The sequence below is a fragment of the Camellia sinensis genome, unplaced genomic scaffold, assembly GCF_055761805.1.
Source record: "Camellia sinensis isolate YWXY unplaced genomic scaffold, ASM5576180v1 Unanchor3, whole genome shotgun sequence".
Taxonomy (NCBI): Eukaryota; Viridiplantae; Streptophyta; class Magnoliopsida; order Ericales; family Theaceae; genus Camellia; species Camellia sinensis.
The window spans coordinates 15,029,317-15,161,753 of NW_028129178.1; the positions used below are offsets into that span (position 1 = coordinate 15,029,317).

At 39.0% G+C, this 132,437-nt stretch overlaps 2 protein-coding genes and 1 pseudogene across 4 annotated transcripts; all 3 read right to left on the minus strand.

The window, feature by feature from the left end:
• Positions 1–705: 705 nt before the first annotated feature.
• On the minus strand, positions 706–61,308 carry LOC114272758 (putative protein phosphatase 2C 47). Of its 2 annotated transcripts, XM_082912477.1 has the most exons (9): positions 60,804–61,308; positions 49,399–49,431; positions 48,495–48,582; positions 7,244–7,313; positions 7,059–7,135; positions 6,916–6,958; positions 6,651–6,755; positions 3,654–3,749; positions 706–1,107 (listed from the first exon to the last, which is right to left on the minus strand). In XM_082912477.1, exons 1-6 carry the CDS (start codon positions 60,948–60,950, stop codon positions 6,921–6,923), a joined length of 453 nt encoding a protein of 150 aa, XP_082768603.1. In that variant the 5' UTR covers positions 60,951–61,308; the 3' UTR covers positions 706–1,107; positions 3,654–3,749; positions 6,651–6,755; positions 6,916–6,920. The 2 variants fall into 2 exon arrangements, with proteins under 2 accessions (XP_082768603.1, XP_082768602.1); XM_082912476.1 differs by having other exon boundaries at positions 6,916–7,135.
• Positions 914–6,343, minus strand: LOC145816107 (protein kinase and PP2C-like domain-containing protein). Its single transcript, XM_082912348.1, has 3 exons — positions 6,191–6,343; positions 3,654–3,749; positions 914–1,084 (listed from the first exon to the last, which is right to left on the minus strand). Exons 1-3 carry the CDS (start codon positions 6,341–6,343, stop codon positions 914–916), a joined length of 420 nt encoding a protein of 139 aa, XP_082768474.1.
• An 8,689-nt stretch (positions 61,309–69,997) lies between the features above and the next one.
• On the minus strand, positions 69,998–120,409 carry LOC114319936 (protein kinase and PP2C-like domain-containing protein; annotated as a pseudogene). Its single transcript, XR_014358631.1, has 15 exons — positions 119,820–120,409; positions 108,355–108,387; positions 107,435–107,522; positions 84,336–84,453; positions 83,085–83,251; positions 79,560–79,627; positions 79,211–79,422; positions 78,830–78,841; positions 78,672–78,723; positions 77,058–77,604; positions 76,625–76,694; positions 76,297–76,516; positions 76,030–76,134; positions 72,931–73,026; positions 69,998–70,401 (listed from the first exon to the last, which is right to left on the minus strand). The product of XR_014358631.1 is annotated as a protein kinase and PP2C-like domain-containing protein (transcript).
• Between the last annotated feature and the right edge of the window lie 12,028 nt (positions 120,410–132,437).

Here is a 132,437-nt window from a genome sequence, read left to right on the forward strand (position 1 = left end):
AATAATAACCTAACTCATGTATTATTTCGTGTTATTGTGTCATGTCATTTCTAATTTGTATCCAATTTGTATAGTATTAATGTGTCATGTAAAAATATTTTACCATAAGCTAAAAATATCAAGTGTACAAAAAATATAAAAAAAAAATTCTTCACAATTTAATTTTTATGAAACTAATCTATATTGAATGAAATTATTCATAAGAATATTTGATTTCAATTCAATTTGATTTTCTTAATTTACAAAAACAATAGCTTATTATTATATATATATATATATACTAAATTAACTCAAACAGTAGACAAATAAATTTTCAATTGAAAACAAAAACAAAACCTTTATTAGCTTTCAAATCCTATTTTACATGCTTTTTTCTTAGTTAGATGGGAGTTATATAAGAGATTAAAAAATGTCATAACACCCTTTAATAGAAATAATATTAAATATGTAACTAATTTTTCATTATAGCAATTATTCGTGTCAGCTTTGTTCTATACAAATTTGACAGTAATCCAACCTATTTAATATTCGTGCTAACGAGTTGTGCCATATACATATTCATGTAGATTTGAATCGTATTATCATATCAAATATTCCTGCCTTAATCATGTAGTGCAGTTTAATTTTAATGAAGTGTTCATGCCTTTTTGGGGAGAGAGAGAGTGTGTGTGCGCGCGCGCGCGCACTGTGAACACATTAAACATCTATTAGCAATATTATTCCATATATGCACATTGAAATCCAATAATACAAGCATATGCTTTGTGTAGTTTCCCACTAAAAATAAATGTACGCATACAATTTCCACAAGACGAGGAGGTAAACCTTTTCCTACCACCTCTGGTTCATTTCCATGTCTCACTAAAATTAATTTCATACATACAAAACAATTTGTATAAGAATACCATCAAACCTAGTAAATCCTCTCTGCAGTAGATACAGGATGCAGGAAAACGACAATAATAGTTATATTATCTTTGCTTCCACGTTCAGCAGCCTCGGTTGCCAATCTCTTTGAGCACATCCCAGGCTCTTTCACTGTGTCCTTTATTATGCAAACAATCTCTGCGTTGCTCATAACATCCTAGAGCCATCGCTAGCCATAACCTGACAGTCGTACACATATTGTTACTCTCTCTATAAAAATGTGATATGCTAACAAGTCACAACCATCCGTCATAAATAAAGCAAAATTTTGAAAATGGTCTGATTACAAATGAAACATACATCATAAGCATTTGAATTAAATAAGAATTATTGGGAAAAGCATAAAGGTCGCAAAATTATCTAGGGTTTTACTTCCCACCCCCCTTTTCAGCCACTGTAATTTTTTTCAAAAGATCATTTTTTAGAGATCACTAAACTAAATAATATAACTCCAAGTTCAGAAATATGAGAAGCATGTGAAGGGAGGTGTTAACAGTTGATATTGGTAATATGACAAGAAGGTTGAATATGAAGAGATAATAAAAATAGAAAAGAGAGAAGAAAGAACACAAAAAGTTAACGTGGTTCAGTCAATCTTGGCCTACGTCCACACATACAAAGCCCTATGGGCTACATCTTTTATTCACACTAGTTAATCCTCTTGATTACATGGTACACCATATATATAGTGGGAGATACAATCAAATCCCTTCAATTATGGATCTTCATATATTCTGATATCTTTAACACTATAATATTATCTCAAACTTAACCAGTCCCAAATATACTAGAGAGGTTATCTTCCTAATATTAGGTATGGACTGTATCACTTTACATGTAGTTCTATGGAAGTTCAATCGTCAGAACACTCTCTCATTCTAGGCTTACTCCACACCCTCCTTGTTTTGTCTTATTTCAATGCTTTGAAACCATGAGGTGTGAATGGGGAGGGAAGAGATAGGGCAAGGTCGCTAGAATTTTTTTATTTTTAGAACCAAAAAACAAAGGCATAAACCATAATCGTTCAAATTGTGGTATACGATCTCTTTTGAATAAGTTTGATCTGAGTGCCTACCTGTGTTATGCACTAACAAACGAAAAGCATAATACAAATTAGAATAATTACAAGTCTGCCAAGATAATTTTTTTTTTTTTTTTGATAACTCAGCATCTGGCCCACTAGACCGACCACTCTGGAAGACCAATCCCACCATCCACTAGTGGCGGGTCGGGCAAAGTCCCATATGAACTGGTCTCGAGAAATTGTTTGCACTTAGTAGATTTTGAAGGGAGCACACCCTAGGCTCAGGTCTTGACCACTAGGCCAACCCCTTGGGGTTAGTCTGCCAAGATACTTGTATTCTATTTTTAACTGTAAACATAACAAAAGAATAAGGGTTGAATTCAAGAAGCCTCAAAATGCTTCAAATGAAAGAGAAATTAGACCTATGGTTTAGTTTTGATATTGTATATGATGCTTTTGTTGGTTGTGTTTTACAGTGATATATGTTTGATATTTCACAATACAAAATTAGTGAGTGGCTAGCAAATGATAAACTTGTACTTTGAATTGTCAATATCCTTTGGTGTTAGGTATTGGATAGCTTAATGAAATATGAGAATGTAACATGATTTTGTCATTAGTATTTGATGAATAATTCATTACAAAAGGAGTACAAGTGTTTTAAAAGTTTTACATTTTTCCTGCTGTAATGATTGAGATTAAAAAGCTCCAAAATAAGTCTTTGATATTTGTTTTATGATTAAATGTTCATTATCTAAATTATTTTGGAGTTAGAAAGGGTTTTGGATGAGTTTGAGATGCTTAACACGTGAAAATCTTAAAAACATTGAAGGTCTTGAGTCGACCTCAAATAAATGAGTCGACCCTGAACTCCAATTGTCGTGCAGATAAAAGGATTAGTCAACTCCTTGACAAAATAAATCGAATCCCTTAAGAAAAGTTCTGAGAGCTTCAGATTTCACCTAGATTCAAAATAAGTTGACTCCTTCGCAAAATTTAAATTCTAAAATATGCAACAGCTACTTCGTTTCAACTGCTAGAGACGCATTTACTGCACTGGAACGACCAAAATGAGATGAAGGGCAATAAAAACAAGATTTTTACATGTCTACAAACATGGGATGAAGGATTAAATGTAATACCCATCAAGATCTTTCAAGTTTTGAGCTTCAACTTCCATATTCTTTTGCATTTGAGCTTTGTTGTTTAAATTCAACTCCTTAAAGAGTTTATTGTTCTAAAACCTTGTGTTACTTCTTTTCCACATCATTCGTAAAAGGGTTTTTAAACTATTGGGATTAATGGAGTGTTTGTGGGAAACACTTGGAGAAAATCTTGTTCTGTAAGGCTACAGATTTCAAACTTCAATAATATATCTCAGGATTATTCTATTGTCTTGCTAATAACATTTCCAAGTATGGGACCTCCTAAATTGGGGGCCTACAAATTTCAAATTGCACGAACATGAATTGTGCTATGATCATCCAGGCACTACAGAAAATTGTGTTTGGTAATGGCATATAGAACAAATGCTTTTAAAGTGATTAAAGCAGATGCAATTGCAGTTATTTAAAATTTCTGATTTCCCTAGAAACTGTACATAAAAGTTTATTTAGAAGCCACAAATCCATTTATTAGTTTGTCGTAGTACACAAATAACAAACCCCAGATAACAGAAGATTATCAGATCAAAGGACCTTACCAAGTATTCATCTTCTACATACAGTATGGTCTTAGTTATCTCAGGTTCTGCAGTCACAACAGGCTTCATATCATCGTCACCAATAGACAGCGTAACCTGTAAAAAATATGTGATTAATAAACTTCAAATTCAACCACAAATTATTGATTATTGCTTTCACATCATGTTGAATACTGGAAGCACGGGCAAAGAGTGGGGCCGGGCAGGGACCATGTGTTCCTGTTTACCCACCTTCTTCTTGTTTCTTTATTTTTTAAATCTAGTTTACAGAAACCTCATTAAATAGAAACCAACCTTTTGTTTCTAATTCATTATTTAGAATTTAAAAAATAAAATAAATAAAATATCAGCTATTAGCTCAGTGCTATCTCTTAATACCCAAAAAGATAAGGTGCAAGGTTCAGGCCCTCCCAAGACATGAAGGAAAAATAAAAATAAAGGAATATATAACTTTAACAAATTAAAGAAAAAATGTTTGCCTACTGTAGGTGTGCTTTGTTGGTGGACATGCTAGCAAGTTTGGTTGAGAACTATGAATCTTCCTATACTCAACCTATTGTTGTATTTAATTTTAGCTACACCACACAGAGAACCAAAATCAATGTTTTAGGGTAAATCATATTAATATATATACATACATACATATATATACACATATGTAGGTTTAGAGAAAAGAAACAGTTAGGGAATGAGTTAGACTTCATTCCCTTTTATATTGATAATTCTGATCAATTTCCTATTCTAACAACATATATATTTTTAGGGTAAATTACAGTAAACCCCCCTCAACTATGACCCATTGTCAAGTTAAAAATCAATGTTTAAAAATTCAACACTCAACCCGCTTATAGTTTTGTTTTGTAACTCTAAACCTCTTCTGTCATCACACCTCTTCTGTCATCACACCGGTAGTCATTTGGCATAAATGTATCATACTGTAATTAAAAATTTATGACTAAAAAAGCCTTATTATATATACATACATCGTATATATATACACAACCAGCAACTCTACATGGCCAGAAATGCCAAGCCATAACCAGAAACTCTCATGGCTAATACCAACTAGAGAACCCTTATTAGCCAAGCCATTATGATTTGATAAAAAAGTTCCACAGCAAAAGAATTGAGGGTTTTGATGGTGATACGTTGATTAGGTGGGGGGATTTTAGTGGACATATGTTGAATTAATATAGGGCTTTTAGTGTATTGGGGTGTTTGATCAGTGGGAGGGAGGCTGTGGGGAAGGGGTTTCGGCTTGGTGGGAATCGAAAGGGGAGGTGGTGAGTGGTGGGGGAAATAAGGTGGTGGTGCAGAGATGGGAGGAGGGAGGAACAATGAAGGAGATGCCATTGGTTAAAGAAAGAAAAAAAAAGGAGTTGGTGTAGGCTGGAAGAGGGGTTGCATGTGGCAAGTGAGATGAAGAGAGGTGGGCCATTGTCTTCAACCACCGTTGTTGCCATTGCCATTGCCATTGCCGTAAGCTGTTGTAGCCATTGCCAACCCCTCATCTCTCTCTCTCTCTCTCTCTCTCTCTTCAATGAGTTCAAAACCCCAAGCCCTTAAACAACACCCCCATCTCCATTGCCACCCCCAAACTTCACTCCCTTTGTTGATCATTAGGTCCTGCAAAAATATGGGATTGTTGTGGTGATTCAGAGTGGCTGACTTTACTCCCTTTGTCAAATGAATTTGTTGTGTTTGTTAATCGGAATTGTGGAGACACTGTGGAATTAAGGGTTTGGGATTGAATTGGTAGTCTGGTAGCAATACAATTGAAGGGTAAAAGGGTAACTTAATAATTTCTGTTAACAGTGTTAATGACTTTTGCAATTCATATACTTCAAGGGGGGTAAGTGTTGCCTTTAAAACATTAAGGGGGCAACTCAAAAATAGGTCATAGTTGAGGGGGGTTTAATGTAATTTACCCTATTTTTTTACTGTACTGTTGTGAGCTGATTGTAAAGTGTAATGTATATACCTGAAAGTTGTACCTGTACTATTTCTTTTGTGTAATGTAATGGGATTTGAGTAGGGAGGAAAGAGAGTTCGGTGTGTGCTACTTTTATAAACACACACAATATGAAGCAAGTCTGGTTATTGAAATCTAAATCATTTGCTTTGTTATTCGTTTCCATTTTTGTTGTTGAACCCTTGAACGCTAAATTAGGCTTTAAAAAATACATCATACATCAATCACCCTACTCTTTTGAATCAGTCCACATCTAATATGAACTTTTTTTTTTGGGTGAATAATCTAATATGAACTTACAATAGAAGATCTCACTATTTTAACTTAATAATCTTAACTAGCCTTAAACCCTTAACCATCATGCCTTAGATTTCTAATATGAAATTGGGGTGGGGTGTGACAACCTGCCACTGATTTGCCCCAAAAATCCTAACCTCAAGGAGCAACCACTCCTATTCACCAGTCTCTAGACCTCCAAAAGCCTATGCGCCCTCTGAGAGGTTGAGACTGCCCAAAAGACCTCTCTTCAGGAATTAAGAAGCTTCTTTTGAGCCAACAAAGGAACTTCAAATCCCAACATCAGGGATCTTTCCAGAGATCTACCCTTTTTCGCGACCCACATCTTCTTGCGATCAACCTCGTCAACAACCACATCGAATGCTTTCAACCCAACTTGCATAATGTTCCTCTTCATGGTGACAACTGATGAACCCTCCATACAACTACCAGCCGATGCAAGACACAAGGAGCCTCCTCGCTACGCTCAGAAGTTGGAGTAGGATGCGAGGACCTTTTATATTTTCTCTCATGTTTTAGTGATCATAAGTATTTTTGGTAATCATAATGCTCAAGATATCCCTAGATATGGGTTGTAGTGGTGGTCCATGTGTCTTAACACTTGGTGCAAAAAGAATTTGACGAAACAAGTTTATATTATATACTTCCTCACAATAGACAACCATATTAGAAGACAATAGTCTACACATTTTTCTAGAATATCGTTAAGCAAAGGATAAGAAGAAAACCTGGAGAGCAGCCTGCCCAACCCTCTACGTGTCAACTTGCCATTTGACCTGTCCCCCTTCACTGATAATATGTTCTCTCTCCTCGGGACAACTTGCAACATGATCCTACAGCATCAAGTTGAATTAGTTGGAGAACAATTTAACCCATTTGGGTAAGCAAAGGAGACAATTTTTAATAAAATAAGTTTAAAAAGGTCCATGTTTTATTCTAATAGAATGTTTCAACTACACAGTCATTTAGTTGATAAATCAAGTCCGATCTCACCTTACTTAGAGCATAAGCACTGCCAGCTCAGCATAGCATTGCCCTGCAATCGCCAGCATTAGCAACAAAAAGCTTGTTTCTGACTATAAGAGCCACAATGGCTGTGCAACCAGGATGCCAGTCTTTCTGAATAACTCCCTTACATTTACGATGGGAATCCAATTCATTCCTGAATGCAACATCTGTCTTGACAAATGCTTCTAGTAATGCATCGGACGGACTGCATTGTTATCAAATACAAAATAAAAATATGTACTTCTTATTAAATAGATTCATATATAGATTATAGAATGTAAAGAGCCCACAAGAATAATAGAATGGAAGAAACCTTTTTATGAAACCAAGACTTTGCAAAAATCCTGGTAGAGCTCGAGCAGAAAACTCAGCAGCTGCTGCACCTGCATTTGATCTTGCCATTTTTATTGTAATCTAGAGCAACTAATGCACGACACATAGGCTATGTTTGGAAACAACCAAAAAGAATTATAAAAAAAAAGAAAAAAAAAAAGGAATTCTTCAAGAATTTAAACATTTATTTCTTAAAACTAATTTCCAAAATAATTCCATTTTGTAATAGTTGGGCTTTGTAATGCTCATTATGCCATTTTGGTTTCATTAAGAAACACTTCAAGTGATGCCCAAGCAATTGTTTATTAATTAATATTGTGATCACCCACATGAGCTTTAGTTCTCATTAAAATCCACTGTTGCTTGAGTTTGGTACCAAATACACCAATAGGATGAAAATAAGTAGCTCTTAATTTATGACGCACCTCGATGACCATCAAAGATTCCAAACACATGGATATCCTTCTCACCGCACATTGGGGCATAAGAAAGTGAGTGTCCTCCATTGTCTCCCTTCTCCCACAAGTACCGAAGGATCCCCAAGACAACACTAGATGGTATCACTACAAGAAAAGTGGACTTATGAGACGGAACTTTTTGCGACGACACAACTTGCCGTCTCAAAAAATGTGACTTTTTGAGACGACACAACTTGCCGTCGCAACAAATGTGACTTTTTGCGACGGCACTACTTGCCGTCTCAAAAAATGTGACTTTTTGAGACGGCACAACTTGCCGTCGCAAAAAATGTGACTATTTGAGACGACACAACTTGCCGTCCCAACAAATGTGACTTTTTGCGACGGCACTACTTGCCGTCTCAAAAAATGTGACTTTTTGAGACGGCACAACTTGCCGTCGCAAAAAATGTGACTTTTGGAGACGGCACAACTTCCTGTCTAAAAAAATGTGACTTTTTGAGACGGCACAACTTGCTATCGCAAAAAAAAGAGTATTTCTGACGACAAAAATTGCTGTCGCAAAAAAAAAAAAGGTACCAGCTGCAGTCGCAAAAAAAAAAAGAAAACGGAAGAGTTTTTTGCGATTGTAATACGTACCGTTGCAAAAAAAATTAAAAATTTAAAAAAAAATATATATATATATATATATTGTGGCTTTGAGACGGCTTCATATATATATAGTCATAAAATGGTTTAAATAAATGCAACGGTATTTTTCTGTTACAAAAAAAAATAAATAAATAAAAACGACGTCGTCTTACTCTTTTGAACATTTCTCTTTTCACCCATTTTTTCATCTTTCTATCTCTCTGTCTCTCTTCTCTCTCTCTCTCACTCATCTCTGTCTGTCTCTCTCTCTTTCTCTGTGTCTCTGTCTCTTTTATCTCTCTCTCTCTCTCACTCATCACTCTTCTTTCTCTGTCTGTCTCTTTCTCTCTCTATGTCTCTGTCTCTCTTCTCTCTCTCTCTCTCACTTATCACTCTTCTCTGTCTGTCTGTCTGTCTGTCTCTCTCTCTCTTTCTCTGTGTCTCTCGTCCATCTTTCTTCGCTCTCTATCTCTCTTCTCTCTCTGTCTCTCTTCTCTCTCTGTCTTTCTTTTCTCTCTTCTCTTTATCTCTCTCGCTATCTCGCTCATCTCTCTCTGTCTCTCTCTCGTTTATCTCTTTTCGCTCTCTCTCTCTCTCTCTCTCTGTCTATATCTTTTCATCCATTTTTTCATCTTCATCACTCTTTTCTGTCTGTCCGTTTGTCTATCTGACTCTCTCTCTCTGTGTCTCACTCATCTATCTCTTCTTTTCTCTCTCTGTCTCTTTCGCTCATCTCTCTTCTCTTTACTCATCTCTCTTCTCTTTATGTCTCTCGCTCATCTCTCCTCTCTATCTTTCTCTGTCTCTCTCATCCATCTCTCTTTTCTCTATGTCTCTTTTCTGTCTCACACTCTCTATCTCTTTCTCTTTTTCTCTCTCTCTCCCACTGTGTTTGTGTTGCTCACAGCACTCCCGTCTTCTCTATTTACTGAGCTCCCTCTCGATTTATCGATCCACTACAAGAAAATGCACTTTTAGCGACCACTTTGTCTCTCTCTCGCTCATCACTCTGTCTCTCTCTCTCTCTCTTCTCTATCTGTCTCTCACTCATTTCTCTCTCTCACCACCCATCTCCTCTACCACCTTCACCACTACTGCAAACGCCATTCCACCACCACCACTACTTCCACTGTCGCTACTTCACCTCTACGACTACCATTACTACCACTATTGCCACCACTCCACTACCTAGATAAGAGAAATAAGCTACCTAGATAACAAAGCAAAAGACTGGTCCATACATACTATCTAGCATTGAAATGTTATCCCCGAATCTAACAATATAAAGTACATGCATACCCTTCTTGTTATTACATTGCCACGAAATGAAATTTGTTAGATAAAGTGAATTAAGGCATTCATGAATGATCAAGATGACCAATCATTCTATTTGCTTTTTGACAAGTACGACATGAAAATAGTCAGCCCAAGAAAATAGTGTTTAATCCATTATTAGACACTCTAAGAAGTATGGACATGGACAAGAGACACGATAGAGACATGACATGGACACGCTAGCACAACAAATTTCAAAAAATGCAAGATGCAACATGTGAAGGACACCTGCAAAATAAATAGTTTTATATATTTATTATATGTCCTGTATATGAATACTTTAATTAATACCAAATCAAACCAAACCAAGCCAAGCCTTAAGTCTCATCAAATAGGGTAAGCTACATGAATCATTTTTCTCCACTCGAGTCTATCAAAAGCCATTTGGTTAGTCAAATTAAGGAGATTCATATCTCTATTTACTATACTAGCCCACGTCAATTTAGGTTTTCCCCTTCCCCTAACACTTCCCTCTACCGTTACTATATTGCATCTTTTCACTGCTGCCTCTGTTAGTCTTCACAAATATGACCAAACCATCTTAATCTATTATCTCTCAGCTTATCTTCTATCGGTATAAACTCCTACCCACTCACGAATATACTCATTCCTAACTCTGTCTTTTCTAGTCTTGCCACACATCTACCTTGGAATCCGAAATCTCATCAACACTCATCTTATCTATATGTTGTTTCTTAGTTGCCCAACATTCCATCCCATACAATATCGCTATTCTAGTAGTCATTCTATAGAACCTTCCTTTTAATCTAGTGGGTACTTGTTAAAATTGATGTATTATTGATTGATGTATGTTGTAAATTACAAATGGTGAGGGGCTCCTGATATAGGAGATGTAGTAGGTGAAGTGGGTGGAGTAGGTGGTGGTAGGTGTAGTAGGTGGAGTAGGTGATGGTAGGTTTTAACAGCCCCCCGCAAACTCAAGGGGGATAGGAACTAACCAACTTGAGTTTGCAGAGAGTAACAAAACAAGAAAATAGACTAATACATAAAAAAAAAAGAGGATAGGAGACACTGTATGGTCGTGTCAGACCATTGGTGAAGACACTGTATGTTGGTGTCATAACGTTGTAGAGGACACTGTATGGTGATGGCAGACCGTTGTAGCAGATAAAGTCTGGACAGTTGACGAGGTCACACCGAACCGATGGAGATGCTAACCGGAATCAATGTCGGGACAGTTTTATGTGGTCATGTCGGACCGTTGGAAAAGCTAACCGGAATCAAATGTCAGGACAGTTTATGGGGTCATGTCGGACCGATGTAAAAGTCGCACCCTCAAAAGGTGTGCCCAATCTGTCAAAAGGCGTGCCATCAAAAGGCGTGCCCAATCCATAAAAAGGTGTGCCGGACATGATGGCGAGGCGCGTGACTACCTTGGCTTGCGCGCCCGTTTTGTCGTCTGGCGTCAAGTGGCGCGAAATGGGCGTATCTGCCCTGGCTATTTAAACCAAGGTTGGAGGCTGAGGCAGAGACAAAACCTGCTAAAAAACCTCTGAAAAACTCTTCGGTTGTTGAGAGAGATACTCTGTAACACTCTGTTGCCTAGAAAATGGCCTCTTCTTCCCGTGGTCTGCTCACCCTCTTTCCCGATCTTAACGAGTCCACAAGAGAGATAACTGGTGCGGTGGCCCGTGAACCTCAACCAAACACCACTGGTTTTGCTCCGTTGAACTTTCCGATGCGGTCTGTTGAGCAAAAAATGGCGGTGCAAACTGATATTGAGGCCAATCAGTATACTTTGAAGTCATGTGTGGAAACCATGACTGCGGTCACAAACTTATCGCACCGGCTTCAGAGTAGGACAAATGAGGTGCAGCAGTTAAACACCCAACTGGCTCTGCTCCAGTGCATGTATAAGGATGCGCGAGCAAAGATAAGTGTGCTGAAGGCGGAAAATAAGGAGCTGAAGCGGAAGGCCACCGTGATGTTCCGATTTGGAGGTCCGCCATATGCTGCAGTGGAGGAGTATGGGGGAGTGAACGTGCTCGGTGGAGTAGGAAGCACAGAAGCAGCACCATCAAGGGCCGCTCAGGACGGAGGCAAGAAGAAGAGACCGGCAGCAGAGTAGATAAGAAAAATCCCGCTGTGGGTGTGGTGGTTTTTTTTTTTTTTTTTTGTTTTTTTGTGTTTTGTGGAAAATGGTGATCGCCCCTGACATGAATAAAATGAGTTTGGTGTGCAGTTCTTCGTCTGCCTTTTTTTCTTTTTGTTTTGTTTTTTTTTTTTTTTTTTGGGAAAGGAAATAAAAGAAAGAGTTGAAATATCAGAAGGCGTGGGAATCGGTGAGCTAATAAATGGTAGGGGGATATAATATATTATAAAAATAAATAAATAAATAAATAAAAATATGTGAGGGTGGAAAGTTGGAACAAGCGATGATGGAAAGGAAAAACAGAAAATAAAATAAAAATTAAGGGTGGCAAAAATAAAGATGTGAAAAGTGGACTGTTGGTGTTGGGTTGTGTTGGTTTTGTATAAAAATAATAATAATAATAAGAATAGAAAGTTGGCAAAATGGTGGGTGTGCTTGAGTGGAGATCAGTGTGAGGTGTTTGTTTTTTTTTTTTGTTGTTGTTGTTTTTGTTTTGGTTTGTTTAATAATAATAATAACAATAAAAAAATAAAATAGATAAAGAAAACAGAGAATATTTTTGGGGGGAGGATGTTCAGGCGGTGGAATATATTATAGAGTTTGGATTGGATGAGTGGGTGCAGAGGTGAAGATTGGTTTAAAAAAATAAAAAGGGGTATGGGTGAGACATGGTGGGAACAAAGAGAATAAAAAAATAGAGGGTGAGGAACAGGAGGATATGGGATAAAGACCAGAAAAAGTAAAAGTAAATAAATAAAAGAAAAAGTAGATCGGCTTAGAGGATGGGTGAGGGATTGGATCAGATCAAACGAACACAAATCGATCACTAGCTGCCACCCCCACTTGTCCTATTATCATAATCATACAAGCATCTTTTGCTTTAGTTTGTGCATCAAATCTAGCAGTTGCAATGGCATCTACCTCATCAATCAAAATAATTGCAGGCGCATTCTCTTTGGCAAGACGAAAGACATTACGAACCATTCGAGGACCCTCATCCAAGTATTTCTGAACAAACGCAGAACCAACCACTCTTATGAAGGCTGCTGTCGTGTGATGAGCAATAGCCTTAGCAAGCATGGTTTTACCTGTACCAGGTGGACCATAAAGCAAAACACCCCGTGGAGCATCCCCATGGTGGTGGTAACCATCAACATATTAGTCATGCCAGCACTGTTTCGCCGTGATGCACCACCTGGGCAAAAGGTTGGTCTTATTGCTGCCAGGAGGACTGGTCGTCTCTGTGGACAAACCGCTGCTACCGCGGAGAGCTTGTTGAGGAGAGATGAGAAGATGAGAAGGTGAATGTAACTAGATTCAAGAGCAGGCTTACAGGCATTCATCAGCACTTTCCCACCTTGAATAGCATCGACCAAATAGACAGCATCTGGAAAAGCAAGCTGCATGATACAAAGAGTTCCATATCGACAAAGGTCAACACCCTCACAATCAACGACGATTGTTTCTTCGATGGCTTCGACAGTTTGGGCACCAATGTCGTTGATGACGGCGGTGACTTTCTCAACTACTTCAGTAACAGCAACAACCACTTCCTTGGGTGGCACCGCCACTTCTTCCGCCGGAGCAGAAGTCTCGGCAGGGACTTCTTCGGGTTTCGAGGGTTCTTCAGTAGCGGGGGTCTCCGGAGCAGCCTCCTCGGCCTTCATTTCTTCCTCAGTTACTTGCACCGAAGTCTCCGGAGCTGCTGGTTTCTGGGTTTCGTCAGCCATATCTTAACTTGATCAAACCACAGAGAGAGAGAATTGTATGTGTCTATGTGTGCTGTCTGTGGTTTGTGCACTCAGCAGGTTGAAGAAAGGAAATTTCAAGGTATGTGTAGAAAATTTTAGCAGACTACGCATTCCTCCACTTAAGCCACCCTGTCTTAATTGTATGAACCACATCTTCTCCAACTTCCCTAGTTATTGTGATACCTCATCTATTTGGTCCAAAAAATCTCTCTTAGTCTGATCATCTAATCATCTCTCTTAGTCTGATCATCTAATCCTACTTAGAGGGCGTAAGCACTAATAACGTTTACTATATTTGTCCAATAACTAATTTAACTAACAAAGTCCTATCACCTTTCCTAAGTGATGGACACACGTGTCCCCCGAGTGTCCAAAATGTGTCCGGATCTAAAAAAATATTGACATATTTGGACATGCATCTAACATGAAGAAATGTCCAACATGTATCATTGGATCTGTCATCAACTTCTCAAGAATGTTAACTGATAAGGTACTAGCTACTAAAGACTGCAATTTCTGCCAACAATTAGTAGAGCAAACTCAATAAACCTTTTGGAGCTACCAAAGTCCACAAGCACAGGTGCAGGCTATATATTTCAGTATCAAAGCATGGTTCTACGATCACTAACTTGTCATCAACATATAGCATTTCAAAAAACTTCTTGTCTGTCTCGTAAAACATCATCAGGTACAAAGGATAAAACAACATTTTGATTTGCTATTATTCAAAGTGGCAGAGAGCATAGAAAAATCATTAATTTTATGTCAAACTCTTACTTTATTGTCACACCGAAACTATATACATCTGACTTTTCATTATATATCTCCTTTCTCAATATTTCAGGTGCCATATATGAGTGTGCCGACCATATTCTTTTCATGGAAACCACCAGTTGGCTTTCCAGATGATCTCCAGTTCTCCATAGAAACTTGTTTAAGATCTTTCTTATATTCTGCTAAACCAAAGTCTGCCAGATGTGGACGAAGGTTTTCATCAAGCTGCCAACAAATAAAAAAACAGAGGCGGCAGCAGCATATTATTCAACCACTTGAATAGGAAACACAAAATCTTACCCACAAAAAGATCAGAAACAAAACAAAACAAAACAAATTAGAAAATGGTGATGACGTTTACAAGAATATTTGCTGGTTTTACATCCCTGTGTACAATCCCAAGTTTATGTAGATGTTGCAGAGATACGTTCATAAAACAGAGAATCAAAGCAAAGGAACAGACATACAGCAATAAGCTTATCCAATGCCAATAATCAGCAATCAATCTTTTCCTATGGGACCACATTACATCAAACCCCTCTTGTCGAAGAAAACCCATCTCGAGTTTGAAGAGATGTTTACGTTTCAAAAAATTGCTCCGAAGTTTCTCCTTCCTATGTACTCTTGGATTTAGCTTAGTTTGGTACTTTGGTTAGAAAAAATTTCAAGTGATATAACTCAAATGGAGAACTTTACTACATTCAGCCCAAACTCCCAAACAAGTAAACTGGTTTCTCACAAGAATTCCATTAAAACACATATGTGGCACCAAGCAAAGAGTAAACAAATTAAGTAATTGGACACGGATGAAATCCTCATCATCATCATCATCAGCAGCAGCAGCAGAGAAGAAAGAGAGAAGGCAACATCAGTGACAGAGGAAAGATCCAACAACAGTTAGGGAGAAGAGAAAACAACAGCTACAGTAGAGAACATACAGATCAGCAGTAGTAGGAGTAGTAGCAGACGCGCGGGGAAGTAGATAATAGATTCAAAGAAGAAGCAGAGAATAGAAGCAACATCAGTGAAGAAGAAGAAAAAGAAAGCAACAGAGGAGAGGAAGAAGAAACCAGCTAAGGAGAGGAAGAAGAAACCAGCTGGGAAGATGAAAAAGAAGAAAGCAGTAAAGAAGAGGAAGAAGAAGCGAAGCTAAGCTATGCAGAAAAGAGAAGAATATGCAGAGAAGAAAGAGACAAAGGAAGCAGAAGATGTTGAGAGAAAGAAACAGAGAAGAAGAAGCGAGAGCTGAAACCAAAACAAATTTGAAATTTCTAAATTAGTGAGACGAGTAATTTGAAGAGGTTCAGTAGTTGCCATTAAATCCATAAAGTAATTCCAAGAATTTTCAGCTGAAACTTAAAGAGGTATCTAATTAGGACGTCTACCTAAGATGTTGAGTAGCAATACCAAATTTTAAAATTGGCGAGGTTTTTTTCCTTTTGGATAACCTCTCCAAGACAGGGTCTAGATGCCAGCAAGAGCTGAACCCAAAGCATCTGAGTTTATATCTCATCCAAGAGTTCACTCCTTTGACAACTAGGCTATCCATGCAGGTTAAATTGGTGAGATGTTGGAAATAATTTAGAAAAATTAATATTATTTGCATTATTTATTCATGAATGTTTTAAAAATTGAAATCATATTCCACGTTAGCTATTCCCATGTTTTACAGAAATTCAACGATATTTATCAAATTTTTTGAAGTGCATTATGTCCATCGTGAAATAAATACTTCATTATCATCACTCATGTTTAGACATTCTTATAAATCTTGTGCAACATGCTAAAACTTACCAATAAGTTAATCTCTTTATTTTATTTTGGTCAATGGTCAATAACCTAATCTAAGTTTGGGTTCCCTTCTCTAGATGCATCAGGAATAATCTATTCAAAATTGACAAAAAATACTACTAATTCCTATATGTTGAAAAAAACAATACCTAAGAACACAACATGGTAGTAGACTGCACATCCTTAATCATTGACACCGTATGTTTTATGGAATGTGTGTAAAATCTAAGCCAATGCCATCAAAAGCGTGCTTAGGCACGCACTTAGGCACAAAGTGCAGTAAGGTGCACCTGAGGGATGGCAAAATTCCTCGGCCCGATTGTATTTGTGCCATGGTAGGGTAAACTATAGCGGTAGGTAGGTCAAAATTGTCAGGTTTATAGTAAAGTAAAGTATAAAATTGTATCACTAAATTAATTAAGTTTAAAAACAAGAAATCACACTCAAAACCCGATCCATTGCCATCCCTGAGGTGAGATGACATTAACGAAGCGCATCCGAGGCATGCGCCTATTTCAATTGCTCCTAATTTGTTAAAGACATGATATCAACCCTTCAATCAAATGAAGCCCATTGTAATTTCATTTGTTCCGAGAAAAGCCTCCCGAATAAATAGAAAACTCCAACCTAAATCAAGCTAAGCCTCCCAAATACTCGCATGGGACTCCCGGTTTGGAAACAAAGTCAAAAAATGCACTTCCTAAACACTTAAGTTTGAAAATAGGCCATCGGGGGCCAAAAAAATCATGTAACAGTCCCGAGAAGGCTTGTGGAACACATCCAACAATTCCGTGAAACACTTGCGTAAGTTGTGGAAACTTACGGAACTAGCTCGGGACTTCCGATTTGAAAACTAGATCGGAAAAGGTACTTTTTTCACACTTAAGCTTGAAAATAAACCTCGGCGGGCCGAAATCATGTAACAATCACGAGAAGGCCCAGGAAACACCTCGAACATCTCAGGAGGGACCAATTTGAGTTGTGAAAACTTAACGAACAGGCACAGGGCTCCCGATTTGAAAACTAGATCGGAAATTACACTTTTCTAACACTTAAGCTTGGAAGTAGGCCATCGGGGGGCCAAAATCATGTAACAATCGCAAGAAGGGTCGGGAACACCTCAAACACTTCGGGAGTGACCACCGCGAGTTGTGAAAACTTACGGAACTAGCACGGAGACTCCCGGTTTGAAAACTAAGTTGGAAAAAGACATTTTTTCCACACTTAAGCTTGGAAATAGGACATTGGGGGGGCCAAAACCGGGTAACAGTCAAGAGAAGGACCGGGAAATGCCCCAAACACCTCGGGAGGGTCCAAGGCAAGTTGCGGAGACTTACGGAACTAGCACGAGACTCTCGGTTTGAGAACTAAATAAAAAAATATACTTTTTTCACACTTAAGCTCGAAAATAAGCCGTCGAGGGCCAAAATCGTGTAACAGACACGAAAAGGCCCAGGGAATACGTCAAACGCCTCGGGAGGGACCGATGTAAGTTGTGAAAACTTACAGAACTAGCACAGGACTTCCGGTTTGAAAACTAAGTCCGAAACGGCACTTTTCTCGCACTTAAGCTTGAAAATAGTCCATCGGGAGGCCAAAATCGTGTGACAGTCAAGAGAAGGTCCAGGGAACACCTCAAACACCTCGGGAGGGACCAACGTGAGTTGTGAAAACTTACGGAACTCGCATGGGACTCCCGGTTTGGAAGCTAAGTCAAAAAATGCACTTCCTAAACACTTAAGTTTGAAAATAGGCCATCGGGGTCCAAAAAAATCCTGTAACAGTCCCGAGAAGGGCCGTGGAACACCTACTACACCTCGGAAGAAACCAATGTAAGTTGTGGAAACTTACGGAAGTAGCGTGGGACTTACGGTTTGAAAACTAGGTCGGAAAAGGTACTTTTTTCACGCTTAAGCTTGGAAATAGGCCTCGGCGCGCCGAAATCGTTTAACAACCACGAGAAGGCCCGGGAAACACTTCGAACATTTCAGGAGGGACCAATTTGAGTTGTGAAAACTTAACGAACAGGCACGAGACTCCCGATTTTAAAACTAGGACGAAAAACAAACTTTTCTAACACTTAAGTTTGGAAGTAGGCCATCGGGGGGCCAAAATCATGTAACAGTCGCAAGAAGGACCCGGAACACCTCAAACACCTTGGGAGTGACCAACGCGAGTTGTGAAAACTTCCGGAACTAGCACAGGGACTCCTGATTTGAAAACTAAGTTGGAAAGAGACTTTTTCCACACTTAAGCTTGGAAATTGGACACCGGGGGGGCCAAAACCGGTTAACAGTCACGAGAAGGACCGGGAAATGCCCCAAACACCTCGGGAGGGTTTAAGGTAAGTTGCGGAGACTTACGGAACTAGCACGGGACCCTGGGTTTGAGAACTAAATCAAAAAATGCACTTTTTTCACACTTAAGCTAAAAAATAAGCTATCGGGGGCCAAAATCGTGTAACAGTCACGAGAAGGCCCGAAGAACACGTCAAACACCCCGGGAAGGACCGATGTAAGTTGTGAAAACTTACGGAACTATCACGGGACTCCCGGTTTGAAAACTAGGTCCGAAACGGCACTTTTCTCGCACCTATGCTTGAAAATAGTCCATCGGCGAGCCAAAATCGTGTGACAGTCAAAAGAAGATCCAGGGAACACCTCAAACACCTAGAGAGGGACCAACGTGAGTTGTGGAAACTTACGGAACTCGCATGGGACTCCCGGTTTGGAAACTATGTCAAAAAATGCACTTCCTAAACACTTAAGTTTGAAAATAGGCCATCGGGGGCCAAAAAATCCTCTAACAGTCCCGAGAAGGCTCGTGGAACACCTCCAACACCACCACAGAAACCATTGCAACTTGTGGAAACTTACGGAACTAGCGTGGGACTTCTCGCTTGAAAACTAGGTCGAAAAAAGTACTTTTTTCACACTTAAGCTTGAAAATAGGCCTCGGCGGGCCGAAATCGTGTAACAATCACAATAAGGCCCGGGGAACACCTCGAACATCTTAGGAGGGACCAATTTGAGTTGTGAAAACTTAAAGAACATGCATGATACTCACGATTTGTAAACTAGATCGAAAAATACAATTTTCTAACACTTAAGCTTGGAAGTAGGCCATCGGGGGCCCAAAAAAATCATGAACAGTCGCAAGAAGGGCCGGGAACACCTCAAAAACCTCGGGAGTGACCAACCTGAGTTGTGAAAATATACGGAACTAGCACGGGGACTCCCGGTCTGAAAACTAAGTTGGAAAGAGACACTTTTTCCACACTTAAGCCTAGAAAGAGGACACCCGGGGGGGCCAAAACCGGGGAACAGTCACGAGAAGGACCGGGATATGCCCCAAATATCTCGGGAGGGTCCAAGGTAAGTTGCGGAGACTTACGGAACTAGCACGGGACTCAGGGTTTGAGAACTAAATCAAAAAATGCACTTTTTTCACACTTAAGCTCGAAAATAAGCCGTTGGGGGCCAAAATCGTGTAACAGTCACGAAAAGGCCTGGGGAACATGTCAAACACCCCGGGAGGGACCGATGTAAGTTGTGAAAATTTACAGAACTAGCACGGGACACCCAGTTTGAAAACTAAGCCTGAAACGACACTTTTCTCGCACCTAAGCTTGAAAATAGTCTATCGGGAGGCCAAAATCGTGTGACAGTCAAAAGAAGATCCAGGGTACACCTCAAACACCTAGAGAGGAACCAATGTGAGTTGTGGAAACTTACGGAACTCGCATAGGACTCCCGGTTTGGAAACTAAGTCAAAAAATGTACTTCCTGAACACTTAAGTTTGAAAATAGGGCATCGGGGGCCAAAAAAATCCTGCAATAGTCCCGAGAAGGCCCGTGGAACACCTCCAACACCTCGGAAGAAACCAATGTAAGTTCTGGAAACTTACGGAACTAGCGCGGGGCTTCCGGTTTGAAAACTAGGTCGGAAAAGGTACTTTTTTCACATTGAAGCTTGAAAACAGGCCTCGGCGGGCCGGAATCGTGTAACAATCACGAGAAGGCCCGGGGAACACCTCGAACATCTCAGGAGGGACCAATTTGAGTTGTGAAAACTTAACGAACAGGCACGGGACTCCCGATTTGAAAACTAGGTCGGAAAACACACTTTTCTAACACTTAAGCTTGGAAGTAGGCCATCGGTGGGCCACTATCACGTAACAGTCGCAAGAAGTGCTGGGAACACCTTAAACACCTCGGGAGTGACCAACGCAAGTTGTGAAAACTTACGGAACTAGCACGGGGACTCCCGGTTTGAAAACTAAGTTGGAAAGAGACACTTTTTCCACACTTAAGCTTGGAAAGAGGACACCGGGGGGGCCAAAACCGTGTAACAGTCACGAGAAGGACTGGGAAATGCCCCAAAAACCTCGGAAGGGTCCAAGCTAAGTTGCAGAGACTTACGGAATTAGCACGAGACTCTGGGTTTGAGAACTAAATCAAAATATGTACTTTTTTCACACTTAAGCTCGAAAAAAAGCCGTCGGGGGCCAAAATCGTGTAACAGTCACGAGGCCCGGGGAACACGTCAAACACCCCGGGAGGGACCGATGTAAGTTGTGAAATATTACGGAACTAGCACAGGACTCCCGATTTGAAAACTAAGTCCGAAACAGCACTTTTCTTGCACCTAAGCTTGAAAATAGTCCACTGGGGGTCCAAAATCTTGTGACAGTCAGGAGAAGATCCGGGGAACACCTCAAACACCTAGGGAGGGACCAACGTGAGTTGTGGAAACTTACGAAACTCGCATGGGACTCTCGGTTTGAAAACTAAGTCAAAAAATGCACTTCCTGAACACTTAAGTTTGAAAATAGGCCATCGAGGGCCAAAAAAATCCTGTAACAGTCCCGAGAAGGCCTGTGGAACACCTCCAACACCTCGGGAGAAACCAATGTAAGTTGTGGAAACTTAATGAAGCGGGACTTCCGGTTTGAATACTAGGTCGGAAAAGGTACTTTTTTCACACTCAAGCTTGAAAATAGGCCTCAGCGTGCCGAAATCGTGTAACAATCACGAGAAGGCCCGGGGAATACCTCGAACATCTCAGGAGGGACCAATTTGAGTTGTGAAAACTTAACGAAGAGGCAAAGGGTTCCCGATTTGAAAACTAGGTCGGAAAATACCCTTTTCTAACACTTTAGCTTGGAAGTAGGCCATCGGGGGGCCAAAATCATGTAACAGTCGCAAGAAGGGCCGGGAACACCTCAAACACCTCGGGAGTGACCAACGCGAGTTGTGAAAATTTACGGAACTAGCACGAGCACTCCTGGTTTGAAAACTAAGTTGGCAAGAGACTTTTTTCACACTTAAGCTTGGAAATAGGACACCGGGGAGGCCAAAACCGTATAACAGTCACGAGAAGGACCGAAAAATGCCCCAAACACCTCGGGAGGGTCCAAGGTAAGTTGATGAGACTTACGGAGCTAGCACAGGACTCTGGGTTTGAGAACTAAATCAAAAAATTCATTTTTTTCACACTTAAGCTCGAAAATAAGCCGTCGGGAGCCAAAATCGTGTAACAGTCACGAGAAGGCCCGGGGAACACGTCAAACACCCCGGGAGGGACCGATGTAAGTTGTGAAAATTTACGGAACTATCACGGGACTCCCGATTTGAAAACTAAGTCCGAAACGGCACTGTTCTCGCACCTAAGCTTGAAAATAGTCCATCGGGGGGCCAAAATCTTGTGACAGTCAAAAGAAGGTCCGGGGAACACCTCAAACACCTAGGGAGGGACCAACGTGAGTTGTGGAAACGTACGGAACTCGCATGACACTCTCGGTTTGGAAACTAAGTCAAAAAATACACTTCCTAAACACTTAAGTTTGAAAATAGGCCATCGGGGGCCAAAAAATCCGGTAACAGTCCCGAGAAGGCCCGTGGAACACCTCCAACACTTCCGTGGAACAATTTCCGTAAGTTGTGTAACTAGAGCGGGACTTCCAGTTTGAAAACTAGGTCGGAAAAAGTAATTTTTTCACACTTAAGCTTGAAAATAGGCATCGGCGGGCCGAAATCGTGTAACAATCACAAGAAGGCCCGGGGAACACCTCGAACATCTCAGGAGGGACCAATTTGAGTTGTGAAAACTCAACGAACAGGCACAGTACTCCCGATTTGAAAACTAAGTCGAAAAATACACTTTTCTAACACTTAAACTTGGAAGTAAGCCATCGGGGGCCCAAAATCATGTAGCAGTCGCAAGAAGGACCGGGAACACCTTAAACACCTCGAGAGTGACCAACGTGAGTTGTGAAAACTTACGAAACTAGCACAGGGACTCCCGGTTTGAAAACTAAGTTGGAAAGAGACACTTTTTCCACATTTAAGCTTGGAAATAGGACATCGGGGGGGCCAAAACCGTGTAGCAGTCACGAGAAGGACCGAGAAATGCCCCAAACACCTCGGGAAGGTCCAAGGTAAGTTGCGGAGACTTACGAAACTAGCACGGGACTCTCGGTTTGAGAACTAAATCAAAAAATGTACTTTTCTCACACTTAAGCTCGAAAATAAGCCGTCGGGGGCCAAAATCATGTGACAGTCATGAGAAGGCCCGGGGAACACGTCAAACGCCTCGGAAGGGACCAATGTAAGTTGTCAAAACTTACGGAACTAGCACGGGACTTCCGGTTTGAAAACTAAGTCCGAAACGACACTTTTCTCGCACCTAAGCTTAAAAATAGTCCATCGGGGGGCCAAAATCGTGTGACAGTCAAGAGAAGGTCCAGGGAACACCTCAAACACCTAAGGAGGGACCAACGTGAGTTGTGGAAACTTATAGAACTCGCATGGGACTCTCGGTTTGAAAACTAAGTCAAAAAATGCACTTCCTAAACACTTAAGTTTGAAAATAGGCCATCGGGGGCCAAAAATCCTGTAATAGTCCCGAGAAGGCTCATGGAACAACTCTAACACCTCGAGAGAAACCAATGTAAGTTGTGGAAACTTACGGAACTAACACGGGACTTCCGGTTTGAAAACTAGGTCGAAAAAGGTACTTTTTTCAAACTTAAGCTTGAAAATAGACCTCGGTGCGCCGAAATCGTGTAACAATCACGAGAAGGCCCGAGGAACACCTCGAGCATCTTAGGAGGGACCAATTTGAGTTGTAAAAACTTAACAAAAAGGCACGGGACTCCCGATTTGAAAACTATGTCGAAAAATACACGATTTTGGCCCCCAATATCCTATTTTTAAGCTTAAGTGTGAGAAAAGCGATTTTTTCGACATAGTTTTCAAACCGGGAGTCTCGTGCAAGTTCGGTAAGTTGCCACAACTTACATTGGTCGTTCTCGAGGTGTTTGAGTTGTTCCCCTGGCCTTCTCGCTATTATTACAATATTTTGGCCCCCGATGGCCTATATTTTCACGATTAAGTGTGGAAAAAGTTGATTTTTTGACTTAATTTTCAAACCGGGAGTCTCGTTGAAGTTCTGTAAGTTTCCACAACTTACATTGGTCACTCTTGAGGTGTTTGAGGTGTTCCCGGAGATTCTCGTTACTGTTACACGATTTTGGCCCCCGATAACCTATTTACAGGCTTAAGTGTGAAAAAGTGCATTTTTTGACATTGTTTTCAAACCGGGAGTCTCGTGCTAGTTCTATAAGTTTTCACAAATTACATTGGTCCCTCCCGAGGTGTTCGAGGTGTTCTTTGGGCCTTCTCGTGATTGTTTCACGATTTTGGCACCCGATGACCTATTTTCAAGCTTAAGTGTGAAAAAAGTGCCTTTCTCGACTTAGTTTTCAAACCAGAAGTCTCGTGCTAGTTCCATAAGTTTCCACAACTTACATTGATGCCTCCCGAGTTGTTTGTTGTGTTCCCTGGGCCTTTTCGTGACTGTTACACGATTTTGGCCCCTGATGGCCTATTTTAAAGCTTAAGTGTGAGAAAATTGCCTTTTTGGACTTAGTTTTCAAATCGGGAGTCTCGTGCTAGTTCCGTAAGTTTTCACAACTTACATTGGTCACTCCCGATGTTTATTTTTTGAGGTGTTCCCCGGGCCTTCTCTTGACTGTTATACGATTTTGGCCTCCGATGGCCTATTTTCAACCTTAAGTGTGAAAAAAGTGCATTTTTTGACTTAGTTTTCAAACCGAAATCCCGTGCATTTTTTAACTATTAGAAACGTGCATGTTTTGACTTAGTTTTGAAATCGGGAGTCCTGTGCCAGTTCCGTAAGTTTTCACAACTTACAATAGTCTCTCTCGAGGTGTTGGAGGTGTTCTCCAGGCCATCTCATCACTGTTACACGATTTTGGTCTCCGATGGCTTATTTTGAAGTTTAAGTGTGATAAAAGTGCCTTTTTCGACTTAGTTTTCAAACCGGGAGTCCCGTGCCAGTTCGGCAAGTTCCCACAACTTACATAGGTCTCTCTCGAAAAATTCCTTTTTCAACTTAGTTTTCAAACCGGGAGTCCCGTACTAATTCTGTAAGTTTCCACGACTTGCATTGTTCCCTCCTGAGGTGTTTGAGGTGTTCCCCGGGCCTTCTCGGGACTGTTACAAGATTTTGGCCCCCAATGGCCTATTTTCAAGCTTAAGTGTGAAAAAAGTACATTTATTGACATAGTTTTCAAATTGGAAGTCCCGTGCAAGTTCCGTAAGTTTCCACAACTTACATTGGTCCCTCCCAAGGTGTTTGAGTTGTTCCGGGGGCCTTCTCGTGATTGTTACAGGATTTTGGACACCGATGGGCTATTTTCAAGCTGAAGTGTGGAGAAAGTGTCTTTTTCGACATAGTCTTGAAACCGGAAGTCCCGTGCTAGTTTCATAAGTTTCCACAACTTACATTGATCCCTCTCGAGGTGTTTGATGATTTCCCTGGGCCTTCTCGTGACTGTAACACGATTTTGACCCCGATGGCCTATTTCCAATCTTAAGTAAAGAGATGCGCCTTTTTGGACTTAGATTTCAAACCGGGAGCCCCGTGCTACTTTCGTAAGTTTTCACAACTTATATTGGTCTCTTCCGAGCTGTTTGAGGTGTTCCACGGGGCTTCTTGTGACTGTTACACGATTTTTGCCCCCGATAGCCTACTTTCAACCATAGGTGTGAGAAAAGTGTATTTTTTTACTTAGTTTTCAAACCGAGAGTCCCGTGCTAGTTCCGTAAGTTTCAACAACTTACATTGGTCCCTCCCGAGGTTTTGACGTGTTCCCCAGGCCTTCACCTGACTGTTGCACGATATTGGCCCCGATGGCCTATTTTTTAGCTTAAGTGTGAAAAAGTGTTTTTTTCGACATAGTTTTCAAAACGGGACTCCCGTGCTAGTTCTGTAAGTTTCCAAAACTTACATTGGTCCATCTCGAGATATTTGGGGTGTTCCGCGGGGGTACTCGTGACTATTACACGGTTTTGGCTCCTGATAGCCTATTTTCAAGCCTAAGTGTTTGAAAAGTGCATTTTTTTGACTTAGTTTTCAAGCCGGGAGTCCCGTGCTAGTTCCGTAAGTTTTCACAACTTACATTGGTCCCTCTCAAGGTGTTTGAGGGGTTTCGCTAGGGTTCTCGTGACTGTTACACAATTTTGGCCCCTGATGGCCTATTTTCAAGATTAAGTGTGAAAAAAGTGCAATTTTTGACTTCGTTTTGAAACAGCAAGTCCCGTGCAAGTTCCGGAAATTTTCACAACCTGCATTGGTCCTCCCCAAGGTGTTTGAGGTGTTGCTTGGGCCTTCTCGTAACTGTTACACGAATTTGGCCACTGATGGTTTATTTTCAAGCCTAAGTGTGAAAAAAAGTGTATTTTTTGACTTAGATTTCAAACCGGAAGTCCCGTGCTAGTTCCGTAAGTTTCCAATACTTCTATTGGTCCTTCCCGAGGTGTTTGATGCGTTTCCTGGGCCTTCCCGTGACTGTTACACGATTTTGGCTCCCGATGCCCTATTTTTAAGCTTAAGTGTGAAAAAAGTGACTTTTCCGACATAATTTTCAAACCGGGAGCCCCATGCTAGTTCGGTGAGTTCCCACAACTTACATTGGTCGCTCTCGAGGTGTGAGGTGTTCCCCGAGCCTTCTCGTGACTGTTACAAAAATTTGGCCCCCGATAGCCTATTTTCAAGCTTTAAGTGAAAAACATGCATTTTTTGACTTAGTTTTCAAACTGGGAGTCCCATGCTTGTTCTGTAACTTTCCACAACTTATATTGGTCCCTCTAGAGGTATTTGAGGTGTTCCCCACACCTACTCGAGACTGTTACACGATTTTGGCTCGCGATGGCCTATTTTCAAGCTTAAGTGTGAAAAAAATGCATCTTTTGACTTAGTTTTGAAACCGGGAGTCCCGTGCTAGTTTCGTAAGTTTCCACAACTTATATTGGTCCCTTCCGAGGTGTTTGATGTGTTTCCTATGCCTTCTCATGATTGTTACATGATGTTGGCCCCTGATGGCCAATTTTCAAGCTTAAATGCGAGAAAAGTGACTTTTTGGACTTAGTTTTCAAACCGGAAGTTCCGGGGTAATTCCGTAAGTTTCCAAAACTTATATTCGTCCCTCCCGAGGTGTTTGAGGTGTTTCCCGAGCCTTCTCGTGACTGTTAATCGATTTTGGCCATCAATGGCCTATTTTCAACCTTAAGTGTGAAAAAAGTGCTTGTTTTGGTTTAGTTTTCAAATCGGGGAGTCCAGTGGCAGTTTCATAAGTTTCCACAACTTACATTGGTCTCTCCCGAGGTGTTTGAGGTGTTCCCCGGGACTTCGCCTGACTGTTAATCGATTTCGTTCCCCGATGGCCTATTTTCAAGGTTAAGTATGAAAAAAAGTGTCTTTTTCAACTCAGTTTTCAAACCGGGAGTCCTGCGCCTGTTCTGTAAGTTTTCAAAACTTACATTAGTCCCTCTCGATGTGTCTGAGGTGTTCCCTAGGCCTTCTCGTGACTGCTACAAAAATTTGGCCCTCGATGGCCTATTTTCAAGCTTTAAGTGAAAAACATGCATTTGTTGACTTAGTTTTCAAACTGGGAGTCCCATGCTTGTTCTGTAACTTTCCACAACTTACATTGGTCCCTCTAGAGGTGTTTGAGGTGTTCCCCGGAAAGTCTCGCGCCTGTTATACGATTTTGGCCCCCGATGGCCTATTTTAAAGCTTAAGTGTGAAAAAAGTGGCTTTTTCGACTTTGTTTTCAAACCGGAAGCGTCGTGCTAGTTCCGTAAATTTCCACAACTTACATTGGTCCGTCCTAAGGTGTTTGATGTGTTTCCCGGGCCATCTCGTGACTGTTACACGATTTTGGCCCCCGATGCCTATTTTCAAGCTTAAGTGTGAAAAAATTGCCTTTTTCCACTCAGTTTTCAAACCGGTAGTCCTGCGCTAGTTCTGTAAGTTTTCACAACTTACATTGGTCTCCCTGGAGGTGTTCAAGGTATTCTCAGGGCTTTCTCGTGATTGTTACACAACTTTGGTGCCCAATGGCCTATTTTCATGATTAAGTGGGAAACAGCGCATTTTTTGACTTAATTTTCAAACCAGGAGTCCCGTGCAAGTTCCGTAAGCTTTCACAACTTGCATTAGTCCATCCCGAGGTGTTCGCGGTGTTCCCCGGGCCTTCTCGTGATAGTTACCCGATTTTGGCCCCCGATGGCCTATTTACAAGCTTAAATGTGAAAAACATGCATTTTTTGATATAGTTTTCAAACCGGAAGTCCCGTGCTAGTTCTGTAAGTTTTCACAACTTACATCGGTCCCCTCCCAAGGTGTTCAAGGCGTTCATTGGGCCTACTCGTGACTGTTACACGACTTTGGTCCCCGATTGCCTATTTTGTAGCTTAAGTGCGAGAAAAATGTCTTTTTCAAATTAGTTTTCAAACCGGAAGTCCCGTGCTAGTTCCGTAAGTTTCCACAACTTACATTGGTCCCTCCCAAGTTGTTTGATGTGTTCCATGGGCCTTCTCGTGACTATTACACGATTTTGGCCCCCTGATGGCCAATTTTCAAGCTTAAGTGTGAGAAATGTGCCTTTTTCGGCTTAGTTTTCAAACCGGCAGTCCCGTGCTAGTTCTGTAAGTTTCAATAACCTACATTGATCCCTCCCAAGGTGTTCCCCGGGTGTTCTACTGAATGCTACAAGATTTTGGCCCCCGATGGCTTATTTCTAACCTTAAGTGTGAAAAAAATGCATTTTTTGACTTAGTTTTCAAGCCGGGAGTCCTGTGCCAGTTCCGTAAGTTTGCACAACTTACATTGGTCCCTACCGAGGTGTTTGGCGTGTTCCCCACGCCTTCTCGTGACCGTTACGCGATTTTGGCCCCCTGATGGCCTATTTTCGAACTTGAGTTTGAAAAAAGTGTCTTTTTCCACTTAGTTTTCAAACCGGGACTCCCGTGCTAGTTCTGTAAATTTCTACCACTTATATTCGTCCCTCTAGAGGTGTTTGAGGGGTTTCGCTAGGGTTCTCGTGACTGTTACACCATTTTGGCCCCCTGATGGCCTATTTTCAAGATTAAGTGTGAAAGAAGTGCAATTTTTGACTTAGTTTTGAAACGAGGAGTCCCGCGCAAGTTCCGTAAATTTTCACAACCTGCATTGGTCCCCCCGAGGTGTTTGAGCTGTTGCTTGGGCCTTCTCGTGACTGTTACACGAATTTGGCCGCTGATGGCCTATTTTCAAGCCTAAGTGTGAAAAAATGTGCATTTTTTTTTACTTAGATTTCAAACCGGAAGCCCCGTGCTAGTTCCGTAAGTTTCCACAACTTCTATTGGTCCTTCCCGAGGTGTTTTGATGCGTTTCCTGGGCCTTCCCGTGACTGTTACACGGTTTTGGCTCCCCATGTCCTATTTTTCAGCTCAAGTGTGAAAAAAGTGACTTTTCCGACATACTTTTCAAACCGGGAGCCCCGTGCTAGTTCGGTGAGTTCCCACAACTTACATTGGTCGCTCTCGAGGTGTGAGGTGTTCCCCGGGCCTTCTCGTGACGGTTACACAATTTTGGCCCTCGATGGCCTATTTTCAGGATTATGTGTGAAAAAAAGTGCATTTTTTGGCTTCGTTTTCAAGTCGGGAGTCCCGTTGAAGTTCCGTAAGTTTCCACAACTTGCAATGGTCTCTCCTGAGGTGTTTGAGGTATTCCTCGGACATTCTCGTGATTGCTACATTGTTTTCAAACCGGAAGTCCCGTGCTAGTTCTGTAAGTTTTCACAACTTACATCGGTCCCCTCCCAAGGTGTTCAAGGCGTTCATTGGGCCTACTCGTGACTGTTACACGACTTTGGTCCCCGATGGCCTATTTTGTAGCTTAAGTGCGAGAAAAATGTCTTTTTCAAATTAGTTTTCAAACCGGAAGTCCCGTGCTAGTTCCGTAAGTTTCCACAACTTACATTGGTCCCTCCCAAGTTGTTTGATGTGTTCCATGGGCCTTCTCGTGACTATTACACGATTTTGGCCCCCTGATGGCCAATTTTCAAGCTTAAGTGTGAGAAACGTGCCTTTTTCGGCTTAGTTTTCAAACCGGCAGTCCCGTGCTAGTTCTGTAAGTTTCAATAACCTACATTGATCCCTCCCAAGGTGTTCCCCGGGTGTTCTACTGAATGCTACAAGATTTTGGCCCCCGATGGCTTATTTCTAACCTTAAGTGTGAAAAAAATGCATTTTTTGACTTAGTTTTCAAGCCGGGAGTCCTGTGCCAGTTCCGTAAGTTTGCACAACTTACATTGGTCCCTACCGAGGTGTTTGGCGTGTTCCCCACGCCTTCTCGTGACCGTTACGCGATTTTGGCCCCCTGATGGCCTATTTTCGAACTTGAGTTTGAAAAAAGTGTCTTTTTCCACTTAGTTTTCAAACCGGGACTCCCGTGCTAGTTCTGTAAATTTCTACCACTTATATTCGTCCCTCTAGAGGTGTTTGAGGGGTTTCGCTAGGGTTCTCGTGACTGTTACACCATTTTGGCCCCCTGATGGCCTATTTTCAAGATTAAGTGTGAAAGAAGTGCAATTTTTGACTTAGTTTTGAAACGAGGAGTCCCGCGCAAGTTCCGTAAATTTTCACAACCTGCATTGGTCCCCCCGAGGTGTTTGAGCTGTTGCTTGGGCCTTCTCGTGACTGTTACACGAATTTGGCCGCTGATGGCCTATTTTCAAGCCTAAGTGTGAAAAAATGTGCATTTTTTTTTACTTAGATTTCAAACCGGAAGTCCCGTGCTAGTTCCGTAAGTTTCCACAACTTCTATTGGTCCTTCCCGAGGTGTTTTGATGCGTTTCCTGGGCCTTCCCGTGACTGTTACACGGTTTTGGCTCCCGATGTCCTATTTTTCAGCTCAAGTGTGAAAAAAGTGACTTTTCCGACATACTTTTCAAACCGGGAGCCCCGTGCTAGTTCGGTGAGTTCCCACAACTTACATTGGTCGCTCTCGAGGTGTGAGGTGTTCCCCGGGCCTTCTCGTGACGGTTACACAATTTTGGCCCTCGATGGCCTATTTTCAGGATTATGTGTGAAAAAAAGTGCATTTTTTGGCTTCGTTTTCAAGTCGGGAGTCCCGTTGAAGTTCCGTAAGTTTCCACAACTTGCAATGGTCTCTCCTGAGGTGTTTGAGGTATTCCTCGGACATTCTCGTGATTGCTACATTGTTTTCAAACCGGAAGTCCCGTGCTAGTTCTGTAAGTTTTCACAACTTACATCGGTCCCCTCCCAAGGTGTTCAAGGCGTTCATTGGGCCTACTCGTGACTGTTACACGACTTTGGTCCCCGATGGCCTATTTTGTAGCTTAAGTGCGAGAAAAATGTCTTTTTCAAATTAGTTTTCAAACCGGAAGTCCCGTGCTAGTTCCGTAAGTTTCCACAACTTACATTGGTCCCTCCCAAGTTGTTTGATGTGTTCCATGGGCCTTCTCGTGACTATTACACGATTTTGGCCCCCTGATGGCCAATTTTCAAGCTTAAGTGTGAGAAACGTGCCTTTTTCGGCTTAGTTTTCAAACCGGCAGTCCCGTGCTAGTTCTGTAAGTTTCAATAACCTACATTGATCCCTCCCAAGGTGTTCCCCGGGTGTTCTACTGAATGCTACAAGATTTTGGCCCCCGATGGCTTATTTCTAACCTTAAGTGTGAAAAAAATGCATTTTTTGACTTAGTTTTCAAGCCGGGAGTCCTGTGCCAGTTCCGTAAGTTTGCACAACTTACATTGGTCCCTACCGAGGTGTTTGGCGTGTTCCCCACGCCTTCTCGTGACCGTTACGCGATTTTGGCCCCCTGATGGCCTATTTTCGAACTTGAGTTTGAAAAAAGTGTCTTTTTCCACTTAGTTTTCAAACCGGGACTCCCGTGCTAGTTCTGTAAATTTCTACCACTTATATTCGTCCCTCTAGAGGTGTTTGAGGGGTTTCGCTAGGGTTCTCGTGACTGTTACACCATTTTGGCCCCCTGATGGCCTATTTTCAAGATTAAGTGTGAAAGAAGTGCAATTTTTGACTTAGTTTTGAAACGAGGAGTCCCGCGCAAGTTCCGTAAATTTTCACAACCTGCATTGGTCCCCCCGAGGTGTTTGAGCTGTTGCTTGGGCCTTCTCGTGACTGTTACACGAATTTGGCCGCTGATGGCCTATTTTCAAGCCTAAGTGTGAAAAAATGTGCATTTTTTTTTACTTAGATTTCAAACCGGAAGCCCCGTGCTAGTTCCGTAAGTTTCCACAACTTCTATTGGTCCTTCCCGAGGTGTTTTGATGCGTTTCCTGGGCCTTCCCGTGACTGTTACACGGTTTTGGCTCCCCATGTCCTATTTTTCAGCTCAAGTGTGAAAAAAGTGACTTTTCCGACATACTTTTCAAACCGGGAGCCCCGTGCTAGTTCGGTGAGTTCCCACAACTTACATTGGTCGCTCTCGAGGTGTGAGGTGTTCCCCGGGCCTTCTCGTGACGGTTACACAATTTTGGCCCTCGATGGCCTATTTTCAGGATTATGTGTGAAAAAAAGTGCATTTTTTGGCTTCGTTTTCAAGTCGGGAGTCCCGTTGAAGTTCTGTTAGAATTTACACTCACCTACTCCTCACCTACCACACACACTCACCTACCACACACACTCACCTACTCCCCAATCCTCTCCTATATAATGAGTACCTCACCATCTGTAATTTACACATCAACAATACATCAAGCAATCAATACATCAATATTTTTCATGGTATCAGAGCAATAAGATTTAGGCCTATACTCTTTTTTTCCGGCGGGCAGCCGGCCGGCAACCTTGCCTTCGCTGCCCGCGGGAATTTTTCAACACATATCACTTACACATACCTCCTACTCCTCCAGCTTCTCCTCCTACTTCAAATCAAGCACGAACAGAACCCCTTCGTGATCTCCGAATCGCTGTCGGCTCTGAATCTCATTACTTCCAACCACACCTGGTTCGTACAACCCATCAGGTATTCTTCAACAACCTTGAACATCCCCATGGCCTTGTCTTTTCCACCTGCCATTTCCTCTTCGGTGAGTTCAATGTCGCCTTTGGCGTGATAGTAGCTTGTGCTTGTCACCTTACTCCCGCCATCCATAGTCTCAAACTTGACCTCATAAGAGAGAGATTCAAGCTTGCCGCTCAATGCATCACCTTCAATCAAAGTGTACTTGCACTCATAGTTCTCCACATCAAGTAAATCGATCTTGTGCTTCAAGCACGTCATGTGACTCCCTTCATGGAAGTTGGTTTGCTTAATGCTTCCAGCACTGCCATCGCCTTCAACGTACTCAATGCTCTTGATGGAAGTTGGTTTGGCTATTCTCTCTCTACCCCTCTAACGTGCGCCACTCCGGTGCCGGACTCCGTCGCGCGCTACCACACTCACGCCGTGGGTCCCAACCAGTGCTGCTCCGCCGCCGTCCACCACATCGTCGCTCCCGTCTCCACCGTCTGGTCCGTCGTCCGCCGCTTCGACAACCCACAAGCGTACAAGCACTTCGTCAAGAGCTGCCACCTCATCGACGGCAACGGCAACGTCGGCACCGTCCGGGAGGTCCACGTCATCTCCGGCCTCCCCGCCATGTCCTCCAACGGGAGGAGACCGTTGTAGCAACTCCAGAGACAGTTCTATACTCACCAGCAGAGGTCCAGCAACTCCAGAGACAGTTCTATACTCCATGCCGATCTCGGGCGTTCCCTCCTCCATGTCGAAATTGTTTTTCACCGCACCCATTGATGATCAATGTTTCTCTCTCTACCTTCTCTCTCTGTTTCTCTCATTGATGGTCTAACCTTTTATTTTTTTATTTATTATTATTATATCACCTAATCCACGGCACTCACAACCCACACTCACACAGACACACATGCACTTTCTGATGCAAAATTTTTTTTTTTTAATCACCCCACTCCCTCTCTCTCTCCCCCAGAATCACTTTAATCATCTCCCTCATTTGCCTTACTTTATTCCCCCATTCATACATTTTTTTATTATTCTTCTTTTTATTCTTCTTATTATTCTTTGCACCCAAAACCAAACTCGTTTTATTCCTTCCACTGGCTTCCCACACTTCATTTTCTTTATTTTTATTATTATTATTTTCCAAACACACAAAACCAAAACAACAAAAAAAAAAAAAAAAAAAAAAAAACAAACATATATATATATATATATACAGATTTGCACAACAACTTTGTTCTATTTATATTAAGGATCCACCGTACTCACAGTTCTCCACACACACACAAAAAAAAAAAAAAAAAAAAAAAAAAAAAAAAAAACAACAACAACCGCAAATCCAACTCCCCACAACAGTTTTGTTTTCTTTTCTGCAGCCGGCCACCCACCGACCTCACTTCCGCTACTCTGCCGCCGATCTCTTCTTTTTGCCTCCGTCCTGGGCGGCCCTTGACAGTGCTGCCTCCGTGTTTTTCACGCCACCGAGCACATTTACTCCCTGCTCCTCCCCTGCAGCATATGGTGGCCCTCCAAATCGGAACATCACGGTGGCCTTCCGCTTCAGCTCCTTGTTTTCTGCCCTTAGCACGCTTATCTCTGCTCGCGCATCCTTATACATGCGTTGGAGCAGAGCCAGCTGGGAGTTTAAATGCTGCACCTCATTTGTTCTACTCTGCAGCCGGTTCGACAAATTTGTGACCGCCGTCATGCTTTCCACACATGCCTTCAAAGTATACTGATTGGCCTCCACATCCGACAGCCCTGCCATTCTTTGCTCCACAGACCGCATCGGAAAGTTCAACGGAGTATACCCAGCGGTGTTTGGTTGAGGTTCACTAGCCACCGCACCAGTTCTCTCTCCTGTGGACTCGTTGAGGTCGGGAAAGAGGGTGAGCAGCCCGTGGGAAGACGATGAAGCCATTTTCTGGGCAACAGAGTGTTACAGACTCTCTCTCTCAGCACAACGAAGAGTTTTTCAGACTCTCTCTCTCAGCACAACGACGTTTTTTTTTTTCCAGAGGTTTTTCACAGCTTTTCTCTGCCTCTGCCTCAGCCTCCGTCTTATAGCCAAGGCAGCCACGCGCATCGCGCGCCTCTTGACGCCCGACAAACTGGCACGCCTTTTCATGGCACATCTTTTGATAAAGTGGGCACGCCTTTTGATGGCACGCCTTTTGACAAAATTTGGCACACCTTTTGAGGGTGCAACTTTTTCAACGGTCCGACATGACCCTATAAACTGTCCCGACATTTGATTCCGGTTAGCCTTTTACAACGGTCCGACATGACCCTATAAACTGTCCCGACATTTGATTCCGGTTAGCCTTTTACAACGGTCCGACATGACCCCATAAACTGTCCCGACATTTGATTCCGGTTAGCTTCTCCATCGGTCCGGTGTGACCTCGTCAACTGTCCAGACTTTATCTGCTACAGCGGTCTGACACAGCCATCCAATGTCCTCTACACCGTTATGACACCACCATCCAGTGTCCTCTACACCGTTATGACACCACCATACAGTGTCCTCTACATGGTTATGACACCCCATACAGTGTCCTCTACAACGTTATGACACCACCTTTCAGAGTCTTCACCAACGGTCCGACAAGACCCCATAAACTGTCCCGACATTGATTCCGGTTAGCATACAGTGTCCTCTACATGGTTATGATACCCCATACAGTGTCCTCTACAACGTTATGACACCACCTTTCAGTGTCTTCACCAACGGTCTGACACGACCATACATTGTCTCCTATCTTTTTTTTATTTATTTTTATGTATTTTCTTGTTTTGTTCCTCTCTTCAAACTCAAGTTGGTTAGTTTCTATCCTCCTTGAGTTTGCGGGGGGCTGTTAGAATTTACACTCACCTACTCCTCACCTACCACACACACTCACCTACCACACACACTCACCTACTCCCCAATCCTCTCCTATATAATGAGTACCTCACCATCTGTAATTTACACATCAACAATACATCAAGCAATCAATACATCAATATTTTTCAAGTTCCGTAAGTTTCCACAACTTGCAATGGTCTCTCCTGAGGTGTTTGAGGTATTCCTCGGACATTCTCGTGATTGCTACATTGTTTTCAAACCGGAAGTCCCGTGCTAGTTCTGTAAGTTTTCACAACTTACATCGGTCCCCTCCCAAGGTGTTCAAGGCGTTCATTGGGCCTACTCGTGACTGTTACACGACTTTGGTCCCCGATGGCCTATTTTGTAGCTTAAGTGCGAGAAAAATGTCTTTTTCAAATTAGTTTTCAAACCGGAAGTCCCGTGCTAGTTCCGTAAGTTTCCACAACTTACATTGGTCCCTCCCAAGTTGTTTGATGTGTTCCATGGGCCTTCTCGTGACTATTACACGATTTTGGCCCCCTGATGGCCAATTTTCAAGCTTAAGTGTGAGAAACGTGCCTTTTTCGGCTTAGTTTTCAAACCGGCAGTCCCGTGCTAGTTCTGTAAGTTTCAATAACCTACATTGATCCCTCCCAAGGTGTTCCCCGGGTGTTCTACTGAATGCTACAAGATTTTGGCCCCCGATGGCTTATTTCTAACCTTAAGTGTGAAAAAAATGCATTTTTTGACTTAGTTTTCAAGCCGGGAGTCCTGTGCCAGTTCCGTAAGTTTGCACAACTTACATTGGTCCCTACCGAGGTGTTTGGCGTGTTCCCCACGCCTTCTCGTGACCGTTACGCGATTTTGGCCCCCTGATGGCCTATTTTCGAACTTGAGTTTGAAAAAAGTGTCTTTTTCCACTTAGTTTTCAAACCGGGACTCCCGTGCTAGTTCTGTAAATTTCTACCACTTATATTCGTCCCTCTAGAGGTGTTTGAGGGGTTTCGCTAGGGTTCTCGTGACTGTTACACCATTTTGGCCCCCTGATGGCCTATTTTCAAGATTAAGTGTGAAAGAAGTGCAATTTTTGACTTAGTTTTGAAACGAGGAGTCCCGCGCAAGTTCCGTAAATTTTCACAACCTGCATTGGTCCCCCCGAGGTGTTTGAGCTGTTGCTTGGGCCTTCTCGTGACTGTTACACGAATTTGGCCGCTGATGGCCTATTTTCAAGCCTAAGTGTGAAAAAATGTGCATTTTTTTTTACTTAGATTTCAAACCGGAAGCCCCGTGCTAGTTCCGTAAGTTTCCACAACTTCTATTGGTCCTTCCCGAGGTGTTTTGATGCGTTTCCTGGGCCTTCCCGTGACTGTTACACGGTTTTGGCTCCCCATGTCCTATTTTTCAGCTCAAGTGTGAAAAAAGTGACTTTTCCGACATACTTTTCAAACCGGGAGCCCCGTGCTAGTTCGGTGAGTTCCCACAACTTACATTGGTCGCTCTCGAGGTGTGAGGTGTTCCCCGGGCCTTCTCGTGACTGTTACACAATTTTGGCCCTCGATGGCCTATTTTCAGGATTATGTGTGAAAAAAAGTGCATTTTTTGGCTTCGTTTTCAAGTCGGGAGTCCCGTTGAAGTTCCGTAAGTTTCCACAACTTGCAATGGTCTCTCCTGAGGTGTTTGAGGTATTCCTCGGACATTCTCGTGATTGCTACATTGTTTTCAAACCGGAAGTCCCGTGCAAGTTCTGTAAGTTTTCACAACTTACATCGGTCCCCTCCCAAGGTGTTCAAGGCGTTCATTGGGCCTACTCGTGACTGTTACACGACTTTGGTCCCCGATGACCTATTTTGTAGCTTAAGTGCGAGAAAAATGTCTTTTTCAAATTAGTTTTCAAACCGGAAGTCCCGTGCTAGTTCCGTAAGTTTCCACAACTTACATTGGTCCCTCCCAAGTTGTTTGATGTGTTCCATGGGCCTTCTCGTGACTATTACACGATTTTGGCCCCCTGATGGCCAATTTTCAAGCTTAAGTGTGAGAAACGTGCCTTTTTCGGCTTAGTTTTCAAACCGGCAGTCCCGTGCTAGTTCTGTAAGTTTCAATAACCTACATTGATCCCTCCCAAGGTGTTCCCCGGGTGTTCTACTGAATGCTACAAGATTTTGGCCCCCGATGGCTTATTTCTAACCTTAAGTGTGAAAAAAATGCATTTTTTGACTTAGTTTTCAAGCCGGGAGTCCTGTGCCAGTTCCGTAAGTTTGCACAACTTACATTGGTCCCTACCGAGGTGTTTGGCGTGTTCCCCACGCCTTCTCGTGACCGTTACGCGATTTTGGCCCCCTGATGGCCTATTTTCGAACTTGAGTTTGAAAAAAGTGTCTTTTTCCACTTAGTTTTCAAACCGGGACTCCCGTGCTAGTTCTGTAAATTTCTACCACTTATATTCGTCCCTCTAGAGGTGTTTGAGGGGTTTCGCTAGGGTTCTCGTGACTGTTACACCATTTTGGCCCCCTGATGGCCTATTTTCAAGATTAAGTGTGAAAGAAGTGCAATTTTTGACTTAGTTTTGAAACGAGGAGTCCCGCGCAAGTTCCGTAAATTTTCACAACCTGCATTGGTCCCCCCGAGGTGTTTGAGCTGTTGCTTGGGCCTTCTCGTGACTGTTACACGAATTTGGCCGCTGATGGCCTATTTTCAAGCCTAAGTGTGAAAAAATGTGCATTTTTTTTTACTTAGATTTCAAACCGGAAGCCCCGTGCTAGTTCCGTAAGTTTCCACAACTTCTATTGGTCCTTCCCGAGGTGTTTTGATGCGTTTCCTGGGCCTTCCCGTGACTGTTACACGGTTTTGGCTCCCCATGTCCTATTTTTCAGCTCAAGTGTGAAAAAAGTGACTTTTCCGACATACTTTTCAAACCGGGAGCCCCGTGCTAGTTCGGTGAGTTCCCACAACTTACATTGGTCGCTCTCGAGGTGTGAGGTGTTCCCCGGGCCTTCTCGTGACTGTTACACAATTTTGGCCCTCGATGGCCTATTTTCAGGATTATGTGTGAAAAAAAGTGCATTTTTTGGCTTCGTTTTCAAGTCGGGAGTCCCGTTGAAGTTCCGTAAGTTTCCACAACTTGCAATGGTCTCTCCTGAGGTGTTTGAGGTATTCCTCGGACATTCTCGTGATTGCTACATTGTTTTCAAACCGGAAGTCCCGTGCAAGTTCTGTAAGTTTTCACAACTTACATCGGTCCCCTCCCAAGGTGTTCAAGGCGTTCATTGGGCCTACTCGTGACTGTTACACGACTTTGGTCCCCGATGGCCTATTTTGTAGCTTAAGTGCGAGAAAAATGTCTTTTTCAAATTAGTTTTCAAACCGGAAGTCCCGTGCTAGTTCCGTAAGTTTCCACAACTTACATTGGTCCCTCCCAAGTTGTTTGATGTGTTCCATGGGCCTTCTCGTGACTATTACACGATTTTGGCCCCCTGATGGCCAATTTTCAAGCTTAAGTGTGAGAAACGTGCCTTTTTCGGCTTAGTTTTCAAACCGGCAGTCCCGTGCTAGTTCTGTAAGTTTCAATAACCTACATTGATCCCTCCCAAGGTGTTCCCCGGGTGTTCTACTGAATGCTACAAGATTTTGGCCCCCGATGGCTTATTTCTAACCTTAAGTGTGAAAAAAATGCATTTTTTGACTTAGTTTTCAAGCCGGGAGTCCTGTGCCAGTTCCGTAAGTTTGCACAACTTACATTGGTCCCTACCGAGGTGTTTGGCGTGTTCCCCACGCCTTCTCGTGACCGTTACGCGATTTTGGCCCCCTGATGGCCTATTTTCGAACTTGAGTTTGAAAAAAGTGTCTTTTTCCACTTAGTTTTCAAACCGGGACTCCCGTGCTAGTTCTGTAAATTTCTACCACTTATATTCGTCCCTCTAGAGGTGTTTGAGGGGTTTCGCTAGGGTTCTCGTGACTGTTACACCATTTTGGCCCCCTGATGGCCTATTTTCAAGATTAAGTGTGAAAGAAGTGCAATTTTTGACTTAGTTTTGAAACGAGGAGTCCCGCGCAAGTTCCGTAAATTTTCACAACCTGCATTGGTCCCCCCGAGGTGTTTGAGCTGTTGCTTGGGCCTTCTCGTGACTGTTACACGAATTTGGCCGCTGATGGCCTATTTTCAAGCCTAAGTGTGAAAAAATGTGCATTTTTTTTTACTTAGATTTCAAACCGGAAGTCCCGTGCTAGTTCCGTAAGTTTCCACAACTTCTATTGGTCCTTCCCGAGGTGTTTTGATGCGTTTCCTGGGCCTTCCCGTGACTGTTACACGGTTTTGGCTCCCGATGTCCTATTTTTTAGCTCAAGTGTGAAAAAAGTGACTTTTCCGACATACTTTTCAAACCGGGAGCCCCGTGCTAGTTCGGTGAGTTCCCACAACTTACATTGGTCGCTCTCGAGGTGTGAGGTGTTCCCCGGGCCTTCTCGTGACGGTTACACAATTTTGGCCCTCGATGGCCTATTTTCAGGATTATGTGTGAAAAAAAGTGCATTTTTTGGCTTCGTTTTCAAGTCGGGAGTCTCGTTGAAGTTCCGTAAGTTTCCACAACTTGCAATGGTCTCTCCTGAGGTGTTTGAGGTATTCCTCGGACATTCTCGTGATTGCTACATTGTTTTCAAACCGGAAGTCCCGTGCTAGTTCTGTAAGTTTTCACAACTTACATCGGTCCCCTCCCAAGGTGTTCAAGGCGTTCATTGGGCCTACTCGTGACTGTTACACGACTTTGGTCCCCGATGGCCTATTTTGTAGCTTAAGTGCGAGAAAAATGTCTTTTTCAAATTAGTTTTCAAACCGGAAGTCCCGTGCTAGTTCCGTAAGTTTCCACAACTTACATTGGTCCCTCCCAAGTTGTTTGATGTGTTCCATGGGCCTTCTCGTGACTATTACACGATTTTGGCCCCCTGATGGCCAATTTTCAAGCTTAAGTGTGAGAAACGTGCCTTTTTCGGCTTAGTTTTCAAACCGGCAGTCCCGTGCTAGTTCTGTAAGTTTCAATAACCTACATTGATCCCTCCCAAGGTGTTCCCCGGGTGTTCTACTGAATGCTACAAGATTTTGGCCCCCGATGGCTTATTTCTAACCTTAAGTGTGAAAAAAATGCATTTTTTGACTTAGTTTTCAAGCCGGGAGTCCTGTGCCAGTTCCGTAAGTTTGCACAACTTACATTGGTCCCTACCGAGGTGTTTGGCGTGTTCCCCACGCCTTCTCGTGACCGTTACGCGATTTTGGCCCCCTGATGGCCTATTTTCGAACTTGAGTTTGAAAAAAGTGTCTTTTTCCACTTAGTTTTCAAACCGGGACTCCCGTGCTAGTTCTGTAAATTTCTACCACTTATATTCGTCCCTCTAGAGGTGTTTGAGGGGTTTCGCTAGGGTTCTCGTGACTGTTACACCATTTTGGCCCCCTGATGGCCTATTTTAAAGATTAAGTGTGAAAGAAGTGCAATTTTTGACTTAGTTTTGAAACGAGGAGTCCCGCGCAAGTTCCGTAAATTTTCACAACCAGCATTGGTCCCCCCGAGGTGTTTGAGCTGTTGCTTGGGCCTTCTCGTGACTGTTACACGAATTTGGCCGCTGATGGCCTATTTTCAAACCTAAGTGTGAAAAAATGTGCATTTTTTTTTACTTAGATTTCAAACCGGAAGTCCCGTGCTAGTTCCGTAAGTTTCCACAACTTCTATTGGTCCTTCCCGAGGTGTTTTGATGCGTTTCCTGGGTCTTCCCGTGACTGTTACACGGTTTTGGCTCCCCATGTCCTATTTTTCAGCTCAAGTGTGAAAAAAGTGACTTTTCCGACATACTTTTCAAACCGGGAGCCCCGTGCTAGTTCGGTGAGTTCCCACAACTTACATTGGTCGCTCTCGAGGTGTGAGGTGTTCCCCGGGCCTTCTCGTGACTGTTACACAATTTTGGCCCTCGATGGCCTATTTTCAGGATTATGTGTGAAAAAAAGTGCATTTTTTGGCTTCGTTTTCACGTCGGGAGTCCCGTTGAAGTTCCGTAAGTTTCCACAACTTGCAATGGTCTCTCCTGAGGTGTTTGAGGTATTCCTCGGACATTCTCGTGATTGCTACATTGTTTTCAAACCGGAAGTCCCGTGCTAGTTCTGTAAGTTTTCACAACTTACATCGGTCCCCTCCCAAGGTGTTCAAGGCGTTCATTGGGCCTACTCGTGACTGTTACACGACTTTGGTCCCCGATGGCCTATTTTGTAGCTTAAGTGCGAGAAAAATGTCTTTTTCAAATTAGTTTTCAAACCGGAAGTCCCGTGCTAGTTCCGTAAGTTTCCACAACTTACATTGGTCCCTCCCAAGTTGTTTGATGTGTTCCATGGGCCTTCTCGTGACTATTACACGATTTTGGCCCCCTGATGGCCAATTTTCAAGCTTAAGTGTGAGAAACGTGCCTTTTTCGGCTTAGTTTTCAAACCGGCAGTCCCGTGCTAGTTCTGTAAGTTTCAATAACCTACATTGATCCCTCCCAAGGTGTTCCCCGGGTGTTCTACTGAATGCTACAAGATTTTGGCCCCCGATGGCTTATTTCTAACCTTAAGTGTGAAAAAAATGCATTTTTTGACTTAGTTTTCAAGCCGGGAGTCCTGTGCCAGTTCCGTAAGTTTGCACAACTTACATTGGTCCCTACCGAGGTGTTTGGCGTGTTCCCCACGCCTTCTCGTGACCGTTACGCGATTTTGGCCCCCTGATGGCCTATTTTCGAACTTAAGTTTGAAAAAAGTGTCTTTTTCCACTTAGTTTTCAAACCGGGACTCCCGTGCTAGTTCTGTAAATTTCTACCACTTATATTCGTCCCTCTAGAGGTGTTTGAGGGGTTTCGCTAGGGTTCTCGTGACTGTTACACCATTTTGGCCCCCTGATGGCCTATTTTCAAGATTAAGTGTGAAAGAAGTGCAATTTTTGACTTAGTTTTGAAACGAGGAGTCCCGCGCAAGTTCCGTAAATTTTCACAACCTGCATTGGTCCCCCCGAGGTGTTTGAGCTGTTGCTTGGTCCTTCTCGTGACTGTTACACGAATTTGGCCGCTGATGGCCTATTTTCAAGCCTAAGTGTGAAAAAATGTGCATTTTTTTTTACTTAGATTTCAAACCGGAAGTCCCGTGCTAGTTCCGTAAGTTTCCACAACTTCTATTGGTCCTTCCCGAGGTGTTTTGATGCGTTTCCTGGGCCTTCCCGTGACTGTTACACGGTTTTGGCTCCCGATGTCCTATTTTTCAGCTCAAGTGTGAAAAAAGTGACTTTTCCGACATACTTTTCAAACCGGGAGCCCCGTGCAAGTTCGGTGAGTTCCCACAACTTACATTGGTCGCTCTCGAGGTGTGAGGTGTTCCCCGGGCCTTCTCGTGACTGTTACACAATTTTGGCCCTCGATGGCCTATTTTCAGGATTATGTGTGAAAAAAAGTGCATTTTTTGGCTTCGTTTTCACGTCGGGAGTCCCGTTGAAGTTCCGTAAGTTTCCACAACTTGCAATGGTCTCTCCTGAGGTGTTTGAGGTATTCCTCGGACATTCTCGTGATTGCTACATTGTTTTCAAACCGGAAGTCCCGTGCTAGTTCTGTAAGTTTTCACAACTTACATCGGTCCCCTCCCAAGGTGTTCAAGGCGTTCATTGGGCCTACTCGTGACTGTTACACGACTTTGGTCCCCGATGGCCTATTTTGTAGCTTAAGTGCGAGAAAAATGTCTTTTTCAAATTAGTTTTCAAACCGGAAGTCCCGTGCTAGTTCCGTAAGTTTCCACAACTTACATTGGTCCCTCCCAAGTTGTTTGATGTGTTCCATGGGCCTTCTCGTGACTATTACACGATTTTGGCCCCCTGATGGCCAATTTTCAAGCTTAAGTGTGAGAAACGTGCCTTTTTCGACTTAGTTTTCAAACCGGCAGTCCCGTGCTAGTTCTGTAAGTTTCAATAACCTACATTGATCCCTCCCAAGGTGTTCCCCGGGTGTTCTACTGAATGCTACAAGATTTTGGCCCCCGATGGCTTATTTCTAACCTTAAGTGTGAAAAAAATGCATTTTTTGACTTAGTTTTCAAGCCGGGAGTCCTGTGCCAGTTCCGTAAGTTTGCACAACTTACATTGGTCCCTACCGAGGTGTTTGGCGTGTTCCCCACGCCTTCTCGTGACCGTTACGCGATTTTGGCCCCCTGATGGCCTATTTTCGAACTTGAGTTTGAAAAAAGTGTCTTTTTCCACTTAGTTTTCAAACCGGGACTCCCGTGCTAGTTCTGTAAATTTCTACCACTTATATTCGTCCCTCTAGAGGTGTTTGAGGGGTTTCGCTAGGGTTCTCGTGACTGTTACACCATTTTGGCCCCCTGATGGCCTATTTTCAAGATTAAGTGTGAAAGAAGTGCAATTTTTGACTTAGTTTTGAAACGAGGAGTCCCGCGCAAGTTCCGTAAATTTTCACAACCTGCATTGGTCCCCCCGAGGTGTTTGAGCTGTTGCTTGGTCCTTCTCGTGACTGTTACACGAATTTGGCCGCTGATGGCCTATTTTCAAGCCTAAGTGTGAAAAAATGTGCATTTTTTTTTACTTAGATTTCAAACCGGAAGTCCCGTGCTAGTTCCGTAAGTTTCCACAACTTCTATTGGTCCTTCCCGAGGTGTTTTGATGCGTTTCCTGGGCCTTCCCGTGACTGTTACACGGTTTTGGCTCCCGATGTCCTATTTTTCAGCTCAAGTGTGAAAAAAGTGACTTTTCCGACATACTTTTCAAACCGGGAGCCCCGTGCTAGTTCGGTGAGTTCCCACAACTTACATTGGTCGCTCTCGAGGTGTGAGGTGTTCCCCGGGCCTTCTCGTGACTGTTACACAATTTTGGCCCTCGATGGCCTATTTTCAGGATTATGTGTGAAAAAAAGTGCATTTTTTGGCTTCGTTTTCAAGTCGGGAGTCCCGTTGAAGTTCCGTAAGTTTCCACAACTTGCAATGGTCTCTCCTGAGGTGTTTGAGGTATTCCTCGGACATTCTCGTGATTGCTACATTGTTTTCAAACCGGAAGTCCCGTGCTAGTTCTGTAAGTTTTCACAACTTACATCGGTCCCCTCCCAAGGTGTTCAAGGCGTTCATTGGGCCTACTCGTGACTGTTACACGACTTTGGTCCCCGATGGCCTATTTTGTAGCTTAAGTGCGAGAAAAATGTCTTTTTCAAATTAGTTTTCAAACCGGAAGTCCCGTGCTAGTTCCGTAAGTTTCCACAACTTACATTGGTCCCTCCCAAGTTGTTTGATGTGTTCCATGGGCCTTCTCGTGACTATTACACGATTTTGGCCCCCTGATGGCCAATTTTCAAGCTTAAGTGTGAGAAACGTGCCTTTTTCGGCTTAGTTTTCAAACCGGCAGTCCCGTGCTAGTTCTGTAAGTTTCAATAACCTACATTGATCCCTCCCAAGGTGTTCCCCGGGTGTTCTACTGAATGCTACAAGATTTTGGCCCCCGATGGCTTATTTCTAACCTTAAGTGTGAAAAAAATGCATTTTTTGACTTAGTTTTCAAGCCGGGAGTCCTGTGCCAGTTCCGTAAGTTTGCACAACTTACATTGGTCCCTACCGAGGTGTTTGGCGTGTTCCCCACGCCTTCTCGTGACCGTTACGCGATTTTGGCCCCCTGATGGCCTATTTTCGAACTTGAGTTTGAAAAAAGTGTCTTTTTCCACTTAGTTTTCAAACCGGGACTCCCGTGCTAGTTCTGTAAATTTCTACCACTTATATTCGTCCCTCTAGAGGTGTTTGAGGGGTTTCGCTAGGGTTCTCGTGACTGTTACACCATTTTGGCCCCCTGATGGCCTATTTTCAAGATTAAGTGTGAAAGAAGTGCAATTTTTGACTTAGTTTTGAAACGAGGAGTCCCGCGCAAGTTCCGTAAATTTTCACAACCTGCATTGGTCCCCCCGAGGTGTTTGAGCTGTTGCTTGGGCCTTCTCGTGACTGTTACACGAATTTGGCCGCTGATGGCCTATTTTCAAGCCTAAGTGTGAAAAAATATGCATTTTTTTTTACTTAGATTTCAAACCGGAAGTCCCGTGCTAGTTCCGTAAGTTTCCACAACTTCTATTAGTCCTTCCCGAGGTGTTTTGATGCGTTTCCTGGGCCTTCCCATGACTGTTACACGGTTTTGGCTCCCCATGTCCTATTTTTCAGCTCAAGTGTGAAAAAAGTGACTTTTCCGACATACTTTTCAAACCGGGAGCCCCGTGCTAGTTCGGTGAGTTCCCACAACTTACATTGGTCGCTCTCGAGGTGTGAGGTGTTCCCCGGGCCTTCTCGTGACTGTTACACAATTTTGGCCCTCGATGGCCTATTTTCAGGATTAAGTGTGAAAAAAAGTGCATTTTTTGGCTTCGTTTTCAAGTCGGGAGTCCCGTTGAAGTTCCGTAAGTTTCCACAACTTGCAATGGTCTCTCCTGAGGTGTTTGAGGTATTCGTCGGACATTCTCGTGATTGCTACATTGTTTTCAAACCGGAAGTCCCATGCTAGTTCTGTAAGTTTTCACAACTTACATCGGTCCCCTCCCAAGGTGTTCAAGGCGTTCATTGGGCCTACTCGTGACTGTTACACGACTTTGGTCCCCGATGGCCTATTTTGTAGCTTAAGTGCGAGAAAAATGTCTTTTTCAAATTAGTTTTCAAACCGGAAGTCCCGTGCTAGTTCCGTAAGTTTCCACAACTTACATTGGTCCCTTCCAAGTTGTTTGATGTGTTCCATGGGCCTTCTCGTGACTATTACACGATTTTGGCCCGCGATGGCCTATTTTCACAATTAAGTTTGAGAAAATTACCTTTTTGGACTTATTTTTCAAATCGGGAGTCCCGTGCTAGTTCCTTTGAGGTGTTCCCCGGCCCTTCTCATGACTGTTACACAATTTTAGCCTCCGATGGCCTATTTTCAACCTTAGGTGTGAAAAAATTACATTTTTTGACTTAGTTTTCAAACCGGAATCTCTTGCCAGTTCCATAAGTTTCCACAACTTACATTGGTCCTTCCCAAGGTGTTCGAGGTATTCCGTGGGCCTTCTCGTGACTGTTACACGATTTTGGCCCCTAATGAACTATTTTCAAGCTTAAGTGTGAAAAAGGTGTCTTTTTTGTCTTAGTTTTCAAACCGGGAGTCCCGTGCTAGTTCCGTAAGTTTCCACAACTTCTATTGGTCCTTCGCAAGGTGTTTGAGGTATTCCCTGGAAAATCTCCATAAGCCGGCTGCATGGCATATGCTATACCGTACAAAATGTTGGATGACAATAAAAAGCAAATGTAAAAATGAGGATATAGACACAGACACAGACAGGGGGGGGCACAACAATAAGAAATGACTACATTTCTCTAAAGCTATAAGTAGCACGAAGCATAGACAATATGAGGTGCTACATTTCTCTAGAGCTACAAGTAGGCATGAAGCATAGACAATATGAGGTGAAGGAGCACAGGATGGTTTAAGAGTAGCAACGAAGCCAGAAAATATTGTCAAGAAGGAATAACAGAAACTATGTTATAGGTGCCTCAAAGACAGAAGAAAAACACACCAAAAAAAAAAAAAAATGAGAATTGAGACCATGAGAAAGGACATAGTTATTCTAACATTGAAAAAAATATATATATACATATATATATATATGTGTGTGTGTACTCTAAGAACAACCATACGCAAGAGGAACCATGTTGCCAACCTCAACCCAAGTAACCATGATTAGTCTGAGTTCAGTACATTGGAGTATAAGAAACATCTGAACTATCAATAATACCAAAATGCTAGAAACACTTAAAAAAAAAAAATACCAACAGAGCGCTTGTACATAGGTCCCACCACTTGGTATGGGATTCACCAAATATTTTGTCTAGTTGGTACGCTTGTTAGTTGTCCTAACATTTTTGTTAATAATTAAGTGATAGAGATTATATGCTATAAACCATGGAACTATTCCTTGAAAATAAACCAAATATTACAAATAGCATGTGGAATACTTAATATAAGAACAGCCCTTCAGACCTCCAAATGACACGCTGCTTCCATATTGTCAATTGGAACAATTTAAAATTTTCCATGTCAAACCACACTAGAACCAAGATAACTCCATTTGTGGCATTTGGTTAAAGTGGATCTACTTCAAATTAAACAAAAAGTTAGCTTTTTTCAGAAAAACATCCAATCATGCCTCTTAGCTTATTGGTTGTTTTGGGCCCACTGGTACTTGCATTGAATTTATCAACAACAAAAAAAGAATTTATCAACAAAAAAAAATTAAAAAAAATACTTGCATTGTAGTATATTAACTTTAAAACTTGGCCCCTGGCAAAAGTTATAATTCTATATGTGACCCAATTGTAGCACTTTTTAAACAACCTTTGCCTAACACATTCCCAGCTGATTTTGTCAGTGTACCTAAATAAGCACCTTCAAATAGGTCTAGCAACCCCAAACGGACCCTCAAAGACAGTTCTAGATAAAAAAAATTCAAGTTTTGATACTTGTTGCCTGCTTATCTAATACCTGTGAACTCACATAACCCAACCATCTAAATAAGGGGAACCAACAGGTCAGTTATTCCCCTGAATCTTTCTATATATCAAATCCACATCGTTAATTTTCTTAAAGCATCAGATAGTTCTAGAATATAGCAAAAAGCAGACAATCATACATTGATAAAGAAAAAAACCATTTTGTAAAGTAGTTCTGGTGTTTAAATTTGTAGCACATTTCTGATAACTTCAATTGTAAGGCATCTGTATTACATAAGGCTGCAGTCCTGAATTTTACTTCTGCCAAACTAGTTTCAATTGGTGCAGTAAAGCTTATCTAAAGGACCATCTAAAGTTGTGAAGCAAAGATTTTGTCACATGACATATATGAAACTACATCAATCATCCTCAATACAAATTATCGTGACAAACATATATACATATTCCACTAATTGGGACTGAAGTGGGTGTACTTTAAAGGGGACAATTTGTTTAGTGGTTTTAAATGCAGGCCTAATAACCTTGAAGTAGTGAGTGTGAATACAAGGCAGCAACTTTGTACATAATGATTAAAGGTCAGCTCTGTACCTAGAACCCCATTAATAGGAACTAAACTATGTGTATTTCTATATATAAATATATATATATACCTTTATTGATCACTTCATTATAAGATCAAAATCAAAACTCAAGAGAATTGCTTACCTCTTCTAACACCAATTTGATCCAAGAATGGCCCAGATTGCCTAACTAAATATGCCAAAAGTTCTGGTACATCGAGCGGTGGAACTTCCTACATCAGATATATAAGAAAAGCAGAAGAAAAGAAAACATTCAGCATAGTGTATTATAGATTGTAGGAAACTAGAATCATCAATATATCCAATCTATGACAAATGTCAATCAATCCTAAGGAACAAACATACTACACCACCACATATGAAATTTTGACTATGCCTATTGGTCTATAATTAAACCTAGGCCTGAGGTTTAGGCATCTACGTACGTGAGATGTTAGAATGTGATAAATATTGCAACATGAAACACATATCAAGGACACAATGGCATGTCAATATCCATTACAAAATGGTGTTGAACACAACCACCTTGATAAAAGAAGAAGACGAAGAAGAAAAATGGCATTCATGTCCAATACAAACACCATATTGCAAAAAAATTTGTTTTCCCTGAAGAATGAAACACAATGCTAGCCTTTCAGTCTGCACAACTACAGCAGCATGAACTCCAACAGGACATGACCCTCCCAATTAATGAGTACAACCACATATCATCCAACTAACAACTCAAACATAGGATGTAGGAAAAGGATTACAATAAACGTTGGAATCATAAGATTCATATTATTGACGGCTGAGAAAACAACTTCCAGTCAACAGTGCTTATATGACTATTACGTCATTGTTGAAACAACTCTCCATTTTTTAGAAAATAAATAAATATATATTAAATAAAATTCAATATTTTATCTCCTTTTCTTCCCCTAGTGCCTTCAGAAAGAAAATATAGATTATAGACTCAAAAAAAAAAAGTTCTAAAAAAATTAACACATTAACGAATGATACATGAAGAGGAGTAGTTCAATACTAACCTTTGAATCAGTTGGGTCCTTGCAGATTGCTTTCTGCAAAATAAATAATTGGGTAACAGATTAATAACGAACATATGAATCCAGCTTGCAATTCTAACGTAAAATGAAAAATAAGTAGATATGCATCAATTACTAACAAAGATAATGATCAGGAAATTCTATCATTTAGAAACAAGTTTATACATTATTACCAAGCATTCACTTCCTATATTGGAATGAATCAAAACACATGTTATAGTTAGCAGCAACATTCGCACTAATCTTATGTTTATGGCCTTCCTTTTAATGAAAAAATGTTTATGCCTTAGGACATAACTAGTTCCTTGCATACCTTCAATGGACATGGTATGCCACTTGATGCATAAATATTGATCCCAAATAATAGCCAGCCTCGAAAGAACATAACAAGAGTACAAGACTGACAATGTATGAAACTTAATAGTCAAAACTACTGCATTTACTGCCATGCCAAAAAATCTCAATTCAAATTATAATGGATCTACAATGTTGACTTTCAAAAAACAACTAGTTGCGTCTCTCAAAAACGGAAGGAGTGATAAGAGTAGTAAAAACATTTTTACGCAGTTTGAACAGGGTGGCAAGAGAAGTAAAAACATTTTTACGTAGTTTAATTTAAACAGGAAGATCCAACCTTGTGAGATCATTCCCTGTTGAATAAACCATGTTGGGAACTTTTAGAGATGCATACTTAGGTGATATACGTCCCAATGTCCCGTATTACCTTGCATGGACCAAGGATGGAAGAATAAACAGCAATCTACAACTTTAAGAAGATCATTTTTTATTGAAAATCGTAAAAGGCAATGAGTCTCATGAAGAGCCAACAAAAAATATACATAGTTTTGTAAATAAGAAAAATCCAAAAGAGCTTCAACAGGGTGCAAACCGGAGTACATGCAGAGGAGCAAAAATGACACACAAAAAATATCTTTAGAATTGACCAAAAAAGTCCAATGATCGCAGCAAACCCCTATAGGCCACACAAATAAACTGCTTAAAAGAAGGGAAAAAAATGCTTCCATGGTCACAAACACCTCACTCCTTGAAATGAAGTCCTATACCTCTCCTTCCATAGACAACAAAAGAGGCATTAAGGACACACTTCTTAAACTACATCCTCACTTGCTCACTCTAGACCAGCAACTGGAGTCCAACAACTCTTAACACAAACTTTGGCATAAAACACGCCATCTGACAGAGGCAAAATGTAGCACGGACACGGGACATGACACGGACACGACACGGACACTCCATTCTTACATTGTGCTAATCTAACATGCATCGCCCTTAATACCAGCCACGCTTCGCCGTGGAAAAAATCATCGCAGCCACTCTATGGGAACATTTACTCTGGTGAAAGTTTCCTGCAGTTGAAATGCAAAATGTCATGCTTTTTGGTAACTATACAGTGCCATTCCTAGGGATCAAAATCTACGTATATCCCATGATCTACGTATATCCCAAATTTTAATTGACTTGTATAAATCTTTCTTAGCCAGGCTTAAAATATAACCCTAATAAGCCCTCATCTATAAACAGGGTTTTATTTCTCATCTTTTGGTCAAACGACTATTGCAGTAACATTTCAAATCAAAAATTAATTTGACAATGCTAAAGATCTAGTGATTCAGATAAAGTGCTAATGCTTCACACTTAAAATGTTGTTTGGCACTTGAATAAGGTCTAGGAGGAGATTTAGCCCTCAAAATGGAAAAGAATTTGCTTAGGATTGATAACATAACATGACAGAGATTATGAATTGTTCATTTTATTCAATTAAACCAGTACAAATTTGCTTTATGCCAATCAATTCTGCAATCAATATAATAATCAATTAGACACAAAAGGATTCCCTTTTTCTTTTCTTTTTTGCTTCTTCCTGTCGAAAATCAAAATGGACAAAAACCACGGGACCCCGTAGCCAACCAATTCACCATTAGTAAGGGAAAAAAAAAAAAAGAAACAACCCAACCCTAACCCAGTTCATATGCCTTAGGTGTTGAATCCTAAAACTTGTTAGCGTGTTTCTTATACCACTAGAAATCGGTGATGTTTGTTCCTGAATGGTTGGTAGAGTATCAAGCATCCATGATACTCAGTGAATTCACCACAAATTAAACGCGATCCACCATTGACTAGGAAATCACCAAAACAAACTTGAAATGTATTAAAGTGATGTAAAACGCATATTAATCTATTGATAGTGCAAGCGAATATGGATGCTTCTCTTATTTGACAAATTTATTTTGGTTACAACTAGTTTAATTCTCCTCCCATACGAAATTGCTGGTCCATTTTAACTATTCCAAACATCCCAAAAAAATCATCTATGTTTTTTTATTTATTCTTTCTTTCAATTTGTAGGGAAAAAAATACATTATTTATTGACCCTACTAAAAGGCATGAATGCTGAAAATTGACAAACAGTTGGGGATGGAACGAGTATTTATAAATGAGATGACTTGAAGACCAATCCCATCCAAAATCCAAGTTAAAACCACCTTAGACTTTGCAAAATCGTTGGCCACTGCTCGAGCCATGAAAATCCCTAGAGATTGGGTGTCTGCTTCCACTTGAGATCTCAGTTTTTTAATAGATTGGGTGTCTGCTTCCACTTGAGATCTCAGTTTTTTAATAGATGGAAACAAAGTTGATTGAAAACTCACAATTTTCATACAATGGAAGATTTTTTCTTTCAAGCTTGTCCCTTGGCTATCCTTCAAGTCAAAATTTTCCTATAAAAAATTGGATATGTTGTGGCTAAAATTTTTCTTTATACTTTTGTTTGGATTTGACTTGCTTTCATATGTATTTTTTCTTCTATGATTTTGCTAAGCAGTCAAGTCATACAAGGAGGGTTATTTCCATTCTAGTTACTCCCAATATGTATTATTATTTCTTCTATGATTTTGCTAAGCAGACACAAAGGAGGAATAAAATGATTGATATTTGCTCCCAATAGGTATTATTTCTTCAATTGTGATTTTGAAGGTTGGAGCTAGTCCTCCTATGCATTTATACATCAACTTCTCAGCACACCAAAATCCCATCCAATCAATTTCCATTTGATTCAAATTCTTGTTAGCCCTCCCACACATAGGAGAATATAATGATTGATGTTGGCCCTCCAGTACTACTAAATCAAAGACAGCCTAAGTTTTCTAATCCAAGATTAAATAGTCTGAGAATTCAACATGACCAGCCTTAAGACAACCAACTTTATTTTGTTCATGTTGTATCTCAAGGGGGAATAATGATGGAGAATTTTCCTCTTCCCGGTAGATAAAATCCAGAACGAGACACAAGGAGAAATCCCGGGCAAAAATTACATAACAGGGAAAAAGGCCAAACTATACATCAACCCATAAGCTAAATTCTTCCGGCAAATCAATCAAGAAACAAAAGAAAGAGATTCCTAATAGTATTTATCAAAAGAGAGAGAGAGAGAGAGATTCCTAACAGTAATCTACGTTACACGGACTCGGGTGCGGATATCGGGTACGGGTGTGCATCTAAGGGTCGGACACTTTAAAATTAAAAATTAAAAATACGTGGATACGGATCCAAATTAGGATACGGATACGGAGATACACGTTAAATCGTTATTTTTAAATATATTTATTATATGAAGATGAGTTTAAAAAGTTTAAGGAATAACAAATTTTATTAAAAAAATAACAAATAAATAATGAATAAAAATTATAAACATTATTTTAGACATAAAATAAATTATATTATATATGATAAAATAAATTATTTTAATTTTAGACATAAAAGTTATGTTATTTATGATATATTATATTATATAATATTTTTTTGAATAAATAATATTATATAATATGAATAATATTATATTAATATAATTTATATTATATATAATTCAAATTATATTAAAAAGAAAAGTCAGAGACCTATAGAAATAAAAATTGTGTTAGCTTCGCAGAGACGACGGAAGGGGAAGACCTAGAAAATTGGTTGGTAGAGCAATGACTTCGCAGAGACGACGGAAGGGGAAGACGACGAAGAGAGTCCGAGATCGAGATCAAAGGGGAAGACGACGAAGCACAATACATCGACTTCGCAGATCAAGCTTCGCAGATCGATCAACTTCACAGATCGATCGATGATCTGCAACCGATTGAAGTCAAAGGCCAGGTTCTCTCCTTGCTCTCTTCTCTTTCGATTCTTCTGCCGTATCCGTTTCTAAGAAGTCGTATCCCGCACCCGTACCCGTGTTGTCTCAACACAGGTACCTTCGAAATTCCAAAGAGTCCGTGTAACATAGGTAGAGGGAAAGAAACTTGAGGCAACAGAAGATGGGCAACCCACAAACACTCATCCACAGGAGCCGAAATACATAAAGAGAGGCTAGGACAACCCTCACAAGGGTCGACTAGGCCAGAGGAGCTTTCAGCTGAAGTCGAAACAGCTCTGTGGGACCTTGGCTGGTTCCCACAGAGACTCAGAGGCAACAAAAGATGGGCAACCCACAAACACTCATCTACAGGAGCCAAAATACATAAAGAGAGGCTAGGACAACCCTCACGAGGGTCAACTAGGCCAGAGGGGCATTCGGCTGAAGTCGAAACAGCTATATGGGACCTTGGTTGGTTCCGACAGAGACTCAGGGACCAGCGATACAGGATGGGTGGTGATAGGTGATGGCTGGTTGGTGGTAGCGGCTGTGTGAGTGACGGTTTTTAGGGTTTTGGCTACCATATAATTTAAGAGAATACAAAGCTTGAGTGATGATTATGAAATCATCACCTTTTATATTAATCAATCAACTATTACAAAAGGAAGCCCTAAGGCAATGATTAAGGAATCACCTTTTATATTGATTGATTGACTGACTGATTAAGGAATCACAATCAATCAATCACAATCACAATCACAATCTAATCTAAATAAGGAAATATTCTAACAGCTTCTGCTACTATAACACCATCTCAAATCATAACAATTGTTCACTTTGAGCTAGGCCCTCAAGGGTTTAAAGCATGTTGTTACTTGGAAGGAATATGAACTCATTTATATAGCCCAGGAACTTCTCCTACCTAGACGATGTGAGATGGAATGTGATGTACAATAATGAAAGTGAATTCACTTATATAGCATACTTAACCTAAAATAATAACCATATAAAAATTCTTTGACAAGGAGGAGTAATGCCCTTGGACTACTGCACGCACTTGAGTCAATAAAGGTGAACACTTTTGCAAGTGTCCCAACAATTGTTGGGCAAGAATGGACATAAGAGCATAGTCAACAAGTATTCATTATTGTCTAAACATCTATCCAACATCAAAATTGCCAAGTGAAAGAAATGTCCTCAATATCATTACCTTCCATTTGGGCAAGTGTACTAATGAAGTTTTACCAGTAAATACACTAGCTATGTACTAAACGGAGAGGAGGGAAAGATGAATTGAGCACTCACAATACCCATAATTACTGTAAAATCCAATGACAAATTAGCAGACGTTAATCAAGTTTTTGAATATTCTACTGAAATCAAACCTTCAAGTGGCAAGGCAAGACATTGTTGATTGCCTAAATTTCAGTTTTCCCATCCTTTCTGGATAGTTCCTAGCATCCTAAATTTCTAGATGAAATAAATGAACATTCACCTTAAACATGCTTTCATATTATGCCAGCCAAACCACATGTTATGAGTATACTTGAAACAATGGCATTTGGATCCTATATGCACAGCGACATACAAATTGTCTTATTATTGACTATATTGACACTTACGATATTTAACTCGCAAAGACAACAATTCTATCAGAAACTTTATTAGTCACATTACTCTCCGGATAGTTTCTGATCCAACTGAAGATGAAGCATTTTTCATGTGTCTTTTCAATAAAGTAGGTATATAAGAACAACATGCAATCATTTATTTATCTGAGCTGTGAACTCCCGTCTCTGTTATTTGTTCATAGCATGTAATGGACCTCTCTAATAATAACTAAAACAAACATGCAATGTATAACAAGTATTGCAGGCATGCACAGAGTGATCTTGTATGCTCTGTGTAAACTGAAGTCTAAATGCTTCATTAGCATGTTTTTGAACAGATACTTCATTAGCCTGTTTACTAATGCCAAAATTAAGGACATTTTGCATCATCGATACTAAATGTACGTCCTGGACAAAACAAATATATAAAGGGAAGGAAGTGTCAATCATAACATATGTATCAGTCATATAGTAAGTTAGAGCTTCTCGGAGCAGCAATGAACTCACCTAACATTGTTTGGGGTAAGCTCATTGAGTGTTGATTCAATAATGGTTGGGCTGAATTTAGGGGGCAAGGATGACCCCACTAGCCAATCATTAGGAGGATACAACTGCAAAATAATTTCAAACGAACAGTTGATGTCAGCAAAGCAAGTGACTGCTGAAGAAACAACAATCACTCAGACTGAGTTTGAACAGGATGAAGATGGGGAAAGAGAACAAAAATTCAACTATTTAATTTCATGTATTTGTTTAGCAGGAGAAGGGTGGAAAATACAACAAAGTTAAATATCTTATACAACCCACACCAGAATGGCAACTTTGCTTCTAGATTCTTACAAAAAAATACAGTCACTTTTTTCTCTCATTAAAGTAGCCAACTATTGTAACTTTCTCACAAAAAATTAAACCAAATGCAAATGAGAGAATAAATTTTCCTTTCACCTTTTCTTTCACTTCACTATCTATCACTTTTGTTTTCCATCATATTTTTTACTTAATCAAATCGACCCTCAAGATTCTCATTGAAAAGTTGAAGTGCAAAGCAAGAAGCCAAAGAAAGAGAACCAGAGAAAAGCTAAACTTCTTAACTACATCTTGTAAAAAAATAAATAAAAAGTGAAAAAAAAAAGAAAAAAAAAAAAAAAGAAGAGAGAATCAAAAGCTACACTCCAGTCAATCAAAGAAACGTCTCCAGGAAATATCGAATTAGTAGTGGCTTATCTCCAAAAACCGGCTTTGTATGAATTTTACTTGTCAAAACAAGTCTAAGCTGAGATTGAGCCTAGCTCCTATCCTACTGAACCAAGCTCAAGCTCCTTGTACTTGGCCGGCTTCATCTCATTTACAGTCTAGATGAAGTGGGAACCTTCACCTTCATCTAGCACAAGTTAGCATAATAAACTGACTCAGCTTGCTTAATATTTAATGATCCAAACTCATCAAGGCAAGTGGTGGGTTGCTCTTAAATTATCCTCCAACAATGCTTCACTGCAAAAAGTAGCATCAATCTTTTCCTACTTAAATGGTACAAATAAAATTCCACATAAAGACTTAAATATATAAATAAAACCATCAAAGCAATCATGGCTTACTAAGCCAAACCAAGCCTTAGCAAGCTCATCAAATAAATTGAATTCTACACCATTTATAAGTGAGCTTGACTTGTGAACTGAAGCTTGTACCCTATACAGCTTTCTGTAAAGAATGCACCTCGGACAGTAAAAAACAATAAACATCAGGAAAAGAAGAAATTATACCATTCAAAACCAATCAACCACCTCTGAATTCAAATGACAACTTTTTTTTTTTTTTTTTTTTTTTGATCAGCAAAAACAGAATTTATTGAATAGATCAAAAAAGAGGCAAGGATGAGGCATCCTCTACAAGTAAGAAAACACAGAAAGAAAATGCATCTCCACAAAACAAAAAATAAAATCCAGAAACAACTCCTAATCCAATAACCACTTGCATATTCATGCCACCGTCATCCATCTAAGAATAATCATGGGGAGAATTTGGCTAACCATGGGCCATGCAACTTTTCAACCCCCAGTTAGCAGATAAGTGGGATCTCAAAGATGAAAAGTTCAAAGGATAAATTATTTATCAAAAAAAAGTTCAAAGGACAAATCAAAAGATGCGCAGCTTATTTATTATTTCATCCTCTTGGAAAGAAGATTAAAAAAAGAAGACTATCAAGACATAGCACAAGGATGGTAACTGAGACTGGTACAACATCCAAACAAATGAACATTCTGTCGACAAAAGAATTTGAAGAGGGTTGCACATGCTACTTTTATAAGTATGGTGGGAACCGTATGTTAAAAATGAAATTGCAATTGTCATTTCCTTTTTCCATTGTTATAAAATCCTGTTTTCTCATAAAGTTTGTACAAGAGACTATCAGGTTTGAAAGAATTTTGATCATCATTGAAAAGAATATACAAAATAAAAATAAAGAAGATAATCCAAATTCTTAATTAAAAATCGACACAAAAATAAGAAGAAAAACATCTCCACAAAGGTAAATAGCCTAAAATTGCAATGCTTTCTAATGCAATATCATGCACAAGGATCAAAATTTTGTTGCAGCACGACATTTAAAAAGACTCCGAAAAAGGAATATCTAGTAAACATGCCACAAATGCAATGGAAATAGCAAAAAAAACTTTGAAAGACAGGTGAACACTTGAAGCACAGAAGAAGATTTATTAATGCATATTAAAATAATTTCCAACAGCGCTATTACAGCAAAAGCACACTTAGAACAGTTTCAAAGCTGATATTCTTTTGTACTATAAAATAATCATAGACAAAATATAACGTTGTCATATGAACTCAACATTTTAACACAAGTAAAACAATTCAAAATAAAGGTCATAGCAATTAGAAACTAATATTCCAAAAGATCTTCCAATTATTCTGATATTGGTTCACCTCTTCTCCTTATCTACTTATTCTCAAAGAAATTCGAGAATTTTTTATGCATGTGCTTTTGGGTTCTAAAAACTCAACAATAAGGCTAAAAGAATAATAACCTTTTGTTCTTTTTAGACTATATTGTTGTCGACAATAAATTCAAAATAATAATAATAATAACCATCCCAAACATTTTACGAGCAGTTTTCAGTTTTTTATGAAAAGTTTACTTTTATGAATATCAGCATTTTGGTTTTGCAACCAAGCTTTATTGTACTAGAAAGCAAAGACATTCAGCTAATTCCATGCAAAGAGAATTTTCATTTCTGTGCAGATAAAATAGATTCAAAGAAACTTTGATGTCAAATGCGTTGTCTAACTCCCCTGCTAAAATGAATATAGAGACCATCACTCTGGTCCACTATTGCCATATATGACCAAGCTTTGAAACCATACTGTTTAAAGTCTCATTTTCAAAAGAGATACCTACAAAATTAGGGCCACCATTATACAGAAGCTCCAACAACTCAAGGAACTAGACTATCTAAACCAGTAAAGATCATGTTATTGCCCATAAACTACACATGATACGAACATGCCGACACAGGAAATTTTCAAAATATCAAGACATAACACATTAGTAATCCAAAAAAGGGATCAATATCAAATGTTTCGACTCCAAAATAAAAACTACACCTCCATTAAAGATTCTCCTGTTGTGCTCCTAGATGCATCACCAAAAACAAATCACTGAAGACTCCGGCCCATTTCTTTCTTCTTCCCTTTTTTTTTTGACAAGTAAATATATTAGAAAGGTGCCAAAAAAAGGAGCACAGTCACCACTTTACACCGGCTATGTTTGATTTCGGTTTGGATTAGGCAGATAAGATACCCCCGAATGTGTAAGCCAGGCAAAGGCATTTTAGTCATTCACATGCAAAAGAGTTATCCCTGGTTTAACTGTCCCACCCCTAGGACAAAATAATCCCTCATATGTAGGTAAAGGGGTCACGTGGGATTAGCTATTCTGAGCAACTTTTGCAGTACCAAATGTGGGATTATTTACGAAACAACACAAGGATGAGGGAGGAGTCACAAGTCACTACATCTTAGTTGCCAACTTCATATGTAAATGGAAATACAGCATGAGTTACGTCAGACAGATCAGTAACAAAGGCACATATGCTTCCACAGTCCACCATTAACAGTTGGCCTCTGAAAACTCCCACTAATGAAAGCCAACATAACTTGATCATTCATTTAAGAATGGAAGTCAATGGCTTTCATGGATGAAATAAATAGACTTGGTTATCAAAAAGAGGACAAAGCATGTTGTTCTTCTCATGCAATATATATATATATATATATTGAGCTTTTTTTCTCTTGCTAAAAAAATAAAAGAACAGAATTCGATGTACATCATGTACTAAACAAGCTCTCAAATACTTAACACTAATAATTAAACAGACAAGACATAGATAAAAGATACTTGCAAACTGCCTTCAGACACAAAGAAAGAAAGAAAGAAAGAAAGAAAGAAAGAAAAAAAAAAATTCAAAATGGTGCGAATCAAAGAGGGGCTCACTAACAATGGCATTTTAAAGAGCAGTTCTATTTTCACAAAAATCAATCACAAAAGCCGGCACAACTCTAACATGGTACAAGACCCTATTTGTGGAATTTAATAGGTTCATTTTAGCGAGTCAAAAACTACCCTTCGAATGTTCACAATAATACTAGAAGACAACATTTTTCATTCATGTCATTTTAACTAATACTATGAAACAACAACACTTTAAACATCAAGATGGTCAACAGAGAAAATTATCAAAGTGAACACAAATTAGACAAAAATAAAAACAAAGATCAAAAGCTTTCCTGATCTGCTGGATGAAATTACCCACATCATAACCCATACAAGTAACAGGGCATAGTATCCATTCTCGTATGCAGAAAATCAAAGCACAATCTAAAAAATAAGAAAATCATAACTAGAAAGGCCTCGAAATAAATAATTTCCTCCGCATAAAAAAGCAGTAATAACACAATGATATGGCTATGCTGCCTAGTATTGTAAGCACAGCACAATTAAAGATCTCCCCAGCTTCAACAGCCAAGTATGAGCCAAAACGTTCAAAGAATCATAGCATATCATTCTTTTGAGATGAAAAACATAAATGTTTCAAGATTCCCAAAAAAAAAAAAAAAATAAATTAAAGTACCAGAGAAACACGAAACAAATGCCACTAAAACAGATCAGAATATGAAAGTAATGTGGGTTAAACAATGTATAAACCAAACTAAAAAGAGAACTGCAATGCAATACCACTTTCAAATTAAACAAAGATCATTTCAAAAGATAGAGACATCTAATATGGTGAATCATTCAAAACTAGAGTCATCAAGTACATCATGTACTAAACAAGCTCTTAAATACTTAAGACTGATAATTAAACAGCCAAGACATAGATAAAAGATATTTGCAAACTGCCTTCAGACACAAAGAAAAAAAGAAAAATAAATAAATGAATCAATGAAAAGGAAACACAGTGCAATCAATTTCAGAGTTGGGAATTTACGAGATTACCAGAATGTTCTACGAGAATTTCACACAAATTCTACAGATACAAGTTGAGAATTCAAACAACTAAATTTGGCACAATTAATATGTATATATGTAAATATATAGCACATATTATGTATGTAAAATTACTAACCTTGTCAATTGTGGCGAAAATGGACATGTTCCGTGACCTCCCAATCCCCATCCGGGTGGATGCCGCCACAGCAGGAAGAAGCGATTTCCTCCCAATCGTTTTTTTAAATTTTTTTTCCCCTAAACGTCTCTCTCTCCCCTCCCCCATTCCCCCCTCTCTCTCTCTCCCCCTCTCTGTTTCTCTCTCTAGGGTTTCCCTGCCCTCCCATGGCTTCTCACCTCTCTTCTCTGTGCAGGTTTCTCTTCAAATCTCTCTTTCTTCGAAGCCGTTTTGGGAATCTTCAATGTTTATCGAGTGAGAGACATGGTGAATTCACATAATTTGACGGGGGACGATGATGGATCTATCGTTGGGGAGAAGAGAACGGAGAGGACGTTGAATTGGGGGTTCCGTTGCCGAAGAAGGCGAGGAATGGAGGCGGATTGGTTGGGAATGTGAAGAAAGTGGAGGAGGAGGAGTTCTCACCGTCCATTCTATAGAGAGAGAGAGAGAGAGAGAGAGAGAGAGAGAGAAATCCTAACCAAAACTTTTCAGATAGATCGAGTGGGTTCGGGATGTGAGCTTAATCGCAAATGAGAGAGGAGGATAAAAAGATATAGCCGTTGTTGGGTACCAAACACCCACCTCAAAATTCTAATAAAAATCCTCATAACCAAATTCTTTTGAAATTGTAATTCTAATAAAAAAAAAAAATCAAAAATCAAAATTCTTTTTTAAATGTGTAACCAAACACACAACTTAAAATTTAATTTAAAATTCTTTTCAAAACTCGTAACTAAACTCTTTTTAAAATTTTATTTAAAGAAAAATTTTAAAAAATATTTTTTTTATTTTATGTTTTAAGATAATGATTTTATTTTATGTTTCAAAAAAAAAAATTGGATGGCCTTGCACGTACTCTCTCTCTCTCTCATACAGAGATGAAATTAGGATTTTATTACTACAGGGATTAAAAGATAAATAATATTTTTTTACCGTATAGACAAATACACATATATATACAATATGATATATAAATTATACATATACACATAAAAAAATTTAAATATCATATAAACAATCTCTAATAGAATGAATAAATTTTTTTCTAGAAAAATAATAGAGAATAAAAGATGAGAAAAGAATGAAGTATATATCTTTTATACTAAGATGCTATTTTATTTATAAAATAATACATACATATATATATATATATATATATATATATATATATATATATATATATTAGAAGTACTATGGAAAATAAAATTTTCACAGAGACAGAAGGTCATGACCCCTCATAATCTTCTCCTAGTTCTATCCCAGCACACGTACACTCACCTCATTCTTTGAAATAATGATTTTATTTTATGTTTTAAGATAATGATTTTATTTTTTAAAATATTTAATTTTTTTTTAATTTCAAAAAAAAATTGGATGGCCATATATATCTAAACCACAACAAATTATTTGGCCAATACTTAAAAAAATAAGGGCAAATTACAAACACCCCCTCGAGGTTTGGTGAAAATACAGATTCCCCCTGAGGTTTGAGAAATTACATCCTGCCTCCTGAAGTTTATATTTCCATAACAAATTGCCCCCTGAGGTTTTTATTTTCATACAAATTTCTCCCTAATTTGATATGCAAATTTGACCTTCAGGGAGCAATTTGTAATTTCTCAAACCTTAGGGAGAATCTGTATTTTTACCAAACCTCGAGGGGGTGTTTGTAATTTGCCCAAAAAATAACAAAAAATATTTTTCAATAAAATAAAAAAATAAAAATATATATTTTGATTAAAAAGTTTTTGAATTGAGTTTTTAGTTTTGAGTTATATATTTGGTTATGAGTTTTAAAAATAGTTTTTGAATTGAATTTGGAGTTATGTGTTTGCTTATGATTTGAGTGTGGAGTTGTGTTCTGAATTTAAAAAATTTACAAAAATGAAATAAAATATTTAAAATGAAAAATAATTTTTTCTTAAACGTTTTTAAATATTTAAAAGAAATAAATTCGAAAAATTTCAAAATACAACTTAAAACTCTTTTCAAAACTCAAAATTCTTTTCAAAATTCAAAATTCAAAAAAACTCAAAAATATTTTCAAAACTCATAACCAAATAAATTTTTATTTTTTAAAAACTGAACTCACAACTCCACACTTAAAATCACTATTTCACATTTAAATCATAATTATAAAATTAAACTAAACGGATTTTACCCTTAACTCTTACACTCATTAATATGCCTTGCACATACTCTCTCTCTCTTTCTCTCTCTCTCTCTCTCTCTCTCTCTCTCTCTCTCTCTCTCTCTCTCTCTCTCTCTCTCTCTCTCATACAAAGATGAAATTAGGATTTTATTACTACATGGGTTAAAAGATAAATAATATTTTTTTACCGTATAGACAAATACACATATATGTGCAATATGATATATAAATTATATATGTACACATAAAAAAATTTAAATATCATATAAACAATCTCTAATAGAATGAATAAATTTTTTTCTAGAAAAATAACAGAGAATAAAAGATGAGAAAGGAATGAAGTATATATCTTTTATACTAAGATGCTATTTTATTTATAAAATAATACATATATATATATATATATATTTAGAAGTACTACGAAAAATAAAATTTTCACAGAGACAGAAGGGTCATGACCCCTCATAATCTTCTCCTAGTTCTATCCCAGCACTCATACACTCACTTCATTCTTTTAATAAAAAAAAAATTATCTTTATATTTTTAAATTTATTTTATTTTATTAAAATATATCTAATATTTAATATACAAATTCTATTTTTATAAAATTGATATTGTTCTAAAAATATATTTAAAATTTTAAAATGCAACTAATATTTCACATATTTAATAAAAAATTAAATTAATAATCTAAAATATATAAAAAATTATAGAATTAAAATAATTTGTATGACTTAAGTTAATATAAATAATAAATTACTTTTCTAATTAATATATACATATATATATATATATATATTGGTAGGAGAAAACGTTTAGAATAATACAATTGTAAATAAAAATATATTAATTCAAACCACGCAAATAATAACTCAAACCAAAATAATAATATAATAAAAAAAATAGTGGCCATGTTTGATCCCACACACAAAGTAAGACTTACACCCACACAAACTAAACTTACACTTCACATAGACTAGACTTGTATCCCTACGCATATTAGACTTACACCCCACACTCTACATAGATTAAACTCGTGTCCTACATAGATTAGACTTGCATCCCTACACAGATTCGACTTGCACCCCTCACAAATTAAACTTGCACTTCACACTAACTAAACTTTCACCTCCACACAGATTCAACATACACGCCAACACAGACTAGACTTGCACTACTACACATATTTGACTTGCACACCCTACACATACTGAATATGCATCCCTACATAGACTAAGGTCTGGTTTGGCAAGTGGTGATTTTAGTCAAAAAGTTAAAAAGTCGCTAAAAAAATCAAAAAATCAACAACTTATACCAAAAAGTCAAAGATTTCATTTTCCTCTCTATTTATTGCACATCTTTTCATAAAAAAACCAAAAATTCATCCCAAACATTCTAGTTTTTTTTATGTCATATTTTAGCCAAAAAGTCAAAAATTACTAAAAAAGCCTGTTCCCAAACGAGGCTTAAACATGCACCCCACACAAATTAGATTTGCACCCTTACACAAATTCAACTTGCACCCTTCATAGATTTAATTGCACCCTACACAGACTAAGCTTGTACTCCCATATAGATTTGACTTGCACGCCAACACAGACTAGACTTGCGCAACTACAAAGATTTGACTTGCATACCACATAGACTAAACTTGCACCCTTACGTAGATTCGACTTGCATGCTAACACAGACTAGACTTGCACCACTACATAGGTTTAACTTGGACACCACACATACTAAACTTGCACCTACACATAATGAACATGTACCCCCACACATAATAGACTTGCACCCTACAAAGTACTTTAAAATATATATATACATCTGAGTTATTTATAAATGAAAAAGATATTACAAAAATATTTCTAATATTTTATATTATTTTTTTAAAATTAATTTTTAAATAAAAATATTATTTTATATGAGAAGAAAAAACATAGAGACTAATAAAAATATTAACTCAAATTATACAATTAATATAAAAATATTATTCAAACATACAAATATTATTTTCATTAAAAACAAAAATAGAATCATATGAAAATGAAAACGATATTTTTTTTATCAAGCTACTTTTAATTTTTTTAAAAAAAATAAAAGACAAAATTTAAAAATTCAACCAAACAGTTTACGTTTCAAACTTAAAACTAGTTTAAAAAAAATTAATCGCACAGCATATTTCAATTTTATAAATAGTTGTAAAAATTAGTCACGGGGAAAAAAAAAATCACATAATATTGTAGACACCCCATTTTGACCGGCTCTAAGACTTGGGCGCTTTCTTTTGATTACCTGATGATGACAATCAGAATGTGAAGAAGGGGTATACCTCATAGAATAGAATCTCCCAAACTTTTAGGAAGAATGGGTACCTGCTGAGCACAATCGAATTTGTTATGGGGCCAAACAGTATCGCTTTGGTGCTTTTTAAGCCCATTTGATGCTTTTTAAACCCCATTTTATTTTTGGCCACTTTGAGGCAAAAAATATATAATATTTATCATAAAAATATATAACAAAAGCGCATATGGTTTACATATTTTAGCATTACCCTAACAACATTTGCATGTGATGTCTCTTGTTATTCATAGCCCTTTCAGACCGTCATGTAGAAAAGATAAAGAGACAGAAGAGAATTTCGAAGTGGACAACTAACACGAGATATCGTGGATTAATATATATATATATATATATATATTTCACTATTGCGTTATTTCAATAAAAAAAGACGATGATAGTTAATTTTTTTTATACATTGCATAGTTGTACCTTATAAAGAATGACTTTTATGTATAAATTGAAAGAGATATTTATATGGTGTAATCAAAAGCTTCTTAGAAATAGATATACAGATAACGACCCTTTGCTAGGGGTGTAAAATCGGCCTGGCTTGGCTCGTCTAGCTTGGTCCTGCTCGGGCTCTTGCCAAAAATTAGGATCAGATTAGGACCAGTCCAGTTCAAAAAAATTTAGGCCTAGGCCCAAGTCCAATCCTAGGGTTAATTAGACCTCGGGCTTGGGTTTGGACTTGGTCTTGGGCTTAGCTTGCAAGTGATGTTGGGCGTTAGACGGTTTGGGCCTCAAGTTGGGCTGTTCAGGCTAGGTCAAGCCCAAAAAAGCATGGACCAAGCCCTAAACTGGGGGGTCGGGTTGTGTCGAATATCGGGCCAGCAGACCATTTTTACACTCATTCCCTTCCCCCTCTCTTTATTTATTTTGCTTTTGCTTTAATTTTAATTTTTTTAATTGTTTTTTTTGCTTTTATTTATTTATTTGCAAAAGTTAGTGATTAATTGTTAGATTAACACCATGGAGAACTCACACCCTCTCCTTGATTAGATTAATGGTTAAACCAATGACTTGGTACGAATACAACCAAATACCATTAATCTTATCTTCCCATCTTTCAATTTTCCTTTGGCAAGTGATTTTTTTAGTAAATTTTTTAAGTTAAAATATGATGTGAAAAAATTAAAGTAATTGGAAAATTATAGCACTTCAATTTTTTATTTTTTATTTTTAGAATAAATGTGTAAAAGAAATGAAAAAGAATTTTAAAATTTTTTATATGATTTTTTAACTTTTTATTTTTTTCAATATGTTTTTAACTGTTTTAACACCAAACAATTTCTTTTCAATCACAAAAGCATTGCAAACATTATTTGGCTGATTTATAGTTAAATGCTATGCACAATAAAATTACAAGAAAATTTATAGTTGTGGGCCTTGCTAGATAAAGAAAATTCTGCATTATTAAATGTACAGATTTGGTTTTTCCCAAATCAGTAATGATACATCCCTTTAATTTGGGAGTTCTAAAAGAGCACTAATAATGTGAGAAATAAAAAAAAAAAAAAGAAAAAAACTTAAAAAATCACATCACATGAGACCTACACACCAATTAAAACTATTAAAACTCTTAATTTAGAGTTCCCAATCTTTTTTTCTTCCCCAAATACATAAGAATGTTTTGTTAATGATTTATAGTGGTGTTTGATTATCACGTGTATTGGTTGCCTTTTTTTTATTTTATTTTTTTATTTGAGTGTAGTGGTCATCTTTGTTTTTAAATTTAGTGATGCTAGCTTATGATATAGTGGTGATAGTTGTAAAACACATAAATGGACACATTAATTTTCAAATATTTAAGGGTTAGAATTAGAGATTCTTATGGTGTGATTATTTTTTTTAAAGGGTGTGTACACTAGTCATTTCTTGAATTTTTAGATGTTTAGGTCCAAATTAACATAATGTTTTTACAAGAAAAATGATATGTCACCATAATTTTTATATAAAATTTACTCTCAAAATGATGTAACAATGATAAAAATTACACCCATATAGCATTACTTATTTTGTTTTTATTGCAATATTTGTGTACAATTTTTTATTTTTATTTTTTATATAGCACTACTTGTTCTATAATATGAAAAAAGTATCCATATAATATTATTTTCTTTTCTATTTTTTGTTTTGCAAATATACATCTATTTTAATATTGATTGGGAAATTATTGCAAATTTAATGATATTCTTTTTTTAATTTTTTTTATAATTATAAAATGTATATTTTAATATATTTACGTACAATATTTTCGCTATTTCCTTCCCCTCTCTTCTCATTTATTTTACTTTTTCTTCCATCTTCAACCCTTCTTTTTTCATTGTTTTTCTGCTTTTATTTTTTATTTTCTTATTAGCAAAAATTAATAATTAGTTATTAGATTAACATCTAAGGGAGTTGAACTCACACCTTTTACTTTTTCTTCCATCTTCAACCCTTCTTTTTTCATTATTTTTCTGCTTTTATTTTTTATTTTCTTATTAGCAAAAATTAGTAATTAGTTATTAGATTAACATCTAAGGGAGTTGAACTCACACCTTCTCCTAACAAACACTAAGTCTTGCCTCCTATTATACTCCTAAGAGTGTAACTCAAAATTTCTCCTTAAGAGAGACTTAGTGACCAAAGGACTAGCCACGCAAGTGATTTAACATAGTGACTACATTGGTACAAATACAATCAAATACTATTACTCGTCTTCCCATCTTTTAATTTTCTTTTGGGAAGTGATTTATTTTTAGTAATTTTTTTATTAAAATATGAAGTGAAAAATGAAAGTGTTTGTAAATGACTCTAATTTTTATTTTATTTTTTATAGAAAATATGCAAAAAAATAAAAAATGAGTTTTTATTTTTTATATGACTTTTAAGCTTTTTGATTTTTTAATAAGTTTTTAACTATTTTAATACCAAACTTCTCCCCGATCACAAAGCATTGCAAATATCATTTCGGTCGTTTATAGTTTAAAGCTATGCACAATAAAATTACAAGAAAATCTATAGCCGTGCCCCTGGTTAGAGTAAAGAAAAATCTTGTCGTCCTTGTTTGTCATCCTCTAAAAAAATTAAAAAGTCAAAAAGTCACTATTCTATTTAAGTCATATCATCTTATTTAAGTCATATCACCTCTCTATCACATCACTTCAAACCCAACCCATACCCAACTCATATTTTATAAAAATTCAAAAAATGCACTTATTTAGAAGTCATATCACCTCTCTATCACATCACTTTAAACCCAACCCATACCCAACTCATATTTTATAAAAAGTCAAAAAGTGCACTTATTTAGAATATCCAAAAGTGTATTGTTTTGATTTTCCCCAAATATTTAGGTTGTATTCGGTTAATAAATTTTAGTAAGGATTTGAAAAGAAAAAGGAAAAGTTCTGTGAAATGTAGATAAAATGTAACTATATTTTATTCGCATTTTACATACTTTTTCCCTTTCATTTGCTAAATCTCCAACCAAATTTATTAGCCAAGATAACATTAGGAATGTTTGGTTAATGATTTATAGTTGTGTTTGATTATCACGAATAGTAGTGGTTGTTATTTTTTGTTTTTTTGTTTTTAGAATTGTGTATAGTAGTTGTCTTGGTTTAGAAATTTTGTGATCCTAGATTATGATATAGTAGTGATGGTTATGAACCAAATAAATGGCAGACATTAATTTTTACAGCTAGAGGGTGGGTCTAGCGGAAAGCTGAGGAGTTCGCAACAGCTAAATCACGATCTTCGGACGAGCTCATATTGACACAAGGTTGCCTATTTTCAATGCTGGGAGTGAAGCAAGAAAAATCTCTCATTTGAGGCCTTTCACAGCCATAATAATATCAACAAGCCTGAAACCCTAGTTAATAAATCAAAAGAGGGATGAACCTGAGAGATAATAAGAAGAGGAAAAATCTTTACGCTTTACTAATATAATTATATAGGTTTTCTTACTTTCTTCGCATGCTTTCGGCGTCGTGCTCGTGTCGTGTTATTGTGTCATGTCATTTCTGATTTGTATCCGATTTGTATAGTATTAATGTGTCATGTAAAAATATTTGACCATAAGCTAAAAATATCAAGCGTACAAAAAATAAAAAAAAAAATATCTTCACAATTTAATTTTTATGAAACTAATCTATATTGAATGAAATTATTCATAAGAATATTTGATTTCAATTCAATTTGATTTTCTTAATTTACAAAAACAATATCTTATTATTATATATATATATTTTTACTAAATTAACTCAAACAGTAGACAAATAAATTTTCAATTGAAAACAAAAACAAAACCTTTATTAGCTTTAAAATCCTATTTTACATGCTTTTTTCTTAGTTAGATGGAGTTATATAAGAGATTAAAAAATGTCTTAACACCCTTTAATAGAAATAATATTAAATATGTAACTAATTTTTCATTATACCGATTATTCGTGTCAGCTTTGTTCAATACAAATTCGACAGTAATCCAACCTATTTAATATTCGTGCTAACAAGTCGTGCCATATACATATTCATGTAGATTTGAATCGTATTATCATATCAAAAATTCCTGCCTTAATCATGTAGTACAGTTTAATTTTAATGAAGTGTTCATGCCTTTTTGGGGGAGAGAGAGAGAGTGTGTGTGCGCGCGCGCGCACTGTGAACACATTAAACATCTATTAACAATATTATTCCATATATGCACATTGAAATCCAATAATACAAGCATATGCTTTGTGTAGTTTCCCACTAAAAATAAATGTACACATACAATTTCCACAAGACGAGGAGGTAAACCTTTTCCTACCACCTCTGGTTCATTTCCATGTCTCACTAAAATTAATTTCATACATACAAAACAATTTGTATAAGAATACCATCAAACCTAGTAAATCCTCTCTGCAGTAGATACAGGATGCAGGAAAACGACAATAACAGTTATATTATCTTTGCTTCCACGTTCAACAGCCTCGGTTGCCAATCTCTTTGAGCACATCCTAGGCTCTTTCACTGTGTCCTTTATTATGCAAACAATCTCTGCGTTGCTCATAACATCCCAGAGCCATCGCTAGCCATAACCTGACAGTCGAACACATATTGTTACTCTCTCTATAAAAATGTGATATGCTAACAAGTCACAACCATCCGTCATAAATAAAGCAAAATTTTGAAAATGGTCTGATTACAAATGAAACATAAATCATAAGCATTTGAATTAAATAAGAATTATTGGGAAAAGCATAAAGGTCGCAAAATTATCTAGGGTTTTACTTCCTACCCCCTTTTCAGCCACTGTAATTTTTTTCAAAAGATCATTTTTTGGAGATCACTAAACTAAAAGAATATAACTCCAAGTTCAGAAATATGAGAAGCATGTGAAGGTAGGTGTTAATAGTTGATATTGGTAATATGACAAGAAGGTTGAATATGAAGAGATAATAAAAATAGAAAAGAGAGAAGAAAGAACACAAAAAGTTAATGTGGTTCAGTCAATCTTGGCCTACGTCCACACATACAAAGCCCTATGGGCTAAATCTTTTATTCACACTACTTAATCCTCTTGATTACATGGTACACCATATATATAAAGTGGGAGATACAATCAAATCCCTTCAGTTATGGATCTTCATATATTCTGATATCTTTAACACTATAATGTTATCTCAAACTTAACCACTCCCAAATATACTAGAGAGGTTATCTTCCTAATATTAGGTATGGACTGTCTCACTTTACATGTAGTTCTATGGAAGTTCAATCGTCAGAACACTCTCTCATTCTAGGCTTACTCCACACCCTCCCTGTATTGTCTTATTTCAATGCTTTGAAACCATGAGGTGTGAATGGGGAGGGAAGAGATAGGGCAAGGTCACTAGAATTTTTTTATTTTTAGAACCGAAAAACAAAGGCATAAACCATAATCGTTCAAATTGTGGTATACGATCTCTTTTGAATAAGTTTGATCTGAGTGCCTACCTGTGTTATGCACTAACAAACGAAAAGCATAATACAAATTAGAATAATTACAAGTCTGCCAAGATAGTTTTTTTTTTTTTTTTTTGATAACTCAGCATCTGGCCCACTAGACCGACTACTCCGGAAGACCAATCTCACCATCCACTAGTGGGGGGTCGGGGCAAAGTCCCAGAAATTGTTTGCACTTAGAAGATTTTGAAGGGAGCACACCCCAGGCCCAGGTCTTGACCACTAGGCCAACCCCTTGGGGTTAGTCTGCCAAGATACTTGTATTCTATTTTAACTGTAAACATAACAAAAGAATAAGGGTTGAATTCAAGAAGCCTCAAAATGCTTCAAATGAAAGAGAAATTAGACCTATGGTTTAGTTTTGATATTGTCTATGTTGCTTTTGTTGGTTGTGTTTTACAGTGATATATGTTTGATATTTCACAATACAAAATTAGTGAGTGGCTAGCAAATGATAAACTTGTACTTTGAATTGTCAATATCCTTTGGTGTTAGCTATTGGATAGCTTAATGAAATATGAGAATGTAACATGATTTTGTCATTAGTATTTGATGAATAATTCATTACAAAAGGAGTACAAGTGTTTTAAAAGTTTTACATTTTTCCTGCTGTAATGATTGAGATTAAAAAGCTCCAAAATAAGTCTTTGATATTTGTTTTGTGATTAAATGTTCATTATCTAAATTATTTTGGAGTTAGAAAGGGTTTTGGATGAGTTTGAGATGCTTAACACGTGAAAATCTTAAAAACATTGAAGGTCTTGAGTCGACCTCAAATAAATGATTTGACCATGAACTCCAGTTGTCGTGCAGATAAAAGGATTAGTCAACTCCTTGACAAAATAAATCGAATCCCTTAAGAAAAGTTCTGAGAGCTTCAGATTTCACCTAGATTCAAAATAAGTTGACTCCTTCGTCGCGAAATTTAAATTCTAAAATATGCAACAGCTACTTCGTTTCAACTGCTAGAGACGCATTTACTGCACTGGAATGACCAAAATGAGACGAAGGGCTATAAAACAAGATTTTTACATGTCTACAAACATGGGATGAAGGATTATATGTAATACCCATCAAGATCTTTCAAGTTTTGAGCTTCAACTTCCATATTCTTGTGAGCTTTGTTGTTTAAATTCAACTCCTTAAAAGTTTATTGTTCTAAAACCTTGTGTTACTTCTTTTCCACATCATTCATAAAAGGGTTTTTAAACTATTGGGATTAATGGAGTGTTTGTGGGAAACACTTGGAGAAAATCTTGTTCTGTAAGGCTACAAATTTCAAACTTCAATAATATATCTCAGGATTATTCAATTGTCTTGCTAATAACATTTCCAAGTATGGGACCTCCTAAATTGGGGGCCTACAAATTTCAAATTGCAAGAACATGAATTGTGCTACGATCATCCAGGCACTACAGAAAATTGTGTTTGGTAATGGCATATAGAACAAATGCTTTTAAAGTGATTAAAGCAGATGCAACTGCAGTTATTTAAAATTTTTGATTTCCCTGGAAACTGTACATAAAAGTCTATTTAGAAGCCACAAATCCATTTATTAGTTTCTCGTAGCACACAAATAATAAACCCCAGATAACAGAAGATTATCAGATCAAAGGACCTTACCAAGTATTCATCTTCTACAAACAGTATGGTCTCAGTTATCTCAGGTTCTGCAATCATAGCAGGCTTCAGATCATCATCGCCAATAAACCGCGTAACCTGTAAAAAATATGTAATTAATAAACTTCAAATTCAACCACAAATTATTGATTATTGCTTTCACATCATGTTGAATACTGGAAGCACGGGCAAAGAGTGGGGCCGGGCAGGGACCATGTGTTCCTGTTTACCCATCCTCTTCTTGTTTCTTTATTTTTTAAATCTAGTTTACAGAAACCTCATTAAATAGAAACCAACCTTTTGTTTCTAATTCATTATTTAGAATTTAAAAAATAAAATAAATAAAATATCAGCTATTAGCTCAGTGCTATCTCTTAATACCCAAAAAGATAAGGTGCAAGGTTCAGGCCCTCACAAGACATGAAGGAAAAATAAAAATAAAGGAATATATAACTTAACAAATTAAAGAAAAAATGTTTGCCTACTGTAGGTGTGCTTTGTTGGTGGACATACTAGCAAGTTTGGTTGAGAATTATGAATCTTCCTATACTCAACCTATTGTTGTATTTAATTTTAGCTACACCACACAAAGAACAAAAATCAATGTTTTAGGGTAAATTATATTAATATATATACATACATACATATATATATACACATATGTAGGTTTAGAGAAAAGAAAGAGTTAGGAAATGAGTTAGACTTCATTCCCTTTTATATTGATAATTCTGATCAATTACAGGCATAATTCAAGCAACTAAAAAAGGAATAAATAAGAATACAATTCATTATTTCCTATTCTACCAATTTCCTATTCTAACAACATATATATTTTTAGGGTAAATTACAGTAAACCCCTCTCAACTATGACCCATTGTCAAGTTAAAAATCAATGTTTAAAATTCTACACTCAACCCGCTTATAGTTTTGTTTTGTAACTCTAAACCTCTTCTGTCATCACACCGGTAGTCATTTGGCATAAATGTATCATACTGTAATTAAAAACTTATGACTAAAAAAGCCTTATTATATATACATACATTGTATATATATACACAACCAGCAACTCTACATGGCCAGAAATGCCAAGCCATAACTAGAAACTCTCATGGCTAATACCAACTAGAGAACCCTTATTAGCCAAGCCATTATGATTTGATAAAAAAGTTTCACAGCAAAAGAATTGAGGGTTTTGATGGTGATACGTTGATTAGGTGGGGGGATTTTAGTGGGCATATGTTGAATTAATATAGGGCTTTTAGTGTTGAGGGGTTTCAATGTGTATTGGGGTGTTTGATCAGTGGGAGGGAGGCTGTGGGCAAGGGGTTTCGGCTTGGTGGGAATCGAAAGGGGAGGTGGTGAGTGGTGGGGGAAATAAGGTGGTGGTGCAGAGATGGGAGGAGGGAGGAACAATGAAGGAGATGCCATTGGTTAAAGAAAGAAAAAAAAAGGAGTTGGTGTAGGCTGGAAGAGGAGTTGCATGTGGCGAGTGAGATGAAGAGAGGTGGGCCATTGTCTTCAACCACCGTTGTCGCCATTGCCATTGCCATTGCCATAAGCTGTTGTAGCCACTGCCAACCCCTCATCTCTCTCTCTCTCTCTCTCTCTTCAATGAGTTCAAAACCCCAAGCCCTTAAGCAACAACCCTATATCCATTGCCACCCCCAAACTTCACTCCCTTTGTTGATCATTAGGTCCTGCAAAAATATGGGATTGTTGTGGTGATTCACAGTGGCTGACTTTACTCCCTTTGTCAAATGAATTTGTTGTGTTTGTTAATCGGAATTGTGGAGACACTGTGGAATCAAGGGTTTGGGATTGAATTGATTTAATTAGGGTTTGGAAGAAATTAGGTAGTGGTTGAAGAAGATAATGGTAGTCTGGTAGCAATACAATTGAAGGGTAAAAGGGTAACTTAATAATTTTTGTTAACAGTGTTAATGACTTTTGCAATTCATATACTTCAAGGGGGGTAAGTGTTGCCTTTAAAACATTAAGGGGGCAACTCAAAAATAGGTCATAGTTGAGGGGGGTTTAACGTAATTTACCGTATTTTTTTATTGTACTGTTGTGAGCTGATTGTAAAGTGTAATGTATATACCTAAAAGTTGTACCTGTACTATTTCTTTTGTGTAATGTAATGGGATTTAAGTAGGGAGGAAAGAGAGTTCGGTGTGTGCTACTTTTATACACTAGGATTATAAACACACACACATATGAAGCAAGTCTTGTTATTGAAATTTAAATCATTTGCTTTGCTATTCGTTTCCATTTTTGTTGTTGAACCCTTGAACACTAAATTAGGCTTTAAAACATACATCAATCACCCTACTCTTTTGAATCAGTCCACATCTAATATGAACTTACAATAGAAGATCTCACTATTTTAACTTAATAATCTTAACTAGCCTTCAACCCTTAACCATCATGCCTTAGATTTCTAATCTGAAATTGGGGTGTGACAACCTGCCACTGATTTGCCCCAAAAATCCTAACCTCAAGGAGCAACCACTCCTATTCACCAGTCTCTAGACCTCCAAAAGCCTATGCGCCCTCCGAGAGGTTGAGACTGCCCAAAAGACCTCTCTTCAGGAATTAAGAAGCTTCTTTTGAGCCAACAAAGGAACTTCAAATCCCAACATCAGGGATCTTTGCAGAGATCTACCCTTTTTTGCGACCCACATCTTCTTGCGATCAACCCCGTCAACAACCACATCGAATGCTTTGAGCCCAACTTGCATAATGTTCCTCTTCATGGTGACAACTGATGAACCCTCCATACAACTACCAACCGATGCAGGACACAAGGAGCCTCCTCGCTACGCTCAGAAGTTGGAGTAGGATTCGAGGACCAACTCCTTACCTTTTATATTTTCGCTCATGTTTTAGTGATCATAAGTATTTTTGATAATCATAATGCTCAAGATATCCCTAGATATGGGTTGTAGTGGTGGTTCATGTGTCTTAACACTTGGTGCAAAAAGAATTTGACGAAACAAATAAGTTTATATTATATACTTCCTCACAATAGACAACCATATTAGAAGACAATAGTCTACACATTTTTCTAGAATATCGTTAAGCAAAGGATAAGAAGAAAACCTGGAGAGCAGCAGGCCCAACCCTCCACGTGTCAACTTGCCATTTGACCTGTCTCCCTTCACTGATAATACGTTCTCTCTCCTCAGGACAACTTGCAACATGATCCTACAGCGTCAAGTTGAATTAGTTGGAGAACAATTTAACCCATTTGGGTAAGCAAAGGAGACAATTTTTAATAAAATAAGTTAAAAAAAGGTCCCATGTTTTATTCTAATAGAATGTTTCAACTACACAGTCATTTAGTTGATAAATCAAGTCCGATCTCACCTTACTTAGAGCATAAGCACTGCCAGCTCGGCATAGCATTGCCCTGCAATCGCCAGCATTAGCAACAAAAAGCTTGTTTCTGACTATAAGAGCCACAATGGCTGTGCAACCAGGATGCCAGTCTTTCTGAATAACTCCCTTAGATTTATGATGGGAATCCAATTCATTCCTGAATGCAACATCTGTCTTGACAAATGCTTCTAGTAATGCATCGGACGGACTGCATTGTTATCAAATACAAAATAAAAATATGTACTTCTTATTAAATGCATTCATATATAGATTATAGAATGTAAAGAGCCCACGAGAATAATAGAATGGAAAAAACCTTTTTATGGAACCAAGACTTTGCAAAAATCCTGGTAGAGCTCGAGCAGAAAACTTAGCAGCTGCTGCACCTGCATTTGATCTTGCCATTTTTATTGTAATCTAGAGCAACTAATACACGACACATAGGCTATGTTTGGAAACAACCAAAAAGAATTATAAAAAAAAAAGGAATTCTTCAAGAATTTAAACATTAATTTCTTAAAACTAATTTCCAAATAATTCCATTTTGTAATAGTTGGGCTTTGTAATGCTCATTATGTCATTCTGGTTTCATTAAGAAACACTTCAAGTGATGCACAAGCAATTGTTTATTAATTAATATTGTGATCACCCACATGAGCTTTAGTTCTCATTAAAATCCACTGTTGCTTGAGTTTGGTACCAAATACACCAATAGGATGAAAATAAGTAGCTCTTAATTTATGACGCACCTCGATGACCATCAAAGATTCCAAACACATGGATATCCTTCTCACCGCACATATGGGGCATAAGAAAGTGAGTGTCCTCCATTGTCTCCCTTCTCCCACAAGTACCGAAGGATCCCCAAGACAACACTGGATGGTATGCTGAAGGATCAGTAAAAGGATCAGGCCAAATTCTGACACCAGAATCAGCTGCGAGACAAGATCTCTTTGACAGGTTTTCACCCTCAGTAAACCAGTTAATACTTTTTTGATAAGCAAGAAGGCTCGGGATGCCCTCATCACCAAGAGGGATAGAGGGGTCAACAAGTGCCTTTTCCTTTTCGTCTTCCTCTACTCTCTTTCTGCATTCCAAGATGGGATCAAGTTCCAGAATAATATCATCAAAAGAAGGCCTATTTTGGGGATTTGCATCCCAACATCTCTGTATCAAGGACGGGAAACCTGTTGGTGCAGACGAGCTGTGACCAGCAAGAGCAGGTCGCAATCCTTCAGACACCACGGCTGCTATAAGTTGCTGTTCAGTACAGTTCATTTCCAGCACAGCGTGGGCCTGCAAGCAGATCACATGATGCACAACCATGTTAAAAAGCATAGTTGACAGGTCAAATGATTGGGGGGCATTCAGTCAGATTAAGATGTAAGATATTATCTGTGAAGAATTGGACGTCCAGAAGAAATTTAACTTCAACAGAAACCTTTTTTTTTTAATACAATTTTTAGAATATGAAAATTATATGGGAAACTTGAACCCTGATAAGCAGTTATATGCATGAACATATGTGTGCTCATAAACTGAATGACAAGAAAAATGAGGAATGGTATGAGAAGTAATCTAGAAAGCAGGAAGAGAAATCCCACTAGATGTTAAATGAGATTGAACAACACAGAGTGGCTGAAAATGAGAGAGCTTAGCGTGGTGGTCAAACTACATGACCTTCAACACAGAGTGGCAGGAAATATACCCCAAGTCCCAGAAAAAGAGTTCATGCCACGCTTGCTTGAAACTGCTGTGGTTAAACTGCAGGATTCAAGTGTTCCACTTGTCTTAAATCACCATGGTGGTCAAACTACATGTCCTTCAACTCTGCGATAGTAACACTGTGCCATTCGTCCAATAGCCAAGTCAAAGAGGCAGGACTTATATATGCTGAAGTATTCAACATAGCACCTCGGAAGATTTTGTGGTTTGGTGGCTAGAGACTAAAGTGTTGATCACTACGACACCCCGTGAGTGCCACTTAAGCCAGCCTTACTGAGAGAGAGATACCACACCATTGGACCTTTTGTGTGGATGCTGAGGGATCAAGGCAAATCCTAAGGGATTGATACACAGCCACATGTTGTGGCATATCCTAATGGAATACAGAAATATCTAGGAAATTTGTTATGGGTCTTGTGACCCCCCTCTTATAAATAGGAGTTAGCACCCCTTACATCACCAACACTTTCGGGGCACGTAACATCAACATCAAGGAGGTGCCAAACTCCTCAGACATTTACTTCATCTATGCTATTACTGGCCCACACACATTTCTACACCTCCACTCGCAAGAGTGATAATTTAACAGCCATATAGCCATGTAAACAGTGAGTTATAGTAAAAGGAAAAAGTCAAACCTGCGCTTCTGCACGAAGATCCGTATATGGGACAACACCAGTAAGCAGTTCACTGCAACACATCGAAATCAAATTTCATGTTTATATGAAATTATATAAAATAAATTCTTCTACATGTCATTGCAAATGATAATGATCTATCAAATCCCAAGTTCTACGACAAGGTAGGACTGTAAGAGAAATAAGCTGCCTAGATAACAAAGCAAAAGACTCGGTCTATACATACTATCTAACATTGAAATGTTATCCCCGAATCTAACAATATAAAGTACATGCATACCCTTCTTGTTATTACATTGCCACGAAATTTGTTAGATAAAGTGAATTAAGGCATTCATGAATGATCAAGATGACCAATCATTCTATTTGCTTTTCGACAAGTACGACATGAAAATAGTCAGCCCAAGAAAATAGTGTTTAATCCATTATTAGACACTCTAAGAAGTATGGACATGGACAAGAGACACGATAGAGATATGACATGGACACGCTAGCACAACAAATTTCAAAAAATGCAAGATGCAACACGTGAAGGACACCCGCAACTATATACATCTGACTTTTCATTATGTATCTCCTTTCTCAATATTTCAGGCGCCATATAAATGAGTGTGCCGACCATATTCTTTTTATGGAAACCACCAGTCGGCTTTCCAAATGACCTCCAGTTCTCCATAGAAACTCGTTTAAGATCTTTCTTATATTCTGCTAAACCAAAGTCTGCCAGATGTGGACGAAGGTTTTCATCAAGCTGCCAAAAAAAAAAAAAAACAGAGGCACCAGCAGCATATTATTCAACCACTTCAATAGGAAACACAAAGTCTTACCCACAAAAAGATCAGAAACAAAACAAAACAAAACAAATCAGAAAATGATGATGGCCTTTACAAGAATATTTGCTGGTTTTACATCCCTGTGTACAATCCCAAGTTTATGTAGATGTTGCAGAGCTTTAGCTGTAAAATAGGAAACATGATCATTATAACTTTAGTATAAACCTTATCATACGTTCATAAAACAGAGAATCAAAACAAAGGGACAGACATACAGCAATAAGCTTATCCAATGCCAGTAATCAGCAATCAATCTTTTCCTATGGGACCACATTACATCAAACCCCTCTTGTCGAAGAAAACCCATCTCGAGTTTGAAGAGATGTTTACGTTTCAAAAAATTGCTCCAAAGTTTCTCCTTCCTATGTACTCGGATTTTGCTTAGTTTGGTACTTTGGTTAGAAAAAATTTCAAGTGATATAACTCAAATGGAGAACTTTACTACATTCAGCCCAAACTCCCAAACAAGAAAATTGGTTTCTCACAGGAATTCCATCAAAACACATATGTGGTACCAAGCAAAGAGTAAACAAATTAAGTAATTGGACACGGATGAAATCCTCATCATCATCATCATCATCAGCAGCAGCAGTAGAGAAGAAAGAGAGAAGGCAACATCAGTGACAGAGGAAAGATCCAATAACAGTTACGGAGAAGAGAAAACAACAGCTACAACAGAGAACAGACAGATCAGCAGTAGCAGGAGTAGTAGTAGACGCGGGGAAGTAGATAATAGATTCAAAGAAGCAGAGAATATAGAAGCAACATCAGTGAAGAAGAAGAAAGAGAAAGCAACAGGGGAGAGGAAGAAGAAACCAGCTGGGAAGATGAAGAAGAAGAAAGCAGTAAAGAAGAGGAAGAAGAAGCGAAGCTAAGCTATGCAGAGAAAGAGAAAGAACCAGGGAAGATGCATAAAAGAGAAGAATATGTAGAGAAGAGAGAGACAAAGGAAGCAGAAGATGTTGAGAGAAAGAAACAGAGAAGAAGCAGCGAGAGCTGAAACCAAAACAAATTTGGAATTTCTAAATTAATGAGACGAGTAATTTGAAGAGGTTCAGTAGTTACCATTAAATCCATAAAGTAATTCCAAGAATTTTCAGCTGAAACTTAAAGAGGTATCTAATTAGGACGTCTACCTAAGATGCTGAGTAGCAATACCAAATTTTAAAATTGGCGAGGTTTTTTTCCTTTTGGATGATGAAGACCCTCTCCAAGACAGGGTCTAGATGCCAGCAAGAGCTGAACCCAAAACATCTGAGTTTATATCTCACTCCTTTGACTACTAGGCTATCCATGCAGGTTAAATTGGTGAGATGTTGGAAATAATTTAGAAAAATTAATATTATTTGCATTATTTATTCATGAATGTTTTAAAAATTGAAATCATATTCCACGTTAGCTATTCCCATGTTTTACAAAAATTCAAGGATATTTATCAAAATTTTTGAAGAGCATTATGTCCATCGTGACATAAATACTTCATTATCATCACTCATATGTTTAGACATTCTTATAAATCTTGTGCAACATGCTAAAACTTACCAATAAGTTAATCTCTTTATTTTATTTTGGTCAATGGTCAATAACCTAATCTAAGTTTGGGTTCCCTTCTCTAGATGCATCAGGAATAATCTATTCAAAATTGACAAAAAACACTACTAATTCCTATATGTTGAAAAAAACAATACTTAAGAACACCACATGGTAGTAGATTGCACATCCTTAATCATTGACAACGTATGTTTTATGGAATGTGTGTAAAATCTAAGCCAATGCTATCAAAAGCGTGCTTAGGCACGCACCTAGGCACAAAGTGTAGTAAGGTGCACCTGAGGGCCAGGGTAGGGTAAACTATAGCGGTAGGTAGGTCAAAATTGTCAGGTTTATAGTAAAGTATAAAATTGTATCACTAAATTAATTAAGTTTAAAAGTAAGAATTCACACTCAAAATCCGATCCATTGCCATCCTTGAGGTGAGATGACATTAACGAAGCGCATCCGAGGCATGCGCCTATTTCAATTGCTCCTAATTTGTTAAAGACACGATATCAACCCTTCAATCAAATGAAGTCCATTGTAATTTCATTTGTTCCTATAAAAGCCTCTCGAATAAATAGAAAACTCCAACCTTAATCAACAAAATAAAGTTACATACCAAAGCATTTACATTTTGACTTTCATATCATTTTTTTAAATTTTTTTATTACCTTTTTTCCCTCTAGACGGTGACAATCGTCAAATAGTAATTTGCAGCCTTAAGTGTTTATCTATGAAGCATGGGTGCGGGTACGGGTATGATACGGGTACACCGATACGGAAAATTCTTTAAAAAGTAGGGTATTAGTACGGCTGGGTACATCAATTTTACGTCAATTTTTTTTAATTTTTTTAAAAATTTATAGCCAAACATCCAACATACAAATCAAAATTTCAATATCAAAACTAAAAAGAGAACAACTTGTCTAAAAAGTTATACAATTATTTTTTTTTCTTTTTTGATTGTCTAAAACAGGATACAAAAGAGACCAAAACCACGACTCATAGGTAAAGAGTGTTGGAAATAAATTACTTGATATTTTCAAAATTGAAAGAATAATAATAAAGGCTGCAATAAATTCTAGCATCTGAGGGGAAAAAAAAAAAAATTCATTTTGCCGTACTGGTGTCATACCCACGCCGTACCCACAATGTACCCATGACGTACCCAAATGTATTTGCCGTACACGACATGTATTCGGCGTACCCGGTACGTGTACTGCCGTACCGGTACTCGTACCCGCACCCGGTAAGTACCCAGTACTCGTACGACACCATTTTTGGAGTATCGTACTTCATAGGTGTTTATTGCTGAATGGCTTAATTTTTATAATTGTTATTATTATTTTTTTTGATAAATATTATTATTATCATTATTATTATTATTATTATTGCTAGGGGTTGTTGGAGTTTTGCTCCTGACACAAATCTATGATTTAAGTTACAATTTTACTCCTTCAATTGCATCTAAACAAAAACTAGGGCTAAAATTTTTGTTTTCGTCCAGAATTGAAAAGATGCTTTGAAAACAATTTAGGTTCAATAGAAGGCTCTGTTTAAAGGATTTACTACATTTCTTTATTTATTATTTTTCCAAAAAAGACTAAATGTCCAAGAATTTCGAAAATTTATCATTTGTAATAATTGTGACGGAGCACGAGTAGTACCATTAGCAACACTCAAAGTAAAAAGAGACTTCAAGCAAGAAAAACACCAATGGAAAGATTCACTATATAACTTTACAGTAGTTAGAAACCTAAACCTGAAATCTACACCACATCACTAACATGTCATCATTGTGAACTAAGCACCTATAAGAATCATCTCAAGTATTTCATATTACCTAAACAAATCATAACAGGTAATAAGTCTATGAGTGTCATGTTCAGCCTAATCTATACTACTTATTTACCCTTAATAAGAGGAATTTTGCACATAATATCACAAAGAAAATACAAAGAATTTCAATGACGAGTAAGGAATTAAGGTTTACTCCACAAAATTAAAACAAACTCAAATGAAGCCAAGATCATCAAAGACATACCTAACTGGACTGAGATGGTGAGCACTTGATCAAAAGTTGGATTCCACTCTTCCACGTGTAGTTTCTCTGCCAAATTTAGGGACTCGTAGAATTTGAAGAAAAACATGTAATTTGGAGGCTTTGCATGTGCTGCAACCAATGTGGCGATTCCTGGATGATCTAACTTGCTTCATCATCACATCATATAACCAAATTGTCAAAAAAGAATCCCGCATATCACATGTAGACATTCAAATAAACAAACCAAATACACATACATAAACATCTACACACATAAATTCATATATAAGCGCATATTTTATACTATTATTAGAAGGAAACACCTTAATTGATGTCCCTGACAGATTTTTAGTATGCCTGAATTACCCCGTGCTCAAACATCTTTGGATTCTATTTTGATTTGCACAGAATGATAAAATGGTAAAACTACCTAAAACCACCTCAACATCCTTTTCCAGAACCAATATCCCTCTCCTCCCCCAAATGCATCATGGCCAGCCCCAACCTTGATTCAAGACCACCAAGGGCCTCCAAATTTTAACAAAATTTAGGGGCCCCTAATTAATTTTAACTCTTATAGCATTAGTAGGCTCAAAAATAAGGATTCAGTACAACTAATCTAAGTTCACAATCTAAACTAAAGGGTCCTTATAGATTATGCAAGCTTAATTAGTAATTTTGCATTAAAAAATGTGAGAAAAGTAATATTTAACTGATACACTGTTGTAGTTGGTTCAATTTTTATTTGGTATTATTTAACTGATACCTTTTTGTAAACTGAATTTGGTCATATTATAAAACTAACAAGACAATATTCTTATCATTTTGAGCTCTTGTAATGATTTTTCTTCGTGTCTTAATTTGTGTAAGTAAATTTTAGTAATTATATCTGCAAGCTAAATTTGTGTGGGTAATAGCAAATTTAAATATATATATATATATATATAATGTAAATACTTACTATTTTACATGCAATTTTTTTAATGATTATATATAAAAGGCTCCAATTTCAAGAGTCCTCTTAGGGCTCCAACAACTCAAGGTAGGCCTTGATCATCGCACTATAGTTGGTTACTTACATAGTGAGACACACACACACATGTATATACACACAAAAAGGGGTTTTGCTAATTTGGAATTCACGTAAGGCAGAGATAGAAAATGAGAAAAGGTGGAGAATATTTGTGTGCTAAATAGGACAAAATGAGCTACTGTATATATGGAGAGAGAGAGAGAGAGAGTAGAAATGACCATCGCATTTGCAATTCCTTGTGGAATTTATCAATGTGATCAGACGTAGACAAAATGGGTTTTTTCATAGCAACCTTGTTTCCATCCAAAACAGCTTCATAAACCACACTTTCTGCTCCTGAAACAGAATGAATACACACCAATTCAGTTTCACATTCACAACAACAAAGCCAATGTGAGAGCAAAGCCAAAGAGGGGTACAAATTAAGGGCCACAAATTAAGCTCTCTCTTTGAATTGCAATTAAGAAACAAAAAAACAAATACACACACATATATATTGATTGATACCTCGAGCAATTGGGTTTAAGAGAGAGTAGGAAGAAGGTGGGAGATGCAGAGAAATTGAGTCGCTCCGGCAGCAACCCCGAATGCATGTGTTTGGCTCCACAATCTCCACCCCCATCTCTCTCTCTCTCTCTCTCTCGCCTCTCACCCATGTATATATTTATATGTTTATGTATATGTAGAAGAGGGTGGAAAAACGAAGCTTCGGGTTGGGCTGGGATGGAGAGGATGAAGATAGATTATTTTGGTAGCTCGGTTAAAAAGTTGAATTTTTATTTTATTTTATTAAAATTGTACGAGCACGAAATAATCTGTCTCGTATAATTCTGTTCATTAAGTTTACACTCCTTCAAACGTCCTCGTCTTATCACTTGAAAATACAAACGTGAATTAGCTGGTGGGTGTGTGCCGGAAACCCTTCTGATGCCTAAGTCAGCAAATAGACTATAGACACAAAAGCTCTGTGTATTTGAGAATAAGAATTGTGATACCTGTACGTAGGTCCTATCATGAGCTTTTATAGATTCCACCTGGCACAATCTTAGTAGGACTCCAGCTCTCCTTATAAGAGTCCTCCTAATAATCACACTCCCAAGGATAATCCCTATCCTCATAACATCCTACTCACTACCAACCAAGTGAGACGGCTCTAACCTCCTGCCTTAGCTCGGTAGTACACTCAATTGAGCTAGCCTGCCCCTGCTCTACATTGGATAGAACCAAGATGGTATTCGACTGAGATAACCTTCAGTCCAGTATGCTACAAATATACCCCAGTCCGAGTTGCTGTTTACATCTAGCCAATCTGCTCCAGTCCTTGGACTGATATCTGTACACCACAAGACCGAGCTATAAAAGCTCTTAGCTCGGCCGCAAGCGCGCCCTTACGAATTGTGGAGTCTACTTAGCTAGGCCCAATACTTAAATCAAATGGACCTAGCTCGGCCCGGTTTATGCACATAAATTATCCTCTCAATTGGCCCTTAGTTCCATTTGCGAAGCATGACTAGGATTATTACCTTCAAACCGTGCTAAGATATTAGCCAAAGGGAAGTACTTCGGCTAGTCGAGCTACAAAACCCACTCGGTTTTCCCGTCTTTGACGTAGTACAACCCGCTTTTCCACGCTGCTGACACCACGCCCTTACTGGGATACGTGGCTCCCCTTGATTGCCTCTACCGCTGTGACAGCCGTCAATCATAACTTCCAAAATTTGAATAGTCCCGCCTTTTTACTTCCATTTTGCACTTATTCCCTTAGTCTTCAAACGTCCATTGTTACTGTTCATCTGCCCTCTGGAAAACCTCTCACATTTTTAACTCCAAATCCTTATCTTCTACTGCCAAGTCTCAATCCCAGTCGCAGGGGCTTGTTTGATTGAATTCTGCTTTCACGCCCTTAATCTGTAAGTTCCTCATGCCATTTTCTCTGTTTTAACTGATACGCCTTTCTTTAAAGAATAGCAATTAATCTCCCATATATGCGTGTTATATGCAATAGAGACTTGAGCAAATACCATAAACCCAAAAAACCTCACGCTCAAACCTAAAGACACACTCAACTGGATTTTGAATCAGTTTAGAACATGATTTTTGATCCAAAATCGTGCTGTGACCGAACTATGAACTTGTTTGTGACCCTTAGGATAGTACTCGACTGAACTAGAAATGCATAGAACACCAACCGTGCTATAAACCTTGAGTCGGCCTTGTTTCATGGCCGAATTAAAAATGGTATGTAACGCAACTGTAACCAAGCTAGGCTGATATTACTCTGCCTATTTACTTAGCGCGGTCCAATTATCTGGGCATAACACTTTTATTTCCACTTTGTAGACTTGACTAGGTTGGCCAGACACACCCTTGCACTTTGCCCCTGGGCGAGTTTGCTCAGCCGAGCCATCCAAAGTCACACCAGGGCCGAGCTAGGCTACCGTGTTCATAACAATTTTTAAACCAATGGGAAAATACCGGTTTCTGGTGGACTAGCTTGGTGCCATGGCTGAATTTCAAAGGGACTACCATATTTTGTGGAAACTAGCGCGGAACTTCCGGTTTGAAAACTAGGTCGGAAAAGGTACTTTTTTCGCACTGAAGCTGGAAAACAGGCCTCGGCAGGCCGGAATCGTGTAACAATCACGAGAAGGCCCGGGGAACACCCCGAACATCTCAGGAGGGACCAATTTGAGCCGTGAAAACTTAACGAACAGGCACGAGGACTCCTGATTTGAAAACTAGGTCGGAAAACACACTTTTCTAACAATTAAGTTTGGAAGTAGGCCATCGGGGGGCCAAAATTATGTAACAGTCACAACAAGGGCCGGGAACACCTCAAAAACCTTAGGAGTGACAGACGCGGGTTGTAAAAGCTTACAGATAGCACGGGTACTCCCGGTTTGAAAATTAAGTTGGAAAGAGACACTTTTTCCACGCTTAGGCTTGGAAATAGGACACCGGGGGGGGCCAAAACTGTGTCATAGTCGCGAGAAGGACCGAAAAATGCCCCAGACACCTCGGGAGGGTCCAAGAGGTAAGTTGCGGAGACTCACAGAACTAGCACAGGACTCTCGGCTTGAGAACTAAATCAAAAAATGCACTTTTTTCACACTTAAGCTCGAAAATAAGCCGTCGGCGGCCAAAATCGTGTAACAGTCACGAGAAGGCCCGGGGAACACGTCAAACACCCCGGGAGGGACTGATGTAAGTTGTGAAAACTTACGGAACTAGCACGGGTCTCCCGGTTTGGAAACTAAGTCCGAAACGACACTTTTCTCGCACCTAAGCTTGAAAATAGTCCATCGGGGGGGCCAAAATCAGGTGACAGCCAAGAGAAGGTCCGGGGAACACCTCAAAACACCTACGGAGGGACCAACGTGAGTTGTGAAAACTTACGAAACTCGCATGGGACTAACAGTTTGGAAACTAAGTCAAAAAATGCATTTCCTAAACACTTAAGTTTGAAAATAGGCCATCGGGGGACAAAAAAATCCTGTAACAGTCCCGAGAAGACCCATGGAACACCTCCAACACCTCGGGAGAAACCAATGTAAGTTGTGGAAACTGGCGCGGGACTTCCGGTTTGAAAACTAGGTCGGAAAAGGAACTTTTTTCACACTGAAGCTTGAAAACAGGCCTCGGGTGGCCGGAATCGTGTAACAATCACGAGAAGGCTCGGGGAACACCCCGAACATCTCAGGAGGGACCAATTTGAGCCGTGAAAACATAACGAACAGGCACGAGGACTCTCGATTTGAAAACTAGGTCGGAAAACACACTTTTCAAACACTTAAGTTTGGAAGTAGGCCATCGGGGGGCCAAAATCATGTAACGGTCGTAACAAGGGCCGGGAACACCTCAAACACCTCGCGAGTGACAGACGCGAGTTGTGAAAGCTTACGGAACTAACACGGGGACTCCGGGTTTGAAAACTAAGTTGGAAAGAGACACTTTTTCCACGCTTAGGCTTGGAAATAGGACACCGGGCAGGGGGCTAAAACCGTGTCACAGTCGCGAGAAGGACAGGAAAATGCCCCAAACACCTCAGGAGGGTCCAAGAGGTAAGTTGCGGAGACTTACGGAACTAGCACGGGACTCTCGGCTTGAGAACTAAATCAAAAAATGCACTTTTTTCACACTTAAGTTCGAAAATAAGCCGTCGGGGGCCAAAATCGTGTAGCAATCACGAGAAGGCCCGGGGAACACGTCAAACACCCCAGGAGGGACCGATGTAAGTTGTGAAAACTTACGGAACTAGAACGAGTCTCTCGGTATGGAAACTAAGTCCGAAACGACACTTTTCTCGCACCTAAGCTTGAAAATAGTCCGTCGGGAGGGCCAAAATCGGGTGACAGCCAAGAGAAGGTCCGGGGAACACCTCAAAACACCTAGGGAGGGACCAACGTGAGTTGTGGAAACTTACGGAACTCGTATGGGACTCCCGGTTTGGAAACTAAGTCAAAAAATGCACTTCCTAAACACTTAAGTTTGAAAATAGGCCATCGGGGACCAAAAAAATCCTATAACAGTCCCGAGAAGGCCCGTGCAACACCTCCAACACCTCGGGAGAAACCAATGTAAGTTGTGGGAACTATCGCGGGACTTCCAGTTTGAAAACTAGGTCGGAAAAGGTACTTTTTTCACACTAAAGCTTGAAAACAGGCCTCGGCGGGCCGAAATCGTGTAACAATCACGGGAAGGCCAAGGAAACACCCCGAACATCTCAGGAGGGACCAATTTGAGCTGTGAAAACTTAAGGAATAGGCACGGGGACTCCCGATTTGAAAACTAGGTCGAAAAACACACTTTTCGAACACTTAAGCTTGGAGATAGGCCATCGGGGGGCCAAAATCATGTAACAATCGCAACAAGGGCCGGGAACACCTCAAACACCTCGGGAGTGAGACGCGAGTTGTGAAAGCTTACGGAACTAGCACGGGGACTCTCGCTTTGAAAACTAAGCGGGAAAGAGACACTTTTTCCACGCTTAGGCTTGGAAATAGGACACCGGGGGTGGGCCAAAACCGTGATACAGTCGCGAGAAGGACCGGAAAATGCCCTAAACACTTCAGGAGGGTCCAAGAGGTAAGTTTCGGAGACTTACGAAATTAGCACGGGACTCTCAGCTTGAGAACTAAATCAAAAAATGCACTTTTTTCACACTTAAGCTCGAAAATAAGCCGTCGGGGGCCAAAATCGTGTAACAGTCACGAGAAGGCCCGGGGAACACGTCAAACACCCCGGGAGGGACCGATGTAAGTTGTGAAAACTTACGAAACTAGCACGGGACTCTCGGTTTGGAAACTAAGTCCGAAACGGCACTTTTCTCGCACCTAAGCTCGAATTTTGTCCATCCGGGGGGCCAAAATCGGGTGACAGCCAAGAGAAGGTCCGGGGAACAACTCAAAACACCGAGGGAGGGACCAACGTGAGTTGTGTAAACTTACGAAACTCGCATGGGACTCCCGGTTTGGAAACTAAGTCAAAAAATGCACTTCCTAAACACTTAAGTTTGAAAATAGGCCATCGGGGGCCAAAAAAATCCTGTAACAGTCCCGAGAAGGCCCGTGGACCACCTCCAACACCTCGGAAGAAACCAATGTAAGTTGTGGAAACTAGTGCGGGACTTCCGGTTTGAAAACTAGGTCGGAAAAGGAACTTTTTTCACACTGAAGCTTGAAAACAGGCCTCGTCGGGCCGGAATCGCGTAACAATCACGAGAAGGCCTGGGGAATACCCCAAACATCTCAGGAGGGACCAATGTGAGCCGTGAAAGCATAACAAACAGGCACGGGGACTCTCGATTTGAAAACTAGGTCGGAAAACACACTTTTCTAACTCTTAAGCTTGGAAGTAGGCCATCGGGGGGCCAAAATCATGTAACAGTCGCAACAAGGGCCGGGAACACCTCAAACAGCTCGAGAGTGACAGACGCGAGTTGTGAAAGCTTACGAAACTAACACGGGGACTCCCGGTTTGAAAACTAAGTTGGAATGAGACACTTTTTCCACGCTGAGGCTTGGAAATAGGACACCGGGGGTGGGCCAAAACCGTGTCACAGTGGCGAAAAGGACCGGGAAATGCCCCAAACACTTCAGGAGGGTCCAAGAGGTAAGTTGCGGAGACTTACGAAATTAGCACGGGACTCTCGGCTAGAGAACTAAATAAAAAAATGCACTTTTTTTACACTTAAGCTCAAAAATAAGCCGTCGAGGGCCAAAATCGTGTAACAGTCACGAGAAGGCCCGGGGAATACGTCAAACACCCTGGGGGGACCGATGTAATTTGTGAAAACTTACGGAACTAGCACGAGTCTCCCGGTTTGGAAACTAAGTCCGAAACGGCACTTTTCTTGCACCTAAGCTTGAAAATAGTCCATCGCGGGGGCCAAAATCGGGTGACAGCCAAGAGAAGGTCCGGGGAACACCTCAAAACACCTAGGGAGGGACCAATGTGAGTTGTGGAAACTTACCGAACTCGCATGGGACTCACGGTTTGGAAACTAAGTCAAAAAATGCACTTCCTAAACACGTAAGTTTAAAAATAGGCCATCGGGGGCCAAAAAAATCCTATAATAGTTCCGAGAAGGCCCGTGGAACACCTCCAACACCTCGGGAGAAACCAATATAAGTTGTGGAAACTAGCGCGGGACTTCCGGTTTGAAAACTAGGTCGGAAAAGGTACTTTTTTCACACTGAAGTTTGAAAACAGGCCTCAGCGGGCCGGAATCGTGAAACAGCCACGAGAAGGCTCGAGGAACATCCTGAACATCTCAGGAGGGACCAATTTGAGCCGTGAAAACTTAACGAACAGGCACGGGCACTCCCGATTTGAAAACTAGGTCGGAAAACACACTTTTCTAACACTTAAGCTTTAGAAGTAGGCCATCGGGGGCCCAAAATCATGTAACAGTCGCAACAAGGGCCGGGAACACCTTAAACACCGCGGCAGTGACAGACGCGAGTTGTGAAAGCTTACGGAGCAAGCACGGGGACTCCCGGTTTGAAAACTAAGTTGGAAAGAGATACTTTTTCCACGCTTAAGCTTGGAAATAGGACACCGGAGGGGCCCAAAACCGTGTCACAGTCGCGAGAAGGACTGGGAAATGCCCCAAACACCTCGGGAGGGTCCAAGAGGTAAGTTGCGGAGACTTACGGAACTAGCACGGGACTCTCGACTTGAGAACTAAATCAAAAAATGCATTTTTTTCACATTTAAGCTCGAAAATAAGCCGTCGGGGGTCAAAATCGTGTAACAGTCACGAGAAGGCCCGGGGAACACGTCAAACACCCGGGAGGGACCGATGTAAGTTGTGAAAACTTACGGAACTAGCACGGGACTCCCGGTTTGAAAACTAAGTCCGAAACGGCACTTTTCTCACACCTAAGCTTGAAAATAGTCCATTGGGGGGGCCAAAATTGGGTGACAGCCAAGAGAAGGTCCGGGGAACGCCTCAAAACACCTAGGGAGGGACCAACGTGAGCTGTGGAAACTTACGGAACTCGCATGGGACTCCCGGTTTGGAAACTAAGTCAAAAAATGCACTTCCTAAACACTTAAGTTTTAAAATAGGCCATCGGGGGCCAAAAAAATCCTGTAACAGTCCCGAAAAGGCCCGTGGAACACCTCCAACACCTCGGGAGAAACCAATGTAAGTTGTGGAAACTAGCGCGGGACTTTTGGTTTGAAAACTAGGTCGGAAAAGGTACTTTTTTCACACTGAAGCTTGAAAACAGGCCTTGGCATACCGGAATCGTGTAACAATTACGAGAAGGCCCTGGGAACACCTCGAACATCTCAGGAGGGACCAATTTGAACCGTGAAAACATAACGAACAGACACGGGGACTCCCGATTTGAAAACTAGGTCGAAAAACACACTTTTCTAACACTTAAGCTTGGAAGTAGGCCATCGGGGGGCCAAAATCATGTAACAGTCGCAACAAGGGCCGGAAACACCTCAAACACCTCGGGAGTGAGACGCGAGTTGTGAAAGCTTGCGGAATTAGCACGGGGACTCCCGGTTTGAAAACTAAGTTGGAAAGAGACAATTTTTCCACGCTTAGGCTTGGAAATAGGACACCGGGGGTGGGCCAAAACCGTGTCACAGTCGCGAAAAGGACATGGGAATGCCCCAAACACTTCAGGAGGGTCCAAGAGGTAAGTTGCGGAGACTTACGAAATTAGCACGGGACTCTCGGCTTGAAAACTAAATCAAAAAATGCACATTTTTCATACTTAAGCTCGAAAATAAGCCGTCGGGGGCCAAAATCGTGTAACAGTCACGAGAAGGCCCGGGGAACACGTCAAACACCCTGGGAGGGACCGATGTAAGTTTTGAAAACTTACGGAACTAGCACGAGACTCCCGGTTTGGAAACTAAGTCCGAAACGGCACTTTTCTCGCACCTAAGTTTGAAAGTAGTCCATCGGTGGGGCCAAAATCGGGTGACAGCCAAGAGAAGGTCCGGGGAACACCTCAAAACACCTAGGGAGGGACCAACGTGAGTTGTGGAAACTTACCGAACTTGCATGGGACTCACGGTTTGGAAACTAAGTCAAAAAATGCACTTCCTAAACACTTAAGTTTGAAAATAGGCAATCAGGGCCCAAAAAAATCCTACAACAGTCCCGAGAAGGCCCGTGGATCACCTCCAACACATCGAGAGAAACCAACGTAAGTTGTGGAGACTAGCGTGGGACTTCCGGTTTGAAAACTAGGTCGGAAAAGGTACTCTTTTCACACTGAAGCTTGAAAACAGGCCTCGGCGGGCCGGAATCGTGTAACAATCACGAGAAGGACCGGGGAACACCCCGAACATCTCAGGAGGGACCAATTTGAGCTGTGAAAACATAACGAACAGGCACGGGGACTCTCGATTTGAAAACAAGGTCGGAAAACACACTTTTCTAACACTTAAGCTTGGAAGTAGGCGATGGGTGGCCTAAAATCATGTAACAGTCGCAACAAGGGCCGGGAGCACCACAAACACCTCAGGAGTGACAGACGCGAGTTGTGAAAGCTTACGGAACCAGCACGGGGACTCCCGGTTTGAAAACTAAGTTGGAAAGAGACAGTTTTCCACGCTTAGGCTTGGAATAGGACACCTAGGGGCAGGCCAAAAACGTGTCACAGTCGCGAGAAGGCCCGAGAAATGCCCAAAACACCTCGGGAGGGTCCAAGAGGTAAGCTGCGGAGACTTGCGGAACTAGCACGGGACTCTCGGCTTGAGAACTAAATAAAAAAATGCACTTTTTTCACACTTAAGCTCGATAATAAGCCGTCGGGGGACAAAATCGTGTAACAGTCACGAGAAGGTCCGGGGAACACGTCACACACCCCGGGAGGGATCGATGTAAGTTGTGAAAACTTACGGAACTAGCACGGGACTCCCGGTTTGGAAACTAAGTCCGAAACGGCACTTTTCTCGCACCTAAGCTTGAAAATAGTGCATCGGGGGGGCCAAAATCGGGTGACAGCCAAGAGAAGGTCCGGGGAACACCTCAAAACACCTAGGGAGGGACAAACGTGGGTTGTGGAAACTAACGAAACTCGCATGGGGCTCCCGGTTTGGAAACTATGTCAAAAAATGCACTTTCTAAACACTTCAGTTTGAAAATAGGCCATCGGGCGCCAAAAAAATCCTGTACCAGTCCCGAGAAGGCCCGTGGAACACCTCCAACACCTCGAGAGAAACCAAAGTAAGTTGTTGAAACTAGCGCGGGACTTCCGGTTTGAAAACTAGGTCGGAAAAGGTACTCTTTTCACACCGAAGCTTGAAAAAAGGCCTCGGCGGGCCGGAATCGTGTAACAATCACGAGAAGGCCCGCGGAACACCACGAACATCTAAGGAGGGACCAATTTGAGCCGTGAAAACATAACGAACAGCCACGGGGACTCCCGATTTGAAAACTAGGTCGGAAAACACACTTTTCTAACAATTAAGCTTGGAAGTAGGCCATCGGGGGGCCAAAATCATGTAACAGTCGCAACAAGGGCCGGGAAAACCTCAAGCACCTCGGGAGTGACGGACGCAAGTTGTGAAAGCTTACGGAACTAGCACGGGGACTCCCGGTTTGAAAACTAAGTTGGAAAGAGACACTTTTTCCACGCTGAGGCTTGGAAATTGGACACCGGGGAGGTGGCCAAAAACGTGTCACAGTCGCAAGAAGGACCGAGAAATGCCCAAAACACCTCGGGAGGGTCCAAGAGGTAAGCTGCGGAGCCTTACGGGACTAGCACGGGACTCTCGGCTTGAGAGCTAAATCAAAAAATGCACTTTTTTCACACTTAAGCACGAAAATAAGCCGTCGGGGGCCAAAATCGTGTAACAGTCACGAGAAGGCCCGGGGAACACGTCACACACCCCGGGAGGGACCGATGTAAGTTGTGAAAACTTACGGAACTAGCACGGGACTCCCGGTTTGGAAACTAAGTCCTAAACGGCACATTTCTCGCACCTAAGCTTGAAAATAGTGCATCGGGGGGGCCAAAATCGGGTGACAGCCAAGAGAAGGTCCGGGGAACACCTCAAAACACCTAGGGAGGGACAAACGTGGGTTGTGGAAACTAACGAAACTCGCACGGGACACCCGGTTTGGAAACTAAGTCAAAAAATGCACTTCCTAAACACTTAAGTTTGAAAATAGGCCATCGGGGGCCAAAAAAATCCTGTAACAGTCCTGAGAAGGCCCGTGAAACACCTCCAACACCTCGAGAGAAACCAATGTAAGTTATGGAAACTAGCGCGGGACTTCCGGTTTGAAAACTAGGTCAGAAAATGTACTTTTTTCACACTGAAGCTTGAAAACAGGCCTCGGCGGGCCGGAATCGCGTAAGAATCACGAGAAGGCCCGGGGAACACCCCGAACATCTCAGGAGGGACCAATGTAAGCCGTGAAAACATAACGAACAGGCACGGGGACTCCCGATTTGAAAACTAGGTCAGAAAACACACTTTTCGAACACTTAAGCTTGGAAGTAGGACGCAGGGGGGGCCAAAACCGTGTCACAGTCGCGAGAAGGACCGAGAAATGCCCCAAACACCTCCGGAGGGTCCAAGAGGTAAGTTGCGGAGACTTACGGAACTAGCACGGGACACTCGGCTTGAGAACTAAATCAAAAAATGCACTTTTTTCACACTCAAGCTCGAAAATAAGCCGTCGGGGGCCAAAATCGTGTAACAGTCACGAGAAGGCCCAGGGAACACGTCAAACACCCCGGGAGGGACCGATGTAAGTTGTGAAAACTTACGGAACTAGCACGGGACTCCCGGTTTGGAAACTAAGTCCGAAACGGCACTTTTCTCGCATCTAAGCTTGAAAATAGTCCATCGGGGGGGCCAAAATCGGGTGACAGCCAAGAGAAGGTCCGGGGAACACCTCAAAACACCTAGGGAGGGACCAACGTGAGCTGTGAAACTTACGGAACTCGCATGGGGCTCACGGTTTGGAAATTAAGTCAAAAAATGCACTTCCTAAACACTTAAAGTTTGAAAATAGGTAATCGGGGCCCAAAAAAATCCAACAGCAGTCCCGAGAAGGCCCCTGGATCACCTCCAACACATCGAGAGAAAACAACGTAAGTTGTGGAAACTAGCGCGGGACTTCTGGTTTGAAAACTAGGTCGGAAAAGGTACTCTTTTCACACCGAAGCTTGAAAACAGGCCCCGGCGGCTGGAATCGTGTAACAATCACGAGAAGGCCCGGGGAACACCCCGAACATCTCAGGAGGGGCCAATTTGAGCCGTGAAAACATAACGAACAGGGACGGGGACTCCCGATTTGGAAACTAGGTAGGAAAAGACACTTTTCTAACACTTAAGCTTGGAAGTAGGCTATCGGGGGCCTAAAATCATGTAACAGTCGTAACAAGGTCCGGGAGCACCTCAAACACCTCGGGAGTGACAGACGCGAGTTGTGAAAGCTTACGGAACTAGCACGGGGACTCCCGGTTTGAAAACTAAGTTGGAAAGAGACAGTTTTTCCACGCTTAGGCTTGGAAATAGGACACCGGGGGGAGGCCAAAAACGTGTCACAGTCGCGAGAAGGACCGAGAAATGCCCAAAACACCTCGGGAGGGTCCAAGAGGTAAGCTGCGGAGACTTACGGAACTAGCACGGGACTCTCGGCTTGAGAACTAAATCAAAAAATGCACTTTTTTCACACTTAAGCTCGGAAATCAGCCGTCGGGGGCCAAAATCGTGTAACAGTCACGAGAAGGCCCGGGGAACACGTCACACACCCCGGGAGGGACCGATGTAAGTTGTGAAAACTTACGGAACTAGCACGGGACTCCCGGTTTGGAAACTAAGTCCGAAACGGTACTTTTCTCGCACCTAAGCTTGAAAATAGTGCATCGGGTGGGCCAAAATCGGGTGACAGCCAAGAGAAGGTCCGGGGAACACCTCAAAACACCTAGGGAGGGACAAACGTGGGTTGTGGAAACTAACGAAACTCGCATGGGACTCCCGGTTTGGAAACTTAGTCAAAAAATGCACTTCCTAAACACTTAAGTTTGAAAATAGGCCATCGGGCGCCAAAAAAATCCTGTACCAGTCCCGAGAAGGCCCGTGGAACACCTCCAACACCTCGAGAGAAACCAAAGTAAGTTGTTGAAACTAGCGCGGGACTTCCGGTTTGAAAACTAGGTCGGAAAAGGTACTCTTTTCACACCGAAGCTTGAAAAAAGGCCTCGGCGGGCCGGAATCGTGTAACAATCACGAGAAGGCCCGCGGAACACCACGAACATCTCAGGAGGGACCAATTTGAGCCGTGAAAACATAACGAACAGCCACGGGGACTCCCGATTTGAAAACTAGGTCGGAAAACACACTTTTCTAACAATTAAGCTTGGAAGTAGGCCATCGGGGGGCCAAAATCATGTAACAGTCGCAACAAGGCCCGGGAAAACCTCAAGCACCTCGGGAGTGACGGACGCAAGTTGTGAAAGCTTACGGAACTAGCACGGGGACTCCCGGTTTGAAAACTAAGTTGGAAAGAGACTTTTTCCACGCTGAGGCTTGGAAATTGGACACCGGGGAGGTGGCCAAAAACGTGTCACAGTCGCAAGAAAGACCGAGAAATGCCCAAAACACCTCGGGAGGGTCCAAGAGGTAAGCTGCGGAGCCTTACGGGACTAGCACGGGACTCTCGGCTTGAGAGCTAAATCAAAAAATGCACTTTTTTCACACTTAAGCTCAAAAATAAGCCGTCGGGGGCCAAAATCGTGTAACAGTCACGAGAAGGCCCGGGGAACACGTCACACACCCCGGGAGGGACCGATGTAAGTTGTGAAAACTTACGGAACTAGCACGGGACTCCCGGTTTGGAAACTAAGTCCTAAACGGCACATTTCTCGCACCTAAGCTTGAAAATAGTGCATCGGGGGGGCCAAAATCGGGTGACAGCCAAGAGAAGGTCCGGGGAACACCTCAAAACACCTAGGGAGGGACAAACGTGGGTTGTGGAAACTAACGAAACTCGCACGGGACACCCGGTTTGGAAACTAAGTCAAAAAATGCACTTCCTAAACACTTAAGTTTGAAAATAGGCCATCGGGGGCCAAAAAAATCCTGTAACAGTCCTGAGAAGGCCCGTGAAACACCTCCAACACCTCGAGAGAAACCAATGTAAGTTATGGAAACTAGCGCGGGACTTCCGGTTTGAAAACTAGGTCAGAAAATGTACTTTTTTCACACTGAAGCTTGAAAACAGGCCTCGGCGGGCCGGAATCGCGTAAGAATCACGAGAAGGCCCGGGGAACACCCCGAACATCTCAGGAGGGACCAATGTAAGCCGTGAAAACATAACGAACAGCCACGGGGACTCCCGATTTGAAAACTAGGTCGGAAAACACACTTTTCTAACAATTAAGCTTGGAAGTAGGCCATCGGGGGGCCAAAATCATGTAACAGTCGCAACAAGGGCCGGGAAAACCTCAAACACCTCGGGAGTGACGGACGCAAGTTGTGAAAGCTTACGGAACTAGCACGGGGACTCCCGGTTTGAAAACTAAGTTGGAAAGAGACACTTTTTCCACGCTGAGGCTTGGAAATTGGACACCGGGGAGGTGGCCAAAAACGTGTCAAAGTCGCAAGAAGGACCGAGAAATGCCCAAAACACCTCGGGAGGGTCCAAGAGGTAAGCTGCGGAGCCTTACGGGACTAGCACGGGACTCTCGGCTTGAGAGCTAAATCAAAAAATGCACTTTTTTCACACTTAAGCTCGAAAATAAGCCGTCGGGGGCCAAAATCGTGTAAAGGTCACGAGAAGGCCCGGGGAACACGTCACACACCCCGGGAGCGACCGATGTAAGTTGTGAAAACTTACGGAACTAGCACGGGACTCCCGGTTTGGAAACTAAGTCCTAAACGGCACATTTCTCGCACCTAAGCTTGAAAATAGTGCATCGGGGGGGCCAAAATCTGGTGATAGCCAAGAGAACGTCCGGGGAACACCTCAAAACACCTAGGGAGGGACAAACGTGGGTTGTGGAAACTAACGAAACTCACACGGGACACCCGGTTTGGAAACTAAGTCAAAAAATGCACTTCCTAAACACTTAAGTTTGAAAATAGGCCATCGGGGGCCAAAAAAATCCTGTAACAGTCCTGAGAAGGCCCGTGAAACACCTCCAACACCTCGAGAGAAACCAATGTAAGTTATGGAAACTAGCGCGGGACTTCCGGTTTGAAAACTAGGTCAGAAAATGTACTTTTTTCACACTGAAGCTTGAAAACAGGCCTCGGCGGGCCGGAATCGCGTAAGAATCACGAGAAGGCCCGGGGAACACCCCGAACATCTCAGGAGGGACCAATGTAAGCCGTGAAAACATAACGAACAGGCACGGGGACTCCCGATTTGAAAACTAGGTCAGAAAACACACTTTTCGAACACTTAAGCTTGGAAGTAGGACGCAGGGGGGGCCAAAACCGTGTCACAGTCGCGAGAAGGACCGAGAAATGCCCCAAACACCTCCGGAGGGTCCAAGAGGTAAGTTGCGGAGACTTACGGAACTAGCACGGGACACTCGGCTTGAGAACTAAATCAAAAAATGCACTTTTTTCACACTCAAGCTCGAAAATAAGCCGTCGGGGGCCAAAATCGTGTAACAGTCACCAGAAGGCCCAGAGAACACGTCAAACACCCCGGGAGGGACCGATGTAAGTTGTGAAAACTTACGGAACTAGCACGGGACTCCCGGTTTGGAAACTAAGTCCTAAACGGCACATTTCTCGCACCTAAGCTTGAAAATAGTGCATCGGGGGGGCCAAAATCGGGTGACAGCAAAGAGAAGGTCCGAGGAACACCTCAAAACACCTAGGGAGGGACAAACGTGAGTTGTGGAAACTAAGGAAACTCGCATGGGACACCCGGTTTGGAAACTAAGTCAAAAAATGCACTTCCTAAACACTTAAGTTTGAAAATAGGCCATCGGGGGCCAAAAAAATCCTGTAACAGTCCTGAGAAGGCCCGTGGAACACCTCCAACACCTCGAGAGAAACCAATGTAAGTTACGGAAACTAGCGCGGGACTTCCGGTTTGAAAACTAGGTCAGAAAATGTACTTTTTTCACACTGAAGCTTGAAAACAGGCCTCGGCGGGCCGGAATCGCGTAAGAATCACGAGAAGGCCCGGGGAACACCCCGAACATCTCAGGAGGGACCAATGTAAGCCGTGAAAACATAACGAACAGGCACGAGGACTCCCGATTTGAAAACTAGGTCAGAAAACACACTTTTCGAACACTTAAGCTTGGAAGTAGGACGCAGGGGGGCCAAAACCGTGTCACAGTCGCGAGAAGGACCGAGAAATGCCCCAAACACCTCCGGAGGGTCCAAGAGGTAAATTGCGGAGACTTACGGAACTAGCACGGGACACTCGGCTTGAGAACTAAATCAAAAAATGCACTTTTTTCACACTTAAGCTCGAAAATAAGCCGTCGGGGGCCAAAATCGTGTAACAGTCACGAGAAGGCCCAGGGAACACGTCAAACACCCTGGGAGGGACCGATGTAAGTTGTGAAAACTTACGGAACTAGCACGGGACTCCCGGTTTGGAAACTAAGTCCGAAACGGCACTTTTCTCGCATCTAAGCTTGAAAATAGTCCATCGGGGGGGCCAAAAACGGGTGACAGCCAAGAGAAGGTCCGGGGAACACCTCAAAACACCTAGGGACGGACCAACGTGAGCTGTGAAAACTTACGGAACTCACACGGGACTCACGGTTTGGAAACTAAGTCAAAAAATGCACTTCCTAAACACTTAAGTTTGAAAATAGGCAATCGGGGCCCAAAAAAATCCTACAACAGTCCCGAGAAGGCCCGTGGATTACCTCCAACACATCGAGAGAAACAAACGTAAGTTGTGGAAACTAGCGCGGGATTTCTGGTTTGAAAACTAAGCCGGAAAAGGTACTTTTTTCACACTGAAGCTTGAAAACAGGCCTCGGCGGGCCGGAATCGTGTAACAATCACGAGAAGGCCCGGGGAACACCCCGAACATCTCAGGACGGACCAATTTGAGCCGTGAAAACATAACGAACAGGCACGGGGACTCTCGATTTGAAAACTAGGTCGGAAAACAGACTTTTCTAACACTTAAGCTTGGAAGTAGGCCAACGGGGGCCTAAAATCATGTAACAGTCGCAACACGGGCGGGGAGCACCTCAAACACCTCGGGAGTGACAGACGCGAGTTGTGAAAGCTTACGGAACTAGCACGGGGACTCCCGGTTTGAAAACTAAGTTGGAAAGAGACAGTTTTTCCACGCTTAGGCTTGGAAATAAAACACCGGGGGGGAGGCCAAAAACGTGTCACAGTCGCGAGAAGGACCGAGAAATGCCTAAAACACCTCGGGAGGGTCCAAGAGGTAAGCTGCGAAGACTTACGGAACTAGCACGGGACTCTCGGCTTGAGAACTAAATCAAAAAATGTAATTTTTTCACACTTAAGCTCGAAAATAAGCCGTCGGGGGCCAAAATCGTGTAACAGTCACTAGAAGGCCCGGGGAACACGTCACACACCCCGGGAGGGACCGATGTAAGTTGTGAAAACTTACGAAACTAGCACGGGACTCCCGGTTTGGAAACTAAGTCCGAAACGGCACTTTTCTCGCACCTAAGCTTGAAAATAGTGCATCGGGTGGGCGAAAATCGGGTGACAGCCAAGAGAAGGTCCGGGGAACACCTCAAAACACCTAGGGAGGGACAAACGTGGGTTGTGGAAACTAACGAAACTCGCATGGGACTCCCGGTTTGGAAACTTAGTCAAAAAATGCACTTCCTAAACACTTAAGTTTGAAAATAGGCTATCGGGCGCCAAAAAAATCCTGTACCAGTCCCGAGAAGGCCCATGGAACACCTCCAACACTTCGAGAGAAACCAAAGTAAGTTGTGGAAACTAGCGCGGGACTTCCGGTTTGAAAACTAGGTCGGAAAAGGTACTCTTTTCACACCGAAGCTTGAAAACTGGCCTCGGCGAGCCGGAATCGTGTAACAATCACGAGAAGGCCTGGGGAACACCCCGAACATCTCAAGAGGGACCAATTTGAGCCGTGAAAACATAATGAACAGGCACGGGGATTCCCGATTTGAAAACTAGGTCGGAAAACACACTTTTCTAACACTTAAGCTTGGAAGTAGGCCATCGGGGGGCCAAAATCATGTAACAGTGGCAACAAGGGCCGGGAACACCTCAAACACCTCGAGAGTGACAGACGCGACTTGTGAAAGTTGATGGAACTAGCACGGGGACTCTCGGTTTGAAAACTAAGTTGGAAAGAGACACTTTTTCCATGCTGAGGCTTGGAAATAGGACACCGGGGAGGAGGCCAAAAACGTGTCACAGTCGCAAGAAGGACCGAGAAATGCCAAAAACACCTCGAGAGGGTCCAAGAGGTAAGTTGCGGAGACTTACGGAACTAGCACGGGACTCTCGGCTTGAGAACTAAATCAAAAAAGCACTTTTTTCACACTTAAGCTCGAAAATAAGCCGTCGGGGGCCAAAATCGTGTAATAGTCACGAGAAGGCCCGAGGAACACGTCAAACACCCCGGGAGGGACCACGAGAAGGCCCGAGGAACACGTCAAACACCCCGGGAGGGACCGATGTAAGTTGTGAAAACTTACGAAACTAGCATGGGACTCCCGGTGTGGAAACTAAGTCCGAAACGGCACTTTTCTCGCACCTAAGCTTGAAAATAGTCCATCGATGGGGGCCAAAATCGGGTGACCGTCAAGGGAAAGTCTGGGGAACACCTCAAAACACCTAGGGATGGACCAACGTGAGTTGTGGAAACTTACGGAACTCGCATGGGACTCCCGGTTTGGAAACAATGTCAAAAAATGCACTTCCTAAACACTTAAGTTCGAAAATATGCCATCGGGGCCAAAAAAATTCTGTAACAGTCCCGAGAAGGCCCGGGGAACACCTCCAACACCTCGAGAGAAACCAATGTAAGTTGTGGAAACTAGCGCGGGACTTCCGGTTCGAAAACTACGTCGAAAAAGGTACTTTTTCACACCGAAGCTTGAAAACAGGCCTCCGCGGGCCGGAATCGTGTAACAATCACGAGATGTCCCGGGGAGCACCCCGAACATCTCAGGAATGACCAATTTGAGCCGTGAAAACATAACGAACAGGCACGGGGACTCCTGATTTTGAAAACTAGGTCGGAAAACACACTTTTCTAACACTTAAGCTTGGAAGTAGGCCATCGGGGGCCTAAAATCATGTAACAGTCGCAACAAGGGCCGGGAGCACCTCAAACACGTCGGGAGTGACAGACGCGAGTTGTGAAAGCTTACGGAACTAGCACGGGGACTCCCGGTTTGAAAACTAAGTTGGAAAGAGACAGTTTTTCCACGCTTAGGCTTGGAAATTGGACACTAGAGGGGAGGCCAAAAACGTGTCACAGTCGCGAGAAGGACCGAGAAATGCCCAAAACACCTCGGGAGGGTCCAAGAGGTAAGCTGCGGAGACTTACGAAACTAGCACAGGACTCTCGGCTTGAGAACTAAATCAAAAAATGCACTTTTTTCACACTTAAGCTCGAAAATAAGCCGTCGAGGGCCAAAATCGTGTAACAGTCACGAGAAGGCCCGGGGAACACGTCACACACCTCGGAAGGGACCGATGTAAGTTATGAAAACTTACGGAACTAGCACGGGACTCCCGGTTTGGAAACTAAGTCCGAAATGGCACTTTTCTCGCACCTAAGCTTGAAAATAGTGCATCGGGTGGGCCAAAATCGGGTGACAGCCAAGAGAAGGTCCGGGGAACACCTCAAAACACCTAGGGAAGGACCAACGTGAGCTGTGGAAACTTACAGAACTCGCATGGGACTCCCGGTTTGGAAACTAAGTCAAAAAATGCACTTCCTAAACACTTAAGTTTGAAAATAGGCTACCGGGGGGCCAAAAAAATCCTGTAACAGTCCCGAGAAGACCCGTGGAACACCTTCAACACCTCGGGAGAAACCAATGTAAGTTGTGGAAACTTACGCGCAACTAGCGGTTTGAAAACTAGGTTGGAAAAGGTACTTTTTTCACACTGAAACTTAAAAACAGGCCTCGGCAGGCCAAAATCGTGTAATAATCACGAGAAGGCCCGGGGAACACCCCGAACATCTTAGTAGGGACCAATTTGAGCCGTGAAAACTTAACGAACAGGCACGAGGACTCCCGATTTGAAAACTAGGTCAGAAAACACACTTTTCTAACACTTAAGCTTAGAAGTAGGCCATCGGGGGGCCAAAATCATATAACAGTCGCAACAAGGGCCGGGAACACCTCAAACACCTTGGGAGTGACAGACTCGAGTGTTGAAAGCTTACGGAACTAGCACGGGGACTCCCGGTTTGAAAACTAAGTTGGAAAGAGACACTTTTTCCACACTTAGGCTTGGAAATAGGACACCGAGAGGGGGCCAAAACCGTGTCACAGTCACGAGAAGGACCGGGAAATGCCCCAAACAGCTCGGGAGGGTCCAAGAGGTAAGTTGCGGAGACTTACGGAACTAGCACGGGACTCTCGGCTTGTGAATTAAATCAAAAAATGCACTTTTTTCACACTTAAGCTCGAAAATAAACCGTCGGGGGCCAATATCGTGTAACAGTCATGAGAAGGCCCGGGGAACACGTCAAACACCCCGGGAGGGACTGATGTAAGTTGTGAAAACTTACAGAACTAGCACAGTACTCCCGGTTTGGAAACTAAGTCTGAAACGACACTTTTCTCGCACCTAAGCTTGAAAATAGTCCATCGGGGGGGGCCAAAATCGGGTGACAGCCAAGAGAAGGTCCTGGGAACACCTCAAAACACCTAGGGAGGGACCAACGTAAGTTGTGGAAACTTACGAAACTCGCATGGGACTCCCGGTTTGGAAACTAAGTCAAAAAATGCACTTCCTAAACACTCAAATTTGAAAATAGGCCATTTGGGGCCAAAAAAATCCTGTAACAGTCCCGAGAAGGCCTGTGGAACACCTCCAACACCTCGGGAGAAACCAATGTAAGTTGTGGTAACTTACGGATCTAGCGCGGGACTTCCGATGTGAAAACTAGGTCGGAAAAGGTACTTTTTTCACACTGAAGCTTGAAAACAGGTATCGGCGGGCCGGAATCGTGTAACAATCACGAGAAGGCCTGGGGAACACCTCGAACATCTCAGGAGGGACCAATTTGAGTTGTGAAAACTTAACGAACAGGCACGGGGACTCCCGATTTAAAAACTAGGTCGGAAAACACACTTTTCTAACACTTAAGCACGAGCCCTCTATTAGTGTAGGTAGCAAAGAATAGAGACATGAATGTGAGTAGTGACCTATCGTTGATTATGTTATTAATGGTGGTTTAATTGGAGATAATAGGATGGTGATATAATGGTAGTTCACCTTGATGATGGACGGATATTTTGGAGGCTGTCGAAAACACACATACAATTTGGTTTGCTTGCTATGCTTTTGATTCACTTTGTCTGGTGGAGGGAGGGAGAGAGAGAGAGAAAGAGAGAGAGAACTAACCCATAATGTTCAGATTAATTAAGTGCTTTCTTGTACATCACCAACACACCTTATTGAACCAATTATAACTTTCTAATTTGAACCAAATCTAATTAAGCCAAGCACACGTATCTTGCCTCAACCCCAAATTATTTAACGCTTAACCCCAGTTCCAGGCTGAACAAGCAGGCTCTGTGCCAGCTCCAGCTCATTATGGTCCTAAAGCTATAACAAGTGGATGATAAGGAGAAGTGCTTCTGAAGCAGTCATGTAATTGGATAGGAATTTATGGAAAATCTCCATAAGACTGCTGCATGGCATATGCTATACCGTACAAAATGTTGGATGACAATAAAAAGCAAATGTAAAAATGAGGATATAGACACAGACACAGACAGGAGGGGGGCACAACAATAAGAAATGACTACATTTCTCTAAAGCTACAAGTAGCACGAAGCATAGACAATATGAGGTGCTACATTTCTCTAGAGCTACAAGTAACATGAAGCATAGACAATATGAGGTGAAGGAGCACAGGATGGTTTAAGAGTAGCAACGAAGGCATAAAATATTGTCAAGAAGGAATAACAGAAACTAAGTTATAGGTGCCTCAAAGACAGAAGAAAAACACACACAAAAAAAAAATGAGAATTGAGACCATGAGAAAGGACATAGTTATTCTAAAATTGAAAAAAATATATATGTATATATATATATATATGTAAGTATGTGTGTGTACTCTAAGAACAACCATACGCAAGAGGAACCATGTTGCCAACCTCAACCCAAGTAACCATGATTAGTCTGAGTTCAGTACATTGGAGTATAAGAAACATCTGAACTATCAATAACACAAAAATGCTACAAACTCTTAAAAAAAAAAAATACCAACAGAGCGCTTGTACATAGGTCCCACCACTTGGTATGGGATTCACCAAATATTTTGTCTAGTTGGTATGCTTGTTTAGTTGTCCTAACATTTTTGTCAATAATTAAGTAATAGAGATTATATGCTATAAACCATGGAACTATTCCTTGAAAATAAACCAAATATTACAAATAGCATGTGGAATACTTAATATAAGAACAGCCCTTCAGACCTCCAAATGACACGCTGCTTCCATATTGTCAATTGGAACAATTTAAAATTTTCCAAGTCAAACCACACTAGAACCAAGACAACTCCATTTGTGGCATTTGGTTAAAGTGGATCTACTTCAAATTAAACAAAAAGTTAGATTTTTTCAAAAAAACATCCAATCATGCCTCTTAGCTTATTGGTTGTTTTGGGCCCACTAATACTTGCATTGAATTTATCAACAACAAAAAAAGAATTTATCAACAAAAAAAAATAAAAAAAAAATACTTGCATTGTTGTATATTAACTTTAAAACTTGGCCCCTGACAAAAGTTATAATTCTATATGTGACCCAATTGTAGCACTTTTTAAACAACCTTTGCCTAACACATTCCCAGCTGATTTTGTCAGCGTACCTAAATAAGCACCTTCAAATAGGTCTAGCAACCCCAAACGGACCCTCAAAGACAGTTCTAGATAAAAAATTTCAAGTTTTGATACTTGTTGCCTGCTTATCTAGTACCTGTGAACTCACATAACCCAACCATCTAAATAAGGGGAACCAACAGGTCAGTTATTCCCCTGAACCTTTCTATATACCAAATCCACATCGTTAATTTTCTTAAAGCATCAGATAGTTCTAGAATATAGCAAAAAGCAGACAATCATACATTGATAAAGAAAAAAACCATTTTGTAATGTAGTTCTGGTGTTTAAATTTGTAGCACATTTCTGATAATTTCAATTGTAAGGCATCTGTATTACATAAGGCTGCAGTCCTGAATTTTACTTCTGCCTAAGAATTGCAAACTAGTTTCAATTGGTGTAGTAAAGCTTATCTAAAGGACCATCTAAAGTTGTGAAGCAAAGATTTTGTCACATGACATATATGAAACTACATCAATCATCCTCAATACAAATTATCGAGACAAACATATATATATATATTCCATTAATTGGGACTGAAGTGGGTGTACTTTAAAGGGGACGATTGGTTTAGTGGTTTTAAATTCAGGCCTAATAACCTTGAAGTAGTGAGTGTGAATACAAGGCAGCTACTTTGTACATAATGATTAAAGGTCAGCTTTGTGCCTAGAACCCCATTAATAGGAACTAAACTATGTGTATTTCTATATATAAATATATATATATATACCTTTATTTTATCAATATAAAGTTCAAAATATTATTGATCACTTCATTATAAAATCAAAATCAAAACTCAAGAGAATTGCTTACCTCTTCTAACACCAATTTGATCCAAGAATGGCCCAGATTGCCTAACTAAAAATGCCAAAAGTCCTGGTACATCGAGCGGTGGAACTTCCTACATCATATATATAAGAAAAGCAGAAGAAAAGAAAACATTCAACATAGTGTATTATAGATTGTAGGAAACTAGAATCATCAATATACCCAATCTATGACAAATGTCAATCAATCCTAAGGAACAAACATACTACACCACCACATATGAAATTTTGACTATGCCTATTGGTCTGTAATTAAACCTAGGCCTGAGGTTCAGGCATCTACGTACGTGAGATGTTAGAATGTGATAAATACTGCAACATGAAACACATATCAAGTACACAATGGCATGTCAATATCCATTACAAAATGGTGTTTAACACAACCACCTTGATAAAAGAAGAAGAAGAAGAAGAAGAAGAAGAAGAAAAATGGCATTCATGTCCAATACAAACACCAAATTGCAAAAAAATTTGTTTTCCCTGAAGAATGAAACACAATGCTAGCCTTTCAGTATGCACAACTACAGCAACGTGAACTCCAACAGGACATGACCCTCACAATTAATGAGTACAAACCACATATCATCCAACTAACAACTCAAACATAGGATGTAGGAAAAGGATTACAATAAACGTTGGAATCATAAGATTCATATTATTGACGGCTGAGAAAACAACTTCCAGTCAACAGTGCTTATATGACTATTACGTCATTGTTGAAACAACTCTCCATTTTTTAGAAAATAAATAAATATAGATATATATTAAATAAAATTCAATATTTTATCTCCTTTTCTTCCCCTAGTGCCTTCAGAAAGAAAATATAGATTATAGACTCAAAAAAAAAAAGTTCTAAAAAAATTAACGCAATAATGAATGATACATGAAGAGTAGTTCAATACTAACCTTTGAATCAGTTGGGTCCTTGCAAATTGCTTTCTGCAAAATAAATAATTGGGTAACAGATTAATAACGAACATATGAATCCAGCTTGCAATTCTAACGTGAAATGAAAAATAAGTAGATACGCATCAATTACTAACAAAGATAATGATCAGGAAATTCTATCATCTAGAAACAAGTATATACATTATTACCAAGCATTCACTTCCTATATTGGAATGAATCAAAACACATGTTATAGTTAGCAGCAACATTCGCACTAATCTTATGTTTACGGCCTTCCTTTTAATGAAAAAATGTTTATGCCTTAGCACATAACTAGTTCCTTGCTTACCTTCAATGGACATGGTATGCCACTTGATGCATAAATATTTGATCCCAAATAATAGCCAGCCTCGAAAGAACATAACAAGAGTACAAGACTGACAATGTATGAAACTTAATAGTCAAAACTACTGCATTTACTGCCATGCCAAAAAATCTCAATTCAAATGATAATGGATCTGCAATGTTGACTTTCAGAAAACAACTAGTTGCGTCTCTCAAAAACGGAAGGAGTGATAAAGAGTAGTAAAAACATTTTTACGCAGTTTGAACAGGGTGACGAGAAGTAAAAACATTTTTACGTAGTTTAATTTAAACAGGAAGATCCAACCTTGTGAGATCATTCCCTGTTGAATAAACCATGTTGGGAACTTTTAGGTGATATACGTTCCAATGTCCCGTATTAACTTGCATGGACCAAGGATGGAAGAATAAACAGCAATCTACAACTTTAAGAAGATCATTTTTTATAGAAAATCGTAAAAGGCAATGAGTCTCATGAAGAGCCAACAAAAAATATACATAGTTTTGTAAATAAGAAAAATCCAAAAGAGCTTCAACAGGGTGCAAACCGGAGTACATGCAGAGAAGCAAAAATGACACACAAAAAATATCTTTAGAATTAACCAAAAAAGTCCAATGATTGCAGCAAACCCCTATAGGCCACACAAATAAACTGCTTAAAAGAAGGGAAAAAAATGCTTCCATGGTCACAAACACCTCACTCCTTGAAATGAAGTCCTATACCTCTCCTTCCATAGACAACAAAAGAGGCATTAAGGACACACATCTTAAACTGCATCCTCACTTGCTCACTCTAGACCAGCAACTGGAGTCCAAGAACTCTTAACACAAACTTTGGCATAAAACACGCCATCTGACAGAGGCAAAATGTAGCACGGACACGGACACAGACACGGGACATGACACGGACACGACACGGACACTCCATTCTTACATTGTGCTAATCTAACATGTATCGCCCTTAATACCAGCCATGCTTTGCCGAGGAAAAAATCATCGCAGCCACTCTATGGGAACATTTACTCTGGTGAAAGTTTCCTGCAGTTGAAATGCAAAATGTCATGCTTTTTGGTAACTATACAGTGCCATTCCTAGGGAACAAAATCTACGTATATCCCATGATCTACGTATATCCCAAATTTTAGTTGACTTGTATAAATCTTTCTTAGCCAGGCTTAAAATATAACCCTAATAAGCCCTCATCTATAAACAGGGTTTTATTTCACATCTTATGGTCAAACGACTATTGCAGTAACATTTCAAATAAAAAATTAATTTGACAATGCTAAAGATCTAGTGATTCAGATAAAGTGCTAATGCTTCACACTTAAAATGTTGTTTGGCACTTGAATAAGGTCTAGAGGAGATTTAGCCCTCAAAATGGAAAAGAATTTGCTTAGGATTGATAACATAACATGACAGAGATTATGAATTGTTCATTTTATTCAATTAAACCAGTACGAATTTGCTTTATGCCAATCAATTCTGCAATCAATATAATAATCAATTAGACACGCAAAAGGATTCCTTTTTTCTTTTCTTTTTTCCTTCTTCTTGTCGAAAATCAAAACGGACAAAAACCACAGGACCCCGTAGCCAACCAATTCACCATTAGTAAGGGAAAAAAAAAAATAGAAACAACCCAACCCTAACCCAGTTCATGTGCCGCCTTAGGTGTTGAATCCTAAAACTTGTTAGCGTGTTTCTTATACCACTGGAAATCGGTGATGTTTGTTCCTGAATGGTTGGTAGAGTATCAAGCATCCATGATACTCTGTGAATTCACCACAAATTAAACACGATCCACCATTGACTAGGAAATCACCAAAACAAACTTAAAATGTATTAAAGTGATGTAAAACGCATATTAATCAATTGATAGTGCAAGCGAATATGGATGCTTTTCTTATTTGACAAATTTATTTTGGTTACAACTAGTTTAATTCTCCTCCCGTACGAAATTGTTGGTCCATTTTAACTATTCCAAACATCCCAAAAAAATCATCTATGTTTTTTTATTTATTCTTTCTTTCAATTTGTAGGGAAAAAAATACATTATTTATTGACCCTACTAAAAGGCATGAATGCTGAAAATTGACAAACAGTTGGGGATGGAACGAGTATTTATGAATGAGATGACTTGAAAACCAATCCCATCCAAAATCCAAGTTAAAACCACCTTAGACTTTGCAAAATCGTTGGCCACTGCTCGAGCCATGAAAATCCCTAGAGACTGCTTCCACTTGAGATCTCAGTTTTTTAATAGATTGGGTGTCTGCTTCCGCTTGAGATCTCAGTTTTTTAATAGATGGAAACAAAGTTGATTGAAAACTCACAATTTTCATACAATGGAAGATTTTTTCTTTCAAGCTTGTCCCTTAGCTATCCTTCAAGTCAAAAGTTTTCCTATAAAAAATTGGATATGTTGTGGCTAAGATTTTTCTTTATACTTTTGTTTGGATTTGACTTGCTTTCATATGTATTTTTTCTTCTATGATTTTGTTAAGCAGTCAAGTCACACAAGGAGGGTTATTTCCATTCTAGTTGCTCCCAATATGTATTATTATTTCTTCTATGATTTTGCTAAGCAGACACAAAGGAGGAATAAAATGATTGATATTTGCTCCCAATAGGTATTATTTCTTCAATTGTGATTTTGAAGGTTGGAGCTAGTCCTCCTAGGCATTTGTACATCAACTTCTCAGCACACCAAAATCCCATCCAATCAATTTCCATTTGATTCAAATTCTTGTTAGCCCTCCAACACATAGGAGAATATAATGATTGATGTTGGCCCTCCAATACTACTAAATCAATGACAGCCTAAGTTTTCTAATCCAAGATTAAATAGTCTGAGAATTCAACCTGACCAGCCTTAAGACAACCAACTTTATTTTGTTCATGTTGTATCTCAAGGGGGAATAATGGAGAATTTTCCTCTTCCTGGTAGATAAAATCCAGAACGAGACACAAGGAGAAATCCCGGGCAAAAATTACATAAGAGGGAAAAAGGCCAAACTATACATCAGCCCATAAGCTAAATTCTTCCAGCAAATCAATCAAGAAACAAAAGAAAGAGATTCCTAATAGTATTTATCAATAGAGAGCGAGAGAGAGAGAGAGAGAGAGAGATTCCTAATAGTAATCTACGTTACACGGACTCGGGTGCGGGTATCGGGTGCGGGTGTGTATCTAAGGATCGGACACTTTAAAATTAAAAATTAAGGATACGTGGATACGGATCCAAATTAGGATACGGGTATGGAGATACGTTAAATAGTTATTTTTAAATATATTTATTATATGAAGATGAGTTTAAAAAGTTTAAGGAATAACAAATTTTATTAAAAAAATAACAAATAAATAATAAATAAAAATTATAAAAATTATTTTAGACATAAAATAAATTATATTATATATGATAAAATAAATTATTTTAATTTTAGACATAAAAGTTATGTTATTTATGATACATTATATTATATAATATTTTTTTGAATAAATAATATTATATAATATGAATAATATTATATTAATATAATTTATATTATATATAATTCAAATTATATTAAAAAGAAAAGTCAGAGACCTATAGAAATAAAAATTGTGTTAGCTTCGCAGAGACGACGGAAGAGGAAGACCTAGAAAATTGGTTGGTAGAGCAATGACTTCGCAGAGACGACGGAAGGGGAAGACGACAAAGAAAGTCCGAGATCGAGCTCAAAGGGGAAGACGACGAAGCACAGTACATCGACTTCGTAGATCGATCAACTTCGCAGATCAAGCTTCGCAGATCGATCAACTTCACAGATCGATCGACGCTCTGCAACCGATTGAAGTCGAAGGCCAGGTTCTCTCCTTGCTCTCTTCTCTTTCGATTCTTCTGCCGTATCCGTTTCTAAGGAGCCGTATCCCGGCCGTATCCCGCACCCTTACCCGTGTCGTGTCGTGTCGACACAGGTACCTTCTAAATTCCAAAGAGTCCGTGTAACATAGGTAGAGGGAAAGAAACTTGAGGCAACAGAAGATGGGCAATCCACAAACACTCATCCACAGGAGCCGAAATACATAAAGAGAGGCTAGGACAACCCTCACAAGGGTCGACTAGGCCAGAGGAGCCTTCGGCTGAAGTCGAAACAGCTCTGTGGGACCTTAGCTGGTTCCGACAGAGACTCAGAGGCAACAAAAGATGGGCAACCCACAAACACTCATCCATAGGAGCCAAAATACATAAAGAGAGGCTAGGACAACCCTCATGAGGGTCAACTAGGCCAGAGGGGCATTCGGCTGAAGTCGAAACAGCTCTATGGGACCTTGGCTGGTTCCGACAGAGACTCAGGGACCAGCGATATAGGATGGGTGGTGATAGGTGATGGCTGGTTGGTGGTAGCGGCTGTGTGAGTGACGGTTTTTAGGGTTTTGGCTCTAATACCATATAATTTAAGAGAATACAAAGCTTGAGTGATGATTATGATATCATCACCATTTATATTAATCAATCAACTATTACAAAAGGAAGCCCTAAGGCACTGATTAAGGAATCACCTTTTATATTGATTGATTGACTGACTGATTAAAGAATCACAATCAATCAATCACAATCACAATCACAATCTAATCTAAATAAGGAAATAAGGAAATATTCTAACAGCTTCTGCTACTATAACACCCCCATCTCAAATCATAACAATTGTTCACTTTGAGCTAAGCCCTCAAGGGTTTAAAGCATGTTGTTACTTGGAAGGAATATGAACTCATTTATATAACTCAAGAACTTTTCCCACCTAGACGATGTGGGATGGAATGTGATGTACAATAATGAAAGTGAATTCACTTATATAGCATACTTAACCTAAAATAATAACCATATAAAAAAATTTTGACAAGGAGGAGTAATGCCCTTGGACTTCTGCACGTACTTAAGTCAATAAAGGTGAACACTTTTGCAAGTGTCCCAACAATTGTTGGGCAAGAATGGACATAAGAGCATAGTCAACAAGTATTCATTATTGTCTAAACATCTATTCAACATCAAAATTGCCAAGTGAAAGAAATGTCCTCAATATCATTACCTTCCATTTGGGAAAGTGTACTAATGAAGTTTTACCAGTAAATACACTAGCTATGTACTAAACGGAGAGGAGGGAAAGATGAATCGAGCACTCACAATACCCATAATTACTGTAAAATCCAATGACAAATTAGCAGACGTTAATCAAGTTTTTGAATATTCTACTGAAATCAAACCTTCAAGTAGCAAGGCAAGACATTGTTGATTGCCTAAATTTCAGTTTTCCCATCGTTTCTGGATAGTTCCTAGCATCCTAAATTTCTAGATGAAATAAATGAACATTCACCTTAAACATGCTTTCATATTATGCCAGCCAAACCACATGTTATGAGTATGCTTGAAACAATGGCATTTGGATCCTGTATGCACAGCGACATGCAAATTGTCTTATTATTGACTATATTGACACTTACGATATTTAACTCGCAAAGACAACAATTCTATCAGAAACTTTATTAGTCACATTACTCTCTGGATAATTTCTGATCCAACTGAAGATGAAGCATTTTCCATGTGTCTTTTCAATAAAATAGGTATATAAGAACAACATACAATCATTTATTTATCTGAGCTGCGAACTCCTGTCTCTGTTATTTGTTCATAGCATGTAATGGACCTCTCTAATAATAACTAAAACAAACATGCAATGTATAACAAGTATTGCAGGCATGCACAGAGTGATCTTGTATGCTCTGTGTAAACTGAAGTCTAAATGCTTCATTAGCATGTTTTTGAACAGATACTTCATTAGCCTGTTTACTAATGCCAAAATTAAGGACATTTTGCATCATCGATACTAAATGTACATCCTGGACAAAACAAATATATAAAGGGAAGGAAGTGTCAATAATAGCATATGTATCAGTAATATAGTAAGTTAGAGCTTCTCGGAGCAGCAATGAACTCACCTAACATTGTTTGGGGTAAGCTCATTGAGTGCTGATTCAATAATGGTTGGGCTGAATTTAGAGGGCAAGGATGAACCCACTAGCCAATCATTAGGAGGATACAACTGCAAAATAATTTCAAACGAACAGTTGATGTCAGCAAAGCAAGTGACTGCTGAAGAAACAACATACAATCACTCAGACTGAGTTTGAACAGGATGAAGATGGGGAAAGAGAACAAAAATTCAACTATTTAATTTCATGTATTTGTTTAGCAGGAGAAGGGTGGAAAATACAACAAAGTTAAATATCTTATACAACCCACACCAGAATGGCAACTTTGCTTCTAGATTCTTACAAAAAAATACAGTCACTTTTTTCTCTCATTAAAGTAGCCAACTATTGTAACTTTCTCACAAAAAATTAAACCAAATGCAAACGAGAAAATAAATTTTCCTTTCACCTTTTCTTTCACTTCACTATCTATCACTTTTGTTTTCCATTATATTTTTTACTCTAATCAAATGGACCCTCAAGATGCTCATTGAAAAGTTGAAGTGCAAAGCAAGAAGCCAAAGAAAGAGAAGCAGAGAAAAGCTAAACTTCTTAACTACATCTTGTAAAAAAATAAATAAAAAGTGAAAAAAAAAAAAAAAAAAAAAGAAGAAGAAGAAGAGAGAATCAAAAACTACACTCAAGTCAATCAAAGAAACGTCTCCAGGAAATATCGAATTAGTAGTGGCTTATCTCCAAAAACCGGCTTTGTATGAATTTTACTTGTCAAAACAAGTCTAAGCTGAGATTGAGCCTAGCTCCTATGCTACTGAACCAAGCTCAAGCTCCTTGTACTTGGCTGGCTTCATCTCATTTACAGTCTAGATGAAGTGGGAACCTTCACCTTCATCTAGCACATGTTAGCATAATAAACTGACTCATCTTGCTTAATATTCAATGATCCAAACTCATCAAGGCAAGTGGTGGGTTGCTCTTAAATTATCCTCCAACAATGCTTCACTGCAAAAAAGTAGCATCAATCTTTTCCTACTTAAATGGTACAAAGAAAATTCCACATAAAGACTTAAATATATAAATAAAACCATCAAAGCAATCATAGCTTACTAAGCCAAACCAAGCCTTAGCAAGCTCATCAAATAAATTGAATTCTACACCATTTATAAGTGAGCTTGACTTGTGAACTGAAGCTTGTACCCTATACAGCTTTCTGTAAAGAATGCACCTCAGACAGTAAAAAACAACAAACATCAGGATAAGAAGAAATTATACCATTCAAAACCAATCAACCACCTCTGAATTCAAATGACAGGACTTTTTTTTTTGTATCAGCAAAAACAGAATTTATTGAATAGATCAAAAAAGAGGCAAGGGTGAGGCATCCTCTACAAGTAAGAAAACACAGAAAGAAAATGCATCTCCAACAAAACAAAAAATAAAATCCAGAAACAACTCCTAATCCAATAACCACTTGCATATTCATGCCACCGTCATCCATCTAAGAATAATCATGGGGAGAATTTGGCTAACCATGGGCCATGCAACTTTTCAACCCCCAGTTAGCAGATAAGTGGGATCTCAAGGATGAAAAGTTCAAAGGATAAATTATTTATCAAAAAAAAAATTCAAAGGACAAATCAAAAGATGGGCAGCTTATTCATTATTTCATCCTCTTGGAAAGAAGATTAAAAAAAGAAGAAGACTATCAAGACATAGCACAAGGATGGTAACCGAGACTGGTACAACATCCAAAAAAATGAACATTCTGTCGTCAAAAGAATTTGAAGAGGGTTGCACATGCTACTTTTATAAGTATGGTGGGAACCGTATGTTAAAAATGAAATTGCAGTTGTCATTTCCTTTTTCCATTGTTATAAAATCCTGTTTTCTCATAAAGTTTGTACAAGAGACTATCAGGTTTGAAAGAATTTTGGTCATCATTGAAAAGAATATACAAAATAAAAATAAAGAAGATAATCCAAATTCTTAATTAAAAATCGACACAAAAATAAGAAGAAAAACATCTCCACAAAGGTCAATAGCCTAAAATTGCAATGCTTTCTAATGCAATATCATGCACAAGGATCAAAATTTTGTTGCAGCATGACATTTAAAAAGACTCCGAAAAAGGAATATCTAGTAAACATGCCACAAATGCAATGGAAATAGCAAAAAAAACTTTGAAAGACAGGTGAACACTTGAAGCACAGAAGAAGATTCATTAATGCATATTAAAATAATTTCCAACAGCGCTATTACGGCAAAAGCACACTTAGAACAGTTTCAAAGCTAATATTCTTTTGTACTATAAAATAATCATAGACAAAATATAACATTGTCATATGAACTCAACATTTTAACACAAGTAAAACAATTCAAAATAAAGGTCATAGCAATTAGAAACTAATATTCCAAAAGATCTTCCAGTTATTCTGATATTGGTTCACCTCTTCTCCTTATCTACTTATTCTCAAAGAAATTCGAGAATTTTTTATGCATATGCTTTTGGGTTCTAAAAACTCAACAATAAGGCTAAAAGAATAATAACCTTTTGTTCTTTTTAGACTATATTGCTGTCGGCAATAAATTCAAAATAATAATAATAATAACCATCCCAAACATTTTACGAGCAGTTTTCAGTTTTTTATGAAAAGTTTACTTTTATGAATATCAGCATTTTGGTTTTGCAACCAAGCTTTATTGTACTAGAAAGCAAAGACATTCAGCTAATTCCATGCAAAGAGAATTTTCATTTCTGTGCAGATAAAATAGATTCAAAGAAACTTTGATGTCAAATGCGTTGTCTAATTCCCCTGCTAAAATGAATATAGAGACCATCACTCTGGTCCACTATTGCCATATATGACCAAGCTTTGAAACCATACTGTTTAAAGTCTCATTTTCAAAAGAGATACCTACAAAATTAGGGCCACCATTATACAGAAGCTCCAACAACTCAAGGAACTAGACTATCTAAACCAGTAAAGATCATGTTATTGCCCATAAACTACGCATGATACGAACATGCCGACACAGGAAATTTTCAAAATATCAAGACATAACACATTAGTAATCCAAAAAAGGGATCAATATCAAATGTTTCGACTCCAAAATAAAAACTACACCTCCATTAAAGATTCTCCTGTTGTGCTCCTAGATGCATCACCAAAAACAAATCACTGAAGACTTCAGCCCATTTCTTTCTTCTTCCCTTTTTTTTTTTTGACAAGTAAATATATTAGAAAGGTGCCAAAAAAAGGAGCACAGTCACCACTTTACACCGGCTATGTTTGATTTCGGTTTGGATGTGTAAGCCAGGCAAAGGCATTTTAGTCATTCACATGCAAAAGAGTTATCCCCGGTTAAACTATCCCACTCCTAGGACAAAATAATCCCTCATATGTAGGTAAAGGGGTCACGTGGGATTAGCTATTCTGAGCAACTTTTGCAGTACCAAATGTGGGATTATTTACGAAACAACACAAGGATGAGGGAGGAGTCACAAGTCACTACATCTTAGTTGCCAACTTCATATGCAAATGGAAATACAGCATGAGTTACATTAGACAGATCAGTAACAAAGGCACATATGCTTCCACAGTCCACCATTAACAGTTGGCCTCTGAAAACTCCCACTAATGAAAGCCAACATAACTTGAGCATTCATTTAAGAATGGAAGTCAATGGCTTTCATGGATGAAATAAATAGACTTGGTTATCAAAAAGAGGACAAAGCATGTTGTTCTTCTCATGCAATATATATATATATATATATATATATATATATATCGAGCTTTTTTTCTCTTGCTAAAAAAATAAAAGAACAGAATTCGATGTACATCATGTACTAAACAAGCTCTCAAATGCTTAGCACTGATAATTAAACAAACAAGACATAGATAAAAGATACTTGCAAACTGCCTTCAGACACAAAGAAAGAAAGAAAGAAAAAGAAAAAAAATTCAAAATGGTGCGAATCAAAGAGGGGCTCACTAACAATGGCATTTTAAAGAGCAGTTCTATTTTCACAAAAATCAATCACAAAAGCCGGCACAACTCTAACATGGTACAAGACCCTATTTGTGGAATTTAATAGGTTCATTTTAGCGAGTCAAAAACTACCCTTCGAATGTTCACAATAATACTAGAAGACAACATTTTTCATTCATGTCATTTTAACTAATACTATGAAACAACAACACTTTAAACATCAAGATGGTCAACAGAGAAAATTATCAAAGTGAACACAAATTAGACAAAAATAAAAACAAAGATCAAAAGCTTTCCTGATCTGCTGGATGAAATTACCCACATCATAACCCATACAAGTAACAGGGCATAGTATCCATTCTCGTATGCAGAAAATCAAAGCACAATCTAAAAAATAAGAAAATCATAACTAGAAAGGCCTCGAAATAAATAATTTCCTCCGCATAAAAAAGCAGTAATAACACAATGATATGGCTATGCTGCCTAGTATTGTAAGCACAGCACAATTAAAGATCTCCCCAGCTTCAACAGCCAAGTATGAGCCAAAACGTTCAAAGAATCATAGCATATCATTCTTTTGAGATGAAAAACATAAATGTTTCAAGATTCCCAAAAATAAAAAAATAAAAAAAATTAAAGTACCAGAGAAACACGAAACAAATGCCACTAAAACAGATCAGAATATGAAAGTAATGTGGGTTAAACAATGTATAAACCAAACTAAAAAGAGAACTGCAATGCAATACCACTTTCAAATTAAACAAAGATCATTTCAAAAGATAGAGACATCTAATATGGTGAATCATTCAAAACTAGAGTCGTCACGTACATCATGTACTAAACAAGCTCTTAAATACTTAAGACTGATAATTAAACAGCCAAGACATAGATTGAGGGCCACAATGATACTTAACACTGATACTTAACATCTTCCATAAAAGATATTTGAAAACTGCCTTCAGACACAAAGAAAAAAAGAAAAATAAATAAATGAATCAATGAAAAGGAAACCACAGTGCAATCAATTTCAGAGTTGGGAATTTACGAATTTCACACAAATTCTACAGATACAAGTTGAGAATTCAAACAACTAAATTTGGCACAATTAATATGTATATATGTAAATATATAGCACATATTATGTATGTAAAATTACTAACCTTGTCAATTGTGGCGAAAATGGACATGTTCCGTGACCTCCCAATCCCCATCCGGGTGGATGCCGCCACAGCAGGAAGAAGCGATTTCCTCCCAATCGTTTTTTTAAATTTTTTTTCCCCTAAACGTCTCTCTCTCCCCTCCCCCATTCCCCCCTCTCTCTCTCTCCCCCTCTCTGTTTCTCTCTCTAGGGTTTCCCTGCCCTCCCATGGCTTCTCACCTCTCTTCTCTGTGCAGGTTTCTCTTCAAATCTCTCTTTCTTCGAAGCCGTTTTGGGAATCTTCAACGTTTATGGAGTGAGAGACATGGTGAATTCACATAATTTGACGGGGGACGATGCTGGATCTATCGTTGGGGAGAAGAGAACGGAGAGGACGTTGAATTGGGGGTTCCGTTGCCGAAGAAGGCGAGGAATGGAGGCGGATTGGTTGGGAATGTGAAGAAAGTGGAGGAGGAGGAGGGGTTCTCACTGTCGATTCTAGAGAGAGAGAGAGAAACCCTAACCAAAACTGTTCAGAGAGCGAAAGTGGGTTCGGGATGTGAGCTTTAATCGCAAATGAGGAGAGAGGAGGATAAAAAGATATAGCCGTTGTTGGGTACCAAAAACACACCTCAAAATTCTAATAAAAATCCTCATAACCAAATTCTTTTGAAATTGTAATTCTAATAAAAAAAAAATCAAAATTCAAAATTCTTTTTTAAATGTGTAACCAAACACACAACTTAAAATTTAATTTAAAATTCTTTTCAAAACTCGTAACTAAACTCTTTTTAAAATTTTATTTAAAGAAAAATTTTAAAAAATATTTTTTTATTTTATGTTTTAAGATAATGATTTTATTTTTTAAAATATTTAACTTTTTTTTTAATTTCAAAAAAAAATTGGATGGCCATATATATCTAAACCATAATAAATTATTTGGCCAATACTTAAAATTTATTTTTTTTAATTTTTTTTTAATTTCAAAAAAAAATTGGATGGCCTTGCACGTACTCTCTCTCTCTCTCTCATACAGAGATGAAATTAGGATTTTATTACTACAGGGGTTAAAAGATAAATAATATTTTTTTACCGTATAGACAAATACACATATATGTACAATATGATATATAAATTATACATATACACATAAAAAAATTTTAATATCATATAAACAATCTCTAATAGAATGAATAAATTTTTTTCTAGAAAAATAATAGAGAATAAAAGATGAGAAAAGAATGAAGTATATATCTTTTATACTAAGATGCTATTTTATTTATAAAATAATACATACATATATATATATATATATTTAGAAGTACTATGAAAAATAAAATTTTCACAGAGACAGAAGGTCATGACCCCTCATAATCTTCTCCTAATTCTATCCCAGCACACGTACACTCACCTCATTCTTTGAATAAAAATAAAAATAAAAATTATCTTTATATTTTTAAATTTATTTTATTTTATTAAAATATATTTAATATTTAATATACAAATTCTATTTTTATAAAATTGATATTGTTCTAAAAATATATTTAAAATTTTAAAATGCAACTAATATTTCACATATTTAATAAAAATTTAAATTAATAATCTAAAATATATAAAAATTTATAGAATTAAAATAATTTGTATGACTTAAGTTAATATAAATAATAAATTACTTTTCTAATTAATATATATATATATATATATTGGTAGGAGAAAACGTTTAGAATAATAAAATTGTAAATAAAAATATATTAATTCAAACCACGCAAATAATAACTCAAACCGAAATAATAATATAAAAAAAAAAATAGTGGCCATGTTTGATCTCACACACAAAGTAAGATTTGTCCCCACACAAACTAAACTTACACTTCACATAGACTAGACTTGTATCCCTACACATATTAGACTTGCACCCCACACCCTACATATATTAAACTCGTGTCTTACATAGATTAGACTTGCATCCCTACACAGATTCAACTTGCACCCCTCACAAATTAAACTTGCACTTCACACTAACTAAACTTTCACCTTCACAACTAACTAAACATAGTAAGAAAAATATACAAGCGGGATGCTAAAGCACAAAAACTTGCATATTTACCGACATCCTGCAAATAATTATAAAATAAAATTAATAAAACATGCATGATCCTGTATACAAGATCTTATATACAAAATCCTAATGCAATTCATTCATAAAATTCAACTAAAGATCCGACTTCTAAAATATATGACATATGAATCATCTCAAGACATGAGATAGCGCACAAAATCACATAATAAGATTAAACTCATATATGCAAATTTAGCCAGATCTTAAGGTATAAAACATGGATGCAAAGCATGGATATGATAACAAGCTTGATATACTACATATGTATAGATAGGGAAAGCAAATAAAAGAACGTGATAGAAAGAAGTGGGAGTAGGGAATTATTACAACGCTTTGAATATTACAAATAAGATTTGGGGGGAAGAGCAACAAAAATGTTACAGCAAAATATCCTCACAACTCTCTCTAACTAAAATAAAAGAAAAATAGGAGCTTCATGGGGCCTTTGAGACCATCGGAGACTGTTTTTCTTGACATCGGGAGGCTGTTGGGTTTTGTCTAGAAGAGGTGGCTAGCCGACCAAAAGTTAGCCGGCCGGCATCAGGACAAAAACTCTATTTTGTTCAAACACCAGAAAAACAAATGAAAAATATGCAAGTGGCTCAACTAACCACTTCCAGTTAACTTACAACAGGTTTATAACATGAAATTGAAGCAAGAAAAGCAATATAAGAAAGAAAGTGCAAGAAAGTAAAGAAAATGAAAATTATGTAAAATTTACCTTCCAAAGAAGAATTTGATTTCCAAACTTCCTTTTCAAGTTTATGAAGTGTGTTCTCAATTCTCAGTTCGAAAATTTGAAATTCTAGTTAGAATGGTATTTTTGGGTTGTTTAACAGTGTGTGTGTGGGGGGAGTTATATAACTTTCTGTTTTTCTCAATTTCAACAACACTCACTCTCTTTTCGATTAAGGCTCAAGAATATGTCTCTTACAGAATTTCTGGGCTAGTTTTGATATATGGAAAATGGTATATCAGTGTATGGAAGCTTATAGCTCAAATGTTGAAGACTTCTCTCTTTCTCTCTATATATCTCTCTTTTTCTCTTAATTCATTCCTCTTCCCTTTCATTCATTCCTTTGTTCCTCCATATAGCCAATGATGGAAGGCCAAGTCAAGGAAGTGGGAGACAAGGTGAGAGACAAGTATAATGGGGTGACAAGGGTGGTTGTATTGGATGCTCTCTTTTGGGAAGAAGACAATCACCCTTTGACAATAGAGGCCAAATGAGGATAATAAAGGGGGTGGGTGTGTACATCGTGCATGAATGTATCAACAAAAGATCTAAAATGGCATGACCTATACGCTTTCAACAAGAATTTTGTCGAAATTGCCCTACTCCTGGGCAAATTAGCCGATTGGCCAAAAAACCTTGGCTGGCTGGCAAACTAATCGGCTGGTTGGCCGATTAATTGGCTGGCCGGCCAAAAAAAGTTAGCTGTGGTTGACTATTTTGCACGAAACAAGATTTTTCGACAGAGTTATCACATTTCCTCCTATTTCTACACTGTTCTTTGCTCGTTTTCCTCAGAAAAAAGTTTCATTTTGAAGTTTAAAAGTAAGCCTCGAAATACTACCAAAATATTTGGAACAAAGAGCGGAAAGAAGGTTTCGAATGAGAGTTTTGAGCAAGACTTAAACACTTAGGCCAAAATAGACTTAGGGTTGGAACTAAAACATAAATTCTATATTTCTTACTGAGAATTATGCGAGAAATACATTCCTATTTTTATCATTGGGTAATCAAAAGAAAGCGCTCAAGTATTAGGGTCGGCCAAAAAGAGGTGTCTGTAGTCACCTCTTAAGTGTCACTTTCTCATTGATGGAGGTCTAATTAGGTAATCTCAACCATCTTTCAATTTGTTCAGTAGCAGTGGCAGACAACTATTACTCGTGAAATTTACTATATATGGTAAGATTAATTTCTTTTCCTATTATGGAAATAAACTTTGCATATATCATATTAGTATCTATATGCAATTATTGGTCTATACATTTGTCTAAATCTTAGAAGCCTTATTTCTCTATAAATAAGGGGTTCTTCTTCTTCTTTATTGGGGAAGCTCTTTCTCTTGAAAATCTCCATAGTAGAAGCTCCAGTTCTTCACAAATTTAGCTTTAAGAGTTCTTTTTGAGCAAAACAAAGCCTTTTACCATTTTTTGCATATGTTTTATATCTGAATTAATCTTTGAACTTAGTCTCCTTGTTCCTACGAGAGTTTTACAGCTAAATCTCTGCTACTACATTATAGTTTTCAACAGTAACATATTCTATACATATGTCCTTAACAATACACTATACCAGCTATTTTTCTACTAATTCTGTTAATATTATGTTATATTTAGCCTAAATAACTGCATTATTCACATTCTTTGAGGCGTAAGACCACCTGTACACTTTCGTAGATGAAAATAGAGGATGGTAGGGGTTAAACATGCCTCTCTAACATCATAAGAATCGTGCTCAACTCCATTTGAACCCAAAGGTGTTTCTTCAACAGTAATTTAGGAACCTTCCAAAGGCATTTTGGCTAGCCTTTCAAGCTTCCTGAACACTGTCTAACAACTCTAACGATATTTGTACACTCTGCTTAAGAAGGATCAACTAACCACATATAATTTGATATGCTAGATTAGCCTTTTAGTACCATCTCAATGACCTCCAGTAGTAAGCCCCACAAGCCCAACCACATCGGTAGTTGTCAGTAGTTGTCAACGGCGGAGGCAAAGAGGGTCTAAGGGTCACGTGCCCCCTTAAGTTTTGGATTTTTTTTTTTTACAAACATAAAAAAATACTTTAAATAAAAAAAATTATAAAAATATTATTTAGAGTGAAATGTCAATGACGTTTTTTAAATTATGATAACAATAATGGTTATTTTGATTGAAAATAAAGAGACTACAATAAGTCTTATTATTGTTTATGAAAATTTCAATATAGTGGTGATGTCTATTATAATTGACATGAAAAATAATTAATCTCAATAAAGATATGGAATTTATTGGATTGTTAGTTGCATTTTGACATGTGTTGTTCATCCTCCATGTATTTCTTTATTATTGATTGGTGATATCACATGTCAATGATGACGCAATATTACTATTATATTGAATTTTTACTCACATTTGGTATAAAAATTACTTTATCATTATATAATTTATCTTAAAACTTATATCCACGACTTTTTTTTTTTTTGGTCCATGATAAACTAGTTACAAATAACGTTATTTTTTTTATTTTTTATTTTTCTTGAAGTCAATCGTAAAAATTTATGTGAAATATTTTTGTAAAAGTTTTTAATGTAATAATTAATAAGTGTCTTTCTGATTTAATTTCTTGAGTCTGCCCTCATATGCTAGATCACTTAAAGCCTATTTGGACCATATTCATACATCTAAGTGCATCATACCATGCCACGTGTCTGAGCATAACCTCAAAACACCTTTTCCCTTGAAATAAATACTTCAAACCAAATATTAATTTGTATCTTTAAAAAATACTCTTCATATATGTAATTTATTTAATTATTTGATTCATTTGGAATAGTCTAGGAATGTCAAGCCTGTTCGATTAACTGATTTGTAGGGTCATGTTGACTTACAAATATATTACACAAAATAGTTCAATAGCAACTTAACTAATTAATTAATTAATAAATAAATTGTGTTGGGTTAATTTGACATGTGTAGCATGTTTAATGTTGGGTTGTAATGGGTAAGCTAGTACTATCTACCAATTTATTTATAACTTATTTATCACTTATATTACAATAAAGAAAATAAATTTACATCTTAACCAAATTAATCTTAGTTGTGTCTCAATTAAGTAAGGTCAATTACATGTATTATTTTTGTTATCATTCTACTTTGTCAACGAGTACACAAGTAAGGATTCAAATGGATATCTTTTCTTTCCTTCCGACTAGCTCTTAGTTTTCTCGCAGATTTAGGATTCTTATAATGTATTCTCTGCACCTTCTTTTCTATGTGGGTGTAGTAACTTTCCTTCTTCGTGGACTTAGTTAAAAAATTAAATAAGTTGTCTTTCTCTTTTTGTTTCGGAGAGTGGCAAGTCCAAAGGGAAGTAAAAGTCCCCAGTTAGATTTAACAAATTAAACTTTTTTTTTTGGTTACATATTAATTAAAGTTTGGATTGTAAAACAAAGAAAGTTGTTTGTGCTCAACTAGTATTTGACTCGTTAAAAGTTCGTTCGAGAACTCCTTATGTAATCAAGTCAATTATAAACACATTTTAAATCTTATTAAGTTTTCAAATCAATCTTAAACAACCTATTATCGACTATGCACTATTAAAAAAAACTGCTCGAGCTTGACTCTTGTTCTACTACTTGTTAAAAATTTGTTCAAGATTAACTTGTTATGTAAATAAGCCAAGTTTGATCGTTGTTAAATATTTGTGCACTATAAAAACAAATAAGTTACTCGAGCTCAACTCGTATTTGACTTGTTAAAAATTTGTTTGAGATAAACTTGTTACTTAAATATACCAAGTTTGAATATGCTTTGAAAATGAACAGGTTTTCAAACCAATGTTGAACAAACTATTACTCGTTTGCAACCTAGTTAAAGTCTTTCCCTCATAATATTTTCACTTATGATAGATTATATAACTTTTTATTACCTTTAAATTTACACATATTCCTTATAGATAATCAAACCATAAACAAGCTAAGGGTTACATAGGTTAATACTTAATAGCATACATCTAATTGAACAATTCCATATCAATATTTTGTAGGTCGCATAAAAAATTATCATCTAGAAAGGTTTGTGGTCTCCATATGTATTTAATTGAACAAATTCTATGTCAATTTTTCTGTCAGTCAAATTACCGTCTATAAAGATCTATGGTCTCCATATGTATTTAGTTGAACAAATTTTATGTCAATTTTTTTTTGTTGGTCAAATTACCGTCTAAAATTAAACAAATTTTATGCCAATTTTTTTTGTTAGTCTAATTACTGTCTACAAAGGTTCGTGTTCTTCATATGTAATTGAACGAATTCTATGCCAATTCTTTTGTTAGTCAAATTACTATCTATAAAGACCTATGGTCTCCATATGTATTTAATTGAACAAATTCTATTTCAATTTTTTTGTTAGTCAAATTAGTGTCCACAAAGGTCACTGGTCTCCTCATGTATTTAATTGAATAAATTGTATGTGAGTTTTTTATTAGTCAAATTACCATCTACAAAGGTTCATGGTCTCCATAGATATTTAATTGAACAAATTCTTTTGTTAATCGAATTACTGTATACAAAGGTCTGTGGTCTCTATATGTATCCAATTGAACAAATTCTATGTCAAATTTTTTTTGTTAGTCTAATCACTCTCTACAAAAAGTCCATGGTCTCCATATGTATTTAATTGAACAAATTCTATGTGAATTTTCCATTTCTTTTTCTTAGCATTCCATTATTGACTAGCATTCGATTTATGAAGTTTGTTAACATGAGCTATTAAGGTAGATGTTAGTAGGGGCAGAATAAAAAATTATGTCTAGAGGGCTAGGGTGTGGATAAAAAAAATTCAATTAGTTTTAGTATATGATTAATCGAATATAATTTCTTACTTAAACTTTGTGAAAATTATGTTATATTCATAAGGAGAAAATTAAATAAATTTAACAAGTCATTTTTTTATAATAGTTATTTATTTATTTATTTTTATACATTATCATAGTTGTACATTATGAAGAAAAGCTTTTATATATAAATGAAAATAGATATTTATATGGTGTAACCAAAGACTCCCAAGAAAATAGATATACAGGTAACAACCCGTTCCTAGGAGTATAAAATCATCACAGCCTGGCCTTGCTTGGGCTCATGCAAAAAATCGGGTTGAACCGAGTAGGTCTAGTTCTTAAAAATCTAGTCCCATGCCAAAGCCCAAGCTCAGGGATAATCAGGCTTCGGGTCTCAGCTTGGGCCTGGGCACAGGCTTTGGTCATTTCTCGTTCGAGCTTGATTTTTTTAATTTTTTAATTTCTTTCACCAAAATAGCTTGTAGGTGTCATTGGGCCTAGGCTTCGGGGAGGGTTGAGTCAGAAAAACATGGTCCAAGCTTTAGTCCGAAAGGGTTGGGCTGGACTGGGCCTCGGGCCTAGTCAGGCCAGTTTTGCAATATAAATATATACTATACCTAGATCATAAACAAGACTGACTGTTGGGATACTGTTGGAAGTGTCTTTTGAAGTCAAAGGGTTTTGCAAGTGAAAAATGACCAACACCCACGCTTCTTCTCCATGGAGCTCTCACTACTTCTACTTTTCATGGGTTGTGAGCCTCATAGAATAGAATCACCCAACCTTTATAGGGAGGACGGGTACCTGTGAGTATAGCAAGATTTGCTATGGGGCCAAACAGTGATGCTTTGGTGTACTTTTCAAGATATTTATTTATTTATTTATTTGGATTTTTGGCCGCTTTGGGCTAAAAATACGTAACATTTACTATAAAAATAAATATTATATTTCGCAAAAATACATGACAAAAACGTATATGGTACACACCTTTTAGCATTTACCCTAACAACTTTTGCATGTGATGTCTCAGTCAATTCATAACCTTTTTAGACTATTATGTAGAAAAGGTAAAGAGGAGAAATAGAATTTAGTAGTAGGTAACTGACATGAAATATTGTGGGTTAATATATATGTATATATATTTTACTATTATGTCATTTCAATAATAAAGAGAGGCTATGATAGTTAAATTTTTATTTTCTTTATACATTATCATAGTTGTACATTATAAAGAAAGGATTTTATATATAAATGTAAATAAAAAATGACTTAGACCTCCAGTGGGGGTGACCCTCACCACCCCCACTGATTTTTGATTGGCTCAAAAAAAATTTATTTTTTATTTTTTGTTCTCCACTCTTTGACCCCCACATGTATGTGGAGGTGATAGGGTCACCCCCATGTGGGGGTCTTTAGCACTGTTGAAATGTAAATAGATATTTATATGATGTAATCAAAGGCTCCTTAGAAATAGATATACAAATAAGGACCCTTTAGTAGGGGTTTAAAATCATCCCAGCCAGGCCCATTTGACCTGGCCCTGCTTGGGCTCTTGCAAAAAATTAGGCCAGATTGAGTCGGTCTAGTTCGTAAAAATCTAGGCCTAGGTCAAATCCCATGCCCAGGTGTAATCGGGCTTCAGGCCTGGGCATAGGCTTGTGTTCGGCCTGATTTATTTATTTAGTTATTTTCACCAAAATAGCTTCCAGCTGTCATTGGGTGTCAAGCAGCTCGGGCTTCGGGCTAAGTAGGGCTAGAAAAAACATGGCCCAAGCCCTAGCCTGGGGGGGTTAGGCCTTGAGCCTGGTCGGGTTGGGTCTCAGGCAGGCATGCATTTTTTTGCAACATATATAGTATGTATGTGTATATATTATATATGATACATGGATGATAAACAAGACTAGCTGTTGGGATGGTATTGGCAGTGTCAATGGAAGCCAGAGGGTTTGGAAATGAAAAATGATCAACACCCGCACTTCTTCTCCATGGAGCTCCCATTAGTTATGCTTTTCATGGGTGTATACCTCATAGAATAGAATCTCCCAAACTTTTAGGAAGAAGGGGTACCTACTGAGCACAATCGAATTTGTTATGGGGCCAAACAGTATGGCTTTGGTGCTCTTTAAGCCCATTGGTGCTTTTTAAACCCCATTTTATTTTTGGCCACTTTGAGGCAAAAAATATATAATATTTGTCATAAAAATATGTAATATATATATCACAAAAATATATAACAAAAGCGCATATGGTCTACATATTTTAGCATTACCCTAACAGCATTTGCGTGTGATGTCTCTTGTTATTCATAGCCCTTTCAGACCGTCATGTAGAAAAGATAAAGAGAAAGAAGAGAATTTAGAAGTGGACAACTAACATGAGATATCGTGAATTAATATATATATATTTCACTATTGCGTTATTTCAATAAAAAAAAGACGATGATAGTTAATTTTTTTTATACATTACATAGTTGTACCTTATAAAGAATGACTTTTATGTATAAATTGAAAGAGATATTTATATGATGTAATCAAAAGCTTCTTAGAAATAGATATACAGATAACGACCCTTTGCTAGGGGTGTAAAATCGGCCTGGCTTGGCCCGTCTAGCTTGGTCCTGCTCGGGCTCTTGCCAAAAATTAGGGTCAGACCGGGGCTAGTCCAGTTCCAAAAAATTTAGGCCTAGGCCCAAGTCCAATCCTAGGGTTAATCAGACCTCGGGCCAGGGTTTGGACCTGGTCTTGGGCTTAGCTTGCAAGTGATGTTGGGCGTCAGACAGTTTGGGCCTCAGGTTGGGCTGTTCAAGCTAGGTCAAGCCCAAAAAAGCATGGACCAAGCCCTAGACTGGGGGGTCGGGTTGTGTCGAATATCGGGCTGGCAGACCATTTTTACACTCATTCCCTTCCCCCTCTCCTTATTTATTTTACTTTTGCTTTAATTTTAATTTTTAATTGTTTTTTTTGCTTTTATTTATTTATTTGCAAAAGTTAGTGATTAATTGTTAGATTAACACCATGGAGAACTCACACCCTCTCCTTGATTAGATTAATGGTTTAACCAATGACTTGGTATAAATACAACCAAATACCATTAATCTTATCTTCCCATCTTTCAATTTTCTTTTGTCAAGTGATTTTTTAAGTTAAAATATGATGTGAAAAAATTAAAGTATTTGGAAAATTAAAGCACTTCAATTTTTTTTTTTAGAATAAATGTGTAAAAGAAATGAAAAAGAATTTTAAATTTTTTTATATGATTTTTTAACTTTTTTATTTTTTTAAATATGTTTTTAACTATTTTAACACAAAACAATTTCTTTTCAATCACAAAAGCATTGCAAACATTATTTGGCTGATTTATAGTTAAAAGCTATGCATAATAAAATTACAAGAAAATTTATAGTTGTGGGCCCTGCTAGAGTAAAGAAAATTCTACATTATTAAATGTACAGATTTGGTTTTTCCCAAATCAGTAATGATACATCCCTTTAATTTGGGAGTTCTAAAAGAGCACTAATAATGTGAGAAATAAAAAAAAAAAAGAAAAAAAAAAGCAAAATCAAAACATCACATCACATGAGACTTACACACCAATTAAAACTATTAAAACTCTTAATTTAGAGTTCCCAATCTTTTTTTCTTCCCCAAATACATAAGAATGTTTTGTTAATGATTTATAGTGGTGTTTGATTATCACGTGTATTGGTTGCCTTTTTTTTATTTTATTTTTTTATTTGAGTGTAGTGGTCGTCTTTGTTTTTAAATTTAGTGATGCTAGATTATGATATAGTGGTGATAGTTGTGAAACACATAAATGGACACATTAATTTTCAAATATTTAAGGGTCAGAATTAGAGATTCTTATGGTGTGATTATTTTTTTTTAAAGGGTGTGTACACTAGTCATTTCTTGAATTTTTAGATGTTTAGGTCCAAATTAACATAATGTTTTTACAAGAAAAATGATATGTCGCCATAATTTTTATATAAAATTTACTCTCAAAATGATGTAACAATGATAAAAATTACACCCATATAGCATTACTTATTTTGTTTTTATTGCAATATTTACGTACAATTTTTTATTTTTATTTTTTATATAGCACTACTTGTTCTATAATATGAAAAAAGTATCTATATAATATTATTTTCTTTTCTATTTTTTATTTTGCAAATATACATCTATTTTAATATTGATTGGAAAATTATTGCATATTTAATGATATTCTTTTTTAATTTTTTTTATAATTATAAAAATGTATATTTTAATATATTTACGTACAATATTTTCGCTATTTCCTTCCCCTCTCTTCTCATTTATTTTACTTTTTCTTCCATCTTCAACCCTTCTTTTTTCATTGTTTTTCTGCTTTTATTTTTTATTTTCTTATTAGCAAAAACTAGTAATTAGTTATTAAATTAACATCTAAGGGAGTTGAACTCACACCTTTTACTTTTTCTTCCATCTTCAACCCTTATATTTTCATTGTTTTTCTGCTTTTATTTTTTATTTTCTAATTAGCAAAAATTAGTAATTAGTTATTAGATTAACATCTAAGGGAGTTGAACTCACACCTTCTCCTAACAAACACTAAAGTCTTGCCTCCTATTATACTCCTAAGAGTGTAACTCAAAATTTCTCCTTAAGAGAGACTTAGTGACCAAAGGACTAGCCACGCAAGTGGTTTAACATAGTGACTACATTGGTACAAATACAACCAAATACCATTATTCGTCTTCCCATCTTTTAATTTTCTTTTGGGAAGTGATTTATTTTTAGTAAATTTTTGATTAAAATATGAAGTGAAAAATGAAAGTGTTTGTAAATGACTCTAATTTTTATTTTATTTTTTATGGAAAATATGCAAAAAAATAAAAAATGAGTTTTTATTTTTTATATGAGTTTTAAGCTTTTTGATTTTTGAATAAGTTTTTAACTATTTTAATACCAACTTCTCCCCGATCATAAAGC

Coding starts and splice junctions, on each gene's coding strand:
- LOC114272758 (XM_082912476.1), bottom strand. CDS start 60,950: ATGGGGGAGGGGAGAGAGAGACGTTTAGGGGAAAAAAAATTTAAAAAA. Junction 49,432..60,803: donor TTTTCGCCACAATTGACAAG/GTTAGTAATTTT, acceptor TTTATTTTGCAG/AAAGCAATCTGCAAGGACCC. Junction 48,583..49,398: donor AGGACCCAACTGATTCAAAG/GTTAGTATTGAA, acceptor TATCTGATGTAG/GAAGTTCCACCGCTCGATGT.
- LOC145816107 (XM_082912348.1), bottom strand. CDS start 6,343: ATGGAGGGTTCATCAGTTGTCACCATGAAGAGGAACATTATGCAAGTT. Junction 3,750..6,190: donor CCCTGATGTTGGGATTTGAA/GTTCCTTTGTTG, acceptor TATTTTTTACAG/GTTACGCTGTCTATTGGTGA. Junction 1,085..3,653: donor ATGTAGAAGATGAATACTTG/GTAAGGTCCTTT, acceptor CGATGGCTCTAG/GATGTTATGAGCAACGCAGA.